A 144,179-nucleotide genomic window follows, 5' to 3' on the forward strand; every position below is an offset into this window, starting at 1 on the left:
TTGACTAGGTGGCGCTCTACAGTTTGTCAGCTCCTCCTCTTACATGCAAATTCTGCTCATCACAATTTAATATTCAGCCTGAATCTCTGAGCTAACAGCAGCCAACACCGAGTCACTCACCCCCAGTCAATAAATATTCTCTCTGCTAAGATTAGAAGATTTTTACATGACCCAGATATTAAATCAAGTTATTGTTCCTGCTCTGACACGCTAAATGTTCCCTGACAGGGAGGAAAGGGAGAAGAGGAGAGGAGGAGAGGAGATAAGGGGAAGGAGAGAGAAAGTAAGGAGAAAAAAAGCGACAAGGAGTAGAGGGAGAAGGGAGGAGGAGAGGAGAGGAGCAAGGAGGAGAGCTGAATAACAGATAGCTTTAGCTCAACACTGACCCCTGCTGGAGAAAACACAGATCAGAGTTCTTCAGGAGGGAAGTCTACCTGAGGGAACATAACAATAAGTTTGTTCAATGTCACCTCCTGCTTTTGATGACACCTTACCTGAGCTCTGCTCCTCTGCTGTCCAGGGTTTTAGGGGGTCAGAGGGTTGAAGGGTTAGAGGATTAGAAGGTTAGAGGGTAGGAGGGTTTGAGGATCAGAGGGACAGCCAGAAAGAGGTACAGAAGGTAAGAGAGTTGGAGGATCAAAGGGTTTGAGGGTCAAAGGGACAGCTGGACAGAGGCACAGATGTTTGGATAGTTGGAGGTTCAGAGGTTCAGAGATTTGGAAGGGTCAGAAGGTCAAAGGGTTGGAGGATTGGAGGGTCAGAGGGACAGCTGGATAGAGGTACAGAACTTCGGAGAGTTGAAGGACCAGAGGGTCAGAGGGTTGGAGGGTCAGAGGGTTGGAGGATTGGAGGGTTAGAGAGACAGCTGGACAGAGGCACAGAAGTTTGGATAGTTGGAGGATCAGAGGGTCAGAGATTTGGAAGGGTCAGAAGGTCAAAGGGTTGGAGGATTGGAGGGTCAGAGGGACAGCTGGATAGAGGTACAGAACTTCGGAGAGTTGGAGGACCAGAGGGTCAGAGGGTTGGACAGTCATGGGGTCAAAGGGTTGAAGGATCAAAGAGTCTGAGGGTTGAAGGGTCAGGGGGTCAGAGGGTTGGGGGGTTAGATGGTTGAAGGTTTGTAAGGTCAAAGGGTCAGAGGGTGGAAGGGATTGAGGGTTGTAAAGTCAGAGGTTTGGAAGGTCAAAGGGCAAGAGAGCTTATAACATTTATTCATGTAATGGCAGAGGGGCTGGCTCTCAAAGTCCACACTGATGCAGCCTTCCCAGAGATGCTAGCTAACTTGTTGCCTCTTACAGCCAGCAGGAATCACTGGAGAAGGTTGAGCAGCCATCTGACCTCAAGGCTAAACCGTCACTTACTCAGAATTCAGCCAGAGGAAGTTTCCATCATCCACCCATCACATCCCCTCGCTGCTAACCACCATCTTCCTCTGAATTGATGTGTCAGAGGAGAATATTCATGAAAGGCAATTAAAATAAGTAAGAGAGCTATCATCTGAAAGCAGCATCACCATCACATTGAATATTCATCAGCAGGAAGAGATCACAGACCTCTATGAGAGTAAAAAACCAACACGTGTCTCTGTGATGAGATGTTGATTCAGACTGACAGCATGAGCTGCAGGGCCAAACGTCTGCAGGCGAGAGGAAGGCTGAAGGGCTGGAGGGGCTTTAACAAACACCTGCAGGCTCAGTATTTTATACTGAGGAATATAGCTTTACACCTGATTAAAGGAGGGGAGGGGGAGACTACAACACAAAAGTTTTAAGGTGACCTCTATGATGCAAAAAGTCTCCAACTGAAACAGAAAATATGAATAGAAAACTACAGAAACTACACAAAATTCAGAAACCACAAAAATAAAATCAAAAATACCAGAAACCTCAAATAAGGACTACATTAAATTAAATAATCCTAAAAAAAATCAGAAACTACAAAAATGAAATAAATAAATAACAGAAACCTCAAAAAAAAACAAAAAAAAAACTGAACAACAAAAAAAAATCCTACAAAAAAATCAGAAACTACAAAAAACGACATAACCAATGCAAACTACAAAAACTACAGAAACTACAAACCAAAAAAACAGAAATTCAAAAATACTTAAACTACAAAACAAAAATCCGAAATTCAAAAAACTGCAGAAAATACACAAAAAACAAACAAAAAAAAAAAACAAACAGAAAATAAAAAAAAAATACAGAAACTACCAAACAAAAACTAGGAAATTAAAAAACTACAGAAACTAAGAAACCAAAAAAACTGAAATTAAAAAAATACAAAACAAAAAAATCAGAAATAAAAAAAACTACATAAACTACAAAACAAAACAATTAGAAATGATAAAACTACAGAAACTACATGGACTACAAAACAAGAGAAAACTAGAAATAACTACAAAAGCTTTAAAAAATACAAAAACTTCAGAAACTACAAAAAAGAAAACAGAAAATCTTAGAAACTTTATTAAAAAAAAAACAAAAAACAAAAAATCAAATACAAAAACAAAAAAAAAACAACAACTAGAAAATACAGAAACAAGGGGGACTATAAAAAGGTCTTTATATTTAAAAGAACAAACATTGAAACTGGTTCTATGTTTAGGAGAAAAATGGAACATCTGACTGTCAGAGAAAATTTACCTGCCCATCAGTCCAGGGCGGTTTGTACCGCTTTGTCTGAAGGGGGGCAATCTCTTGTCTTTTCGGTTGCTCTGCCTGGTTGTGGTTAGAAGCTGTCAGAGGTCAAAGGTCAGCCTGTCTGTGAAACAAACAGATAAACAGAGAGGTGTCAAACTCCCCAAAATCGCTTAGTAGTGTTGTTAAATCTGAGTCTGACCCTGGACAGAGCTTGTTTCAGTTTAGCAGATAATCTGAACGTCACAGAATCTGATGGTTTTATTCCAGGCTGAACTCGGCCATCAGCGTTCAGACAGGATGAGTTATTGCTCCGTCTCTCCGGCCCCATAGAGTGTCAATTGAATTAAAATTCTGCTCAGACAGGAGCACGTAAGTTTCCTGCCGGGGAGAGAGTAGAGGAAACTTTCAGACGTTGGCAGTGGGGATCTGTTCGAGGTAAACAAACCCGACCTCGCAGCAGGTTTGGGATGAGGTCTGCGACACCTTTGGGCGGGAACGGCAACAGCGATAAGGGAAGAGGATTTGAGGTGAAGAGGATTGTGGAGAGTGAAGGGGGTTCATTCGAGGATCTTCATCGCTTCTCTGTCATCGTCTGTCTTTAAACGGTTTCTGACTGAGTGTCTGGGTCTGATCCACTCAGACTGATGTGAGCGAAGTAGTGGTTACCTCCTGTGATCTCCTTCTGCCATGACGCTTAATGTTTACCAACAAGCCACTCAGGAGAGACCACGCCATCCAGGGCCACAGGTGGAGGTGAGGCTCACCATCAAACCATGAGGTTGGCCGAGAAATGAGATGAACAATGAGCTCCTGTCTCCAGGTGTGAAAAGTGAAGTGACTCAGTGGCTCTTTTTATATCCTCTGTGTATTTATACTCAGCTCCAGCCGCAGCCCACAGCTCTGATTGTTCCTCTCCCTGCCTCTGCTCTCGTCTGTCTGCAAAGAGGTAGAGAAACTCCGCCTGCTGATATTGCACACATCGATCCTGTCGAGGATGAAATCTCAAAGTGAAACTCATCTCACAACCTCCACACAGCTCTGCTTGTTCCTAACTTTAGAGTTAAATTATTTTTATGGTTAATTGTTGAGATGTTAGGATCATTAGATGTTTGGATCTTTAGATGTTTGGATGCTTAAATGTTGCTGCTTAAATGTAGCTTGTTGAGTAAACATGATGAATAATTGAACTAGGGTCTGGACAAACAGCTCCTGATTAAAGACTCCAGACTGTGACATATTAAAGACTCTGAAAACATGTTTTGTGTGCTGGTAGAAAACAGAAACAGAAAGGGTCTAAAGACGATGCCCTGAGGGACTCCCGGCACACTTAGACTGGTGTTTAATGAAGAGAAGGATTAGATACTGAGGCTGCTTAAGGAAGGCGTTTGTTTAGAGTCTTTGGGGACTAAATCAGAGCGTCTGCAAGTCTGACTTTCGCAAACCTCTTTAAAAACGCTCTTCAGCCTGTTCCACCTCTCCAACGCTCTCTCTGTTAGGCTTTTGTTTTGAAGTCTTTCTCTTCAACACCTTTCTGTCTCTGTTAGGCTTTTATTTTGAAGTCCTTCTCTTTAAACACATCTCTCTTTAAACTTTAATCTCTCTGTCGTGTCTCCCCTGACTCGCTGTTTTATTGCTGCTCAGACGTGTAGAAGTTGTGTTCTGGGTTTATTTCAGTTCCTTGAGGACAGAATCAGGCTCGCTGATGTTTGTCTGTAAATATTTGATTGAATTTATTCCTTTTGATAAGGATGCGATGAGTTTCTCTGCAGAGCTCTGGGACTGTCAGTGTTTTTAACATCAGAAGCAATGAAAACATTGCAGAGCTCCTTTAGAGGAGTTAAAGATGCTGGTTGATGGCAGAAGCAGCTGATGAGTGAACTGTTCATTATAAAGGAAATGATGAAGGGCTCTGTCCCCGCTTTGAAAGCTCTGCTCACCTCTGCTTCTCTGTCTGTTCTCTTCTCAGCCTCCCTTTCCTCCAGCCCTGAGCCTCTAACAACTGGATAGTCTCTGACTGTTGTCCAAAGAAAAAACCAGGTTTGAGATGATCCAAGCTCCACTTTTTGTCAAAGGTTAAAGGGAGGATTCACTAAATGATCTAGAAAAAGTCAAAAGCAGCTGGTCAATGAGAATATTGTCTAACATTTGACAAGTCTGTGGGGGACTGCTGGTTGGGGACTGCTGGGTTAAAGGCTAAAACATGAGCAAAAAGCTGAAATACGATCAAGGCCAAAACACTAGCTAAGGCTAAAACAAAGGTTAGAGGCTAAAACACTGGTAAAAGGTTAGAACACAGATGAAAGGCTAAAACACTGGTTGAAGGCTAAAACAGGGGTAAAAACCAATACATAAGCTAAAGGCTAAAACATGAGTCAAAGGCCAAAACAGGAGCTAAAGGCAAAATACACAGGTTAAAGGCAAAAACACGGGTCAAGGCCAAAACATGAGCTAAAAGCTACAACACTGGTTGAAGGCTACAACACGGGTTAGTACCGATACATGAGCTAAATGCTAAAACATGAGCTAAAGGCCAAAACAGAAGCTAAAAGCAAAATACACAGGTTAAAGGCTGAAACACTGGTTGAAGGCTAAAACATGAGCTAAAGGCTAAAACATTGGTTCAAAGCTAAAACATGAGCTAAAGGCTAAATGGACGGGTAAAAAGCTAAAACACAGGTTAAAGGCTAAAACACAGGTTAAAGGCTTAAACTCGGGTCAAGGCTAAAACATAAGATAAGGGTAAAACACTGGTTGAAAGCTGAAACACAGGTTAAGACCAGCACATGAACTCCCGTTAAAATATGAGCTAAAGGCTAAAACACGGGTAAAGACCAAAAAACGAGCTAAAGGCATAAACAAGAGCTAAAGGCTAACTACAGGTGTTAAAGGCGAATCCACAGGTTAAAGGCTTAAACATGGGTGTAAGGCTAAAACACTGGCTAAAGGCTCAAACAGGTTAAAGACCAAGTCATGGGTTAAGGGCTAAAACATGGGTTAAAGGTTAAAATATGAGCTGGAGGCTTAAATTTGAGGTGAAGGCTAAAACACAGGTCAAAGGCTAAAACACAAGCTTAGCTGTTTGTGATAATGTTCATTCCAACCCACAGTCAGCAGTTATTCTGCAGTGGTCTGTTCAAACTTGTAAGTCTATCAATAAAATGAAGAGTGAGGTTATGTTAGCTCTGATTGGTAGATGACTGGCAGGACATAGCTAACCAGGATTAACTAAATTTCCTCTTACACATCTCAGAGCACCAGGCTGTGAGTAGTGCTAAATATGGTTGGTTTTCTTGTCACATTTTAAACTACTGCGCTCCATAACTGTTGATTAATACCTCACCTCTTGGCGTTGGATCTGGTCAGAAGTTGTCTTGAACAAAGAAAGGTAGTGATCTGATCTCCATTTATTTCCGACTTGTTAAGAGTCACATCTGCAAGACAGTGTGCACATGACTTGGGGCCAAAAGGTGTCGCTGCAGTCCAATTCAAACACATCCTCCTCACAACCCCTTTAACAGAGCTATCACATCATTACAACAGGAACTGTTCAACAGACACAAGAATCCACTTCTACTACATAAATATCTTTTCAAACAGAGCCTGAGGTTTGTGAATAATTTAAAGTCTATTTCTAACTGAAAACTGAGCAGAGAAACTAAACACAAGTGGGAGGAACTTTGACGCTGTCACACTTGGAGAAAAGAGCTGCTCTGAGTTTGGGTTAATCAGAGGTCAGTTTGTGAAATTCACACGTTTTGATTAAAAAAACTTTACTTAACCTCAAGGTCAGACACCTCAGAGGCAAAATCAAGATTCAAAGTTCTGTAGAAAGTTTTTGACTCTTTAATGTGAAACGACAGAAGACTGATGTGATCTGCTTCATTAGAGCTTTCAGGTTCATTTCTATCTGCTCTTTTCTTCTTTCTTTTTCTGGTGTTTTGCTCTCCAGGCTCATGTCTGTGAGTTCAGTCTGTTTGCAGCCAAACATGATCCACTCATGCAAAAAGCTGCAGTCACAGCAGACTCCGTCGGCAGCCTGAGGAAAGGTTAAACCGGTTGTAACGTTTCTGTCCAAATAAACTCACAGCCAGGACACAAAGCCCTGTCCTCTGCAGGGAGACCGGCTGCTGGTCAGCAGCTCCTCTCAGAGTGTCTGCAGCAGACAGAACAATGTGGGAACAGGGCCATGCATTAAAGATGAGTCATGAAACACAGAGCATGTGAATGAGTCAAAAGAAGAGGAACAACCTGCCCACACGTCCTTCTCTTCAGTGCTCAGACGGCTCCTCAGGATGAAAGAAGAAATCAAAGAAAACATAACAAAACACTTCCTGTCTCCAGCTGCTGTGTGTCCTGGACGGTGAGGTCGAGTGAGAGCCTGATTAAAGACAGGATGAGGGTTTGGATGTAAGACACAACGGGAGGAAAGGTGGGAGCTCAGAGCGGCTTTACCTGAGGTTTAATTTCTCAAGAGAAGGAGATAAAAAGTTCAGGTGAGGTGAAGTGGAGATAAAAACTAAAAGAAAAAGAAATATACCGGCATCAAAGTGAGATCTCTGAGGGTGACAGACACCATGACTGTCAGAGACTCAGTCTGTACCTGTGTGTGACCTGGTGATGAGGATGATGAAGATGATGATAAAGATGGCAGTAATTATAAAGATGATGATGAAATCATAATAGTGATGACAATGAAGATGATGATAATAATGACAACAATGATAAAGATGATCACGAAAGTTGCATTGATCAAGATAATAAAGATGATGATGATAATGAGAATAAATATAATGATAACTGAGGTAATGATGATGATGTTGATGATGACAATGATTATAGAAATGACGAAAGTGATGATGATGATTAAAATGTTGAAGAAGATGATAATGACTATTATGATGCTAACGATGAAGATGAAGAAGATGATGTTGATGATGATGAAAATAATTATGATGATGATCATAATGCTGACTGAGGTGATAAACACTTTGATGATGATTATGATGATGATGATGATGATGATGATGATGATGATATCAACAATAATGAAGATGGCCATGATAGTTGCAATTGTCAAGATAATGATGATGATGATGATGATGATGATGACACCAATAAAGATGATGATTTAGGTGATGTTGATGATGATGATGATGATGATAATTATGATGATGATGATGATGACAAGAAAATGATGATGACCATGAAAATAATGATGATGATGATAATTATGATGATGATAATGACATTGAAAATGATGATGATGATGATGATGATGATGATGAAAATAATGATAATGATGTTGATGAAGATGAAAATGATGATGATGACGATGAAAATAATGATGATGATGATGATGATGAAAATGATGATGAAAATGATGATGATGATGATGACAATGAAAATAATGATGATGATGGTGATGATGGTGATGAAGATGATGATGATGATTATCATTATGATGATGATGATGAAAATGATGTTGATGACAGGTGAAGTGTTTTAGAGTTAGACTTAAGGTGATGATGATGATGACGGTTATGATGATGATGAGGATGATAATCAAAAATGATGATGATGATGATGAAAATGATGATGATAATGATGATGAAAATGACAGGTGAAGTGTTTTAGAGTAAGGATTCATTTAGTGATCACACACACACACACACACACACACACACACACACACACACACACACACACACACACACACACACACACACACACACACACACACACACACACACACACACACACACACTGACAGTTGATTAGTTGCTCTGGTTGTTTTTTTTCTTGATCTGAGTCTGAGCGGCATCGACCAATCAGAAGCCTTGGAGCTTTTGGCTTTTTCCACTTGTTTACGTGTTCACTCCTGATGACCAAGTAAGTCAATGAAACTCAACACACCCTAAAAGAAACAAGCTCACTCAGTCACTCACTCTTTTCACTGTGGTAAGAGTCTGACTCCTGATCACTGACTTAATGAATCAGATTCATCTCTTCATGCTGCTCCCTGGTATCCTCTGCATGTTTCAGACAGGAATCCGCCCTAACACCTGTTCTCTCTGCTCCTTTGATAAACTCCATTCGCTGAGTTTCAATGAGATGATGCAGCAGGTGGGCTGGGCTGAGAACACACACACATTAAAGGAGACACACGGTGATAGGGATCATCTAATGAACGCCAACCACGCCTGTCCTTGGTTGATGTGCTGTTTCCACAGCAACACAGGGTCTCTGTCGTCATCACTCGGGGGGGCTGGGTTAAACCGCGCAGCACTTTCTTTAAATAGACAACGCTCACAGCAACTCACGATGAGGCAAACCTCCACAACCCAGAGACTGCCGGCTGTGTCGTCACGGCACAGGAATACAATCATTTATCCATCTATTTTTATACACACTCACACACACACACACACACACAAGCATGCACACATACAGAGAGATAGGTGAAATGAGTGATGTAGAACATTGGTTAGAAAACAGAAAGATAGATCCAAGAAAACAACGGAGGACACAGAGTCAGACTGACAGAGACACAGAGCGACACAAACTGACAGACACAGACAGAGAGGCACAGACAGATAGGCACAGAAAGACAGATTGCTGGAGAGACTGACAGAGACTAATTGACAAGTACACGGACTGACAAACAGAGAGACTGAGAGACACAGCTGACCGGTGAAGACCAGCAGACACAGACTAACAGACAGACTGCCGGACATAGACTGCCAGACAAACTAACAGACACAGACTGATAGACACAGACTGACAGTCAGAGACTGACAGACAGACAGACAGAGACTGACAGATGAAGAGTGACAGACACAGACTGACAAAAAATAACAGTCTCTTTTTTACCTCAATGAGTGATGGTGCTCATGGGAAATGCAGTCTTTAAAAACAGTTCTGATTCCAGCCATGGGGGTCAGTGGGGTAAACACCAAAGGGAGGGTCTTCACTGAGACTTTGGAGATCTTTAACTCAGAGTGACAGGGGTCATGGATGAATGTCAGGGTTCATTTAAAAGAGGAGTCTAATATTAGTGACACATTCAACATAAAATGAACGTGTTAGACAAAGTGATCGTAGATGACTTTGGCTCTGCACACTGTTCACTCTTGGTGAAGGAGATTTGAGGAGTAGATTTGTTTGAGCCTGTCCTGAAGAAAATTAATTGACAGCTCCATGAATAACTTGTAAACAGGAGCAGAAATGACTAGATTTGAGAAGTGAGTCTGGTGGTTTAATGAGGTTTCTCCGCTCCTGTAGGAAATTGAGGACACACTCCATCACCTTCAGATATTCCTGTTTTACACACTGATCAAATGTTCACAGACTCTCTGTCTCAAACTGAGTCTCTCCTTTCTCAGCTAGGATTTTTTTTTTTTTTAACCTGCTTTGATAACATCTTGTTCATCCACCCCTACATGGTAAAAACATGGTAACAAGTTGAGGTGCTGAAGTCTCTAAGGAGTCCAGTCCTCCTTATTTCAGATCATTATTTCAGGACTACAGGCGCTCAGGTATTGAAGTGTTCAGCTGACTTCAGTTCCATACTGCAGCTGGAGGAGGAGGTGACAGCAGCTCTGAGATATAAACACAGTGATGACGTCAGAGCTCTGTTTAAAGTTCACAGGCTGCAGTACTACAGAGTGATCCCCAGAGGGAGCTCTGAGCGCAGGAGTCAGGGATGAATGTCCTGAATATGTGCAGACACACACACACACACACACACACACACACACACACACACACACACACACACACACACACACACACACACACACACACACACACACATAATTTACCCACCTGTGAACAAGTAAACAATACCTGGTTTGACCAATCAGAGCCTTTCCTGCTCAGGACCAGACGTTTTATCAGAGGTCTTCAGATACAGAGGCTGAAATCCCTAAAACATGGTTAAAAAAAGTTCTCATTATCAAACAGAAACAGACCCCCTGCTGGCTGACACAGGAAATGACATCACGGGAAGTGACTGCGGAGGAAGTGACTTTAGAGGAGAACTTATAAGATCAAATGATGAGTGTAGGTCTGAACCCATGAGACCCTCAGTCTCTAAACCATCTGTTATCAGCTTTACCTGATTGCAACATCACCTAATCAAAGCAGATAAAACATACCTGAACTTACCTGAACACACCTGTGCTCAAACATTTCAGATCTGACTTTAAGAAAGAGTTAAAGCCTTGAGTGGTGATAAGCAGGCCTTCGTCAGTTGGGCTTGTCGCGGCTGCTGCATGTGCAGCGAGATCAGCCTCAGTAAAAGAGACATGTATGTAGCTACAGCAAGCGTACATCCAGCCACTAATGTAACATAATGTTTTTTTCCTGTTTTCTACCAACACTCTGAAGGGGTCACACTACTGGAAACAAAATGCACAAAGGATTCAGGCTGAACTAGAACAGGATTTGCAGGAATTGCATGGAACAAAGAGGAGATGGAGGTATGTTGTTTATTCATATTACTCTTATTTATCCAATCATTAAAATGAATCATTTTTTGCCCTTTTTTATTATTAAGATATCAAATAAAACTTTTTTCACTTTAAAATCAGTGTTACCCTCTGGCCATCACTTCTGTGCACACAAAAATGTTGTAAACAGTGCAAACAATTACTAATGCTCTGGTTTAATACTGTTGCAGATGTGCATTTGTGATACAAGCCTTTGCCTGTTTTCGGGGCTCTGATGAGTGTAACCATGGCAGAGATGGCACTGAGTGACTCTGTCCTGGTTCAGTGATGTCATATAACCACGTGGGACCTGTGGCCCTGAAATGAGCGTGGAGGAATGTTAAGAGGCTGTGAGCACAAAGTTTAATCTCAAATGTCCCAACTGAAGCCTGCAGACTGCTCTCACTGGACCTTTGTTCAGAAAGGAAACGCTTTCTTCAGCTCAGCTCTAGGGCCGATGTTTAACAGGTGGGGTGACCGTTCTTTTGATGTTGCTGCCCCCCAAACATTCACACCACCACTGATCCAGCCTTTTTGAGTCTGTTTCACACCTTCCTTTGTATTTTTATGGTTTGTTTATATTTTTTTGGTACTGCTTGTGTTAATTATGTTATTTCTGACACTGCTGTAAAACACTCTGCATGCCGTTTTATGTAATTATGAAGTGATATAGGAATAAATATTGATTGATAGATTGATTGAGAGGCCGGCTTCAAACTCAGATTAATTCCAAAGTATGGATAGAAAGGAAAAGCTTCAGACCAAAACAGAAAACTTCAGAGGACTCAGACTGTCAGAGGGTCTGAGGCATCTCCCAGTCCAGACTCGTGTCCTGGTGACTCAAAATAAAAATATCATCTTGTTGCTGATCACCTGAAACATCAGGAGCTATTTTTAAACAACCGCATCCGTCAGTACGAGGCTCAGCCCTCAGTTCTATACTCATCGCTCCCTGTTGCCATGGAGTCAGAGTCAGCGCATCGTGCAGCGCTCTGTGCGGCGCCTCGTCCTGTAAGATGAGAGGAAGAGGAGCATCAAAGACCTGAAACAGATGAAGAACCTGAAGGAAGATCTAAATCTGTGACGGTAGAGACTTTAAATAGATAAAACAAAGACCATGCTACGAGCTAATTAGCTTCTACAGGTGTGAATCACTTGATGAACAGGTGAAGAGACGCTGTAAACTGGTTTGTAAATGTTTTATTATCAAAATAAGAGAGATGAGTCTACAAAGGTCCTCGAACAGGTACATGGACAGATGTGGCAGTTTAGATTGATGAACAGATTCAGGAGACCTCTTCGAGGTAAAGACCGGCTGATCTGAAAACCTAGATCAGACTTCTTTAACCATTCAAAGTCCCATGAAAGAAGAACTTCCTGTTCCTTTAACCGTCACTCAAAGATCCGCTGAACCCTCGAGTCTCTCCTTGACAGACGTCCTCTCTGAGTTTCCTCTGCTTAACACCAGAAACTCTGAAAACAGTAAATATACATGAAATGTTTCCCTCAGTTTATGTTTGGATGTTTTTTCTACACTGTTAAGAAACCAGAGCCCCGGATCTTTGAGACGTCTGAGGATTGTCCCGCGTCCTGCAGGCACTCGAAGGTCAGGATCAGGTGGGGGACTTTGGAGGCTACACGTCGCTCACAATGGAGACCCATGTACCCTTCAGACCAGAGGGAAATCTCCTTCCTCCTCCGGCAGCTCAGTGGTGTGCACACAGAAGATCTCAGGGACACGTAACATACGAGAAGAGTTAACCTCTCAGTGATCAGAATAATTCAGCAGGCAACAGAACAAGCATCGGGACTATGACCGTGGTAAAAACGCATGCCAAGGCACAGGTACCAACAGACTGGAACCAGAGCTGGACCTCTTCTCTCCCTTTGTTGTCAGGAAGGAAGAAAAGAAGCTTTTCCCACCAACAGCAGAAAGTTTCCTCTTCCAGAGACGGCGGCAGAACAAATAAAATATCTCTTTAAAAAAATGAAAACCACAGAGAAAGTAAAAGCTGAAAATCTGATCTTTACAATGAAACGGACATTGTACACAAACGGCGTAACGTGGGTCGAATGTTCCAAGACCGAAGAGATAAATAAAGCCGTTAAAAGTGGCGTATAGTACAGAGCTGGTCCTCCAGACTCCTCTAATCTCCACAAAAATCCATGAGGAGGCGTCGCTGCCTGAGGAGGGAAGAGGAGAGGGAAGGAAACATGAAGGAGATGCTTTAAAAAGAGACGTCTCTGGGTCAGCGATCTTGACAGATTTAACTCTGAATCAAGCCTTGTGGTATCAGCTATGAGAAAAAGTTCCTCACCTTAAAAAACTGTTCCTCTTTCCAAAGTTCCTGGTCCTCAGAAGAGCCCGCAGTCTTTCAGGTTGTTCTTGATGATGACGTCGGTCACGGCGTCAAACACAAACTGCACATTCTTGGTGTCTGTGGCGCACGTGAAGTGTGTGTAGATCTCCTTGGTGTCCTTCCTCTTGTTCAGGTCTTCGAACTGACACTGGATGTATGCGGCGGCTTCCTCGTACGTGTTGGAGCCTGGAGGAAGACGAGGAGCAGGACGACAAAGAGGAAGGAGTGGGATTATTTAACCCCCATCCATCTAACCCTGTAGCTTGAAGAAATGGAGCCTACAGTTTATTCTCAAGTATCACTTCCTCTTTTCACCTTACCTCTGAAGCAGCTCTTGAACTCACCTGCTGTCAGCCAGGTGTGGTGGTTAAACATAAAACTGGCGTCTGAATATAAGGAGTGTTTCCTGTCAAAGGTCTTACCGGCGTACTCAGGGTAACAGATGGTCAGAGGACTCTTCTTGATCTTCTCCTCGAACAGATCCTTCTTGTTGAGGAAGAGGATGATGGACGTGTCTGTGAACCACTTGTTGTTGCAGATGCTGTCGAACAGCTTCATGCTCTCGTGCATTCGGTTCTGAAAAACAAAGCACGGTGCACACATTGAATCAGCTCCTGCCTCTTCTTCCTGAAAACAGCTCCTGCAGAGTGCCCTCCGTCACTCACCATCTCCTCGTCCTCAGCCAGCACCAGGTCGTAGTCGCTGAGCGCCACGCAGAAGATGATGGCCGTCACACCCTCGAAGCAATGGATCCACTTCTTCCTCTCAGAGCGCTGACCGCCAACATCAAACATCCTGCAGACAGGAAACAGAGCGGAGGTTAAATCAGACCAAGTGGCGTTGAGCTGTTACCAACCAAAAACTGAACAAGTGGAGGAGTCGCTGCAGGGTTACTGATGACAGGCCAAGAACACAGAAACTTCTGTTTTCATCACTTTATTATTCATTACTTAATCATATGTTACTTATTTATTTTATCTATTTATTATCAGTTTGATTTCATCAGTTTATTTATTACTTAGTGAATTTAATTTACAATTATAATATGTTTCTTTGTTTCCTTATCATAATAATTATTTTTATTATATTTTATTATTATAATAATTTATTAATCATAATAATTATTATTTTATTTCATCTGTTACTATATTGCTTTATTGTCTATTAATTTATTATTTATTTATTTTTAACATCTGTTACTCTATAACTGAATTCATCATCATTTTTTTTAACTTTATTGTTACTTAATTTAATATTTATATGTTTATGTGTTATTTATTATTCATTTATTATTATTATTATTATTATTATTATACAATTATTATTATCTATTACTATTTTCTATCCTTTATTTTATTGTTTTATTATTTATTCATTTTTATTATCTGTTACTTTATCACTTAATTTATTATCAGTTTATTTTTTACTTTTTTGTTCCTTAATTTAATATTTAATTTAACATTTATCTGTGTTACTTTATTATTATAATATATGTATTATTATCTATTCATTATTATTTTTATTAATATTTATTCTTTATTATCAATAATTTTTATTATTATATGTGTTACTTTATTAGTTTATTCATATTTGATTATATTTTCAATAATTTATTGTGGTTTCATTCTGACCGCAGAGGACACAGATCAAAACAAGGCCACAGGTTAGCTTTAGCATTAGCGTTAGCTGCTCAGTCATGTGACAGTAGAGTGAAGCATGTTTCTGCAGTCTCTAATTACATTAATCATAGACCCTGTGATGACAGCAACGTGCCTGCTGAGTCATCTCTGAGTCACCCCTGAAGCTGGTCCTTCACTTCCTGCTCAGAGGAACTTTAACGTGTGAACGAGTCTAAGAAAGAAGCCTCAGACTCTGAGCCTGGCGCTGCTCTCAGGGGATTCTTACTTGAAGTGCAGGTCCTTAAATGTGAAGTGTGTCTCAACAATGCCTGTGGTTTTCACTCTGGTCCTCAGGACATCCTGCTGGGTCGGGATGTAGGTGGACTGGGATATCCTGTCCAAATCATTTAGGTAACTGGGAAGAGAGGAGGAGAGGAGGAGACAGAAAACAGGGAGGTGTTCAGTGAAGGTGTCTTAATGTCACAACAAAGTGTTGATTCATGGATTCCTCTAATGGGGGCAAACTAAACTCCTGGATCCTCAGACACTGAGCTGCAGCTTCTCTCTGTTTGTAATGAGCTCACACCTCAGGCGCGCTGCTGATAAATTACAACCAAGAAAGATTAGTGGCCTCTAGAAGGCAGCAGATAAACACCAGTAATCTCCTCTTCACATCAAAACAAGCCTTCACTTCATCGTCTGAGGTATCAGGAGACTAAACACACGAGGTTCAGCGACGCTGCTTTCTTTTTATGAAAGCTTCCAAACAGACGGATGACAGGATCAGGGGAACACATTAAAAATGTTTTTATCACAGAAATAAAACATCATAAGTGCTGAAACACTATCAGGCAGACTCAGACAGATCCAGGAGTGGCACTGTGTAGATGTTTTTAAGCATCTGGGGTTTGCTCCTGTGCTGAGGTCAAAGGTCAAACAGTGTGAAGCAGGGGGTAAATATTGATGGAGTTAAAGTCTGAACACGTGCGCACTGCTGCAGCTCTCTCCTGTCAGAGTGTTTTAGGGCACTGTCACCCTGTGTGTGTGTGTGTGTGTGTGTGTGACACTCACTATGCTGCAGAGTCGTTGAGCTGATATTCTCGGGAGCGGCTGAAGCAGGCTTGAACGCCTCCGTCCTTCCACAGCCTCTTGATGACGCCGGCGAGCTCTCCTGTCATGAAGCCTTCCTCTGCAGAGCCGGCGAGCACGAACAGCTGCCGAGCATCGTCCTGCAGAGGAAGAGGAGTCTTGAAAGACTCTACAGCAGCGATATAACTAAGACTGTTAACGGGACGGATCCCAGTCACGGAGAGCAAACAGCTGTTTCAGATTCACTAAACCTGGAGTCTGTGTGTGTTTGTCCATTTTACTAAACGTGTAAACAAAGAGGCGGGGCTTAAATCTGTCAGTCATAGCCACATTAGCTTCCAGCTTTACTCACAGCTCTAGCAGCATCCCCGAAGTCGATCTTGAGGCGTCCCATGGCTCTGATGATGGCGATGATGGACTGGATGGTGTTGCTGTAGACCACGGCTTTGTACTGCTTACATTCTTCTTCTGAGTATCCGGCTTCGTGGATAATCCTGCAGGAAACAGGAGACAGAACATAACGTCAGTGGATCCTGATGTTTCTGAATGCTGCCCAGCTGACAGTGAACTCATCTTCTCATCCGTGATCCCCGCTGAGAGATGTTTGTCAGGTGAAAATCAGTTACTCCCCTTCACAGCTCCTCTCCAGCCTCCCTGTCAACCCTAACACTAACTGACCTCACATGAACTGAAACGCTATTCCCGGCCCCTCAGAGGCCCTAATCTACCTCCTCCTCATTTCTGGAAGCTAAATTTAAGGTTATCCAGGGAAAAGTGTCCATGGCTGAAAGGGAGCAGGACACTGAGGATGAGGATATAAAGAGAGGAGGCTCACAGGGGGGTGGGGCTCTGTGGGTGGGGTCTGAGTTAGCTTATCCTGCTACCTGTAAGCTTCTGCTAGACATTAGTTTACTGATGTGAAGAACGCTGAGGTGAACTCACTTCATCTGCTTCACGATCGTACTCTTCCCTGATTCTCCAGCACCTGTGGGACACAAACACAAGTTTGTTACAGAGTGTAATACCCACAATGTTTCCAGTAAAAAGACAAATCACTTAACACTACTGTCAAACAGCTTCAGCCCTTTAACCTTCACGTCCTAAAACTGGATAAAAAGCTGTGAAACAAGATGAAATTAAGGGTTTAAGGTGATGGGGTCAAAGCAAGGGTACAGCTTTTTAAACCCCATGCTGTCTCCATGTTAACAGTTTTATACATGGGTTGTATCGTGTGCAGTCTTTGTCACCTGAGCAGGATTTTGTTCAGCTCCACTGATGGTTTCTTTAATAGTTCCTCTGACCACTCCACTAACTACTCCTCTGACTAGTGTTTTAACCATTTCCTTGATAGTTCCACTGACAGCTCCTCTTACAATTCCTCCTGCTGTTCCTCCGAAAAATCGTTTTTGATGGTTCCTCTGACCACTCTTCTGACTGATCCCTTGACCCTCCCTTTGACCATTCCTCTGACTGTTCCTTTGATAGTTCCACTGACTGATCCCCTAACTGTTCCTCTGAACGTTCCATTGACCATTCTCTTGACTGTTCCTTTGACTATTCCTCTGATAGTTCCTTTGATAGTTCCCCTAACTGATCCCCTTACTTTTCCTCTGACTGTTTCATTGACCATTTCTTGGACCATTTCTTTGACCGTTCCTTTAACAATTCCATTGACCATTCCTTAGACCATTCCCCTGATAATTCCACTGACTGATCCCCCAACTGTTTCTTTGACCATTTCTTTGACTGTTCCTTTGATAGTTCCACTGAATGATTCCCTAACTGTTCCCCTGACCGTTCCATTGACCAATCGTTTGACCAATTCTTTGACTGTTCCTTTATCTAATTTTTTTGACCATTCCCTTGACCATTCCCCTGATAATTCCATTGATAGTTCCCCTAAATTTTCCTTTGACAATTCCTCTGACTGTTCCTTTGATAGTTCTACTAACTGATCCTCTTACTGTTTCCCTGGCTGTTCCACTGACCATTCTTTGGACCATTTCATTGACTGTTACTTTGATCATTCCCTTGACCATTCCTCTTATAGTTCCACTGACTGATCCCTTACCCGTTCCTTTGACCATTCCTCGGACTATTCCTCTGATAGTTCCACTGACTGATCCCCTAACTGTTTCCCTGACCATTCCATTGACCATTCCACTGACCGTTCCATTGACCATTTCTTTGACTATTCCTTTGAAAGTTCCCCTTATTGATCCCTGTACTGTTCCCCTGACGGTTCTATTGACCATTCCTTTGACCGTTTCTTTGACCATTCCTCTGATAGTTCCACTCACTGATCCCCTAACAGTTCCTCTGACTGTTCCATTGACCATTTCTTTTACTATTCCTTTAATAGTTCCCCTTACTGATCCCCTGACTGTTCTATTCACCATTTCTTTGACTGTTCCTTTGATAGTTCCCCTTACTGTTCTATCCACAATTTCTTTGACTGTTTCTTTGATAGTTCCACTGACCATTCCTTTGACCCTTCCTCTGACAGATTCTCTGATGGCTCCTCTGAGCTTTATTTGTGAGTATTCCTTAGATGTTTTTCTTGTCATAAAGCACATCAATCTGCATGTTTTGGTCTTTTATAGATTGCAGTGTGTATCTTCCTGATGGAGGGAACTGGGCGGTTGTTGCTTTCAATGATCTCATCATTCTGAACACTCAACACTTTCATCTTCCACCTGCTCCCCTCAAAGACTGAGGTGATACCAGCTGAGGTTATATGGAGACATTTGGACACTAATCTTAACACATCACATCAAAGTACAGCAGCTAGTCTCTTCTCACAGCGACAGAGATCAGGGTTTTGGTATACAGATGTCCAGCTGATGTTGTCTGCCTCAGGGGAGGACTTTAGACCACCTGAGAGCAGAGATCCCTCAGAGAGTGAACACCTCAGCTCCTCTCAGCAGAAACAGAATGAGGAAGAGGAAACACACTGAAATGAACCCGTCAGCAGAGGCATGATGGGTTACACAATAAATCATCTAATCTAGTTCCACTTTCTCTGCTGCTGCAGAGGCAGAGAAATAAAACAGAGAAGAGTCAGAAATCTATGTGAGCTTTACAGAAACTCTTCAACAGACAGAGCCTTGAATACCTCCACCCTCCCTTTGCCCATGCTCATAGACACCTTCAGGATCATTAGAGAGATTCACCTGGGGATACTTCATTTAACTACGTGTCACCACTCATGGGCCACAGGGACCTGAGGAAGGAGGAGGAGGAGGAGGCCCGGACACTTCAGAGGAGCTCAGACTGACGATGGGAGGAATCCTTCAAAGAGACGTTTTTACCCTCTGTGGTCATGTGACGCCCTTAAATCTCCAGATTACAGCTGTTGAAGTAATCTGTCCTCATGTTACTGATCATCCAGTTGATGCCACTCAACAAAACTTGACATTTAAACAAGTTAGTATCTGTTTATCTATCAATCTATCTATCTTAGGAGCTCTGCAGTCTGATGAAACCTCCTTTGACAGGAGCAGCAAGGCTTTTTATTTAGCCAATAAGAAACGTGTAAAAGCTGTGGCCATCGACAGATCTTCACATTTGAGACGTCTTAGAGTTTCAGACGATCACCCTCAAATCAGCTTCCTCCTGTTTCTCCTGGTCTCAAGCTTCATGCTGATGCAAGAGCTCTGCCGTTTCTACAGTGTGGCATCTTTAGGGAGGAGATCCTGACAGAGCCTCTAGGCCTGAGGATCACACACACACACACACACACACAGTTCTGACCTGTGGCTCTCGTGTTTCACAGCTTCAATACGCCCTCCCTGAAGCAGCCTCAGACCTCAGACCTCTGCAGCAGCTGGTTTCTGTTTCCAGACGTTTGAAACTATTTTAGGACAATCTGAGCTGATCCTGGAAGTTTTTCTTCTTCTTTCTCTTTCTCCCTTCCTGCCCCAAACACAGCTTTAGTTTCTCTTAAACATGGAGTGAGAGCAGGGAAAAGGAGGGAAGGTTTATGATAACAGCAGTAAGGAGACTGAAACATCTTCTGAGCTCTGATTTACAGTTGAGGCTCACGCTTTTAGCGATTACAGACCAAAGTTAGAGGAACAGAGTCCAAACTGAAGGACTGAGGTTCACCAACATGAAAAAGACTTTCCGAGTCTCTAGAGATTTATGGGGTTAGACTTTCATCCAAACAGAGAACAGCTCTGTCTTCATTTCTTTAGGCACAAAAAGCAAAACCACATAAGCAGCATGAGCCCAGATCAACCCCCTCCTCCTCTCCCTCTCTTTCTCTCTCTGACAGGGCGGGGGGTTAGGATGAGTCACTGGTGAAGGATCCAGGAGCTGGAGCAGCAGGGAAATGACCACAGGAATCAATGTGGAACGAGCAGATCGATGTGGTCTCAGCTTGTTTCCCACAGATGGAGATATTCACAGAAACATCTTCCTGCTCTGAAGGAATCTGGACGATCTAACTGGTGTGACCAATCCTCTTTCTTTCTGCCTCCCTCCTCATCCTCAGGATGCTGATCCCCATGCTACGGTTACATAAGTTTAACCACACTGAAGACGTTAAGATGAGAACAATGACAAAAGAAAGACACGAGGCGGGAGTATTATTAAAATGAACCCACAGCGATGGAGTCAGTAATTAGGCTGAGAAGATTGTGATCTATTTTAGCGTGAAGATATGAATAGTAGGGTAATTGAGTCCTGGAGATGATGAAGAAGAGAGAGTGCCAAATAAAGACTAAAAGCTAAAGCAGAAATATGCTCAGCACATTAGCTCTGTCTGCTCAAGACACCTGCCAGCTGGTTGGTAAGAGGACAGACGTGTTAAGATTAAAACGATTTTAACAAACAAACAAACCAGGTTTGCTCTACATCAGAGCCAAAGTTTTACTGCTGCAACCAACAGTGTATAAACTGTGATCAACATTTCATTTACACGACTGAAAAATGAAAGGTCTGCTGCACACACAACAAAAAGATGTAAAATGTTGTTCTCATATCAAAGATTAAAAGAGTTATCAATTTCATTGTAAAGCTGTAGTCTAGTTCTTATTGTAAAGTTGTAAAAGTTATCATTGCCACGCTAACTGATAGAGATGTAAAGCGTATAATTCTCATTATAAAGATATAAAGAGTGATCACTTTCTTAACGTTGTAGGGTGTTACCATTCTCATTGTTCATGTGGAGTAACACCATTCCCTTTAAAAAGTTGTAAATTGTATAGTTGTATAATTTTATAATTCTCATTATGAAGACATAGTACTATCTCATCTCTTTTTAAACTTGTAAAGTGTTATAATTCTCATGCTAATTATGAGGACGTAAAGAGTTATCACTCTCATAACGATGTGGGGTGCTATCATTCTCATTAAAAAGCTGTAAATTGTATAATTCTCATTATTAAGTAGTAGAGTGCTATTCTCATTAGTCGAGCATAAATTGTTATGACCATTTAAGAATTATAACGATGTAAAGTATTATTGTGCTCATTTCAAACTTGTAAAGTGTTATCATTCTCATGCTAATTATGAGGTGAAGAGTCTGTGAAGAGTTATTCTTATGTAAAAGATGTAAAACAATATCAAGATGTTAAGAGTTATCGCTCTTATTATGATGTGGGGTGTCATTCTTATTATGAAGATGTAAATTGTATTATTCTCATTATAAAGATGTAAAGTATTATTGTCATTAGGTTGGTATAAATTGTTATTATCTTTAAAGAATTTTTTAAACAATGGAGAGTATCATCATTCCCATTTTAAACTTGTAAAGTGTTATCATTCTCATTATGAGGATGTATAAGAGTTATTTCAGTGAAAAAAAGATGTAAAACATATAATTCTCATTATGAAAATGTAAGGTGTATAATTCTCAAAATAGAGATGTAAAGTCATCACTCTCATGACGATGCAGGCTGCCATCATTCTCATTTCAAACAGGTAAAGTATTGGCATTCTTATAAATATGAAAAGTGTGAAGTGTTATCATTATCATGATTAAAATGCACAAAGTATCATTCTCATGGTTAAGATGAAAAGTGCTATTCTCATTATGAAGATGTAAACAGTATAATTCCTGTAACTGAGGTGTAAAGTGTTAGTCTCATTATAATGTCAAGTATCATTGTTCTCATTCTAAACATGTAAAGTGCAATGTGTTATCATTCTCATTAAAGACATTTAAATTGTATGATTCTCATTAAGATGTTATATATGTTCTACTCATTTTTTAATTATGAATTGAAAATATTAAAAACATTATAATAATGAGGTAGAGTATTATCATTCTCATTTTAAACTTGTGAAGTGTTATCATTCTCATCATACTAAGTAGAGTGTTGTTCTCATTTTTAAGATGTAAAGTGTTATTCTCATTATTTAGATATGAATTGTTATTGTCATTAAAGTATGCTAAGTTGTATTTCAATTATAAAGATGTAATTGCTTTTTCTCATTGTGAACATGAGAAAGAAAATACTTTTCTTATAATAAAGATGTACATTTGTATTCTTATAAGGAAGATGTGCAGAGTTATTCTTATCTGAAAAATATTAAGTCTTATTCTTATTGTTAAGACGCAAAGTGCTACTCTCATTTTTTTCAGAAGTGAAGAGTTGAAATTCTCATCCTAAAGATGTGGCTTCTCTTGGTCTTGTATATTGTTGTGCTGTATGATAGAGGTTAGGAGTGATTGGATCCAACATGCTTTGGTGTTCTCAGGTGCCCTCAGGTGTTCTCAGCCCCGTCCTACCATCTAACCTGTTTAGTTGATTTATATCTTTGTTGACAGTGAGTGTTTGGGGGAAAGTTTACTCCAGATTTCCTTGCAGACTCTGAAACAGCATCCTTTTAGAGCCTGTTTCCCTCCAAAGTAAACAATTTAAAGTCCTAACTCCTGCCCCCATGCCGCTCTGCAGCTGAGCTTCTTCATTTTTAATGCTGTAGTCGTTCTCATCTTACAGCCTCCCCTTCTCCTTTCTCCTCGCCTGTCTGTGCATCTCCTCGGCAGGTGGTAACCTGAAGACTCCTTCATCACGCTGAATGAACCAAACACAAATGGCAGAAAACTGTGCCAATGCAGCAGCACACACCCTCTCCATGAGCAGGAATCTAAAGCTGCAGCTGAAGTGAGGTTTGTGTCAGAGCCATAACTGACAGAAAACTCCTCTGACACCCTCCAGCAGCATCGCAGAAACTTGACCTAACTTGCTCGCTTTCAATTGGCAAGCCTCATCTGGCCTCCAAGCACCTGAGGAATGTGTTCCACCTTTGGCAGAAAATATGCACATTCCTGTTTGCACAACTCCAACATCCCTCTAAAATCTATGTTTAAACCAGAAAAATACAGAAGCAGTGTTATTATCTGTATTCTCTCATGAACACACAGAGGAATGTGCTGTTCAATTATGCAGAAGGACGTGCAGAAATGTTGTTTATCTCACTCTGGCTCCCAAACGTGTTCACACAAACAGCTCTCACTCTGAGCCTCCGTCAGGTGTTTGCCTTCCTTTGGAATTGGCTCCAGCCTCCGTGTCCTGGTAACCCACATAGCATGTGTGTGTATGTCAACATTTCCCAAAGCTGGGCAGAATGATGGAAAAGTTTTCCACCTACAGTCTGTATTTACAAGGGTAACAGTGCTTCCCCACATGTGAGTAATGCCTTTAATTCACACATGGCTGACCTCTGAACACAAGCACTTGTATATTTGTGCATGAGGGAGGAACAGCAGAGATGTGTAATGACTGCAGGAATTACACTCAGACTGCAGATAGATGAATCAGGATAACAGCCATGGTGTGAGCAGGACCTGAATCCAACTTAGTAAACATAGGTCGGTCATAATTGGTCATAGCTGACAGCGATTAAGAGTCACAAGGTTTCCCACAGCTATCCATGTTAATGAGGCTGCTCGCTCAGTTAGACTTTATTTCTGCTGCTTCATCACTGTAATTTCCTGCATTTGTTGCACAACATGCTGCTCCTTTCTGACATTTTTGTTTGGGTCTCACTCCTGAGGTTGGGTTTAAAACTACAGGTGCCAGAATCTGACAATGACACCGTGGACCTTCATCAAGACCATCTTTAAAATCTATTAGCAATGTCAAGCGTCAAGAAAAAGACCCATGTAAGTTAAGCATTCCCAGCTCTGCTCATAATGTCTGTTTGTTGTTGGAGTCTGGTTCAATATCATCTGTTTGCGACAAGCGGCAACCTCCGGTCAAAGAATATGAGACAATGCAGAAGTGCTAAAATCTCCTGTTTCTCGAGTGTCCACTTGAGGCTGACTCCAGAAGTACCGGAAGTCACATACACACCAAGCCAAAAAAAGCTGTTTTATTTTCAGCCTGGTTCAACAAACGTCTCCTGTCTGAATCGCTAATTTCACTATCGGCACTCACTGAAGACGGGGGGGGATTTTTTTCCAAGAGGATATTGAGATGGCAAGCTCACTCAATCAAAGAGACAGCTCAGGTCAAAACAGATGTACTCGAAACCCCTGCCACTTCCAAAATGGCCGCGGTAGCTGATCTGCTTCAAAAATCTGTTTCAGAAACAGACAGGTGACATCTAGGCGACTGCTTCCATTAATTATACAGTCTATGGTTTTTGACCCGGTTTGATTTATTTTGAAATCATTGGGTGTTTCTAAGTTGTTTCTGTGTACAACTCCTATCCTGCAAATGACTATTTGAATATTCAAAAACAATTGCCCATCCCTTGTTTATAACCTGAACTTGTGAAAGTCTTTCGATGACTGATGAGCCACAGGCCTGTTGTCTCTGAAGCGAGGGGAAATGTGCTGCGTTCAAAGGATTTAGTCGATACAAACAGCTCAGAGAGGAGGGTTAGGGAGCTTTACTTTTGTGTCAGGACAGCAAATTAATCACATAAATAAAATTAACATAAAGTTGTATTATTTTGGATGATTGTGACCTTTTATATTCATCTTTTCTCATTTAGAGCTGACAGTTGGCTGAAAATAGTAAAGAGGGGAGTTTGTTATTGATACAGATTTCTGACTATGTCCACATTTCCTGACCGGCCGACTGGAAACTGACCCTGAACCAAAGACTGAACCAACCAGGGGCGTGTCCAGACCTTCAGAGGGGGTGACCCAGTTTACACACCAACAGATTCAGATATTTACATGAACACATGAGAGAAGATGTCATATTACTTCCCTTTTCTGTCCTCATTCATCAATCATCTTTAATCAATAACAGTTTCCTTTTGAACTATAAACAGTGTCCCACAAACACAACTCTTCTGTTTTTACCTTTAAAAAGTGACACCGCAGAATCAAAACACACTAATATAACACCATCAGATAATAATAGTAACAATAATGTTTTCTATCTATATATATAATCTATATTTAAATCTATAGATTTAATGAAAGGATATTAAAAACTAAGAAAGTTGGCGTGTTAGTCAGGGTGTTTGTCAGCAGCTGAGTGAAGGTGTTGGTTAAATGTTTAGCCCACATTTCACTGCAGAAACCTGCTCAGTCACGTTAAGTGGAAACACTCAGTACATGCATGCAGCAGTCCCACTAAGGTCATAGCTAGATCGTAAAGTCACAGCTGGTAATCTTGTCTGCGTTTACATGCAGGAAAGAGAATCAGACTTTTGGCCGAGAACGTCCACTTTGATAGGTGAGGGTATGTCCTTTTTTTGATAAGTGAAGCTGCGTGGGTATCAAACTGATTGAGTCCGATCACAATCGTATTGTCAAAGTGTGTTAATCCAGCTATGCTTAGTCCATTCTCAGTCTGACTAAGCTGTTTACATGCATCTCAATTGTCTGATCATATATTAGCTATCAGCAACTACTTAATGAGATTCCAGCACATTAACCCCCTTCGTTCTCCCCTACGCCTTAATTATTTCACTAACAATAAGAGGCAAATGTTCGAAAAAAAATCTCCAACAACTGTTTTCAGCATCCCATCACAGTTCAGGGTTTAGTACTTTAGGGGGACCCATCTCTGCCCCTCCTGGACACGCCCCTGAAGCCCCACTAATGAGGTTTTAATGGCAAACTGTCGCCTCCTGAGAGAGCTGTAGGCGAACAGAAAGCGAAGTTCGTCCACAGTCTAACCCAGCGACCCTCCATCCTCTTACCGAGCAGCAGCAGCTTGACCTCCCGGGCCGCCTTCTCTCCGTCGTCCCGCAGGTTCCTGTCGATCATTTTGCTGCGCTCCACCGCCGCCTTGTCCTCTGTGCTCAGCGTGCATCCCATCTTCTCTGTGTCCTTCAGATGGTGACAAAATTTCTAAAACACCGTATGTACCCACATTAAACGGTTCGAGCTGCCCTCACGCCGCACACACGCCCTTTTTTTAAAATGACAGCCAGTCGATCCGTTCGGGGCAGAAAAAGACGCGTTTCTCTCTTATAAAAACCACAGTGGTGTTTCTTTGTATTCGCTGTGTTTTGATCTAAAATCCTCTCCTCAATCCTTGAAAACCTAATTTAACAGAGAGGACATTCCTCAGTGATGTGTCGTCCACTCCAAAGGCTCCATTCGCTGCGGTGCTGACTGCCAGTGTTGAATGAGCTGTGGCGAACGGAGCGGAACGTCAGCGGGCGGCAACAGCTAACACACTTCCGGTACGACTCTTCACAATAAGGTTGATACTTAATATTTTTAAATAATAATAATGATAATATTAGTAATAATAATGTGAGTAAAAGAAGAAAAGAAAACATCTATTATTTTGTTGCTACGCAGGGAAACATTTGGAGTCAGACTTCTGATAAGACATTAATTCAATATCCTGATTTCCTACAGTGAAACACCTTTTTTTCTTTTATTATGTTGAGCTGACTTTGATGAGCATTTAAAGCAGATAAAATTTAATAGGATTTTTAATCGTGCTAAAGTTGTTTTGTTTGAAAGCTAATACATTATTTCCATTGACTAAATGCAGTTTAACAGCAACAGGTGCAGTGCATGATCTTTCTCCACCACACAGAAAATAAAATTAACGTGTATCAAACACACAAACCCACTGACACCTCGCTTTACTTTGGTGTGCAAGAATAAAAATCTCCGATAGATACACGCTTTATTTTGAAAGTCAATACCCAAACCGGAAACAGTGTGACAGAGGCTAACAGTTTTAAACCTGGTCAGTTTAACTAGTTACCAAGACTAGTTACTACTTTAATGACATATTCGAGACCTTTAGTGTTTCTCTTTAAGAAATGGCGGTTACAATTATTCAGTTTGTTGGATAAAATCAACCTCAGGTCGTTTTAGCCACAGTGAACCTAAAGGTGAGCTTTTTGTAGCCGTTAGTTTTAGCTTCAGTCTTAAACTTGTGTCTTTCAGTGGAAGCATATTTCGGTTGGCTTTTTTTTCATTTTGGTCCCGTGTGTTCAGGAGTTTCCCCGTCAAAATGTTGGTTCCTGTTTGTGCAACAGTTTGATGAAGGGCAGCATGAGGAGGCTTCAGCGAGAGGAGACTCCTTCATGTAAGTGTTAATTAAGAGACATAAGACTAAGAGTCATGAATAAAGGAGCATTTTATCAATATATCAGTCGTAAAGCTGATAAAGAAAAAGTCTGCAGTCCACAGAAACTTTTATAACGTGATTTTTAAACTGTTTCCCCAGGTGTGTATGTCTAAACCAGGCAAACTCAGGCTGAGCTGAGTGACTTCAGGCTCTCTGTGCTGGGAATGCTGGTGCTGCCCTCCAGTGGTGATGGTGAGTCACTTGAAAGTGAAGAAATAGAAGTGTGGAGGTCTTGATCAGCATGACATTGAAAAATAATTTAAACTAAAGTATCTCAAATAACAGGAAGTGACCCTGATGATGTCAGAGTGATACAATTTTTTATGTGTTTACTTAGAAGGACTATGGATGTATTAATCCAGGTGCATTATGGGATGTGTAGGATCCGGGTTAATGAGTTTAATTTGTGAGCACTAGACACAGACATGCAGAAATCTGCACAATGAGCAAAACATGTCAGCACTTGATGTAAACTCTAAAAGTTACACGTCAGAGATCAACAGCAGCTTTTGGACACACGTGTTTCAGCCTTCGTCAGCGTTTCACCTGCCCTTGATCCCTGACATTTGATGTTTAACCTTGTCCTTTGGGTCAGCAATGAGATATTCTGGATATTTTGAGCTGAGCGTTTTAAGTGTTTCTTTGCACCAAGAGCTCATCCGTGCCAAGACTTGGGCAGCTGCCATTATGCTAGATGCTAATGTTAAGTGACAGCATCAGAGTCATAGAGTCCGAAACATATCTAATATATTTAGATCTATTAAAACAGATTTACATAAAGCATTTTAAACACCTGGTTTGCTCCTTTAAGAATCAGCTGACATGATACAGAAAGTTTTAGCTTTAGCACCTGTCTGCTAAATGCCGTGAAAATGTTAGCATGTCTGTTTCAAAGGCTTAAAGAAAAGAGATTAGATGCTCCGAGATTCACCTTTTACCTGTTCAGCTGTGACTTTAAGGAAGAGACGGAGCATCCTCATAAATAAACACGTCACCAGGAAAAGCAATTTCACCAACAGCAACAACAAAGTTTTATTATTGTTGATGAAGCTTTGAGAAATCTCTGCTTCACATCAGCAACTTATCTGATCAGGATAACACATCAAGATAAGCTCTGAGATATCTCTTTAAGAGCGATAAAGAGACATTCATCCCGCCTTAAACAACGCATCCTCCAGATAAGCTTCTTTTAACGTGTCTGCAAAACCAGAATACTCTCTATAATTCATACGTCCCCTTCCTCTGTGTCTGCTGAGCCTGCTTCTCTGAGGATCAGGGACTGGAGGAGGAACACTGTCTTCCCACATGAGCTTCAGGGTGTTTGAATCTGCAGGAACCTGATCTGCTGTTTTTGAGTCTTTAGGTAAGCTGGATGAAAAGCAAAAGAGGGTTTAAAGGAACCCAAAAAGTAGATATAAATAAAAAATTAATGAATTAATAAGTAGATAAATTAATAATTAAAACATAAATAAATGATAGATAAATTTAAAAATAAATTAGCTAAATTATATGTCAGTCTAACCCCTTCTCTCACCTTTGTACCTGTCCCGTTGGTGCTGTTATCAACTGTTCAGATAGTGTTTGCTGATAGCTCCTGGTAGATGTCTCTCGCCTGAACCTTAAACTGCTACTCTTTATGTAACTTAGTTTGTAATCTGCCTTGGACACCTCCCAGAAGTCTCTGCACCTTTACCTGGCCTGAGCTACTCTGCCAGCTCCACTATTGGTACAGCTTGCTCTGCTCTGCTCTGCTCGTGCTGCTGCTGCTGCTGAAGCCAGGACACAAACACAGACAGGCTGCACACACTCACTCACACACTCACACACACGCTCAGACAGAAGGAGAACAGGCTGCCTGGCAGATAGAGGGACGCACGGAGGGAAACGCACACTAACCATGAGCTGCTGTAACAGGAGGTGCGGGCTGATAGCCGGAGCGGTGTTTGGGGCGGTGGTTGCCATCCTGGGAGGCATCCTGATCCCCCTGGGGAACATCATCATCACGGGCACAGTTGAGAAGGTAAGGTGCTCAGTTTCAACCCTTTTAGAAAGAGAGCGTGTGACAGAGTGTTTGACTGTGAGTGCGTACGCTGAGATCAAGGTGAATCAGGAGAATTGAGAGGGAAGAGGCGTGCGTTTCAGGAAGCTGGTAAACAAGCTGTGGAGGAAAATATCCAAGTGTGTCTTTTCATCTTGGGAGAAATCATCCTCTTTGATTTCCCATTGGCACTGTGAAAACATATGAACAGTTTTTAGACCTTCCTGATAACCGAGCATCCTCCCTCTTCCTGTATCAGCGGGGCAGCTGGCCTGCTGGCTGTCTTATGAGGAGTGTTAAAAATAGCCTGTCTGTATGTCTGCTGGGTTTAGGAAGCTGTCATTGAGCCTGGAACCACGGCACATGACAACTGGGTGTCCGCAGGGGCAGCAGTGTACAGGCAGTTCTGGTTCTTTGATGTTGGAAACCCGATCGAGGTCTTGGACTACGGAGCAGACCCTGTGGTGGTGGAAAAAGGGCCGTACACGTACAGGTAAGGCTGTCATTCTGGAGGCAGTGAGTTCATCCCTCCTCTGATGACAAGTCTGAATCAGATCTTTCTCCCTTCAGGACTCGATATCTCCCCAAAACGAACATCACGTACAACTCAAACAACACCGCCTCCTTCCTGCTGCCTCTGGGCGCCATCTTTGAACCGTCCATGTCGGTGGGACCAGAGGAGGACAAAGTCACCGCTCTGAACCTGGCTGTGGTGGTGAGTGAGTCTGACCCGCTGCGTCCTGGTTCCTGACGTGACTGGATGTTAATGTGCTGCAGGGTCCAGGCCAAAGTGGGCTGGTGCCAGATCAGGCTGTGTTACTCTGTGGGACTCTGCAGTGATCACCTGTTTTTAAAGGTGGTTTCCAACCTTTCTGCTCTGTGACCCTCTGGGTGTTAAAGCTGCTTCAAACAGAGGATCACTCGGGTATCGTCTGATATATGTGGGCTGTGATTAGGGCTGCAGGTATCGAATATTTTAGTATTCGAGTATTCTACTGGAAATTCCATCGATTAATCGAGTAATTGGAGTTAAAAAGCAGTTATTTTTCAAATGAAAATTTGTTTCAAGCAAGTGTAAAATCAAGTGACTTTTGATGATAAATTCCAAGTTCCGTGCGATCTGATGAGATATGAGATACAAGCAGCTGATGCAGATCAATACATGCTTTCATATCAGTCTCCAAACTCCAGAAAAGAAGCTAGATTTGTTGCTAGTCGCTATTTTGAAAAAGAGGTGGCTTGAGGGGTCTGAAAACTCTCTAAATATGGCGTCAGCTCCATTTGAAATGCCACTTTTTGAGCTTTTTTAAAATTAAACGATTCCTCGAGGCGGAGAAAATTCCTCGATCATTTTTTGTAATCGAGTACCTCGAGGAATCATTTCAGCTCTAGCTGTGATTTTTGTGACCCTTAGAGGGCCATGACCTTCAGGTAGGAAACAGGTGCGGAAGACGGCGTTTTAAAGAAGGATGTGATTGCTACATTGTGTATGTGGTCACACTCAAGCTCAGGAAGAGTTTCAGATGAGCTGGAGCTGCTAAAATGCTCAGTTGTGTCTGTGTTTGTGGGGACAAACTCTCCATCCATTGTGACCCACATTTCAGCTTACATGGGGACAGAGAAGGACTCTTACAGGATCAGATCTTGAGCTTGTAACCAGTCCGAATGAAGAGCTGGAGAGGATTAATATGACTGGTGATATGGAATATTTGGCTTAACTTTCATCACTTTGGGTGAATCACTGCTGGGTTTCATGCCTCATTTGTTTTCTGATTCACAGCCTAACAAACATCATGAGTCATTCAGTAAACACTGGGGTGAGCTGGTGAGGAGAACAACGCTCAGAGTGAGACGTCTTAGCTAACCAAGCACCAGTTAGCAGCTTGTGAGCTGCTTAATCAAACACTGACTCTTTGTAACGGCATCAAACTGGACTTTTTAAAAACACCCATCATTTGTCACTGAAGTGAAGGTGTTGTCCTGTGGATCACTGTGATAAACCTGTTGAGTCCTGTCAGGGTATTAAACTGGCTCTTGGGAGAAGGTGCTGGGAAGTTTTCAGTAGCAGTTGGTCCTGGTTTGGTTGAGATGATTTACACTGCAAAAAACTTAAAATCTTATGAGGTGATTTTGTCCTGTTTTCTTTTTAGACTTAATATGAGCCACATTAACTTGACCAGTCCAGAAAAACGTCTTATTTCAAGTTATTTAAAGAGAAAAATTAGGTCTGAATTGCTTGAAACAAGTAAAAAAAAAAATCTGCCATTGGGACAAGAGAAAACTTACTTGTATCAAGACATAATTCTAGTTTCAAGCAAATTTTCTAGCAAATTTTTCTTGTTCCATTGGCAGATATTTACATCCGCCAAGGAGGTTGTGTTTTAGGAGAGTTTGTCTGTTTGTCTGTGAACAACATAACTCAAAAAGTAACGAACAGATCTGGATGACAGGTTCAGGAAATGTTCAAAATGGGATAAAGAAGAAGTGATTAAATTCTGGAGTTGATCCGGATCACTATCTGGATCCAGGACTTTTCTAAAATATTCTTTATTATTGTGAGTTAGGGCCGTTTTCACCATATGTGTATATAACTCCATGATAAATGGTCGGATTGCTTTGCAAAACAATACAAGACAAGGTCACCATAATTTCTGACAGATGTAAAAGTACGATCCAGATCCTGGCAATATTCTGGATTCTAAGATCTGGAATATGAAACATGTACTGGGTCATCATCATTTTCAACACTGTCAGGAAACAAATTATCGTTCAAACCTGCAACTAACACCAAATTGTAGCAGACAGTCTGCTGAAAGGGAGTATAACATTAAAGTAAGACTTAAGTGTTGGTGACAATCACAGTATGCTTGGTGGAGGTCTGTGCTCTCTGAGGGCTTTTCTAGCTTTTTACTTGTTATGGGAAATTCAGATCTAATTTTTATCCTTAAACAACTTGAAATAAGACATTTTTCTGGACTGATCAGTTGAATGTGGCTCATATCCAGTATAATATGACGATTTTTATGTAAAATAAGACAAAAACACTTGATAAGATTTATTTTTTTTGCAGTGTAGTAGAGTTCCTGGTCTGACTTTAGGTCTTGTGGAGAGTACAGGATTGTGGGACCTCAAAGGGAGTCCTGCACACAGCGATGGGATCATGTTAGCACAAGGCTCAGGTTTTTACTTGAAGGAAAGCAGGGACAGCCACACTGCAAAAAACTGAAATCTTATCATGTGTTTTTGTCTTATTTGAAGAAAAAAATAGTCTTGTAATACTCGATATGAGCAACATTGAACTGGTCACTTCAGGTAAATGTCTTGTTTCAATGATTCACAGATTTATTTACAGAACTTTTCTCTTGCTCCATTGGCAGATTTTTTGTACTTGTTCCAAACAATTCAGACCTCATTTTTGTCTTTAAATGACTTGAAACAAGACATTTTTCCGGACCAGTCAGGTGAATCTGGCTCATATTAAGTCAAAAAAGACATTTTCTACTGAAAATTAGACAAAAACGCTTGATAATATTTCAGCTTTTTTCAGGCTCAGACCTGAGGCTGACAAGACTACTGGCTTCATTACTCTGAACATTTCCACAGGAGTAAACATAAAGCAGTTAAACAAACATCAGGGTCCAAACAGTTTGTGGACAAACCCAGATTTACTCAAGTGTTTGAAATCGTTAACCCTGTCAAAACCAAAGCTAAGCAGAAATTATCAAAGAAAACAGTCTTTAATATCTTTGATTTAATAAACAAAACAGACAGCAGGGTACTATCTTTATTTTGTCTCTTAGTCTTTTACTGGAACATAGTGACTGTAGGCAGCTAGCTTTATTCTCATTTCTGCTTCACTTTGGTTTTGACAGAGTTAAAGATTTCAAACACTTGAGTAAATCTGAGTTTGTCCACAAACTGTTTGGATACTGATGTTTGTTTGACTGCTCCATGTTTTTCCAGAGTCTGTGTTTTTGAAATCTCTGGACTACAGACGAGCTGACAGCTGCAGAGTCAGCGAGAGCCACAGTCACAGATTCACAATGAGACCAGGGACCAGTTTGAAACGTAGCTCCATTCTCTCCAAACACTTGTCTGAACGTGGCGCTAACACCTTCTGAAAACACTTTAATCTATGATTTAATGTCTGGTTCAAAGCACCTACAGCCGGATCCAGAGGAAAAGGGTATCAGCTGGAAGAAAACATGAAAGTTTCACAGAGATATTCACTCATCCTGGTGTCTCTGATGCTAACCAAATAAACGCTTATCTTTGTTATCAGTTGAATGGTACAAAACGACTCAAGTTTGTTTACCTGAGGTTTATATTTTAATTAAATTCTTTATTATGAGCATAAAGCTCCAATTACACAGCGACAGAGAAAGAAACATGGTCATAAATAACTTTTCCTTTGACAATCCTTTCAGAATTCACCTAAATTCAAAAATTATTGTTATTATCTTTTTATCTTTGTCATCTCTGAAGACAGTTAGTAATATCTTTGACCTGTGTCTGACACCGACGTGCTGATGGTCATTAAAAAACAGCTGAGAAATCATAACAGCACAGATCAGGGTTAGGGTTTATGGCTCTCAGACCACGTCTCTGCAGACCTGATAGGGCTCCAAAGATAAGTCTCAGTATGTAGCAATGAAAGGAAACAAATGATATAACAGCCATAAAGAAGCTTATCTCCCAAAGCAACAACAGCACTTATACATGTATACAGTGGGGAAAATAAATATTGAATGCGTCAACTTTTTTCTCATTACATTTATTTCCAAAGCTGCAATTCAAACAAAATGTCTACCAGACATTGGTATTAACTCAAATAATCCACACATGAAAAGAAATTATGATGTTCACGTCCATAGATAATGATAATGTGGAATTAAGTGCGATAACACAGGAAAAAAGTATTGAACACACCATGGAAAGGCTGTATACTTTGGCAAGGAAATGCACCATACCACCTGAAATCTTTCAGTAATTATTACTTGAACTTCCAATTAGTGCAAACCAACATCAGCTGGGCTAGAGCAAATTGATGTTCCCATAAAAAAGGTCGTTTCTTCACCAAGCAGTTTAATACCACACACCTCATGATGGGTAAAGGCAAAGAGCTCTCCGAAGACATTCACAACCTGATTGTTGCTCAGCATCAGAATGGAACTGGTTACAGACTTATATCAAAGCACCTGAATATTCCAGTCAGCACCGTTGGGGCCATTATTCACGAGTGGACGAAGCACCACCTTACCATCAACAGGCCACGCACAGGAGCTCCTTGAAGATTTCTGACCAGGGAGTCAGAAAGATAGTCAGAAGAGTACTCAACGAGCCAAGGACCACCCTGAAAGTGCCCCAGAAAGGCTTGGAGGCAGCAGGTACAATTGTTACAGAGAAAACAGTAAGCAATGCACTCCACCGCCATGGCCTCTATGGATACTCAGTCTGCAAGACTCCGATCCTCAAAAAATGGCATGTTGAAGCTGGTTTAAAGTTTGCTAAACAGGATCTTGACAAGCCTGTAGAATACTGGGAGAATGTTGTCTGGTCAGATGAGACCAAAATTGAACTTTTGGGCTGCCATACTACATACCATGTTTGGAGGAGAATTGGCACTGCACATCAGCCAAAAAACACTAAACCAACAGTGAAGTTTGGAGGTGGAAGCATCATGGCATGGGGCTGTTTCTCATCTCATGGTGTTGGCAAACTTCATTTAACTGACGGAGCAATGAATGGAGCCATGTATGGGGAAATTCTTGATATGAATCTGCTGCCATCCACCAGGATGATGAAGTTGACTCTCAAATGATTTCAAAAAAGAAAATCAATCAGTCAGAATGGCCTAGTCAATCACCTGACTTCAATCCAATTGAACATTTGTGCAAAGAACTAAAGAAAAGGGTTCACCAGAGGGCACCAAAGAATATTCCAGATGTAAAGACAATCTGTGCAGAGGAATGGGCCAAAATCACACCTGAACAGTGTGGGCGATTAGTTAAAACATACAAGAAGCGTCTGGAAGCTGTCATTGCAAACAAAGGCTTCTCCACTAAGTATTAGATGAGTCTCAGTTAGCGTGTTCAATACTTTTTTCCTGTGTTATCGTACTTAATTCCGCATAATCATTATTTATGGACCTGAACGTTGTGATTTCTTTCAGTGCGTGGATTATTTCAGTTAATACCAATGTCTGGTAGAAATTTTCTTTGAATTGCATCTTTGGAAATAAATGTGATGAGAAAAAAGTTGACGTGCTCAATACTTATTTTTCCTCACTGTATGTTAATCATGATGAAGCTGTACTTTATAGCTTTACATATTTTTAGGCTTCATCACATTTTCATGTTTCCTCAGGGAGCTTATGCCATGATCCCCACAGTACTTCATGGACAGGTGGAGAAGCTGATAAAGTCGAGCAACTCGTCGCTGTTCCAGCGCCGCACGGTCAAAGAGCTGCTGTGGGGTTACACAGACCCCATGTTGAAATCGTCGATTGGGCTGTTCGCTCCTGTAAGTACACGCAGATCATCTCACAACATTAACTCTATGCTTAAAGATGACCAAGCAGACATCTGGATTCACACTACATTATTTCCTCAGTACAACGACACTTTCGACGGCTTATACAACGTCTTCACCGGGAAGGACGACATCACCAAAGTGGGAAAAATCGATAGATGGCGCGGAGAGACGTGAGTCGGATCAGAAATGAAACAAAAGAAGAAACTTGTTTATAAACAGATATTAAAGACTGATTATTTCTGTTTGTTCAACAGAAAGTTGAGTTTCTGGGATGACGTGTACTGTAACATGATCAACGGGACAGGTACGTCTTCATCCAGCACAGATCAGTTTCCTACAAAGCTCCATGAGGTCTGAAATCACAGCTGGTCTCTCGTCTTTCTCTCAGATGGTTCATCCTTCGCTCCCTTCGTGGACAAGAACAAGCCCCTCTATTTCTTCTCCTCAGACATCTGCAGGTGACAGTTTTATTTTGAAGATCTCAGACAGGGCATTTAAACAGCTTTTGAACCTTTCTCCAATGACCACTAGAGGTCAGAGCTTTCCAAAGCACACAGAGCAGATGAGGGTCAGGGGAAAGGAGGAGCTGTGAACCAGTCCCTGTGCTCTTTGGCCTCCAGGTCTGTGTCAGCTGGCTTTGAGCAGAGCTTGGATCTGAAGGGGATCGAAGTGTACCGCTTCACCCTGCAGCCCGACACGCTGGCGTCCCCCACGATCAACCCGGACAACCGGTGCTATTGCAGAGACCCCAAAACCACCAGGAACTGCACCATGGCTGGGGTTCTGGACATCAGCTCCTGTCAAGACAGTCAGTTTGGATTTCTTTCTTGAACAATGCAAAGATCTTACAGCAGCCAGCAGCTCAAATCCTCTGTTTTCTGGTGTCCCAAACAGGAAAGCCCATCTTCATCTCCCTGCCTCACTTCCTGCATGGCAGCCCTGAACTGAGGGAGACTGTGCGAGGACTCTATCCTGATGAGGAGCACCACGTCACCTACATGGACGTGGAACCGGTAAGAGACTGTAGACCAGGGGTAGGCAACCTGGGCAAGGGTGCTACAACTGGCACGCGAGGCTATTTATGTTGGCACACAGAGAATAATTACAATGAGGCTGATTGGTATCAATATCGGCCGATATTAACTCATTGGCTGTCAGCCATTTTCAGAGCATCTTGAACGATCTTTCAAGACCCAGATAACATTGTTTTCAATGACTATGTAAACAACAAAACTATGTAAGAAGAGAGGACTCTCTTCTTTTGTGTCTCTCTTCCTGTTTTTGATTCAAAACACATACAAAACATACTTTTTCAGATCACGTTCATCTTGTGCGCTTCATCCTTTGATTCTACCTTTTTCACAGTTTGAGTTAAAGTGGAGAGAGCTTGAGTTTAAAATATGTTATGCTGTTAATAATAATTGCCTGGTTTGTAGGAATACTGGCAAGTTTGATGAGTTAATTTAGTCAGGATATTGTTTTGATTTGTGATCCTTATTTCGATCACATGGGGACCTTATATGTGATCCAAAAGCAACTGTCACCTCCTTATATGGAAGGAAAACAAGTTTGAAAATAAAGGGAGATACTGAACAATTCAATTTGCATGATTTTCAGTATGTTCAAAATTTGAACAACTCAGATTGTTTTTTTTTTTTTACCAATATTTGTATCTGTAAATATCGGCCATAACAGCAATATTAATATCAGATATCGGTATCGGCCAAAATTTTCATACCGGTGCATCCCTAACGAAAACTATTGTATTGTGTTCTATTTACTACTACTAATACACTATAAATAGCGTAAAAATTTAATAAATAATGTTAAATCATACATTTGAATCATGACATTACAAGTAAGCAAATGTGACTTGCAAGTAGGGATGGGTACCTTTCACATTTGAAACGATACAGTACAGATGCCCGGTACCTGGCAATCAGTACCGGTACTCAACGGTACCCGTTTTTGGTCCTTTTTTTGTATTTATGTGGTAAAAATATCAATTTGTTTAACAATAAAATCTATTTTTCTTTTTCGGTTTAACATATTTATTCTTCAATATTAAACCTTGCAATTTTGTTTACATGTCCAGTATGGAAAATCCCCTCCTCTTCAACTCCCTCACAGTCACAAGGATGCATTTGGGTACCTAAACATGGTACCTTTTGATTTTACATGAATCGGTACCCAGTACTTTTGGCAGAATTTGGTCAGTACCTATAAAAGTACCTGATTGGGTACTCATCCCTACTCAACCGTACCAATTTTTGGTCCTTTTATGTGGTAAAAAATAGCAATTTGTTCAATATTTAAGTATGAAAAATTTTCAATTTAACACATTTATTTCTGAATATATAACCTTATAATGCTGTGTTCATGTCCAGCATGGAAAAATCACCTACTCTTTGACTTCCTCACAGTCACAAGGATGCATTTAGGTACCTAAACATGGCACCTTTTGATTTTTTGTGAATCAGTACTCAGTAATTTTGACAGAATTTGGTCGGTACCTATAAAAGTACATAATTTGATACCCATCCCTACCTGTAAGTGTGTCACAGCAACTCTCTTGGGAGTTCAGTCTGTTAGCTATCCCATCCATTTAGTCAATTTATTTATTATAGCAAGCAAACCAAGTTCTTGTTGCTCTTTCCAACATTTGGACAAGGAAGTATGGATTTATTGCCGGAGATGAACTGAGATAGCGATATGCACACTCTGCTGTTAGAGTGTGGTATGTAGGACATCAGATGTGCAGCGTCTTTTTGAGACCGAATACAAAAAAAGCTTCAGAGATGAGCCAGATAAATTGGACTGTTAGCACAATGCTGCTAACAAAGTAAAACATTGAAAACTTTCTGTACTATTACAAACTGGGCAACAGAAAGAAGTTATACTATTTCTCACTGCAAGGAAAACCATTCGCTTGCTGGAGATACAAAAATGAAGACTTTCCTATAAACTGTGGATGATTTTAAGACAGACGGAAGTATTGGCACTTTGAGCATGAGTGTATTTTGAAGTGGCACGAGTCTTGGAAAAGGTTGCCTACTCCTGCTCTAGACCTTAAGGTTTATGGAAGTAGCTTTAGCTCCAATGCTAACTGCTCCTTTTGTTTCAGATGACGGGGTTCACGCTTAGGTTTGCAAAGAGAATTCAAGTGAATATGATGTATGGACCTTCAAAAATCATCACGTGAGTAAAGCTCAAACTTTAAAGAGGCAGGTTTTCAGGATAGTTTGCTTCTTTAATGAGCATCATGTCTTAAAAAGGCTAGCCTAGCTTAGCATTGAGCCCAAACATGGAGCATTTTATGATGATTATTCATTTGGATGTTTGTGTTTTTATGGTAAATAGGTTGTTTGGGATGTTTGTGACAGGGACACCTCCTCACAGGCTCAGATCCGAGGAGACAGTTTTGTGATTTCAGAAGTTGAAATCTGTCTCTCCTAGCTCTTCCATTTCTTTTAAATTTTTGTCTGAACTTAATATTCAGCAGAGCAAAGGACTCTGAAAAATTTCCAAACAGACATCAGGGTGTTAACATGTCTTCTGGCTCTCAGCAGGAAAATAAACCATCACATTTCCCAAAATATCACTCCCTCCCTCCCCGTCTTTTGTGTACATGTCTCTGCTGTCAGTGTCAGACAAAGGGAAACAGCAAGTTAGAGACAGACTCATGCGCTGAATACTGAGTGATAAACTCTTTCCACAGGGTGCTGAAGAAAGTCAAGGATTATACCATATTCCCCGTTGTTTGGATGAACGAGGTAAGAAGAAAAAGTCTGAGCCCTGCAGGCATGAGGTGTTTATCCCGGTGGCTTGGCGTGCATGTTAATCAGACCCGTCTCTGTCTCTGCTCTCTGTACAGACGGCTTCACTTGATGACGAAACAGCTGATATGTTCAAGAAAGAGCTGATCTCACGGATCACTATATTGGAGCTGATACAGAAGGCGTTGTTGGGAGTAGGCCTGAGCATCTTCGTCGCATGTCTCCTCTCTTTCGTCGTCTTAGAAAAATGCAGTCGCCATGGGAAGATAGTGTGAGTGTGTCATGCTGAAGTTTGTGTGTGGGTTGAAGAGCACAGTGCATTTAAGCTGCTACGGGACATCAAACCTTTTGATAGAGACTTGCACTTTTTGTAATTTCAATGTTATTTATAATGTCGAGCCTCCTTCAGCAGGAGGGGGTGGATAACTGTGATTTTTGCAAAGCTCAAGAGCTGAACTGCTTTGCTGAGTATGATTTAAAATGCAAACACTGTAACTTTGACTCAATCAGGGACTTCTGAGGGTAACAGATGGCGACTCCTCTTAAATGTCCGGTTTGAAACCAACACAGAGGAAAAAACTGTTTGACATCCTATGAAAGAAATGTACAACGTAATCTCACGCAAATGTTCCTATACTTTGCCCAACAGGTGTTTTGGAAATGAATAAAAGCTGAAAAGGAGTTTTTGATTTGTCACATTAGATTGTTTCTTAACGTTCCTCCCCTGAGCTGAAACATGGCACAGACTGGATTATTGGGTTTCTTTTTCTCAGTGAGCGGCCCATAAATCAAAGAGAATCAATAAAGCTGCCTGAGGGATGATAACAGTGAGTTTTTATTTATGATTAGAAACAACACCTTTGTCTTCTTCATCTTCTTCTTCTTTGAGGTAGTGAATTTTTCTTCTGATTGCTAAAGTCTACAAAGTCACAGCTGAAGAGTTGATCTTGAAAACCTATTTTTTTCCAGACCACTCTATAAAAAATAGACCCTACTGCCATTAGCCTCTAGCTTACATGAAGTTATCAGGCATCTCGTGGTCTGTGATTCGATATTTAGACAAATTAAACAGATTAAACAGAAAGTTTGCCTTCTGGGGATTTCTCCTAGCTAAGCTAAATGTAGCCCAGTAAAGCTAACACAAGCTAAGCACATGCCAATTCTAGCCTATTTGTAAACCAAAGGTTTTTGGTTTGTTTGGTAAAAATCAGTGTTTTGAAAACCAGGAAGAGACCTAAAGTCAATAAGGTTATAATCATTAGAAAAAGTAAATAATTTTATTATTACTAACGGTTTACATCCTGCTAACAAACAACTAACAAGCCATTTACAAATGGTTAACAAACTGCTAACATCCTGCTAACACATGGGTAACGAACACTTCCAACTTATTAACAACCTCTAACAAACCACTTACAACCTGCTAACAAATGGCTAAAAAAATGCTTTCAACTTGCTAACAACCTTCATACACGTGACTAAAAAACACCTTAGCTTGCTAACTACCTGCTAAGAAATGGCTAACAAACCACTTTCAACCTTCATACAAATGGCTAAAAAAAACACTTGCAACTTGCTAACAACCTGCTAACAAATGGCTAACAAACCACTAACAATGTGCTTACAAATGGCTAAAAAACACATACAACCTGCAAACAAATGGCTAACAAACCACATACAACCTGCTAACAAACTGCTTACAAAACCACATACAACTTGCTAAAAACAAAATAACAAATGGCTAACAAACCACTTACAACTTGCTGACAACCTGCTAACAAATGGCTAACAAACCACTCACAACATGCTAAGAAATGGCTAACCAACATAACTCGCTAACAACCTACAAGGAATGCTTAACAAGCACTTATTACTTGCTTACAACCTGCTAAAAAATGGCTAAAAAACTACTTACAACCTGCTAACAAATGGCTAAAAAAACGCTTTCAACTTGCTAACAAACTGCTAACATATGGCTAACAAACCACATACAACCTGCTAACAAACTGCTTACAAACCAGACTCAACTTTTTAAAAACAAATTAACAAATGGCTATCTAACCACTTACAACTTGCTGACAACCTACTAACAAGTGGCAAACAAACCACTCACAACATGCTAAGAAATGGCTAACAAACACTTATGACTTGCTAAAAACCTGCTAAGAAATGGCTAACAAACTTCTTTCAACTTGATAACAAATCACATACATGACAATAACAAAATGCTATATATTAAATCACTATCAAACCACTAACAAACAACATGCATTAAACTGCTTACAATTTGCCTACAACTTACAACTTCTAAAAACCTACTTACAACCTGCTAACAAACTGCTTAAATCTGCTTAGGAGCTGCTTATTTCCTTTAAAAACCCCTGACAAGCAGCTTACAAGCTAAGAACAAGCTCCTTCCAAACTGCTGTTCTTCTGCTAGCTTCTGACCAGCTGCTAACAAGCTACAAGCTGCAAATGCTAATAGTATCTCCATCCACAGATAAAAAATGGGTCTGATTTTTCTCTCAGCTGTAGTCAGAAAGGAAATTACCATTATTCCTAAAACGTCGCAGTGCCAGATGTTTCTGTTGAGTAAAACACGCCAAGGTCATGAGATTGGCATCGCAGCGTGAGGATGAGTCAGCCAATCACAGACAGAGAGAGAACAATGATCATCAGAAACAACAACCCTGTCGGTTAAAGTGATATTAATCTGAACAGGTTTATTCAGGAAATCGTGACATTAATAAATACACAGATTCACAGGAAGCTGCTGCTCACAGGTTTAAGAAACACAGAGCAGAAACATCGTAAACATCCTCCAAATAAAAATAAAACTGTTAACTCTACGATTTGCAGATTCAGTCACAGACGCTGGAAAAAGCTGAATTTATGTACAGAAGGAAACATTTTCACAAAACTCAAAATACTCTGTACACAAGCAAAGACAGGTCTCTATCTACAGAACGGTTTTCACAAGCATCAGGTGGTTTGGACGTCGGGAATCTTTACTGGAGAAAGTTGAATGACTGAGATCTTTGAGAGGATTTTATCTTTTCAGCACCTTATGAACTTATTTACAGGTTTAACACTGAAGATTAAATGTTCATATCAGCTGGATTAACCCTTCAAAGATAATCCAGGAAAGGAGTTAGAGGCTTTTTATCACAGATGATTTTTTACAAACATGCTTCAGAAAGTAAAGAATTTCCTCAGAATGCACGCCTAAAGAAAGGGAATAAATACAGTTGATATGAAATGTTTTCTACAGTTTTTATTCTTCTGATAATGTGAGCTTTGTTCTTCTAAATTAACATGAGTCTGACCTTTGAACTGACTCATTTTAACTTGTGATAAAACTCTTTTTATGAGTCTGCTGGCCATCTGCGCTTCAGTGAACACTGCTGTTGTGGGCAGCCGGTGCAGCTGTCGGCCTGAGAGGGAAAAACTTTTCTCTTTCTCACATTTTGACCTTTACAACCTTTATTTTCCATTTTCACTGAGCTGAGCTGGTTTTGTTAGTCCAAGCTGACGTAGTAATGCGAGTCGGATCTGGAAAAGAAAAGTTCAAGTGTAATACTTCTAGGGGGCGCTGTTACATACATGCATCTGTCTGCCTTTAGTACCATTTAATCTCAGAGGATGATTTAAGACATCTTCCTCTTTTTAACAGAAGAAGTCTGAAGGTCTGACCACAGTTCATGAGCCGCACTCTGAACGGGGCTTTGTTTAGTTTCTTCAGCAGATGGACGGCCTGTGCATGCAGGTGCACGTGTGTTTGTGCAGGTCACAGCCGTCCGGTCACAGAACCTCATGCAGGAATCCCCACAAACACCTCCTCCTCCTCCTCTGTAAAGTTTTATAGTTTGAGATGAAGGTTGGAAAATGAGGTCTTAAAAAACAGTCCGTTAGTCTGTGTTCACACCTCTGGGAGGTGGTTACGCCGGTTGCGGCTCTTCCTCCGGTCCAGTAGGGGCTTCAGCTTGGCCAGGTCCCCCCTCAGAGGTCCAGGTGGTGCCGGCGGCTGCTGCAGCTGTCTCTGCTGCAGCTTCTGGAGCTCCTTCCTCTCTTTGCAGTACTGCTGCACAGCCAGGCTCTCGGCTGGACTGAAGGCTGCCAAAAGGGCCTTCGGGTGCAGAGAGCTGGCCCAGGCCCACGGAGACCGCTGTTTGTCCGTCAGCACGCTCACCATGGCCTCGCTCAGCACTCGCAGGCGGATCTTGGCGACGGTGCGTTTGAAGCTGTTCTCTGTGGTCAGGCAGTAGTAGAGGCCCTGGTCGGACAGCTGGACGGAGCGGATGAGGAGGCCGTGCTCGGTGGAGAGGACGCGGTCGCTCAGCTTCACCTGAGGGGGAAAAGTGACATAACTTTGTCCTAAAGGTGGACGATTGACATTTTTACAAGAGTTGAGTCTCTGCTCAAACTTTGTCCTTGAATAAAATTTAAGAAGTTCAACGATGGCTCACGTCTCACTGCAAAAAACTGAAATCTTATCAAGTGTTTTTGTCTTTTTTTTAAGTAAAAATTGTCTTATTATACTCATTATGAGCCACTCTCAACTTATCAATCCAGAAAAATGTCTTGTTTCAAGTTATCAGAGTACAAAAATGAGGTTTGAATCGCTTGTAACCAGTAAAAAAATCTGCCAATGGAACAAGAAAAAATTGCTTGAAAATTTCCTTGAGACTAGAATAATGTCTTAATACAAGTAATTTTTCTCTTGTTCCATTGGCAGATTTTTTTTACTGGTTACAAGCAATTCAGACCACATTTTTGTCCTTAAATAACTTTAAACAAGAAATTTTTCTGGATTGGTCATGTAAATTTGGCTCAGATTGAGTCTAAAAAGGAATTTTCTACTTAAAATAAGACAAAAACACTTGATAAGATTTCAGTTTTTGCAGTGCTGAGCTCTGCGTCACCATGATGCTAAAGCTCAAACCAGGTGTGAACAATAGTTATCAGAAGTGTTCAGATATGTTTATCTGCTCTCTGAGTTTATAAAGTTACACTTTTCTTTTCATGTCCTGCAAAATATTAAGCTGTAACGATGAACTTAAGTTCAATAAACCTTTAACTCAAATGGTTTACATCCAACAGCTCACACTGCAAAAAAACTGAAATCTTATCAAGCGTTTTTCTTTTATTTTAAGAAAAAAATTGTCTTGTTATACTGGATATGAGCCACATTCAGTTTATCAGCCCAGAAAATGTCTTGTCTCAAGTTTTTTACAGACAAAAATAAGGTCTGAGTTGCTTGTAATAAGTAAAAAAATCTGCCAATGGAACAAGAAAAAATTGCTAGAAAATTTGCTTGAAACTAGAATAACTTTTCTCTTGTTAAAAGCAATTCAGACCTCATTTTTGTCTTAAAATAACTTGAAATAAGACACTTTAATGTACTGGTCAGGTGAATGTGGCTCATATTAAGTCTAAAAAGACATTTTCTACTGAAAATAAAACAAAATCACTTGCTTAGAGTTATTTTTTGCAGTGCATTTTTATTTTTTAGCCCAACAGTAATTAAAGCCTGAGATTAGACATGCTGTAAACCTCAAATGATTCATTTTTGTCCAACATCTAATCTCCTGAGGATAAAAACAGCCGTTAATCTGCTCCAGAGATAAACGTTTTTCAAAGAAGCGCTTTTGTCCAGTTTTATGTCATTTTTCTCAGGTGGTAAACAGGGAGTCAAACACTGATTGGCATCGTGTTTGCTCTCTATCGTTACATTTATATATTTATGACTCTGCTGGCATTAACAGCTCATTATCTTTCCTCAGTCGTTATCAGACATGTGAGCTGGTTGGACCATGTGACGTGTTTAATGTTTGATGGACTCGAATGCCTGAGCTAATCCTGTGGATCAGAAAATGAACATCTAACTAGATTTATATCTTTAAAGATTTATCTGCATCCTATGAGCCATGTCTCCGTGACCTTTGACCCCTTCATGTGTTGGACTGACCTCCTTCCTCCTGTCGTTGTCTCGCTGAATCAGCCAGCGGATGGACGCCTGTGGAGACTTTGGGATACACTCCAGGAAGGTGGTGTTGTTTTTCACTCCGTACTGTGTCATCTCCACAGCGTTTCTGTAGGCTGACACACACACACACACACACACACACACAGACAGAGTCACTACAGACGTCACATCAGACGTCACTTGCTGACAGACCCAAACCCCACAGATGGACTCAAATCTGTCTGCAGTCCCAGTAGCAAGAGAGAAATGTTGACAGAGCTCAGTCCGGCTCTGGCAGCTGAACCAACCCTCTCCCACACTTCTTCTACTTCCTCACTGAGCAGAAACATCATCCCTCAGTGCAGGCCAGACCCGGCACACTGGCATGACACTCACGGGGCCGTGCCCGCCCACAGAGTCAGCCGTTCCCACCCTGCGACTAAAAGCTGTTCATATTTGGGTTTTGTTTTTAACATTGGAGCAGCCATCGTTTGTTGTTACTACCTCAATTTTTCAATTCTACAATTCAACCAATCAAACCAGCGAATGACGGCAACGTGCTAGCCAATTACAAACAGAGGCGAGCCGTGGGCAGGATACTGAGTCATACCCAGTCATTTCTAGGATAGGGGTTTATTTTTTAAAGTTTGACCACAGCCTATCTGGAATGACTGGGTAGAAAGAGTTTTTGACCTATACCACAGCCAGCCACCAGGGGGAGCAGTTGTTGTGGTAACCTCACCTCACTTAGCAAAATGACTAGCATTTTTTTTAACAATCTATAATAATGGTCTGATCTCCAAACTGGTGTTCAGTCAGGGAAATAAAATGTTCACAGACACATTGCTTAACTTTACATACGGATACGGACCAAACTGAGCAGTACCACTGGAAACCATGGGGGCAGTGTTGCTGTTACTACCCGTAACAAAGCTTTATTGAGACACGAAGAAGAAATAACAATAGCGGAACTTTCGAGATGTATTTAACTTCCTCACTGACCACCACCTCCTCCACAATCGTCATGCTTGTTTTTGAGTTTCGTTGTCATAAACTTTTGACTGGGCTGCCCCCCCTAGTGGATGTATTGGTTCACTGCAACACCAAAATAAAGGACGTATGGAAGTATGTGAGCAGTGGTTACAAGCAATTCAGACCTCATTTTTGTCTATAAATAGGACTTGAAATACGACATTTTTCTGGACTGATCAGGTGGATGCCGCTCATATCAAGTCTAAAAATACTTTTTTTTTACTGAGAATAAGACAAAAACAGTTGATAAGATTTCATTTTTTTTGCAGTGTATTTTGAGAGGAAGAGTAGCTTTTCGTTACCTTTGAGGTTGAATCCTCTGCATTGAGTCAGGGGATTCCCATGCATGATGTCCTGCCTCCTGCTCCTCCTGTAAACGAATACAAACAGCAGAAATAATAAAACTGAGGATAAATATAGAAAAATAAAGATTCATATCAAAAATATTCAAACTTTTAAGGAGCCTTTAACAATCTTTGATAAAACTGGAGGACAAACACTTCAGAGACTTTCTCTGCGGACCACAACACACTTATTGCTGAGCCTTCGTTCAATTCCAGGCCCAGAAATCCAAACTGTAAACCTCTGCGTACCTTTTGCCGGTGGGATAAAAGCGGGAGCAGCTGAGCCCGTCCCAGGCGCAGTATGGGTCTCGGGCGAGGCAGCAATCGGCACATGCTGAGCCGTAGGCGTGACACCGATGCAGAGAGACCTGTGAGACCCCGTACTCCGAGCTGACGTACAGCTGTTGCTGCAAAGCAAACAGTTCAAATGTCAACCGCCCTGTTTGTCTTAATAAGAGGCCGTCTGACAGGAAAATGAGGCAGAGCCCAGAAACAATTATAGCTTATTAAGTGTCGGCCTCTGGGAGGATTATTGTGCACAGGAGAGCCCTGTTTCGTGCTTCACAGACGATGAAAAGCACATTACATCAATAGAAGTGGATTGAAGGTGTGGAGAGGGCTCTTACTTTCTTTGGGGAGATTCTCAGGTTGGTCACAGGAGCTTGGTTCTGTAGGGACAACATGAGGAAACAGATCAGGACTCAGTTCAGTTCTTTCCACAGTAGTTTGAAGAAAAAGATGGGGGCATTTTGTCTCATGTTTGTTTGCTAAGTGTGAAGCTAATGTTGGCTCGTCCTAACACATGCAGAGAACAGCTACCTTAGCTTGGTCTGATCCCAACAAAGGATTCCCCCTAAAAAACTGTTTCGGTTCAACATTGAGAAAACAAAAAAGTAAAACCAGATCCTGAAACTTGAGCACTGGCAGAAAAAAAACAGCTCAGCTATGTTTGGAGGATTGAAGTCCATGATAATATATTATTCTTAGAGATTCTATCGAGCCGTCTTCTAGGTGAAGGGGGGAACCGAAGCGGTCTCACAAACTTCACCCCTGATCACTAACCTTAACCCTAACCCTCTGATCTTTTAACTCTCTAACTCTCTGACCCTCTTACACTTTAACTCTAACCCTAACTCTGTGACCCTCTAACCGTCTGATCGTCTAAACCTAACCCTGATCACTAAACCTAACCCTAACCTTCTGACCCTCTAAGACCCTGTTACCCTCTGACCTGAAACCTGATCACCTAACCCAATGCTAACTTTCTGACCCTCTAACCCTCTAACCCTAGCCTGATCAATAAACCTAGTTCCAACCTTCTTATCCTCTAACCATCTAACCTAACCCTAACCTTCTTCTGACCCTCTATCCTCTGACCCTTTGACCTGAACCCTGATCACCTAACCTAATGCTAACTTTCTGACCCTCTGACCCTCTCACCCTAGCCTGATCAATAAACCTAATTCCAACCTTCTTATCCTCTAGCCATCCAACCCTAACCCGAATCACTTAACCTTACCCTGATCCTCTGAACCTCTAACCCTCTGAACTGAACCCTGATCACTGTACCCTACCCAGCAAAGTTCCCTCAGGAGAAAAAAATGGACATGTGCAGCCTGTTAACCATCTCTCCATCATCCTGATTGTCAGCTGGCCTTCCTCTCCTCCCCCTTCTCTCTATCCTCTCTTCCTCTTCCTCTTTGACTTCAAGGATGAAGGTTGGAATGACAAAATGAAACATGCAGCTGACCTTAAACACTTCCAGCTCCTCCAGGATCAGATCCTCATGCAGGGAATGATTGCCAGGCAGCACGATCACCTTCTGAACCGTTCCTTTGTCTGGAGCAGAAAACACACACACACACACACTCTTTAACCACCTTATAAAACATGTCATCGCATGCTAAATGAAGAACAATAGAAGCGTCTCTTTTCTTTTCTTTGGTGTTTTCTTTTGAGTCACGCCTCAGAGCTGAGCGTTCCTTCACAGCGCTAACTGAGGCAGGAGCAGGAGTGGGAATGGGAGCTCTTCTGTGAAGGAAGACAAGGGTCAGGAGAAGGGCAAACCACAACACTCCCACCCTCAGTACGGCTGTTCAGTCTCTGAGCAGCAGGCAAAGAGATCGAGTTACAGTGAAGAGCTTCTGGAAAAACACAAGATAAGAGCATCTTCCTCATCCTTCAGACCAAAGCTGCATCTCTGGGCTCAGATAGGAACAAACCTGGCTCCTTCTCAAGAATCCCGGCTGTGATAAACAGCAGCAGGTGTGAGAGTGAGTCCCAGAGCAGCTTTCTTCTTGAATGCGAACAGGAGGACAAGCAGCAGAATCACACGTTATCCTGTTTGACCAGCACATTATCAGCTGAGCGTCTGATACAGATTTGTTTTCTATACCGGTAACTCTCACTGGGCCTACAGCTGATTCAATAACCTGAGGTCACGCAGGTCAGAGTCCTCACCTGGAGGAACTCGATGTCCAGTCTCTGACCTGTAATTGATCTGATTTAGCAGCAGTGTCACAGCACGCCATCACCTCTGTTCTCTGCTCATCTGATCAGAAACTCCTCCATCCTTCACTTAGACAGCTCACCAGTGACTCAGATATCAGGAGCTCTGTGTCTTTGTTTCAGTGTTGTGTGAATGTATTCTGGGTTTCCTGTGAACACAGGAAAGCGACTAAACAGCGACATGCTCAGTCCAGCTCGACTGAGGAGTCAGCCAAGTGACTCTGTCGGTGTTTGTCATCATGTGTGGGCTCCGTCACACTTCAGAAGTCTTTCAGTGACGATGAGGAAGCAGGGCATCAGGATCCTTTGGTGACAAGTAAAAAAGAAACATGCTGCTCTGATTGAAGGTTATAAAAACCGCTGCAGACATCAGGAGAAGCTAATCTAAGCTCTCCAGAGAATCTCTATGATCTGTTCACATTCATACCTGTGCCCAGGAACAACACCTGGTAGTTCCCATCAGCAGCCATGACCTGGTCCACCGCCACTGATGTGTATTTATAGTCTGCGTTGGTCCGGACCACCAGAGGCCTCCTTCCTACTGGATAAATGGGGTTGAACATGACGGGATGGTTTCGTACGAAGGTCACCACGTCGTCTGGGAACTCTTTGGTCGTCTGGATGTCCGGTGTGAAGGCTCCACCAGGACACTGGAGGATTATTAAAAACAAAAGGACAAAGTCTCTTTAAAGACATCAGCTCATAACCATCCCCAAACTGAAGCTTAGATGAGTAATAAAGAATAAAGTTATATATAAAGCTATATAAAATAAAAACACATAAATATTTTTAATAAAGTCTGTTGAAATTTTGCTTAAAGCTGTTGTTTGTAGCTTGCTGCAGGATCCTTATCTAACTAAGGTTTGTATAAAACCTCTCCAATGGTGCTTTGCAGCTTTTAATATAAATTTCATCTTTACAACAAAAGTTAATCAAAGCTTTTATCCCCAATTCAACCCAAAAACATCTTTAAAGGTTAAAGTTTTTCTGAATTTTACAGAGTTTGGACACAGGAATGATCGACCATGTTTTTGTTTCCGGCTTCAGATAAAAACAGTTCTTCTGTTATGAGCAGTGGTAATAACATTTGAGGAATGTTGTTATGAGCTGTAATCAATACAGTACAGTAACGTAGAGCAATGGTTATTCATTTTGAGAATGTTTTTATCAGCTTTGGCCATTCAAGTTAAATGATGTTGTTATATGCTAATGTCATTGTTATTACAGTTGAGTAATGTTGTTATGAGGTCATATTATGTTATTACAGTATAGTAATGTAGCTATAAGCTTATGTTATGTTATTACAGTACAGTAATGTGATTATAAGCTAATGTTATGTAAATACAGTACACTAACGTTGGTAGGAGCTATGGTTGTTAATTTTGAGTAATGTTTTTATTAACTTTGGCCATTCAAGTTAAACAGTGTTGTTATCAGCTGTTGTTATGTTATTAGAGTACAGTAATATTGCTATGCGCTAATGTTATGATTTTACAGTACAGTACAGTAATGTTATTATAAGCTAATGTTACGTTATTACAGTACAGTAATGTTAGCTGTTGTTATATTTTTACGGTACAGTAATGTTTTTATGAGGTCATATTATGTTTTAACAGTACAGTAATGTTGCTATGAGCTAATGTTCTGTTATTACAATATATTAATATTGCAATGAGCTAATGTTATGTTATTACAGTACAGTAATGTTAAGCTGTTGTTATGTTATTACAGTACAGTACAGATTTTATGAGCTAATGTTACTTTATTACAATATATTAATATTGCAATAAGCTAATGTTATGTTATTACAGTGCAATAATGTTGTTATGAGCTAATGTTATGTTACTTCAGTGCAGTAATGTTGCTACTAGCTATTGTTATGTTACTGCAGTACAGTAATGTTGCTATGAGCTAATGATATGTTATTACAGTACATTAAGGTTGTGATCAGCTGTTTTAATTGCTATTATAGTATGGTAATGCTTTTTTGTGCTGTGGGTTTGTTTTTCCAGTAAAGCTATTTGATTCAAACTGTTGCAATAACTACTATACAGTAATGTTTCTATTGTTATTACAGTACAGTAATGTTGTTATTAGCTGTTATTATTGGAATTACAGTTTATTAATGTTGTTGTTAGCTGGCATTGTTATTAAAGTACAGTAATCCTGTTAATAACTATGGTTATTATAGTTCATTAATGTTATTAGATATTGTTTTTGTTGTTACAGTGCATTAATGTTATTAGCTGTTGTTGTTATTACTCATAAAGTACAATACAGTACAGTAATGTTGATATGAGCTGTTGTTTTGATTATAACAGTACAGTAATGTTAGGCTTTTGTGATTGTTTTTACAGTACAGTACTGTTGTTATTAGCTGATGCTATTTGCACAGTATAGTAATCTTACCAGTCTTCATTGTTATTACAATACAGTGATGTTTTTTGTTCTGTTGGTATCTTTACTACAGTAAAGCTAGTTGATATTAACTGTTGTTATTACTACATTAGGAGTAATGTTGTTATTGTTAATTCAGTAATGTTGTTATTAGCTTTTGGTATTACAGTACATTAATGTTGTTTAGCTGTTATTGTTATAACAGTACAGTAATGTTGTTATGATCAGTGGTTATTGTAGTGCATTTATGTAGTTATAAGCTGTTGAATTTTTATTACAGTACAGTACAGTAATGTTGTCACGAGCTGTGTGAGCTTCCTTTAAGTTCTGTTGTCAGATTGTTTCAGCTCTGGCTGTTAAATCTTTAATGTCATTCATCCATTTTTCAGAAGGACTCTGTTTTTTTAAGGATCCTTTCCTCCCTGCTCCTTCAGCAGTGAGTCTGGAGGTAATGTTGGTATTCATATTTGATGTGAGACTTAGTTTCAGAATCATTCTCTCAAACAACAATCCAAAGGATGACCCAGAAATGAACTCACAGTCCCGGGCCTCGGGTAGGGGATGCGTCCCTGGAAAGCCACCCACTGAAAGTTTGGCCCCTCCCTGTGCGCGAAGGGCCCGTTGAAGACGGTGAGGATGTCGGCCATGTTGTATACACACACTGCTGAGCCTTTAAACACGGAGCTGAGGAAATGAGATGCATAGTTTCAATGAAAGACAACAGAGAAACGCCCCGGCTGGCTATTCTGCACCTGTTTCTCAGGCTCTCTGAGGAGCAGTCAAAGAAGAGCTCTTTCCTCTCCACAGCAGGGAATCCTCACCTATTTCCCTTCACTGATCTGATGTGGTTGGTTCAGTTATGTAAGAAAACCCACAACACACAGGGCAGCTTTGTTAGGAGGGGGAAAAAGCCAGGGAGAAATAACACAAAGCTGAAGGACCGAGACGACTGCGCTGTTTGTTGAGCTCTGTGAATGATCAAGCACCTCAGCTGCGTCTCTATGATCCTCTACGACATGTGAGTGGACAGCCTGCGTGGGCTGGGGTTAACCACACCCACTCAAAGATCAGAGAGGAGCAATTGAGTGACTGTTTCCATAAACCATATTTTTATTGTTGTTGTAAGTGTAAAAATTCACTTTTTATTCTGTCACATCATAACCGTTATCACTTTGTATTTTCAGACTGGAGATCTGAACGTTACTTCACAGCATGAGAAATATCCCAGCTGTACAAACATCTTAAAACCTGTGGATCACACTAAGTGTTTTCATGTAAAAGGTAAAATGAGGTCTTTGTTCTTTTTGTTTTCAGGACCATGATGTCTGCAGAAACGCTGTAAAAAGTTTGTTTCCAGGTGAGAGTGAGAGCAGACTTTAACACCATAATGGCTCACACATTGGTTTTCTATACCGCTTCATCTGTTCAGGGTCAGGGGTGGCTGGAGCCTTTTCCAGCAGTTTAAGGGCGAAAGGTGGTGTACACCCTGGACTGGTAGCAAGACAACGGCTGTTTTCCAAACCGCCTAATACATACTACATGTGAATGTAGTATGTATAAGGGACTACATACTACCTACTGCTTTTGCTTGAAGTATGTTATATGACTTTTCTGTTGGGTCTGTTTTGTAGTATACTACTCTGGTTTCCAGTCTTGGAAGGTGGAGCTACAGATGATGTTGGGTTTTTAGCCTTTAATAAAATTATACAAAACAAGCTATGGGCAGATCTCTGCATTTAGTTATTTTGTTAATCATATAGTAGAATCATCATTCTTGATTTCTAATCTTACACCAAAAGTTATATCATTGACTGAAAATAATTTTTTTTTTTATTTTCACAGCTGATGAAAAAACTACTTCCATATAATCCATGCATGGTTAAAAAGGGGTAATTAGTCTTTTATATGGGATTTGATGAATTTGTAGACGTAAACACCTCTTTTACAACCACAAGTGACAAGATTTACAGGTGTTTCTTTCTCATCACTTCACTTTTATCTCACAGACTGTCTAACGTTAGTGTTGTTGTATTGTAGTTATAATGCTGACTCATTCCAGTAGATAGTGGAAACCTACCACCTGCATTGACAAACTCCGTCAGTGCTGTGCATTGTGGGAAACAGTTTGTCAGGTATACTGGTCTGTTGCGTACTGAGAAATTTTCCTGGATCAGTAGGACATCTGGGGCATTTAGCATATTGCAGATTTTGCAAGTTTTCACATACCACAGATTACATACTGAATTTCAGCCAAAATTGTCGGCACTGCTAGTGTTGAAGGCGATTTGGAAAACAGCCAATCACAGAGCTAAAACACAGAAACAATCTACCTTTCACGCACATACTCACACCTACAGACAATTTAGAGTGACCAGCTAACCTGATGAGCATGGTTTTACAGAGGCAGCAGCGCTACACTGCAAAAAATTTAACTCTTATCAAGTGTTTCTGTCTTATTTTTAGTAGAAAATGTCTTTTTAGACTTAATATGAGCCACATTTACCTGACTAATTCAGAAAAGTGTCTTATTTCAAGTCATTCAAAGACAAAAATGAGGTGTGAATTGCTTGTACAAAGTTAAAAAAAATTACTTGTATTAAGAAATTATTCTAGCTTCAAGCTATTTTTTAAGCAAGTTTTTCTTGTTCCATTAGAAGATTTCTTTGACCAGTTTTTGCCTTTAAATTACTTAAAACAAGACATTTTTCTGGACTGATCAGTTGAATGTTGCTCATATTGAGTATTACAAGACATTTTTTACTTAAAACAAGACAAAAACACTTGATAACATTCAATTTTTTCGCAGTGTAACTGGTGCGCCACCATGCAGGCCTTTGGCTCAGGTTTCGCCTTTCTGGAAATGCTATTATTGAATCCTTTCTATCCTTTAAGCTCCTGTCTGCTGTGTGTTATTGCCCCTATTCACATCAGTGCATGATAAAAATACATCTAAAGCACTCTGACAGCAGAATAAAAACTGCTGGCTGTGATCAGAGAGACAGAAGTCCAAATGAAGAGCATGTACCTAACAGATCCTGAAGCTGTTCACTGACATAAAACACGACGTCTTCATGTAACCGTCCCTCTGAGGAGCTGATCTCCCCTCACTTAGATAACAGAACCACAGAGACCTGCAGACTTACCTCGTGGATGTGAAGACTCCATACACCAACAGGCCTTTGGGATGGTCGCTTTCCAGCAAAAACATACTTTCTGTAAGAGAAAAGACACGTGCACTCACAGGTAAATACTTCCAGCAGATCCCTGAGAGCCACAGCATCTCATCCTGCAGGAATGTTTCAATAAAACCGATGTAAATCTGCTTATGTTGACGGATGGATTGGTCACATGGAGTCAGGGGGAAGCTGGTGTTTGTAGTTTTAATTTTAAACACATTCCAGGTCAGAAAAATCAGCAGATGTAATAAAAACTGATCAGGGCTGAATGTCTAATCCAGGTCAAACACGGGAGGCTCGTGGGCTTGTATGTGTACGACAAAATTAACAACTCTGGATCCATGTTTCCTGTGATACAGAGTTTGTTTTAAACTGGTTTAATGGATTATTGGAGTAAGCTGGCGCTACACAGAAGGCTCCATGAAAGAAATAACACAGTTTTTACATGATCCGCTGTTTTACTGACCCAGTTCGTCAAAGTGAGTTTCTGTGCCGTCTTCCTCCAAGACCGAACACACCATCCGAGCCTTCAGGAAGGTGGTCCACTTGTTCACCAGACTCCGCTGCCCTCCTATGTCAGTCTACAAGAAAAAGTGCAATTAGAAACTCCAAAACCTCAACATCAGGAGAAGAGCTGACAGCCGATGATGAAACCCACCGGACACACTCTGGCCACCATGGTGTGGATGTTTTTAGTGTTTCCACTGTTGTCTGTTAGCCGCTCACGGAAGAAAAAGTATAGTTTGGCATCGTTTGGGTCTGTTCCATCTGGTATCAGGTGGGCGTCCACGAAGATGGGCTCTGAAGACAAGAATAAAACAATTCAGACTTGAGGGTATATGCTGAAATCCTGAGGTTAATTTCAAACACCTTTTTAAGACAATTTTTAAAAAAATTAAGTTGTTGTCTGCAACCCATCTCTGACAGTTTATTGACATCCCAATTTCCACAACAAGTAACAGCAGTTATTCAAGGCTAATTTGCAGAAAAAAACAAGAACTTATTTCATCATTTTCAAAATTTAGGACATGTGCCTGAGAATGTGTGATTTGCTTTCCATCAGCTTCTCTGTGTCCATCAGCATATCATTGATCACATGAAGCTGAAAATGTAGACATTTTTAAACATAATCTAAAAACTACCTATTCAGCCTTGCTTTTATGTATAATTGTATTATTTTCAATGACTATTTAATTTTTTCTTTTCTTTGTAGCAGTTCTTATTACATTTTTGGTTTAGTATTTTATTGTCTGATACTTTATTCCATTTATTGGAATATTTGCTTTTTTTTATATAGTTCTTATCTTTTTACATATAATTATTTTAGGTTTAATTTTAATCTTTTAACAAATTTTTACTTGCTCTAAATATATCTTGAATGTCTTATCTAGATGTCTCTTAGTTTTATTGCTTTGCTTTTTCTTGTATCTGTTGTTAGGATTTTTTTTTCATTATTAATTGAGCTTCTGTGGTGTTCATTAGTCTCCAAATCCTCTTGACACCCTACCATCCATTCATTACAGTTACAGTGGCATTGTACTTAGAAGTATTATTGTCATCATTTATGTATTTGTGTGCATATATATGCACATCTTTTTAATTTACCTGGCAGAGCAGATGGACTTTCATGGTTCATCGTCTTGAATGAATGAATGAATGAATGAAGGCTTTATTTCAAACATGTGAGAGTAGTGTAAAAAAAACAAAAACAAAAGAACAAATGAAAACATTTAAATCAACTAAAGCAATATTAACTTAACATGTTCGAAAAGGAGTAGGTAGAAGCAGTAGTTTATTCAATCCTACCCCTTCTCCACTTAAAAATTATACAATTTACTTCCTGTGTATCATGTTTCTCTTTCTTTTTCTTTCTTTCATCATCCCTTTTCTTTTCTTTCTTTTTTTAAAAAATCCTGCATGTCCATCTTGCCAAGCTTCAATAACTGACAACTTCACCGGCCGAATGCTCAGCAGCCCAATCAGGGGCCCAGTGATGGTCACGCGCTACTAAATAACCGTTACTCTGATTTGACCACTTTTTCAGTAACGAGTTACCTGACGCATTACTATTTCCAAACAGTAATCAGATTACAGTTACTTACCAAAATCACTTTGCGTTATTTTACTTCTCATTTTTCTTTTAAAAAAATCTTTGTTTTTTTCTTGCGTCTCGGGCAGTGACGGGAGTCACGTGTTCATCACGTTTTTAGCACGAGGAGGACTACTCGTGTAGCTAGCACTCACAGGTAAACAGAGAGGGAGAGGATGATGCGCGTTTTTAGCTGGAAAAACAGTCACTGTTTAAGTTTGTGTCAGCTAAAGATGACACTATCACGGGTCATTGTTCACTCTGTGCTGGCAGTTTGCTTAAGATCTCCGACTGAAACATTTGGGAATCAACCAGCGAGAGATCAACGCACTGCGGACATCAACGCTGAGAAGTTGTTTGACTTTTACCTGGGGAAAGGTGAGTCCTGTCTTTCACTGTAACTCCCTCTATTCCAAGAGCTGAACCCTCTGTTTGGCACGAATCCATCCGTTGAGGAGCAGAGCTACGTACCATAGGCTACAACGAGGCACTCGGTGGCAAGCGGGGGCGTGTCCAGACTTGTTAGACTGGGGTGCCCTGAGCAGGGTGCTGAGGGGCCCACACTCCAGTAACGTATATTTTTGCTTATTGTATTACAAATACAGGATTAACAGGCTACAGCTGTAGCAAAAAAGGAAAAGTATAAAAACCAAACTTGACTTAAACAAAACATTTTAAAAAAAGAAATTTAAATGTAAAATTTAACTGACAGTGTAGTAGTGCACCAAAAATAGTACTGCAATGGCTTTCTTAAGTTGTATTTTGAAATTTAAAATATATAAAATATATATTTTTGTTTTTAATTTTAAAGTTCACATTTTAAAACTACCAAACTCTGCATATTACTTTAAACAAAACATGTGGACTGATAATATTATTCATTTTAATTGCATCACACAATTTTGCCAAATTATGCAGCTGCAGGTGTTGTCGGCAGCTGCTGAAAGCAACTAATGAGGTTACTTGTAATCTAACTCAGTTACTTTTAAAAATCAAGTAGTCAGTAAAGTAACTAAGTTACTTTTCTAAGGAGTAATCAGTAATCACATTAAGTTTTCAAAGTAAACACTGCAGGGGACAAAGGAGGGAGCTCACGACAGCAGGAAGCGACTGAAGATTGAAAAAAAAACGCAGTATGGATTGGTCTGTGATGAGTGTGACGAGCAGAGTGATCGTCCAATCACCAGGTGCGGTTATTTCTAAAAGTCCAGCCCCTGAAAACATTTTCGAATGGCTCATTTGACTATTTCCTTGGCGGATGTATGGAGCCGTCCGTTTGGCATGTCAGGTTAGTTTGTAATAGTCGCGAGGAGGAAATGAAATATTCATGGATACTTTTGGAGTCAAGCTTGAATTCCAATGAAATTTAATACCTCATTAAATTAAAGGATTAAGACTTTTTAATAGTTTTTAAAGGCCTTGATTTTCCCATTTATCAACTTGTAATACTTTTTAAGACCCCACAGACACAGAAACCGTCAGAATCTCATATAAAGGCATTAAACCATCATAAGTAGTGTCTTAGCTAACCACTGAGCCACTTGGAGTTGTGCTGATCTGTGCGCACTGCGTTTCTTCTGGTCAGGCTCCTGAAGATGGCAGCATCTGTCCCCATGAAATCAATGTACATGCCTGAGAACAGCTCCTGGTCTGTAACAAAGAAAAACAGAAAATCAATGAAATGTAAATTTATGAATCCACAGTCTGTGTCCTGCTGATAACAAGAGGCTTTGTGCTCGTCACCATCCACGTCATTCCTCTCCTCTCACTCCACTTCCCTTCACTTCCAGGCCATGTGTTTGGGAGGATTCGGAGTATGTGGCCTGATTCCCAGCTGGCTCCCTAAGCACGGTCACCACAGAGGGTTTAAAACATGATGATGAAGGACACGGGGCGCTGATTTTCATCAAGCCCAGACACTACGTCTCATTGTCCTCCTCGGATCAGAGCGCTGCAGTGAGAGCTGCTTCTGACCCAGACTCTGTTTGGCACAGATCTTTCCTCCCCTCCTCCTTCGTCTCTGATGGCGTTCACTAGCTGGCATCGCTGCTGCTGACACGACCGTGCTCAGGTGTCAGAAATCAGAGCTGAGGGTGCAATGTGTCGCCCTTAGCCATGTCAACAGCAACCTGACCATGCTGGACCAATCAGAGATCAAAGCACAGGGGAAAAGAGGATGTGGAAGGACAACTGTTGGAGGCTTCTGCTCTAAAAATTAAGACTTCAAACTTTTGGCTTTTGTTTTTTAAAGTCTTTCAAGAGTTTTCATGTGGTGGTGATTCTGGAGCCCCCCTCTGGAGACAGTTGGGAATGTTTCTTTGAGATTAAGACAACATAGCTTACAGTAAATGTACATGCTTAAGCTTTCCAAAGGCACAGATAAAGAGTTGGAGGAAACACCTACTGAGCATGACTGACACGGTGTTGACTTGGGGGTTGAAGGAGCAACGTCCTTTCCCAGACTCAGTTTTGGAGTCGATGTGGAAAATTTGTTCCTGTCAGAGAGAAAACAGGAAATTAGAGGATATGGAGCCATGAAACTGCTGTGAAAATGACATCAAATCTGGCCTTGCTCATGTTTCTCTACATTGGACCGGTCTTCCTAAACTGAACAAAGTTGGACACTAAGAGGAATGATCCATCAGGAAGAAGGAAGTATTTCCCTACTTATTTCCTGAATGACCATCTTTCCATCTCAGCTGGGGCCGATGCTAAGTACAAGACTGGAAGCTCTCAGCTCTTAATCGGAGTAACGGACCACTAGGTAGAAACGTGGCTAAAGGTGGATATCTGGATGTCAGAATCCTTTCAGAGTTAATTCTCCTGAACTTTGAGTCTGTTTTCAGAAGTTACTGTTTAAGGAGTTTAACTGTCCCAACAGACTAATAACCTCATTAGCCTCATTAGCCTTGCTAACCTCATTAAGCAGATTAAAGGGATGCAACTAGAATTTTCACCACAGGGGAAGCTCTGCACGTTCTTCTCCTGCTGATTATTTTCAGCTTTAAAATGCTTCAATAACAAACCCTGTCTAATTTTAAACCCATATTTAAATACACTGGTGGCATATTAAGGGTAAAGAGTGTAATTTATGGTTAATGGGTATTTCATGAGGTCATGTTGGCGTTGCGTTGAATGTCAACCACACTAAACTTTCTCTTGAATAAATCAACGGTTCACATACTGACTTCACAAACCATAGTCACTGTAACCCACCTCAGGTCTGCGGCCTCTGTTGATGTAAACACAGACCGGACTGTACGCACCACTGCCGCACATGAACAGATGAGTCCTGTTGTAAGGCTGCACCACTCGGATAAAGTTCCCACAGCCGTGCTGGAAAACAGAGACACACAGAGAGTTTAGAGGGTCAGAAAAAAAACAATGAAAGTGTAAGTCAGAGAAAACCTCATAGGGATATTAAATCTTTGTTAAAATGTTTGATACTTCGGAAAAGTTTTAGCTAATGGGAGCTCACTTTGGACAAATATCAGGAACTGTTTGCACGGCAACAGTTTAAGGATACTATGCTAAAGTATTGTTGCCTTTGGGCCTCTCATCTACACAGAAACAGCATTTTAGCCAACCTAAAACAAAAGCTTTTGAAATAGTGGAAACTATTTTGAAATGCCACTCCCCCCCCTGCCCAGAGAAAACCAAACGGCAACCTCTGGTCTAAGAATATGAGACAACGCTGAAGTGCTAAAATCTTCTGTTTCGTGAGTGTTCGCTTGAGGCTGACTCCAGAAGTAGCAGAAGTCACATAAACACTAAGCCAAAAAATGCTGTTTTCAAAGCAGAAATTAACCTATTTACAGCCTGTTTCAAAACACGTCTCCTGTCTGAGTCGCTAGATTTACTATCAGCACACACTGTACAGGGGGTGAATTTTTTTCTAAAACGGCAGTTCAGAGGATATTAAGATCCTGAGCTCACCCAATCAGAGGCAAAGCTCAGCTCACATGACTGACGGGCATCCTATAGCTGTACTCAAAGGCCATACCTCCAATATGGCAGTGACAGCCGATCTGCTTCAAAAATCTGTTTCTTAAACAGATGAGTGCTATCAAGGAGACTCCGTCTATTAATTATTTAGCTTATGGTGAAAACACTGACATAACGCTCCAATTTACACATTTCTTTAATCGTGGCAACTTTATTTGCAATGCACGAACACGGCAACAATAACAATCGTGAACTATCATGTTGTGCTTATGCTGCTGTATCTGCTGACTGCTTTTCAACAAAATATGCATCTGTTGCAACACTTCTGCAATCAGGGAAAAGGCATTTTATAAACATGTCAGACAATCAGCCCACCTCTACTTCTGTGGAGGGCGACCAAAAAGACTGTACAGTTATATCGCCAACTACAGGCCTGGAATACATACTGCAGCGTTTTCAGCATTACCATGGAAACAGATTTCTTCCATTGCTTTTTTTGCACTTTTGGGGAAAATTTAATCTAAACAGAGCCTAAATGTGTTGCTTGAAATAATATTTTTTCTTACATTATGTAACATACTAATTCATGCTAGCTTAGTTTTGTCAGTATGAGTATGTAAAGTTTTATTATTAACTTATTTATTGTTTTTATTTTTTTATACCTTTAATTTAAGATAGGAGGACAGTAGATTGAGCAGGAAACAGGTCACCCACTTGAGGTCAAACCTCAATTTGGGTGCAACCTAGCCCGCTAGACCATTTGACCATTTGTACACAATCATGTTTTTCTAACTCTGATTTTTGCTCCTGTTTGGTTAAGTTGTCATAATCTTCATGTTTCAGCTTTAGAGACACTCAGCTCTCGTAGCCACAGTTAAACTACTGGTATGTCTTGTCATAACCGTAACTCTGTGTCTGTGTATTTTAACTCCAGCTGGGACACAGGCGGAGGGTACGCTCTGAGTCCTGCTGTCAGGTGAAAAAAACTTGTTTATCTCTTCTTAAGTGTCCGATTCCATATGAAGGAGAAGCTCAGACTTATCACACTTGCTGTGACAGTTATACAATCGCTCGCTGCACAATCAAACGCACAGCACACCGTGGATGGTATTGAGGCCAGTGGAAAAAGAGAGTCAGGATGTACAGTACGCTATGTGTCCAGAACACAGATACTGATCCTCTTGCATGTCTGCTTCCTCAAACAGCAGCAGAAGAGCTTTAGTTTGTGGCTTGTTGAGCTTGAGGTTGCAGGAATCGAGGGAGAAGGGAAGGAAAAAAGAACAGGGAGGAGAGGAAGATGTATCCAGGGAGCTGTCAAGAAACTTGGCCGTGGCTGCAGGAATGTCAGCTGCTGCAGATCACGGTCGGTGCATAGCTCCTCTGAGGGATGTCCACGAAAAAAACAACTGAATCTCTTCCATTACGCCCATTTCTGTAATTTATCCTTCTCCTCTGTCTCTTCTGCCTCTTCCTCACCTTTACCACTAAGTCAACTCGTAACACACGCTGATGCTGGGCCTGCAGACACAAAGTAAACCCTGTCTTTACTCAAGAAGAAGTACAGATACTCGTGCAAGACAAAAACTGATCGGAGATGGAGTCTAAATTGATGACAGCATTTAGAGAAGTTTGAATCAGGCAGTTTGCTCAAACTCGACATGTGCGTCTGCTGTTGGGGGATGGAAGATGGAGGAGAATGTAGGCCAAACAGGAAGTGCTGGTTGTAGCATGATGCTCTGAATATCGGGGTTTGAACCGATGTAAAAGTTTCTTCAGAGATATCTCATTTAAAAAACTTCTCTATCCCTCAGCTCTGCGGCGTCTGCAGCATCTGAGCCTGTGCTTATCCCAGACAACCCAATTAGACGAAAAACAGAGGCAGAGGAGGATTTGGTCCTTTGAGTCCTGCTGTATATCTTCATTAAATCTCCTTCCACCTAACAAGTGCGGCTCTGAATCAGGCCGGCTGGGTTATGAAATCTTAGAGTCAATGAGCTGCGTCCTGCTTGGAAGCTTTGATTCTGGTTTCCTTTTCGCCCTCTTCACTCTGGTCCTGTGTCGATGCCAGGGGGACTCAGGGACAGTGGGTGACCCGGGAGACATCTGTTCCCTGGAGGCAGCACGGAAGCCCCTGTTTCCACCAAGGTGTTCAGTTCAGTTGGTCTCGGTATGGCACGCATTTCATGGCGTTTCTTTAAAACCGACCAGTACCATCCCACTTTTTGGGTTCCGGACATACTGATCTGACCCCAGAGGGTGGAGCGAGAAACACTGCAGTCTGTTGATTGGTCAAAGGGATTGTCACTTCCTGTGCAACAGCGGTAATAAAGAACAACACATAACCCAGCCATGTTTAAAGGTAGAGTCTGCAGGATTTTCCGTAAAATATAAACTGCCCACTTTAACAGGAATAATCCTGCTCATACTTCTCCTATGAGACTCTGTACATGTGTGTCAGTGTCTGTGTCTGCCTGGAACCCTCTCCTCTGCCTGTATGTTGGTGTTTTGGTTGTTTCGGGACGTGTCTCGGGACGTTTCTCGGGACGTTTCTCGGCATAGAATAAGCGTAGTTAGCTCAGCCAAACACAGCAGGCCAATGCACAAGTGACTTTGCATGTTGATGATAGTGAGTGGAAGAAGCTAATTAACCAAAAAGGTGTGAAACTGCTGTTAAAACAAGACTGTGATGCCTTTTTCTTCTTTGTTGGATTTATTAGTGTGGTACACTGTGTTGGGCGTCCATGCCGTCACGCTACTACATAGTTGTAGCTATAGGCATCTGGCTTACACGCGGCCTACCAAGGAGGGCACAGTTGGCTGTGGATACTGTACCAAACTGTAGTGATCCATACCGGACTGCTTGTGAGTCTCACTGTGAACCTGTCTGGAGAGGTGGATCAGGGAACATCTAACACAATTGTGGGTCCAGATCTGGATTTTCTAAAAATCAGTGGGTTAAAGTTCAATGAACTGGGTTTATGCTCAGCCAAAAGACATTTTGGAGGCACTTACTGACACTCAACGTGATGATGATGCAAAAAAAAGCCAATTTTAGATGCCTGAAGTCCGGTGTGACTTGTATATTTTTTCCTCTTCATGACACATTTTTTGGACTAGCAGGACTCATACTCTTGGAGGGACTTATAGTCCATAAAATTTGGTAATATAAGGGTTTTTCACACCTGAAAGTCCGGACCAAGGCCCGTGTTTTTGTTACCATGTATACATTTGGTTTGGTCAGACAATTTTTCAAGATCACACTGCAATTATTTGGAACGGACTAACAGACCGATTGGTAACTTTACCGGTGGGTGGCCAAGTTTCTGTGTCTTCTTTGAGTTGGCCCCCTAACAAATCGCCTGATCAAATATTTATCAGACATTTCATCTCCTCCTCTCCCTGTGTGTTTCCTTGGCTCATTTTGTTTCTTTTCCGGTAGTCATGACATAATTTCTTGTCATCAGTACAGGTCAGAACTTTTCAAAATAATGCTTTCACACTGGGTATGAACCCAGACTGTGGTCCTGTTTGGTCTGAACCAAGGTCAACTCTTTGATCGGACCAATATCCAGCTGTTTGGTCCAGACCAGGGTCCAAGTGAAGTTTCACATCCATCATTTTGGTTTGGACCACATAGGAAAGTCTGAAAGTCTGGACCAGACGGCGTTGGTGTGAAAGCCCCTAAATCTTCACTGTAATGTGGATTACATCAAATAAACAGGATTATGTTGAAGGTCGATGAAGCTCTTCTTTAAAAACACAGAGTACTTACTGTGGGGTCCTTCCCTGCCATTTGGCATTCCTCTATCTTGCTTGTAGACGCCGGCCAAAACACCTGGTAGGGAAAACATTAGGGCGTTTAAATCTGTGGGAAAGGAGCCCAGGAACAGAGACAGATGGAGCGAGACGCAGCATATGCTCATGTTGAGGTTTGATCATATTTAGTTTGACTCAGGCAGAAATCACAGGGAGAGAAAACAACAAAACAAACCAAAGAGTTTCGGTCTGAAGTGTGTAATTAAAGCCGGCTACAGCGAGAGGGAAGCGTGTGCCTTTTCAAACCCCGGAGAGGTGCTTAGAGGTCTTGTTTGATGAATATTTTGAGCCTTTTACTGAGGGTAAATGGATGTGCGCAGCGCTCTCTGGGGAAACCTAAATGCCTCCCCATCTGTTTATGCTCTTCACGCCTGTCCATTACGCTGACGATACCTCCGTCACTGCATGCAGAATCAGTTTTCGGAGAGCTCTACAATAACCCAAAAACGGTGCTGATGGCTGCAGATGTGTGGCGGTTTACATAGCATCACACTAATTAGAATAAATACCTCTCCAGCGTCCTTATGCCTCCTGAAATGCTGTTAGTTTTAGTTTCCATTAGCGTGTTGAAAAGTGGACAGTTTTGCACGGGTTCAGGGTTCAAATAACACACTTTGATGAGTATGTGCAGACCTTAAGCGTGCCATGGGTGATGTTGTTGATGTCCATGGAGAGGACATGGTCTTTGCAGCCCACGTACATACGGTCCTGGTCCTCGTCCATGTGTAGGATCCTGTAGTCCATTGGTTTATCTGATATGCTGTAGTGTTCAAAGGACAGGGACGCCTGGAGGTCTGGGGGACATGGAGAAGAATAAACACAATTAAACACTGATTTTTTTTTTAAGTCATCGTCCAGATGATATTCACAAACCTGTCGTAACTAAGCAGCACCAAGGTGCACAGAGCACAAAAACCTCGAAGGCCTGCGTCCTCAAACAGCTTCTTTATGAGTCGGCAGCTCCGTGACCTCAGAGCTTTCCTCACCAACGACTGTTTCTCATAAAAGTAGAGGCTTGTAAATATGTTTTGATTGCTGCATTTGCTTCTTATCACTGTCATTTCGTGATATTTTACCATGAAAAAGGTAAAAACATTTTTAAGCTTTGTTTGTACGTGATGCATCTGTGAGGTTTATGCTGCTTCGTGCAGCTTTGAGTTTATGAATTATGTCAATTATTTTGGCAGCTTCGCCCCCTCACAAAGTCCTTCTGAAGCGGAAAATTTCAGCATTATTATCAAAAATTTTAAAGATACTATGAGGAAGATCTTTTGTAATTGCACTCCCTCGCCACCTTCTGGCCTGGAGTCTCATGCACACTGTACTTTTAGCGAGGCGTTTGTTTTGGAATTAAATGGAGATTGGATCATATTGAATTTCCTTTGTTCAAGACAACTTTTTTTACTGGCCAATGTAAGGTACGTAGTGCTACAGTTTAAAACATGGCATCAAACTGCTACTATCTGAACACTTAAAATCCTGGCATTTATATCATTAATCACACAGACATCACCGTGATAACCGACAGAGAAGAGGTGTAGTCAACTTCTACTCTAGTTTGCTAATGTTGTAGACATGTGTTTGTGACACACTGACCTCTGCAGTTTTGGAAGAGACACCGCAGGGAGTGTTAAAAAGTATTAAAGGCACACATTGTAACAGTCGAGTCTATGTTGTGTTGCCTGGTGGCAACTTCACCAAGCAGTTCCCACTTCTGTTTAACTTCATGACAGGACACACCATGCTGATCAAAGATACTTTTTGTTTTGTTGTGTTTCTGGAAGATGTGGTAAAGGTTAAAGGTGGCAACTAGAGTGTTGAATAAACAACAGGCAGTTTGTGAAATCCCAATATCCTGTGGACCCGAGTTTCTTCCTCCTGTTTTCCTAGTTTTTTTCCGCTGCTTCAACCAAAACCCCAAAACCATTTGAACGTGCTGATTCCACGGGGCTCATTTCCATTTCCTTCAGAAACTATTTTAACATCAGCAGGAGATGTAGACATTGATGAAGTGTGTGGTTCCTTTTCTTTGCACTTTAAACATTATCCCTGATAAAGATGATACCGGAGGGCCAGCCCCTGATTGACTTGGGTGGTCAGAAAGGGAAAGTGATGAGTATGAGTATTTTATTTTGGTTACATTATCCAGTATAGAATATTTAAATAAATAAAATAAATTAAAATGAAATAAAATAAAATAAATAAATAAAATAAGTAAATAAATAAATAAATGAACAGAATAAAAACACAGATGCAGATTTCACACATTTTTTCCGCCAAAAAAAAATAAAAATAAAAAAATAATAAAAAATAAAAATAATAAGAAATTAAAAAAAAGGACAACATAAAAGAAACCCCATAATTTAACAAGCTCTGTAACCCCCAAAAAAGGAGTAGGTTTGTTTTTGCCTTTCAGGTACAATCTTTAAAATAATCCAAAATATTAGTAATGGAAATAAGGGGAAAAAAACACGACAAGATTTACTCTTAATCATTCTTCTTATTCATTTTACATTTAGTCATTTTCATTGTAACTTTTTATTAACTTTTCAATGGTTTTTTTTTGTTTTTGAAACTCAACAGTGATTTACACAATTTCAAGTCGACGCTAAGTCGAAAAAGATGTGACCTCATGCTGAAAGTGTTTCTCTACTTTGGATGTAGAGCGCTTAAAATGCTGCTGATAAAAAGCCGCTTTCACTGGGCACAAGTCAAAAATGTTTGCAAAAGTTTTGATAATCAAAAAGAACAGTAAGTAAATGGACTACTCTAAACCATCGAGTGCCAAAAAGACGGGGGTGATTGGACATTTTGAGGAGGTGGAGAAGACATGCTAAACAAGGGACAGAAAAACTTAAAAAAACATAAATGATCTGAATAAAATGTAAAAAATTGGCGTCACCATAACCGTTTCACTTAAGATGATCACAGAATGTAATTAATGTTATGTTTCAGTTTTTTAACACACTCTTCATGGGCGAAAGATTGAAGTTCAATCCAGTCGTGACTCCTCATTTTCAGCTCAGAATCAGTTTTTACACAACAGATGAGAAAGTTTCTTCTTCTCCTTCTCATTAAGAGTGAACATTGTTCATACACACCATGTAAACATCCTCAAAGAGTTATTTTCAGCTTGTTTGCTCTAGAGACAGAGAACTCTCCACCATACCATCAAAGGCCTTCACTATTAAAGCCAAACTCATGCATATTTATCACTTTTTCAATCTGTGCTGAGAGCAGGGGGCGTGTGTGTGTGTGTGGGTGAAGTAGATCCACCGCCTCCATTTCCTCCCCCCTGCTGACCCTCTTACAGCTCTCTTTGTGCTCTCTACTCTAATCAACAAACAGGTTGCCAGCGCTTTGCTTCAATGCCTCGGGCTAAAGTCACATTTTCATTATTGTGTGGCGTACGCTTTTGAGTCTGGGGCCTTTTATCTGAGAGGAAAGTTCTTTTTTGTGGCAGCCCTCACTCTGATCACAGGCTGTTCTTTGGCGTGTTCGTCCAAAAAGCTGGAGTGTTTAACTTCAGATAAAGACACGTTAACCACTTCAGTCACAGGAAACTTTCCCACGACTTCTTTCAGTTTCAGCTTGAAATGAAAGCTGGATATTTTTGAACATTTGGAGGTAGGTAAGAGCATCAACCGGCACCCGAAACGACTTTTTCCCCAGACTTCCCAGGGAGAGAATGAAAGGTGAGCGGTACCTGTCAAACAGAGGTGTGTTTAATAAAGAAAAGCCTCTTACATCAGCCTCCTGCTTCAAAGCTGAGGACATGGCAGATAGCATCACAGAACTCAGCAGAGGCGATATTTTCCAACGAGAGGCTTAAGATGTCGAGCTCCTCTCTGCCGGAGCGAGAACCAAGAGGGAGGAAGACTCTGCTCATTAAAGGCACGATCCTAACGCTCCTAAAAGAATTCACACATCTCCTAATGGTAAGTTTGTGAAAGTGACTCAGGAAGACCACAGTACTGTACTTCATTTTTACAGGCCCAGCTGCGTTATACCCACAGCTGTTCAAACAGACAGATTTTAGTTTTACAGGCCCAGACTGAAGTCAGGGCTTCATGCAGATCTAACCCAGCAGCATGATGAGCTGTAGATGTTTGGAGTGAAGCTGTGCAAGATAAAATCACAAGATGACAGAAAAAGTAAGATCAGTCACTTGAAACTGAACCTTTAAAGCTAATATTAGCTAATTTTCTACCAAATGGTCCGATACGGATCAGTACAGTTTGGTACAGATTGGATTGGTAAAGCCTGTTCCTGTTTGCGTTTCCACAGCCAACTGCGCTCTTTCGTCTTGATCAAGCATTCAAAAGCATATTTACAGCCTGGTCCAAAAAAGTTATTTGGATCATTTGATTGTCCAATCGGAAACACAGCTCAGGTCACATGACTTGCGGGCGCCCTGTGGCTGTTAGATAGGAAACTCACAGTCATAGCAAATGTGGCTGTGTCCTCGGATTGGCGTCATAGCAAGGGTCAGGAACAGACGGGTGACGTCCCAGAGGCTACGTCCATGTTTTAAAGAGTCTATGGTCTTGATAGGTGGATGCCAATAGTTGCGTCAGCTATGGTATGGCATGGCGGCATAGCAGCACGGCCAAGGGGAAAGACCTGGTGTAGAAAAATGAAGCGTATGCAGAAGTGATAAAGTTGCTGTTTATCAAAAATCTGTTGGAGGCTGGCTGCAGCAAGACTGGAAACCATGTACACACCAAGACAAAACCTAAAAAAATAAAAATAAATAAAAAACTTCTACAGCGTCAAACTAGAATATTGTGATAGTCATTAACACTTTAGTCCTACTTTAATGTTATACTCCCTTTCAGCAGACTGTCTGCTACAATTTGGTGTTAGTTGCAGGTTTATATGATAATTTGTTTCCTGACAGTGTTGAAAATGATGATGACCCAGTACATATTTCATATTCTGGATCTTAGTATCCAGAATATTGCCAGGATCTGGATCGTACTTTTACATCTGCCGGAAATTATGGTGACCTTGTCTTGTATTGTCTTGCAAAGCAATCCGACCATTTGTGGTGGAGTTATATACACATATGGTGAAAACGGCCCTATCTCACAATGATAAAGAATCCTTTAAAAAAGTCCTACATCTAGACAGTGATACAGATCACCTCCAAAATTTAATCACTTCTTCCTTATCCCATTTTGAACATTTCCTAAAAATTTCATGAAGATCCAAATTGTAACTTTTTGAGTCATGTTGTTCATAGACGAACAAACAGACAAACTCTCCCAAAAACATAACCTCCTTGGTGGGGGTAAAAAAAAAAACTATACTTGCACCCTGGTTAAAAATGGTTTAGGCCTGAAATGCTAACTTTGCTATTGGACACTCTGTACTTTACTCATTGGTTAAGAAGATTTAGGATGAAGAGTTTATTTAACCAGAGACACAGCTCAGCTCATGTGACTGACTGCTGTCCTGTAGCTGTTAAAAAGGAAGCTCAAAGTTCGTGTCATATCTAATATGGCCCCCATCAACAGTTACCTTCATTTCACTGCATCAGTAACAGACGGGTGACATATCAGAGACTACATCCATGTTTTATACAGTCAATGAGCACGACAGTGTACACCGCTGATGATAAATCCAATGAAGAAGGAAAGCATGAGACAGCATTGTTTCATACCACTTTTATACTCGTTTGTGACGCCATTTTTAAAACATTTATTTTTTCAGGGGTCAGATCAGTTTGTCTGGCACCTCAACAGAAGGGCACCAAAAAGTAGGACGGTACGAGTCTGTAATTTAGGGACCTGTCCCGGTTTTAGTCAAAGGAAATTCCTCAGAATGCATGCTTTACCAAGACAAACTGAACTGAATTGCTTGCTTGAAACAGGAATTTAGATGTCGAATCAGGCGCTAAAGCTAACCACAAAGCTAAGCTTACTCTAATGATGGAACTGTCTAAAGATCACGGCCTGTCTGCGAAACTGTTAGCCCCACCAGTGTCAGAGCAGCAACAGCTTGACTGAAGAAGACCTGTTGACTTCCTAGTGTGACACATGGACCATGCTCAGTCCCTGAAGTCAGAATGAAACCCTCTGGAGTCCACATATGGCTGGTTTCCTCTCAGAGATCCACTTTAATCACTACAAATAAATGAGTCACTGCTGCTTCTTCGTGGGCAAACACTAGAAGTTCATGACTGAGCACCTGCTCAGTCAGGCTGAGAGCTGGTTGAGTGATGGAGGAGGATTTTAATAGTCCTTTAATGTGCGCTAAGACAAAGTGTCAACAGTTCCAGTGCCAGCTCATAACTTTCCAACGACTATTTGACGACTATTGTGAAAGTGTTGGGTGCAGATTCATTCCCTTGTCAGGCTTTAGTCACCAGAACCCCACAGCTTAAAGAGACACTCAAAGTTATGTTTGAGAAAAGACAAAAAGAAAACAAAAGCTTCTCCTTTTGTTTGTGTCTTAAGAAGAAATCCTTTAAACCACATGTGGTTTGTTAATATGCATTCCTCTTCGAAGAGATCACGCAACTTCTCGAAGCTTTGTTTGTGGATGACATTACTCAGAGATTGCTTAGCAGTAAATGATTAGAGCAGTGTCATAAACCAGCTGTAGGAAAGGTCAGCAGTGTTAATATTTGTGTGTTAAAGACGTTAAGGTGGGGACCACACACTTCTTGACAGGATGGTTTGATGCTGAGCTAATACAAGTGATGAAATGTGTCTGTGTTGTTGTGTCTTTCTCACTGCTCTCCTGACTGCAGGAGGCAGAGGAAAAGAAAATGAAAAAAGACGGAGAAAACAGATTTCAAGCACTGACAGTTGGTGGGTTTTCTATTATGTATGTGAGCAGGAGGGCCTTACGGCTCCCTGTGGATTTCACAGCGGTCTCCAACGTCCTGCCTTTGACTCAGAGCTTTGACCCTTAGCGCCCTGTTGGCTGCACGGCAGACTGGTGTTGATTCAATTTACCTAGATCTGTGCGGCGGACAGTGGGGTTAGGAGTGACGGAAGAAGCTAAGTGGCGGCTAGAGAGCAGAGACTTTCTTCGTCTTTGATGTGTTTTTTTTTTGTCAGAAGTGGTCGAGCGGATGTGGCACAAAAGCCTTTTGTTGGTCCAGGGGTCATTCAATATTAAAGATCAAGTAGCTCTCTTTGATGCTGGAGAGATGGTGTGAGCCCAAAGCAGGGCTGACCTGGGAACTGAAACCCAATAAAAGATAATCACAGTAGGAATGTACAGGTTCTGTAAACTAAATTAGATGTAACATCCCTAACCAGTTCACAGCTGAGACATTTCATTAATGGAGCTCATATGTTGTATCTGAGCTGTAGTTCAGCTGTAGTTCAGTCTGCCTCCACAATCTGAAGCTGCTGCTCTAAAGCTCTACCACCTGGATGTAAACAGTCACAGATAATATCATCTTGTAGTGTACTGTTGTTTGTCAGTATGTTGATTGATAAATGGATATAAAGTTGAGTGAAACATAACCACTCCACCAGAGACATGAGGAACCAGCTTTAACATGAGATCGCTAACCTGAAAGAAAGAGTGAAGGCTGTTTGAAGGCACTGAGTTCGTTTTTTTTTTAATATGTTTTTTTGGCTCTGTAAAATAAAAAACATTGAAAAAGTGTCACGCAAAGACACCTTGCACACTGAATCTGATATGTTTGTTTTTTCTGTTAATTGCAAAAATACACAGTGTGAGAAAAATAGAATCATCAAGCAAACGATCCTGAGCAGGGTTGACACATTCATATTCTAAACATTGCCCAAATTAAAAGAAAATGTGTTGAAAATTGTGATGTTTCACCGCAAAAATCTAAAATCTTATGAAATGTTTTCTCCTATTTTAAGTAAAAATTGTCTTGTTATACTTTATATGAGCCACATTCACTTTATCAGTCCAGAAAAATGTCTTATTTCAAGTAATTTAAAGACAGAAATGAGGTCTGAATTGCTTGTAACAAGTAAAAAAAAAATCAGCTGATGGAATAAGAAAAAAAAATGCTAAAAAATTTGCTTGGTGCTGGAATGTGTTGATACAAGTAACTTTTCTCTTGTTCATTTGGCAGACTGAAAAATCCCTGACTTAACAGGGGATGGTGTGTCAATTTCAATCAGTGGAAATTATTAAAGATGGACATTTTTTGTAAATAGAAACTGTAAATACTTGGAACTTGAGATAACAGTTGGCTCTGCAGACATAGCATATTTCTATCATTAGTTATCCTGTATGTAGTTTTAGATTCTTCAGATGAACGTAATACTTTTGTTTTAAGACAGTATTTTTCACATCTTGTTTTAGCAGTAGCCTCTTAAAATCTGTCTGGCTCAAAAGAAGAGCAGCTCCTGAGTTGAATGTTGCAAGAAACCGAGCAGCTAGCCTGTCATTAAGCCCTTTTGACTGTCAGTAGTTTGAGTGCAGAGGAGATTTCAGTGCTCACTTTTTTTCTGTTCTGATTAACCAGGAAGAGCCACCACCACAATGAAACCTCAGGTTTTTCTCTCTCTGTGAGGAGCAGAACTGACTGATCAAATAGACAGTTTTACAGCAAAGCTTCCAGCGGTAAACAACGCCCTCATAGTTCGTGTTTGGGATGTCCGTACAAGGAGTGGTTTGTTGTCATGCTGCAGTGTAAAAATTAGAGATGCACAGTGGCTGGAAAGTATGTGGGATCTTTATGAGAGAGGCAACTGTAGTTTTGGACCGCCTGCGACTGAGGTTTGAGGGTTTGAGAGTTTGAGGGTTTGGGGCCAAGTGACGAGTTGGTGTGACTGTTCTTCCTGTTTGTTGGGAGACAGCAGCATTGAGGTTGAAGATGGTTTGTTTAAAATAGAGATGTGATGAAGAAACTATTGTTGAGACTAAAAACAGAACTATGGTGAATGAGACCCCTCTGCCCTCTGTGACTGTAAAGACAACGCTGTCAAAATGAAAAAAGTAGAATGGAGCAACTACATGAGGTTACCTTAACCCTATTCTTTTAGAAAACATCCAAAACTTTGAGGAACAGGTGTGAATGGCTCTAATCTTGTGGAAGTGTGGATTTTAACTTCAGGGGTTGTCAACCTCACTATTCTAGGGAATTAATTAAAGCAATTTCAAATGTCATCGGAAGCTCTGCAGTGGTTTAAACCCTCAGGGGGGAGCAACAATGTGTTTGGGTTAATTGGGTGAAGTCTCTGCTTAATAAAAGTATAGGAGTACCACAAGGATCTGTTCTTGGTCCACTGTTATTTTCACATCACCAAAATGCTGCCCAGGCACTAATTGCCAGATGTATGCTGAAGATACTGTAATTCATGTTTCCGATTAAACAGCTAGCTTAGCAGGTAAGCAGCTAACAGAGACATTACACAATGTTTCCAAATGGCTCAAATTATCGCTTCTTACTATTAATGTTAACCTTTTTTTAATCTTTAACCTATTAGCCACATTTAGAGACACTGCCAACATCATCTTTTGGTGACATCACAACATTACACTAATTTAAATAAAAAAAAACCCCAACGTGTTTAAGTTGAATAACACTAATAACAAACGACTAATAGAGAACTCATAACAAAAACAGCCAAATTTCCTGACCAAGTTCACTTATTATAAATATCAGGTGTTACTTATCCCTAATAGCAAGGAGAAGCTTGGGTCTTAAGAGGTCAAGTAATTTGTTGTTATGTGCTTTTCTATATGAAATAATTCTGTAAATGCAGAGGATGTAGTTAATAAACATAGACTGTATATAGAGTGGACAGTGCAGCTCAACAGAAAGTACTGTGAGGGATTCCTGGTTGACAAAAATAATCTCTTTTTTGTTTTTTGAGAGTCTAATCACTTTTTGACTCTACCTCCCAACATATTTTACAATCCCCGTAAAAAATATACAAGAACATCAGCTGTCAATCATCGTTAATCTTGATGTAAAACCTCATTTTTAACCTCTTATAACTAATGAAAATGAAACTTTTACAAGGCAGCCAAATAATATCTTCAAATCACCACAACAATAAGAGAAGCATTTCTACGAGGTGTTTTAATTTTTTAAAGTTTGACCACAGCCCATCTGGAATGACTGGGGTGATAGATTTATTTGACCTATACTACAGGCAGCCACCAGGGGGGAGCAGTCTTTGTGGCGACCTCACTTTAGCCGAGCCGTGCAAGATGACACCCTTTTTTTACCGTCTCTGGTAGGGAAGTAGTCAAAGAAGTTTTCCTTCAAAGCCTCCTGTGAACAGGTGTTGAAAACTAGCATGATTGCTAAAACACTTAAACAGTGCATCTGGTTTGTTCAGTGTATCTGTAATGTCCATGTCAGATAAAGTCTTGTTATAACAAACCAACCTTGGAGTCTTCCATGTAAATCAGCCTTCATCGATCGCCCTGTACCACAAGGCAAGAAATGAAGTCCATGCTAATTAGGCTTCGAGGACAACCTGCTCCGTGGTTGTCAGGGGCAGCCGGTCGGAGGACCCTGATAAATACTAAAGCAGGGGCTCAAACCGCCTCCTGGCAATTAATCACTTCACGCAAGATGGAGTGGGTTTCATCACGGAGGCTTGACTCCCAACCTGGTGCCAAATACCAGTGGTCTTTGTCCAGACAATGCTCAGAGCTGTTCAGATTCAGGTCTGGATGGTTGCACTTAACCAACACATAAGTGCACTCACACATATTACCCGAGGGAAAGACTTCATCCCAGCAACTCACAGGCCCCTGCAGAGATAAATAATGGCTTTTGGCTGAATGGTACGGCCATCCTCGTTCCTCCAGGGACTGTCCTGATGGTGTACAGTAATGACTCGTGGTGTATACAAATGTCAGAGGGGAAGTTAAGGTGTCGTTCAGTGCATGGAGACCACCCAGGAGGTCTTGCGGCGGCTGACAGAGTCGTCTGATTGTCTGTCCAAGAGACATACCCAGCATTCCCAGGCTGCTCTCAAAGTGCAGACAGCATGCACAGACTTACTGTACTGCAACTACTTGTCATGGAGAGAAGCCAGGGTTGGCTCACAGAGCATGGATTTCATATTGACTGCATCTCATTAATTTTCCAATTGTTGTCTGTCGCTGATCATGGAAATCCAGACATCTGTTATGGGAATCATATGGCTGAGCTGAATTCCAGAGCTCCTATGCATGCCTTCTCTCGCTTGGGCTTCCCAAAGCAGCCGCTGCATCTAAATATGACATGTGAGCGCACAGTGTATTTTCTCCCCCTTGGTGAGGCGTGTGTGCGTGTGTGTTTGAGCAGAGTACTGTTATCCAGCCCCGGTTTCATTGCATGGTTGACCTGTTAAGATGTTGGCTAATATTCCCTGTAGGAGCCGAAACTTGAGATGACAACCTGTCCATCATCTAGCTCAGGCAGCCAGCTAGTTTGCGTTCCCAATGCTCCAATTAGCACTGGCCTCCCCTTTACATGTCACCAGCAGCCGGTCTTTAGCTAAGAGCTGACCCACTGGTCGTCTTAGCTATGACCTCTCACCTGCCAACACCAGGAACCTGTAGTTACAGCTCAACCCGAGAGGACTGTAAATCTCTGGGACTTGACTCTCTGGGAGCAAGGAGACATGGGTCAGTGGACTCTCAGAGTTGAAGTGTTACCTGGTGATGAAGGACTGTCAGAGGACAACTTAAGATCTGACCAGGAGGGACTCGTAACTGACTTCTTCATGGTTCAAACTCAGGCTCAACTTCTCAAATAACATGATGTTAGTGGAGATCAAGAGGTTGTGTCCGTGGTGTTAAGAGACGGTAAAATCATACCGTTCACAGGCACCTGTTGAAACTTTTACCAACTGAAAGCTTTCTTTGATCTTTAGATTTTTGATAATCTATTTTTTTGGTCAGATCATTCAATGTTTTTTTTTTTTTTTGTTTTTTTATGGAAACCTTTCAATGCTTCCGCCAAGGAGGTTGTGTTTTTGGGAGAGTTGTTTGTCTGTTTGTTCGTCTGTGAACAACATAACTCAAAAAGTAACAAACGGACCTTGATGAAATTTTCAGGAAATGTTCAAAATGGGATACAGAAGAAGCGATTAAATTTTGGAGGTGATCTAGATCAATGTCTGGATCCAGGACTTTCTTAAAGGATTCTTTATCATTGTGAGATAGGGCCATTTTCACCATATGTGTATATAACTCCACCATAAATGGTCGGATTGCTTTGCAAAACAATACAAGACAAGGTCACCATAATTTCTGACAGATGTAAAAGTACGATCCAGATCCTGGCAATATTCTGAATACTAAGATCTGGAATATGAAATATGTATTGGGTCATCATGATTTTCAACACTGTCAGGAAACAAATTATCGTACAAATCTGCAACTAACACCATATTGTAGCAGACAGTCTGCTGAAAGGGAGTATAACATTAAAGTAGGACTAAAGCGTTCTGTTCAGCATATCTTTTTTTTTTAAAATATTGAAACCTGTCAAAACTAATATTTTAAAATAATTTATGCTTTTTCCATCTTGGAATAAGTTGGGTCTAACCCTAATGCTAATGCTAACCCCAATCAAAGCTGAGCTGATGTAAAAGCTCTGACATGAAACTCTGAACAAGCCAACCTGCTTTTATAATCAAACCCCGACTTAAAACCGAAGGATTTCCCAGCTGACCCTGCCGCTCAGTCTCTTTCCCTCTCTTATTGATGGTTATTGATCATCTTTCAACATGTTGCACATGGGGAATGCTAAAACATTCATCTGAGCAAAGCAAGGTCAGACACAGGAATGGCTAAACACAGATGGACGGGTGGAGAAAGGCAGACTGACAGAGAGGCTGTCAAACATCCAAGATGCTGTAAGCCCCGAGGCAGAGCAGGCTGGAGCCTGACGGACTCACTGAAACGTTCAGGATCTAGACAATTATACGACAACGAAGGACAGGGGTCCAGAGCAGAAACACACGAAGGACGGTTCTCTGCTAACTATGTACCAGTATTAAAGCTTGAACAGCACACACACACTTTGGTAACCACTTGCTATTTGCAGCATGTCTCTGTGTGTCCTTGTTGACAGTTCTGACAGGCCTGTAAAGAACTCCATAATCATGTAGCATCGCTAATTTCACTTTACATGCCTGATTATGTTTACCAGAGGAAAGTTTAGAGGCTCATGTTCTGGTTTGATTCAAAATAGAGACAGGAGGTCCTTTCTACAGCTCCTGGTGAATACTAAGTGCTGTTTATTGAGTGATGTTGAAGGTCAGACGGTGTTGTTGTCGTTAACTGGTTACTTGCTGACATTTTGACCTCTGGTTGGCCCTAAAGGTGACTCTGTCACTCATCAGGTGAAAGATATTCCTAGAAAATCTTTATAAAAGATTGAACACAGAGCAAAAGAAGTATCAGTATGACTTTCTGTGACTTGGTTCATCTTAGGGTTTAATCTGAGACGTCATAGGAGGTGAGTGATTCCACAATTAGGGGTACAAAATTATGTGCTTTTTTTGATTCATATTCTATTTGATTGCAAATGATACACCCGGAACGTACTTAATTCATTAGTTGGCAAGCTTAAGCCCTGATGAATTCTAATGCATTTAAGTTACAAAATAAATTTAGGAGCATAATTTTGTCAACTGTGTTGTGGCCAAAGTTGTGACTATTTTTTTCCCAACATAAATCCATATTATACTGAATTTAAAGTTATTTAACATTTCTATGTCAGACTACACTCCCTAGAAATGTCCTTCATCATTTATATCACAGTTTAGCCAAAATTTAAAAGAATAATGGCACAAAAATCACATGTAACATGGTCAACATTTTCTCCATTTTTTGGCCCTTGTGCTAACTGCAGACCTTGAGCTTGGCACCACTTGGCATTTTCTTCACAGTTTGGTCTTTTTAACATTTTAAGTAAGAATGCCAGAAAATGTTGATAACACAGTTGATGAACAGTTAATGCGCCCCATGTACAGACAATCATTTTGATGAAATATTGATGAGAAGGAGTTAAAATATGCAACTCTTTCCTCATGGTTCCCACCAAAAAGGATGTGACTTCACTTCAATTGATTTAAGACGTGACTTTGGAGCAAACCATAGCTGATTTATAGTAGAGTTTGAAGCAGATATTTATTTGCAGTCAAAGTGAAAATATTGGCGTAAAACATTTTGAACAATACAAACTCCAACGCTTAACTGCATTCAAATGCCTTCAAGTGAATGTTTATTAAACAGCTCACAAATAGCCAAAGTTTTCTACAGTAAATAAAATTTTCCAAAATTTCTTTGTAATTGCAATAAAACTGGACAGAATTGAGTTTGTGCTGCCTTTTACAGGCATGTAATGCAGTTCAATTAAATTTCTGTTTGGTTTTATATGACTGATTTTAAATGACCATCTAGGGCTTCCATAGTAAAGAAAGGGAGAAATTCTGTGCAGAGAAGCATCAGAGTCAAAACAACATAATTTTGTGGGTTTCAAAATGGGTTTCTTATCGGCTGTCGGATGAAAAAAAAAGGCTGATGCCGATATGCCCCAATTTACCAAATATCGAACCGGATAATCAGTCTATCCCTAGTTTATAGGCCTTTTCTCAATGGGTAGCACAGTTGACGCTGATTTCTGGGACACACAAAAGATCAATGATTTTATCCATATGAATTATTAAAATGGGTTTTAAAACACCTTAGTCATGTTTAATTGATTAGTTTGAACAAATAATACTGAAAATAATATTCACAAACATGTATTGTGTTAATCTTCAGGAGCGAACTTGAGATTTAAGAAATCAGACAGCATAAAAATTGCACATTACAACACATGATTTGCATTTTTTGCTAAATAATTGATGGAACCTGTTAACTTTCTGTATTAAATCAAAGTGACATATCACCCAAATGACCCACTGTAAAATTGGCCATCGCTTGAAATTAATACTTCAGAATCACACAGGTACAGTGCCCAACAGGACGATCCAGGAGGACTTATTCTAAAGGAATCTGGAGCATGTTGGGATTTCTGTAAATCTTGATATAGATCTGGTTTTCTGCTCATCCTGGTCCCTGCTAAGAGCGAGCTTCTCAAATTTATTTCCTTACTCAACAACCACATGGCTTCCCAGCCACATGGTTTTAACAATGAGTCAGCCTGAAGCGTGGCCTCTAAATGGAATCAGGCCCAGGAAGGAATGCACCTCAGGGCTCTTACCATGAACAAACACTCTTTTTGTCTGACGCTGATGTACGTGTTCGTCTGCAAACCCTCACCATCACATAAACACCCTCAACGGACCAACATCTACCTGCTGTCAGAGAAGTGTATCTCTGTTGTATGAATGTTAGGGCAGCGAGGTGTTTGTGACGGAGGAGCATCTGGTGTGAAATCATTCCTGATAGTTTTTTCTGTGTTCAGTTATCCAATCTGTCAGCTTAAAGGAAGATTAAATATTTATTAACAGTGACTTATGTTGTCTGGAAATGTGGCAGACGTCAGAAAAACCTTCTAAAATATTTTCCATGGAAAACATTTTTACCGACTGATGTGACCATTTAAAGAAATACAGAGGAGTTTTTTTTTTCTTTTTTCAAGCAAAGTTCCGATTTGTAAAAGAAGAAATCAGGAAAGAAAATAGAGGTAATGGCTTGTCCACAGGGGGCGCCAAAGTCAAGACAAACACAAATAAGATATACCCAAACAAACCAACGTGTGATCACATGAAATAAGTTAGTTCTGCACAATATGTCATAACTAGCAAAAGAAATTCAAAGTAAAGAATTAAACAACAGTTTTTAAGTTTTGGTTCAAATAGGGACCATGTTTTTAACCAGGTTGCTCCAAAAATGTTAAATGTCTGTCAAAAAATGGGGAATTTTAAAGGAGGACTCTTGATTTTAAAGTTTGCAAAATATATAAAATTAAAACAGTCAACCCTGTTAAAGATTAAATGTAAATACAGACACCAGAAGCTAACTCTGCTAATGCTAACTAAACCAAGAAAAAAGTGATGATTCATCTGTTTTCCGGCCACCTAAGACAAAACTAGGACTGAAATGTGATTGATTTCGGGACATCAAGAAAAATGTTTATTAAAACTTTATCATGTTTTTGAATTATGTTACATTATTCTTATCTTATATAAAGACATAATTTTATTCATCACATTAAACAGATTTAAAGAGTCTAACTGCTCTGGTGAGAAAGATAAAACTTGTTTGTTGGGGCCTTCATTGATAATAAACTAGATTTTTTTCTTTGAAATCTTCACAAAATCTCTGCTGCAAACAGAGATCAGCACATGTAAACCTTTCCAAACTCTCTCTTATATTTTATTTTAAACCATTTAACCCTCATTTTCTGCCACAAAATGCATGATTAAAGAAGCAGACATTTCAAACGTACCGAGGTAATCTTGTGGTATCAAACCAGGAACCTGTGAATAGTTTGTGGTACAGACGGAGTCTGCTCTTAATTAGCCGAGGCACGGAGGAGAAAGGCACCACTTGAAAGTTTATTATTTGGGTTAGCAGCGTTTTCACTGTTTATTATGCGGTTTTAATTGTGGTCTGGCCGTGTTTGCCTGAGGAACTCGAGTAAGCAGAGCGAGGGAGACTGGAATGTCAGAGACAGCAACTTCACGGCGGGACGCGAGGCCGAGCTGAGAGTCCCGTGAACCTGCCGTCCCCCTGGATTAGATTTCAGCAGAGATATGACAGGAAGGGGGTGGGGGAACACTAGAGTCCAGATCTTGATCCACCTCGAGAAGAAAAGTCATTTGTTTATTGTCTTTAGTTATTTTATTCCAGCTTGTGAAGGTTAACAGTTCTTCACATCTGGAGGCAGAGTGAGTCAGACTACAGGACGAACCTTTAGGCCACCCAGCAGGTGCCAAACCACCTGCTCCTTTCCCCCCCTCCAGGACACCACTGGCCCAGTCTTCTCCCATGACTCTTCATTCATCTTTCTTTCTGCTTTGGCTGGAGCCTGAACTCCCTCAATTCCTTACAGTTCCAAGTGCTATGGGAGGAATAAGCCTCAGGGGCCAAATCTGGAAATTTATCCTCCTAATGTTCAGAAGTTTAAAATTCCAGTGCTCAATCAGAACAGAAAAAGTTGATCTAAACCTAACGAATCATAAAGCCTCCAACTGTGACCGTGTCTACGATCGCAGCAGTGGCGCAGACAGCACCTTTCATGGCTCAATTGATGACAAACATGTGCTGAAGTGCCCTCTTGAAAACCAAAACATGCCCTAAAGTGCCCTCTTTGAAGCCAAGAGCCCTCTGCTGAAGTGTCATTTTGGGGTCCAAAATGTGTGCTAAAGTGCCTTCTTTTGGCTAAAACTTGCGCAAAGTGCCCTATTTGGGGCCAAAAGATATGCTAAAGTGCCCTCCTGGGACCTAAAATGTGAGTTACAGTGCCCTCTTTTGAGCCACAATTTGTGCAAAGCGCACTATTTGGAGCCAAAACATGTGCTAAGGTGACTGCTTTGGGCCAGAGGTCTGCTAAAGTGCTCTTTTAGGATTCAAAAAGAACACTGAAGTCCCCCATTTTGGGCCAAAATACACTCTCAGGTGCACTCTTGGAAGCTAAAAAGCAGTGCCCCAAAACGCCCCCTCTGCCCTTCCAATGGCAAGAATACAGTGAGAAACTCACATCACGTATTACCCAGATTCTGGCAGCAGGGGGACAGACGGCCCCTTTGTGGCTCAAATAATGAAAAACCAGGTCTAAAGAGCCCTCTTCAGAGCCAAAATGTGCCCTAAAGTCTTCTATTTTGGTCAAAATTCATGCTAAAGTGGCCTTGTGGGAGACAAAACTTGCACAAAGTGCTCTATTTTGAAGCAAAAATGCACACTAAAGTGCCCTTTATGGTGGCAAAAACAGCGCTAAAGTGCCATATTTTGACCAAAGTGCCCTTTTTTGAGCTAAAACTTGCACATAACACACGTTAAGGTGCCTGCTTTGGGCCAAAAGTGTGCTTAAGTCCCCTTTTAGAAACCAAAACACACTTAAGTGCCCTCTTCAGGCAGAAATGCACGCTAAGGTGCACTCTAGGGAGCCCAGAAACTCACAGAAGTGCCCCGCTTGGAGTCAAACGCCCTCTCTGCCCTTCTAATGACAAAACACACAAAATTGTCCTCTTCGATGAAAAAAAACCTTTTCCTTTTTTTTTATTATTTCTTTTTGCCTTTGTCCTTAAACAGGCTGTGCAGGCCACTGACTCTGACTCATCAGACTGCATGTTATAAAACCAGAGGGACAGGAAAGAGTGATGACGGGACAGGACAGGATATGAAAAGGCCTATAAAGGTGTGTTTTTGTCTTGTATTCATCGTCATCATCAAGGCTGGAAATGCCAAATTCATCTGCTCACACAGAAACACTCTGCAGGTTGGGTTAGTTATGTGAAATGGAAAAACAATCACTGAAACCTGAGAGTGCACCGGGCAAACAGAGACAGAGAAATAAAAGTGAGCATAGAAGGAAAGAATGAGACCAAATTGGGCAAAGACCTGGCACAGGGTGAGGGTGAGTGTTAGTGAGGCGGCTTTAGGGATGGAAAGAGACGTTCACCTGCTTCACTCCCACTCTAAGACTTTATTAACCAGCTGCAGAAACTCTCTGAGAGACAGCCTCAGCTGCTCTGGAAGTGAAAGGTGATCAAACATCTCCCTCAGAGAAAACTATCCAGCCACAGAGCAAACAGTTACTGCACCACTCCTGGACACATGGGGACTCGATCGTCATCCTATCCAACTTGCACGAGCTACACACTCCAAGGCTGGGCACCAAAAATACATCAAATAGTCAGTGTCAAAGAAAATTAAAAGCAGCAAGAGAATCCAAACTGAAGGCAGCCACAATGCCCAGAGGTCTGCAGCATGGCGTGATTAAAGTTTAACCAGGAACAGATTCAGAGGAGCTCTTCCAGGCTGTGCCACCTCCTGCGCAGATCTGACTTTTACTGACAAAACAGGACAACAAATCCACAAGAATCACCCAAAAACTGAGGTGTGTATTTAACCAACTATGAAGAAAAACCTGTAATCATAACCCAACAGTTATTTACAACGCTGCACCCACTCAGCTTGCTTTCATTACCAAGCATTTGTCTGACATCTGCACTGCGTACACGGCATCATTGCAGCCTCATAACAACCCCAGAGAAACACAACATCAGGAAAGGAGCCAAGTCATCGGCAAGCATTCACTTCACAGGGGCGCACGCTTGATCCTGTTTTTCTTACCCTCAAAGGGAAGGAAGACTCTCGGCAGAGGCTGGGGGAGGCTGGAGACGCCGCTGGAGAGAAGACAGAGAGCCAGGAGGGAAAACACCACAGCTGACACCAGAGGTGGCCTGGCTAGCCCCTCCGGCCTGCCCATGACTGCAGGAGTCAGGAGGATAACCAGTGTTCACGACCTGTGGAGGAGATCAGAAACAAAAGTCAACTTTTCCCTCTAATTCTGAAAATTCTGAAAATTAGCCCCCGAAATGAAACAAAAAACGTACACACATCATCGACTAATGTTTAAAAGCATCAAAGGATGTCACATCATGGACAGCATGATATTTGACCCTGTATGTATGTTATCATATTTTAACTATTCAAAAGAGCAGGTTAGTGTGTTTTGTCCCCAAGAGGTCACATAAACAGAGTTTTGGGCCCCAAGAGGGCACTTAATTGACATTATGGCTCCCAAGAGGTCACTATGGCTTGTGTGTTTTAGCTTCCAACGGGACACTTTAGATTGCGTCTTGGCCCCAGAGGGGCATTTCACTGGCATTTGGGCGTCCCAGGAGGACAGTTTAGTGTGCATTTTTGCTCACACCCCTAAAAAGCACTTCAGCGTCTGTTTTGGCCCCCAAGAGGCCATTTTAGCATGCATTCAGGCCCAAAAGAGGACACTTTTAAGTGTGTTTTGGCCCCAAAAGGGTACTTTAGCATACATTTTGGCCCCCAAGATGACACTTAAGTGTGCACTTTGGGCCCAAAGAGGTCCTTTTGAGTATGCCTGACCCCAAAAAGGTCCCTTTATTGGCCTTTTGGTGTCCTAAGAGGTCACAGTAGTGTCTTTTGGCCCCCAAGAGGGCACTGTATTGGAGTTTTGGCCTGCCAGGAGGGCATTTTCGTTTCCGTTTTGGCCCCAAAGAAGTTACGTTAACAGAGTTTTAGCCCCAAAGAAGGCACTTTTGAGTACGCTTTGACTCCAAAGAGGGCTCTTCATTGGTCACTTGGCTTCCCAGGAGAGCACTATAGTGTCCGTTTTGGCCCCCAGGAGGTCATGTTAACAGAGTTTTGGGGCCCAAGAGGGCACTTTATTTGCATTATGGCCCCCAAAAAGGCACTTAAGCGAGCATCATAGCCACAATGAGGGCACTACATTGGTGTTCTGGCCCCCAAGAGGTCAGTTGAACAGTTTTAGCCCCAAAAAGGGCACTTTTGAGTATGTTTTGAGCCCAAAGTGGGCACTTTATTGGCCTTTAGTCTCCCAGGAGGGCACTTTAATGTTTGTTTTGGCCCCCAAGAGGTCATGTTACTATAGCTTTGGGCCCCAAGAGGGCATGTTTAAAAAGTTTTGGGGGCAAGGAGGTCATGTTAAGAAAGTTTTTGGCCCCCAAAAGGGCACTTTATCTACATTTTAGCCCCCAAGAGGGCACTTTAGCATGCATCTCAGCCACAATGAGGGCACTTTATTGGTGTTTTGGCCTCACAGGAGGTCACATAGAGTGCATTTTTGCTCAGGCCCAGAGAGGGTGTAGATTTTGGCCCCCAAGAGGACACTTTGGCATGTTTTTGGTTCAGGCCCCCAAAATGGCACTTTAGCGTGCATTTTGGCCCTTAGTTGGGCACTCAAGCACCACCTCTGGTCACACCACTGTTTATCAGTTTCCAGGATTAAATAGTTGAATAAAACTGAATGCAGACATGTCAGTAAAGTCCTGCAGCTTAGAGAAAGCTTGCTATGTACCTCTCTTAAATATGGATGAGTTAAATCTGCACAAAAGAGCTAGTGGAGAAACTCTCCCTCAGCCTCCTGTTGTTCCTCTTCCATCGGAGGACCAGAGCAGCTACATAATTGATGGCAGCAGGTACTGTACCGCCTGCGGGACGCTTTCTCCTCCCATGCAGAACTCATCTTGTGGAGAAATGCTGTTTAAAGCAGCAACAGTGGCTCTTACACTACAGTCACACAGAAAAAAAAACCCACGAGGTGAAAACAGTGTCCGTGCTACGTGCACAAAGAAAACATCTGAGCGAAGGGTTGAATCTCAGCTCTCATGGCTTATAGATGTGCAATAAAAAATTGATATGTGAGAGACAGCAGAGCTGCGTGATTGCTCTAAAAATTTCAGTCTGGGGTGTAGTGTACAAATAGGTTGAGAAATGGGTGTGTGTGGTGGAGAGAAGTATGTGGCTGGGTGGAATTGGATAGTTCAGGTGCACACGGATAACAGATGGGAAACTGCAGAGGAATGAGCTCTCTCTGGCTGCACTGGAGAGAAATAAAACAGCACGGGGCCCCGGCTGCTACGACGCAGCTCCTTTCCTGCTGCATCACACACACACAAGCACACACAAACACACTCACACACACACTAGAGCTTCAGCTGGGGCGTCTCCAACAACATCACTCTCAAGACAGATGGCTCCTTTGACCTGATCCAGAGGCTAAGACCTGTTCTGGTCTGACCTTACCCAAATCACAAACCCTAACCATTTATAGTTTACAAAAATACTAAAATTTAAAAGTTAATCGATCAGTCAGAGTTCAGCTTGACCAAGTCAGGTCTCAATCCTAAATGTTTTTGCATGTTTCAGATGTTACACCTGCCATATTCAATTCTAAAGTCAAGAAAAAACTTGTTTGTCCCCAAGAGGGCCCTGTTGGATGTGTTTTGTCTCCCTAGAGATAATGATGACAGAGTTTTGGGCCCCAAGTGGACACTTTATTGGCATTATGGCCCCCAAGGGGTCACTTAAGCGTGTGCGTTTTGGCTTCCGAAAGGACACATAAGCATGGGTCTTGGCCCTAAGGAGGGCAATTTATTGGCTTTTGGGCCTCCCAGGGTGCATTTTTGCTAATGCCCCTTGAGGACACTTTAGCGTCCATTTTAGCCCCCAAGGTCACTTGGGGGACACTTTAGCGTGCCTTTTGGCTTCCAAGAGGAAGCTTTAGCATCAGTTTTGGTCCCCAAGAAGTCACTTTATCAATGTTTTGGCTTCCAGTAGGAAGCTTAACTACAGTTTAGGCCCTAAAGAAGTCACTAAGGCGTGCATTTTGGGCTCCAAGAGGAAGCTTTAGCATCAGTTTTGGCCCCCAAAAGGTCACTTCAGTGTGTGTTTTGGCTTCAAAGAGGGATGTTTAGCGCCAGTTTTTGCCCCAGGAAGTCACTTTAGCATGTTTTGGCCCCCAAGAGGTCACTTGGGCGTGTTTTTGCTTCCAAGAGGAAGCTTTGGTATCACTGTTGGCCCCCAAGAGGCCACTTTATCAATGTTTTGGCTTCCAATAGGAAGCTTTACTACACTTTAGGCCCTAAAGAGGCCACTTTAGCGTCTGTTTTGGCTTCCAAAAAGTCACTTTTATGAAGTTTAAAAACTTTTTTATGTGTAAACTTTATGGGAACTTTGGTGAAGGGTGATCTGGAGCTGGCTCTAACATTGGAAGCCAGAAACTTCTCACAGCCTGTTCAAACTGGGCTAAAAATAAGTAAAACAAACGTTAACAACCAGCTTTGAATTTCTATCCAGTTTTAAGTTTATTGTTTAAATTAAAAGCTAAAGTCGGAGCCAGTGCATTCACAGACATTCATCTTTAATGTTTAGCAAAAACGGAGGATATTGAGCTGGAGACTGAGTCAGACTCGAGTATTACAACCCAAACCACATCGTTTCCCTCACTTTAACAAGGTGGTTTTGTTGTCTAAACATAACCTTACACTTTGGTTTTACTGCCATAACAGGCATATTTCCTCAACCTAAACCATACAGTAGACGGGGAAAGACGGGGGCAAAGGAAGCAAAAATGTGAAGTATGTTAAGACTGGTCGTAAAATGTTATTGAATGTCGTTTTGGGTTTTGCAGAATCAATGCTGACATCTTTTCCTGTATTTAAGAGTCAAACATAGGAAGAAATTAATGTTTTGTTGTAATTCTGATGAATTTTAAGAGAATCCTGATCCTCTTAAAGGTCAGGTTAAAACCACCTCATTGGTGCTGGTCTGCAGCCTGTGACAGGAGCGAGGGCGCTATCAGGGGGAACCAGCGTAACGCTCGCCTGGATAAATGGGTCTCACGGTGAAAGGTGTGTCACTGCTTGTTGCCTTGAACAAAAAATAATAAATACTTCAATTAATTTTGTCAAGAGATTCACAGTCCAGGAATTCCAGCGCTGTTTGCCAGGAATCTCCGTGACGGCAATTAAATGTCTCCACAAAAAAGGAGGTCAGCTGCGGAGAGTGGAGTTACTTTTCCAGTGGGATGTAACAGTAATTGTGTTTATTGTGCATTTCTTGGCGGAAAGCCTAATGAATTTTCCATCTCACTGTTGCAGAGGTACAGTTCAGAAACTAAAGTCGATGAAGCTGCAAAACCGAACCAGCAAATCTTTTCTCCGTTCTCCAAAAAGTGCACATTTGGATTCCGTCTGCATCTGGAAATGATTTCACTTAAAGACGACGAAGATGATGTAGAAATCTTTCCATCAGGATCATTTTAAGTAGTTGTTTCACTTCCTTTAAATCAAGATTAGAAAAGTTCCTCGTGTGAGCTGGCTCTGAGGCAACGTGGAGTGTGTTCACACCACACCCTGTCACTCAGTAGCTGTGTTTCCACACACACACGCACACACACACACACACACACCATCCTGGCACTGCTAACAACAACAAACTGATCATTTCAAGTTTTAAAAATCAAAGGTCTGCTGAGTCAGAAAGCTGTTTCATGATGGAAAAATCTGGACAGTTTGACTTTTGACTTGCAGAATATTTTTTTTTCCATAAATAACTTGTTAAAAAAAATAAGTTGGTTAAAAAAAGAAAAAAAAAACCTGAAACTTCTCTTTGCTCAGTAGCTTTAAACAAATAAAGGAACTGTTTCCTCTCTGACTAACTTCAGGTTACACATTCAAAAGACATTTTTTATTTTATTAAATAATCAAAAAATTTCCTGAGCCCAAATTTTGTCCCAGTCCAGACTCTTTGACTCTTTAAATTTTCTTACATTTTTCCCCTAATATTTCCAGTAAATGAAGCAGCAGTCTGATAAAAGCTGACACAAGTGGCAGGTCAGTGAGAAATGGACTGAATTCACGCCTCTCTGTTCCCTGCACCTGTTTGTCTGCTCCCTCTGCCTCCCCTTGGGTGATCCCCTCCACCACAGCGCAGCAAAGCAGGTAAAAACCCTCAGAATCCAGACCCGTCCCTAGTCCTGGACTCACCTTTCAGGAGGAGTCTTCCTCTGCAGGTTCCAGCGAACAAAGCCAGGTGTCTGGATTTGAGATATTCCTCTTCTGGCGTCTAGTTTCCAGTTTCCTCCAGTTACAGTAAATAAGAAAAATGCTGCTATTCCATCTCAGAGCTCAGAGAGCCGTCCTGACTGAGAGAGGAGAGCGAATAGACAGAGAGGGCTGGTGTCCTATTACACACTCTCCACTGAAGTCCTCCTCCTCCTCCTCCTCCTCCTCCTCCTCCTCCTCTTCTTCTCCACCCCCTCCTCTCCATGATATCCCTCCCTCCCTCCCTCTTGTTAACCAGACAGCAGCAAACTTTAAACATGCACGGCTCCAGAGAGGTGAAGCTGGGAAAGGTCAGATGTGTGGAGTGATCTGCAGACAAACAGATCACTGAGTGACAAACAAACATCATCTTTTCTACCGTTACCAACAAGAGAAGAAGTTAAAACTGGAGTGGACTTACAACAAGACTTCAGCATGGTGCACAAGATGATAAATGTCAGGAAATTCATTTTTAAACTGCTCTAGCTGCACTATCTTCATAAATTAACCCCAGCACAGTGCGCAAGTATTCAAGAATAAGCTTATGTGGCTAATTTTAGCATTTAAACATTTAATGTTGTAGTGTTTCCCGGGTAAAATGACCATTTATCAGGGTAAAGAGTAGAGATGGGTACCAAATTAGGTACTTTTATAGGTATCGACCGGGAGGGAGTGAAAGAGTGGGTGGTTTTCCATGCTCCACATGAACACAGCAATACAAGATTATATAATAAAGAATAAAAATGTTAAATTGAAAAACTTTGAGATTTCATTCTGGAAAAAAAGTATATTTTTTACCACATAAACACAAAAAGTATTGAAAGTATCGGTACTGTATCATCTCAAATGTAAAAGGTCATAATCAACACTTTGAAATGAGATTATCAGCACCAATATACGTTGTTCCTAAAAGCTTTTTCTCAGCTTCCAGATTGTGTCAGACAAGAACAGATTGATTTACAGCACAAAGTCTCTACAACAACACCACATCACACACAACACGACGAAGCTTAGCAGTAAGAAGAGAGATCCGTGTTTTTCCAAGCTGATCAATTTTGTAGTGATGTGAACACAAGAGCCTGAAGGCTGTATTATGCTGTCCGCACCAAGGTGACAAGTGGAAATGAAACGCAAGAGATCTCTGCAAAAAGACGTGTGAGGCTTTTATGCTTTTAACACCCCACGTGGCATCATGTTGGTGTCCATTCCCAAACAGCAGGGGGTGGTGCATCACAAACATACCTCTATCAGCGTACTAAACTGAAGTAAAAAAAAAAATTCCGGTTTACAATATGACATATCTGCCCCAGGGATTTTCCAGGTTTTCACGCCATGATTAATTACCACTGGGTTATCATGGTGATCTATTTGTGAAGAGTCATACAGATGCCTTTATTTCTGCACTTCGACCAGTAGGAGATCTCTCTGTTCTTCCGTCATCCTGTCCACGCGTCTGTCCTGCAGGTTAGAAATTTTCACATGTGTGTGACGCAGAAGTTTTCCATGTGAAAAGGACTACGTGAGGGGGCATAGGTGCAAAAACAACTTGGTTCATCCGCAGCTAGATGGACTCTGCAGGTGCATCAAGCACATAGACTGTATAAGACATGGACGCAGTCTCCCCTGACGTCAGCCGTCTGTTCCTAAAACAGAAAATGAAGCACATAGGCTATAACGGCCATATTGGTAGTGGCAAGGGAATTGCGCAAAGCTATAGGGTGCCTGTCGGTCACATGACTCTGAGCTGTGCCTCTGATTGGGCGAGCTTGCGATCTTAATATCCTCTGAACAGCCGAGTTAGAAAAATTCACCCCCGTACGGTGTGCCCAAAAAAAATTAGCGACTCAGACAGGAGACGTTTTTGAACCAGGCTGTAAATAGGTTAACTTCTTCTTTTTTTATGGCTTGGTGTGTTTGTGACTTCCTGTACTTCCGGAGCCAGCCTCAGGCAGATGCTCGAGGAACAGCAGAATTTAGCACTTCCGCATTGTCTTATGTTCTTAGACCGGGAGGTTGCCGCTTGGTCAAGCATAAATCAGCCTTAAGAAGAGCAGAAGAAAGAGCCTGAGCTAAAGGCTAAAAGCTAAAAGGGCTAAACTGTTTGTGCTAATGTTCATTCCAACCCACAGTCAGCAGTTATTCTGCAGTGGTCTGTTCAAACTTGAGAGTCTATCAATAAAATGAAGAGTGAGGTTACGTTAGCTCTGATTGGTAGATGACTGGCAGGACATAGCTAACCAGGATTTACTAACGTTACACATTACAGACATGTCTTAGAGCACCAGGCTATCAGTAGCCGGCTACTAAGCTACTGTATAAACTTCCAAAGTTAGCTTGTTGTCACTTTGCAAACAACAGGAAAACGTTATCACATTGTTTTTGGTAAAAAAGTTGTCTTAAATAAAGAAAAGTAGTGTTAAAAAGGAGATCTGATGTTCATTCATTTCCAAAACAAACACACGCCAAGCTAAGAGTCATGTCTTCACGACAGTGTGTGCACAACTCTGGGCCAAAAAGTGTCACCGCTATCCACATCTAAGGGATAGCCCTCACAGTCCCTTTAAATTCATCCTCTTTGGGCTCATTTGTGACTTCAAGCTAGGCAACATTAACTGCTTCTAACAAAACAAGCCTCAGTCATTAGCTGATGTGTTATTTCTTAAACCAAACATTCTTCTTTAACTAGTTTTACAACAGAAAATATGTGGTTTTAGTAAAATAAAAAGACAGAATGCAAAACAAATGAAGTCCATCTCCTGTGATTAAAGCTTACAGTGAACACACATTTTCTCTGAATGGACTTATCGGGGAAAGCTCCCTCAGCACAGGGAGATAAAAAGCTTCGTACTCTCCAAACCAACCTAAACACAAATAGCTCTTCCAGCACATTTTTGTAGCTTCAACATGAGCCCAAACCAGAGGAGCCAGGAGTCTAGAAAGACTTGGCCGGGTAGATAAACACGACAGCATATTACCACGTGTTAGCCACCAGAAACATCAGTAAATTTAACCATTTCTGTGCTCCAGAGGAGAGGTTGATTTTCATTTTAGATTCACTACTTTTACCCCTGAGATGAGTGGTCGAATGTCACTTCTTGAGGCAGGATGTGGAGGATTTGACACATTAGCTCTTTGACTTTTAAGGGGAAATATAGCTTTGCTAAAATCTCAGGGAGACAAAAACGAAAGGAAATGAAATGAAAGGAAGTGCACGCCAGGTTTCTGATGAAAACGTTCGTCAGGCAGGGAGAGGGAAAGGAGGAGGAAAGCGGGGATAAGCCGATGGCTGAGACAGGAGGAAATAATTAGCCTTCGCGCTGACAATGGAGCCTGATTTATGTCTCACCAGTTAAAGTGTCACGGTGGCACTCCAGAGGGGTGCAGGATTTTTATTGGGCCTGGTTCAAAGAAGAGGAGTAGAAAGAAGTGAGGCGAATCCTTTACTGTCCCCTCGGCTGTAAACTAACGTAATGAATGTGAAGAGGCGGACAGAAGAACAGCACACAGGTGTAGGACACATAGATGTGATTATATGAGGGCTGTTCAAGAGTAAGAGATCACAAGTCAGATGAATCATATAAAGATGCTTGTGTTACTTTCTGAATGATGTCAGGTCACACAACATCCAACCAGCTGCACAATTCACAGGTGGTAAACAATCTGCACTTTGTTAGCACTGCACATGTCACACATTTGTCACGCCAGCGTTAACAGCACAGGCCAAGGTCAGGGTGAGTTCCTTCAAAACTCTGTTTGATGAACGTCATGTATGCACTCGCTAAAGGCAGACACAAAGCACAAAACCTGATAATGTAATAATTAATTCTGGGTGAAAAGCCAGAGGTGGAGCAGTTTTTTTTTTCTTCAAAACTTTCACTTAACCTCAGTTCCAATCAAAACTACCAAATATTAAAGTATCTTTATTGTTTTAACCTCTTAAATGCCCTTTTTACTAAATGATATCCGCACTTTTATTTTGAAAAAATCACATTAAATGAATAATTTTTCATTTAATAAATGTAGAAGGGCTGGGAATTTTTATTTTTATTTTTTAATTTTATATCAGGCTTAAATACACATAACATTTGTTATAAAATTGATTTTAATGCATTTATATTTTAAAATAAATTAATAAACAAACAAACAAACAAATTGATAAATGGATACTTTTTTTGTTGTCAGATTCTGTATTAACTTGCATTTATAGACACTTTCTTTCCCTTTTTCTTTTGCTCAAAACTTTCACTTAACCTCGTTCCCAATCAAAAATACTTTTGATTTTTTAACTTTATCTTTACTTTTATATCAGACCTGAAAAAACAATAGATAAGTCACAAAATTGATTTTAGTGCATTGCTATTTTAAAATAAATAAATAAATAAATGAATACATAAAAATAAATAAATAAATAAATGGATACCTTTTTTATTTTGCTGTCAGATTCTTTGTTAACTAACATTTAATGTTAACCTCAGTCTCAATCAAAAATACCAAATATTCAAATTTATTTATTCTTTTAACCTCTTAAATGCCTTTTTTGTTATATGATGACTACACTTTTTTTTTTTTTTGAAAAAATTGCAATAAAGGAATAAATTTCCAAACAATTAATGTTGAAGGGCTGGGTTTTTTTTTTTTTTAAATTTTATTCAATGTTTTTTTTTTTTTTTTTAGATCAGGCTTAGATATATATAAGATTGGTTATAAAATTGATTTTTAAGGCAGTGCTTTTTTAAAATAGATAAATAAATAAATAAATAGATAAATAAATAAATAAATTAATTAATATCATTTTTCCTTCTTTTTTGCTGTCAGATTCTTAATTAACTAACATTTGAAGACACTAGAGGACAAAACTGTCTCCAAGTCGTGCTCCATCACAGAACAGCTGGGTGGGAAATTTCCCTGCACCTCTTCCTCGCTGTCTGAAGTTGTCAGCTGGAATCCATACATTACAGCAGAGGTGAAGTGTGTTGAAGTGCTGCCATCTGCTCCAACAAGTCTGATGTGAAATGTGAAGTGACGGGGGCTGAAAACTGAGACGAACTTTCTCTGTGAGAGAGACATTTGCATAATGGAAGCACACACGGTGTCTCACTGAAGAGTTTTAAATCTGTACAGAAGTGAACATGTGGGAGAACTCAAACAGCCCCACAACAGAACCAGGCGCTGTGAGGTTTAAATCTAACCCCAGTTCATGTAAATTGAAGCTACTATGTCAGAATTGTTTAATGACCATAAACAGTGACTCAGCATCATAATTTCTTGGAGAGGAGAAAGCACCAACATTTCCAGTAAAGACTTTTGACCTCCCTTGGTCTCAGTCCTGGTTGCTATGAAAAAAACTTCCCTGTTAATCGCACCTGGTTTATGACGTTTACATGGTTTGATTACTTTTGGCAGAAAGGAAAACAAAATTTCTATATTCTGTGACAAATCAAACTCATGGTTTCTAGCTTGTGTCTCTTCCCAACACTGCGCATCATTTCCTGTTCCCTGCACTTCCTGTTAGTGGGTTTGGAGGAAGACATGATAAATCAAATTAAGAGTTCCTTACTCCAGGCGTTCTCTTCCACAGCGGGACTTATGGGAGCTGGCTACGATTTATCCTCACATCCTGTGCTGCTTGTTATACTGAGCTGTGGGATGGGTTACACTTCAAAACCCTGGCTTTTGATAGAGAGTGCCCTGGATAATAAGATAAAAAAGAATGTGCTTTATTCATCCCTGAAGGGAGAGTCTGGAGTCATAGCATCAAACAGTGCAAGGTAGTGAATGTCCATCAGCAGCCAACAGTCAGCGTGGCCATAACTCTCCAGTCAGCCACCACCTCCACAGGGTCCAGGACTGAGCTGGTCTTCTTCAGTTTGTTCTCACTTTCCTTTGAATAAGTCTTAAGGGTGGCGTTTGTGTCCGGTATTATCTCAGTTAGCTATGTCTCTGTGAGTATCATGATGCTACACTGCCTCCTGGTATTCCCACTGGTGCCGGGTGACCACCTCCAGCTCGTCCATCTTATTGGAGATAGGTCTCCATAACAACAAATGTAAGGACAGGTCCATGTCATCTCTCAGCTCACACCACAGTGCCAGCATGTCATCATCACCTCCTTCTCCTCAGCTCATAGGGAACATTGGGCCTAGCACCAGTTAGCATCTACATTCTACAGGCTGCTTACAGCTGATCTGGTGTATAAACAATGCAACCATGGTTACATGTGGGATCTCATGACACACATAGGAACAAAAATAGTAAAAACACGACTGCAAACATCACCAGTTTGGAGTCAATGGCAGACAAATGAGCCTTACAAAGTAATGACAGGCTTTGAATACAAAGGTAACTAAAAAGAAAAGAAAAAAGACGAATGAAGGGAGAGCTGCTACTCAAACTTTATAACTTCATTAGTCCGTCTATTAAACCTTAATGAAGAGCTGCGTGGAACAAACCACTTCTGCAGTAGTTGTGGTTTTCAGGGGCAGCTTTACAAGCCTCACTTTGTGTTTATTTGTTGTTTACAGGTCCCTTAGTGATTTTAAAAGCATCACAGGCTGATTCACTGATACAGCAGTGTTTTCGTTACTTTTTTCTCTTCAGGGATAAGCTATGTCTTATAGAACACACCGTACCTAATGAATTCATTAAAAGGGTTCCCTTTTTGTAGCTTTTGAGTGAGACAAAAAAATTATGTTTCCAAAAATATGACATATTGTTTTCTTCAAAAGTGTACCTTGTCAAAGGTATTTGAAGTCATTAGCTTTATTAAATCAAAGACTTAAGGAAAGCAATAAAATAGAATGTTCTCATTTCATTCCTGAAAAGAAAATCAGATTTATCAGCAATACAAGAAAGTCCATAGTGCAAGAAATTCCTGTAATATATAAAGTTAATAATATGGTAAGTGTCAACTACAAGCAGTACAGTCTGTTCAGTCACACTCTCCGCATCCTGCCCCAATAAGGCATTTGTTTCATGTGTTAGCTCAGTTAGCTGTCTGTGAATATCATGATGCTACTCTGCCCTCTGGTATTCCCTGTGGTGCCGGGTTAGCACTGCTAGCGTGTCCATCTTATTGGAAATTGATATTCTTAGTCGTCTCTTCTTGGCTGACACTGCAGTCCCCACATGTCATCCATGCCCCCTTCTTCTCAGCTCACGGGAAACATTGGGCATAGCACCAGTTAGCATCAACATGCTACGAGCTGCTACCAGCTGATCTTGAGTGTAAAAAATCCAACCATTATACATGATCTCCAGACACACACAGGGACAAAAATAGGGGGAACACCACAGCAACCAGTAAAGAATCAACAGCCATCAAGTGAGCCATACAAAGTAATGACAAGCTCCAAATAGAAAGATAACTAAAAGGAGAAAAAAGAAGAGCAAAAACGAATTAATCAGAAATAGAAAAACTACAATGCAGCTTTCCTTATAACAAAATATACAAAAAGACAGATTCAAATGTCCTGTTTACACTGTACTTAAATTTTAAGCTTTCTGACTCAAATCAGGGACACATTTTTATTGTAAGAGTGATTGATTTCAAAAGAAATACAAGAAGAACAATATTTGTTTAATCAGGTTTTAAAGGCTGAAGAATTTGTAACACTGGGGATTTTCTAAATCGGAGTAACCAAAGCCTTTTGGATGTGCATGTGAATATTTGGCTGTTAATTCTGATAAGGCTGATCACTTTTGGATGAAATATGATGAAACAATTGGCCACAAGAGCTCTGGCTTTGGATCCAGTTTCTGGACTCGGGAGAGGGACAGCTGCTGCTGGGAGGAGAGTCCTGGAACCAGGTCCTGGGATAACGGACTTAATGGAGGGTGTAATGGAGGGGTGTAGGGAATGATACGCTGTGAGAAATGTTGGTCACTGAACTTGACTACACTGCTGGATGCCAAACTGTAAAGCTGAGGTTGGCATAAACGGCCTGTTTGGAAGGAAATCCTTCAGCTGGGTGTGAAAAAAATACTCTGATAGTCTCTGGGAGGTCTGAAGAACAGATGACGGATCAGACAACTATGGAATGACTGTGGTACTTGGACATGCTAGCAAATGAACAGTAGCTCTCTAATTCTCACTTTCAGGAAAATGTAGATGTGTTGCTTGCAGTTTTTTTTAAATGTGTGTAATGTAATTATTCTCAAATCTAAGGAAGCATCTAACATGTCCTTGCACACTCCCTGTGGTGAAAAACTGCTATTCACAGTGCAGACACATCACCACTCAGCAGATGCTATCAGCTAAACAAGTTAATGAAATGAGCATGCCAGAGAGACAATGAAAGACTTGGCAGAATAAAATGGTACAATGAGCCTCACAGAGGACACTTTCACTATCCTGCTCTGTTCTCATTCAGCACAGTTGAGGAGACAAATCCATATTTCTGTCAGTGATGGTCCTTCAGCTCAACATGTCAGTTTCTTCCCTGGTATTGTGGCTTCTGCTCATGTTATTACATTTTATCCCTTATTGCCAGTGTGTCCATCTATATAGTTATCATTAAAATAATCAACAAGTATGATTTCATCAGAAAGACACACATTTTCTCCCCTAGACTTTGACAAACTTCACTTTTTTTTTACTAGTCCAAAAATACCTCTTCATTTTGGGCTACCTTAAACATAAAACCAAAATGTACCTTTTCATTTTGGTTCAATATAATGAAAGTAGCCCAAATATACCTCTTCATTTAGGGTTACCTTCAATAGTAGCACAAATTTACCTCTTGATAATGGAGATACTTTGTCGGGTATCCCAAATCTACCTCTTCAACTATTAAGACAAAGCCTAAAATGAATAGGCAAATTGAGGCTTATTCAAAGGCAGCCCCAAGTGGAGAGGTATTTAGGGTTTTTTTTTTTTTTTTAATGTAGCCTAAAATGAAGAAGTAAATTTGGGCTACTAACAAGGTTGCCCAAAGAGAAGACATAAATTTGCGCCACTTAAAAATGTAGCCTAAAAAAAAAGGAAATTTAGGATACCTTAAAAAGTTGCTCAAAATAAAGGGAAAAGGTTGTGTTGCTGATTTGGACTGAATTCAAACTTTAAGACTCAATCTGTTTGTTTTGGGAGCAAACAACTAAAAGATTAATAAAACGTTTCGACAAAAATAATACTAATGAAAAAAATAGAATAAAATAAACAAAAAAAACCAAGAACAAATAAAACAAAATAGAGAACAAAGAAACGGAAACAAAACAAACAACCCAAAAAAAAAACAAGAAAACAAAGAAACAGAAACAAAAAAAACACAAAACAAACAACAACAACAAAAACAAACAAACAACCAAGCGAAAAAAGAAAAAGTGAGAGGCACCACTCAGGTATAAAAACCCCAGGCCTGTTGCAACAAGCTCTCCACACCATTGAGCCATTTACTCTAATCTCCGAGACTTTGACCAATAGCTCAGGATGGAGACAGAGATAACTGTCTGCTTTAGGGCGGACCGATATCAGCTTTTTAATCTGAATTCCTGTAATTTAACTGTCAGTGTAGATTACTGCTGAGACTCAAGATCTTCATGCAGCTTCACCACAGGAATTTCAATCAGGTGCAGAGAGAATCCACTCAATAGGTCCCGGAGTGTTACAGCAGATGATGTCAAGAACAACAGTCAGTGGATGTTCCTGGTTCTAAGGAGATCACAGCAGGGTCAATCTGGATGGTCATGATTGTCAGATTGAGCCCTCATTCAGGGTCAGGGGTCACCTGTCTGTCAATGTCCTGATGTCAATCAAAAGCTGACCCCTCTGACCGTGGGCAGTAATGAAGGCTGTGCAGATTTTTTGTTGTAGCTGCAACTCTTTGGTCAAGGAGGTTGTGTCAGTCAGTCTATATTAAAGACCTGTTTCCACCAAGTGGTTAAAGGTCCCATATTCTGCTCCTTTTCTGCAGTTTAATATGGATCATTGATGTCTTCATGAAATGGTAGTAACATGTTTTGGTCAAAAAAGCCAATAAATCAAGCACAGCAGCATTGTTTCCAGGCTCTCATAGCCCCTCTGTTCAGAACGCTCTGATTTAGTGGGCGTGACCTTCATATGTAAATGAGCCACCGCTGATACCGCTGCACTTCCACGTCACTGAGAGCGACACCACAAGCTCCAAGAGCACAATGTTTAGAAAACAGTGAAGCTCGTTTACCGTACCATTACAGGCTAAAACAACAGGCTAACCGCAGCTAAAGTTAGCATCCTGAAGCTAACACAGAGACAGGGGGGACACTGAGGAAAAGCTCTTTCATCTGCTCCACAGCACACAGCATTTAAAATACTCACATTTCCAGGGTCCCAGGTTTGTTGGCGGATGATTGGTAATGCGCCTGGATTCAGGACTAGTCTTTTCGCTAGCCCTCTGTTGTACTGTCCAAAGTTGGAAAAGCAGTCGGCCGTGGAGTGACTAGCACACACATGCACAGTTTTACTGAGTGTAGCTGGAACATTTCCTTGATAAATGAACTCTAGACACTTCGTCTTGTCTTCTTCCGAAATGGGAAGCTTGAGCATGTAACTATGTGGCTGTTTACAGCCAAAAACAGAGCAGTGATGGCTCTTCAATATAATATTAATATTTATGTAATTTTAAATATCACATTTTGTGGGCTGGGAGGAAAGCCAAAACCCACAAGTTTCACTAAAAGACTTCATAAAGTGATTTTTGCACAATATGGGACCTTTGACTTTTAACGTCCATGTACAGCTAAATGCAACAATCATAAAATTGTTTGAGGAGCAAAGATGGGCGCATATTTGATGCCTTCATGGGCAAAAAACAAAGAAATAAAGAAACTGTCTGGTGCATTGGAATTTTCTGCTGCATCTACAGACATCTTATCAAGATTGTCTTGGATTTTTCTAAGTTACCTAGCGGGTAAACAGGCTCATTAAGCTAAAAGCTAGCATCTCCTTTGAAGCAGCACATGGCTCCACTACCATCAGTTTATCAGCAGATTGTTCTGACTCTCAGAAGACTCAGCCCCCACATGCTACCTGCATGATGAACAGATGTGCCAGGAGCTAAACCAGTGATCCAGCAGCGCATGACGAATGACTGAATTTCACCAAAGGCCAAGGGTCAAGTCATATCCCTTACCTGACTCTGTTTGAGACACAGATCCATGATGTCAGTTCATGTTGGGACTGCAGAGACTTCCCCACAGAGCAGCCAACACTGCGAGCCGTTCACTATCCAGTCTCAGAGGAGCTGTGCACTTTCTTCCAGTCACCTTCACCAGCTGTTCACCTCTCCCAGCAGGTCCCCATCAAAGTCATTCAGCTGTGGAGGGAGACACATGGCACCAGAAGAGGTTTGAATTAATCCTGATGTCCTGGCCTCGTTACCCCGTCTGCACCAAAGCTCTTTAAAATACTTGTGGAACACTAAACAGGCCCTTCGCTTTCTGAACTCCTTGAAATAAAGCCAACACAGCTGTAACTAAAGCCTTTACAGAAAAACCCACACACTGTCTTCTTCTGTCTTCCAACAACTGATGAATAACTAAAGTGTCTTTTTCCTATCCATTAACTTTAAAAACAAAAGAAGCCAATTCAGTGATTTTAAACATAACATGTCCCTCCATGATGTAAATCCTGTGGGTTAGGCCAGCTGAACCTTAAGTCACGGGCTTGTCATTTAAGCATTCGTTTTTAGCCACATGTATCGACAACTGATCAGGCGTACACCATGATTGGCTCAGGTTTTCATGTTTCATAAATCCCATGTGTCCCAAAACATGACTAAAGACAAGATAAATAGACCTTGGAAACATTTTGTCATCAGCACAATGGAATTTGATCCATCTCTGATTCATTGTGAAGATCTTTAATTAGCTCTGTTGTGACTCATAGTGGTGGATGGCGAGCCTTTGTACTCTCTCATACATACGTCAAACCGAGGTCTGATCTACCAAGATCTCAAATAAAGAGCCCCAGATTGAGTGTGCAAAATAAAAAGTTGCACGTGCTATTGGTGGGCGTGTTGCCAGTGATCCACTAAGATTCTGTGCGCAATTGTTATTTAAATTAAGATTTTACGCGTGGTACCAGCTGTCACCATGGAGGGTTTGGGAGAGCAGAGTGGCTGTAAACAAAAAATTAGGTTTGAAGCCCTCGAGTGGAGTTGGAGAAATCAGACCGATGGGTTTACAGGCGATGGCACAGGAAGTAAAGACAGGGAGCAAAACCTACAAAATGGAACAGGAAACAAGAGGTAAAAACTACAAAAGAAAAGAGGAAACAAGGGGTAATGGTTTGTTCCATTTGTACTTGGAACTGGCAGGTGGGAATGACGTCATTTTGGAGTTAAAGTGTTCCAGTTGCCAAGCCGGAAAATCTTGCCATAACAGCAGTATTTCTGCATGTAAGAAACATTGAATAATACTACAAATACTACTGATTTATTGCGACAAATTCTAGTCAGAAATTCTAAAAAAATAAACAGAATATAACAGGAGCTTAATTACTAAAGTTTATCCCTAAAGTTGGATTTTCCTACTGGGAACTCGGGGTGATGTGAATGCGCCAACTCTCACCTCAGGAGCATTCCAGTTGGGTATTCCCACCTGAAACTGGGAATTCTGACTTTTGAGTACAAATGCAGTGCACCATAGAAACTACAGGATAAAACGAGGCAAGACTTACAAAATAAAACAGGAAACACAGGCTTAAATAACTTCAAAAGAAGAGACGAAATAAAGTAAGAACTACAAAAGAATACAGGAAATACAGGGCTCAAGAACAATAAAAGAGGAAATATAGTAAGAACTACAAAAGAAAACAGGAAGAACAGGGGGCAAGACTTACAAAATAAAAGATAAAACATCGGGGGCAAGAACTACAAAATCAAACAGGAAACACAAGGCGCAAGAACTACAAAAGACAAGAGGAAATAGAATAAGAACTACAAAATAAAGGAGGAAATGATGTAAGATCTACAAATAAAACAGGAAACATGGAAAGCAAGAACAATAAAACAGGAAATACAAGTCACAAGAACTACAAAATAAAAAAAGGAAATTGAGTAAGTACTACAAAATAAAACAGTAAACATGGGAGGCAAGAACTACAAAAGAAAACAGGAAATACAAGTCACAAGAACTACAAAATAAAAAAGGAAATTGAGTAAGTACTACAAAATAAAACAGTAAACATGGGAGGCAAGAACTACAAAAGAAAACAGGAAATACAAGTCACAAGAATTACAAAATAAAAAAAGGACATTGAGTAAGAACTACAAAATAAAACAGGAAATACAGTGAGCAAGAACTACAAAAAAAATAATTAAATAAAAAAATAGGAAACACATGGTGCAAGAACTACAAAAGAAAAGAAAAGAGGAAATGGATTAAGAACTACAAAATAAATTGGGAGGCACAGGGGGCAAGAACTACAAAATAAAACAGGAAACATGGGCGAGAAGAACTTCAAAATAAAATAAGAAACTCAGGGAATTACACCTAACAAGTAAAACGGAAACACAGGGAGCAAGAATTATTAAATGTATCCCACACTACACGACTCTTTAAGACACCATCGACCATCAGTTTCTATGTTAAACATTTACTCCTTGTTGTTGTTTATCCCTGATGAAGTCATGCAGCTGGCTGACATGCTTTATTAGCATGGATAGTCCCCTCCAAAGATTTTCCATTATTCATACCTGCTTGGTTTTCAATCTGAGGCCAAGGCAATCAAACCCTGAGAGATGTGCTGATTAAAGCTCGGGCAGTTTAACGTTTTAACGTCCTAAATTAGCAGCAAGGCAGCGTCACCTGAATAACTGCTGCCTTTATTAAATAAACCGCGTACTGAAAGGAAGACTTGATAATAAATTAAGCCTCCATCAGCTTCTCCACAAGTTCTCCTGAATTCCTCTTAAGTGAATGAGATCTGCAGCATCAACTGTACTTTAAAGGATTCTTTGTTATTGCAGCTGAGATTTCACTTTGTCCTTTACCACAGTTTTTAGGCAGTGCTACAAATCACACACTGCTGAGTGTAACACCATCCAAGCCTGACACTGAAATCTCACAGAGGGTGGATGACATTATAGAAAATATATATTCTACTGGAAGGCTGTGTCCTCATCCAAGGTTAGACTGCTTCTCCATGAGGAATGGGCTCCTCGCAGCAAACCCTCAGGCCACTTCAGGGATTATAAACATACGTCGACAGGCACCAGAAAAATGCTTTTGTTTAAAACTTGGAGGATGATGAAAAACAGGAATAAACAGAGATAACTAAGAGTTCATAAACTGTCAGCATCAGGTTTTTATTTCACTTGTTGGAGACACAGAACAGAAATCGCTCTCCAGTCCTTATTTTGACCTGCTCCTCCTCCAAACTAAATCACTTTCACTTGTTTGTAATTTTGTTAGCCACACAAAAAATCAATCACAGTGAATCTGAAAGCTGCCACTCCTCATTTTCTTGATTACTCCCGCACAGGACGCAAAGTCCTGATCAATAATCAAACCCAGCACACGTCTATGGGCAAAGAGGACCCCATCCCCCACCCTGCCTGTAGCTTTCTCTGAGTTACTTCAACTTTGAGTAAATGAGGAGGAGGGAAGCAGTGAGGGCATCCAGAGCAGAATGCTAAATGAGTTTGACCCTGTGATTGCCATGGGACTCCGAGTATACGAACGATGCTAATTAGCTGAGTGGCCGGTGAGGAACGCTCTCAGGTAATTCCATGAAAGGCTCGGATTGATTTGGTGGAGGATTAACCTGCAGACTGCTCCTCCCGGGGGACTGCTGGGCGGACATCTTTGTCTCAGTTCCAGACGTCCATCTGCCATGAGTTAGTCCATCCCTGGAGCAAGACAAATGGTGACTTTGTTGTTCCTCCATACTCAGAACTCCAGGACTCTGTGACTAATAACTTCTGAATATTAATACCAGATTGATTGGTGCTTGTTTTTGTGAAAGAATAAACCCATATTAACAAGACTTTTTGTAGAATACAATCAACCTTTAAAGAGATTTGGCTTCAGGTTCACCCACAGTTCCTCTTATGTAACTGTCCACAAGTATGTCTGAGGGTAATGAAACTCAAAGCAGCTTCCTAAGTTTGTGACATTTGCCAAACACAAATACCAGAAGAAGGGAGCCAGGACGTGGAGTCACGACATGCAGATTGGTTTCAGGAGTGGGAAGCTTTGACAGCTTACTTTTCATGCCTGAAAGCCTCTCTGTGCATTCATCCCTCGTTATTCTTTTAATCTTTTGGGGAAGTCTTTACTTTAGGGACATGTTTGAGGAAAAGTAACCAAGAAAAGATGTTATATTCCCAGAAGTAAGAGGATAATCGTGGAAACTGTCGTCTTTGAAACACTGGTTGTGTTGATTATTTTTTGACATTTTATAAAGATCAATTCAATTGATTTAAAGATGCTATGAGGAGGATCTGTTTTGATTGCACTCCCTCGCCACCTTGTGGCCTGGAGTCTCCGCACACTGTCGTAAATTACTTTTAGCGCAGTGTGTATTTGTTTTGGAATTAAATGTAGATGGGATTGAAACAAATTTTCTGTTCAGGACAACCTTTTACTGGATACAACGCACTGAGGTAAGGTATTTTTCAGTAGAGTTACCTAGTGCTAAGGTTTGAAACGTGATATCAAGCTAACGTTGTAGCAGCCGGCTATAAGTTAGCCTGGTACTCCGACGTATCTGAGGGCTAACGTGACACCAAGTAAACACTGTCAGTTTGTAAGTAGTTTAGTAGCTGTTTATATTTAGCGCAGCTAGCAGCTCTGTGCTCAAAGACATGTCTGCAATGTTTAACATTAGTAAAGACTCAGTTTCCCATGTGCACTTGGCACACACTGTTGTGAAGACGTGACTCTTACCAAGGTGTGCATTTGTTTTGGAGAGCAGATCTTATTTTTAACACTACTTTTCTTTGTTCAAGACAACTTTTACCGGATAAAACCACAACAAGGTGATGTACTTATTAAAAGTAAGTTAAATCTGTTGTTTGAAATGTGACAACAATCAAACTTTGTAAACTTAGTTTGTTCTGTAGTTTAGTGCCAGGATGTATTTAGTGCTACTCACAGCCCTGTGTTCTGAGATGTGATCCTAATGTTAGTAAATCCTGGTTAGCTATGTCCTGCCAGTCCAATCAGAGCTAACGTAACCTCACTCTTCATTTTATTGATAGACTCTCAAGTTTGAACAGACCACTGCAGAATAACTGCTGACTGTGGGTTGGAATAAACATTAGCAAACACAGCTAAAGCCCGAGCTAAAGGCTAATTAGCCTGCCTGTATCTCTCTCTTGTTTAGCTTTCTTCTGCTCTTCTATCCTTTTTCTGTCTGACAGGTAGACTCAATACTAAACTTGGTCAGCTGGTAAATCGGTCAGGTGCTGGTCGACCCAACCTGGAAGCTAGGAAATAGCAATTTAAAATAATCTGTAACCACCAATATTGGCACTGATAATCTCATTTTAAAGTGTAGATTATGATCAGGCATATATCTAGAAGGGAGACTTTTTCAAGATCACCTTCAAGCTCCTCACAGCCTCTTTAATACCTCTTAAGGTCTGAATCTGAGTCGATCAGGGTCTGTGTCTGTCAGCGCCTGTGGAAACTGAAAGCATGTGCAGAACCACGTTGTGACAAAGTCCACATCTGTTTCATTGAGCTGGACTGTCGTAAAATGCAACAAGGGCCAATGGCTCTTTGTTTTCTTCCTTTTCAATTAATTGTGTCCTCATAAACATGATTACTCTCCGTGGAGGGAAAAAAACAAAGACCTTTGGGGGTCCAAAAGTGAGGATTTGTCCTGACACTGGAAGGTCAGTGTGAGGACAAGTTTATTATCATGTGTAAAAAGTGTTTATGGATGATTTACAGGGAGAGTGTGAGCGGTGTGTGAGGTAATATGATGGTTTACGCCTCCCAGGAGGCCGGCTCACTTCTTCATACTCTGTCTGACTCCAAACACATAAAGGGACAGGCAGGGGGACTGGTGATTTGGGCCAGAGCAGTCCTCTGTCTCACACGTCCACTGAATGTGAACAACGATGGCTGCTGTGAACAAATGCAGCTGAGGCTCCTCAGGATTGATGTTACTCCAAACATGGAAATGTGCCAGTGAGCCAAACCAAGATGCGACGCGTTCATTAACCATCCAGTGTTTGAGTCTCGGCCACCTGCTGCTGCTGTATCAGTTCCCACTTCTCACACAGCTCAATGGAAGAAATGCAGAGCATCAACAAACGTATCTAAAAGGGAAATGAAATGTTCTCAGTGTTTACAAGATAGATTACCACGAGCGCAGTCACTCCTGATTCGATTGATGACTCATCTGCAGTTCAGCCAGGAGCTGGGTCCATGTGATCCTGCCAGGATCTATCTTTGGCTGGCATTGTTTGGGAAACTGTTTATGGTCATTTTTAGGGCTGATTTAGAAAAACATTCTTTCATACCACAACCGTTTGATTGGAGTGCTCTGGAAGTCCGGTCCTAGTTTGGCTTGTCCAAGTATTTTGTGGCATTTCTTTTGACTAAAACCAGGACAAGTCCCCAAATTACCAGCCACAACCGTCCCACTTTTTGGTACCCTTCTGTTGGGGTGCCATACATATGGATCAGACCTCAGAGGCTGGAGCTAGAAACAGTGCAGTCCGTTGATTGGTGAAGAATTTTGTGCATCCTGTCGAGGCATTTCTAGATGTTCCTGTACTCTTGTACTTATTTGTTTTTATGTAAATAGTAATAGTTTTCTACTTTTATGTAGTTTTTCAAGTTTCTAACTTCATATTCTTCTTATTATTATATTTTCTTTTCAATATTGCATTTATTGCACTTTTTCTGTGAGTGGCTGTGGCAAAAAAAAAAAAATAAAAATAAAAATCTCCCATGGGAAATCAAGAAAAGAATATTCTATTCTGTTGTCTTTTATCTGATCTTGTCTTGTTTGTGAGTAAACTGCATTTTCACAGAAACTCACCCAGGTGTTTTTTTTAAAGTCACAAGAAGCTCAGTTTGAATGTTTCTGAGGAAAAATGTAAATGAAAAGAACACACGGTTCATCGCTTCAACTTACACCACCATGTTAGATCAGTTTCAGATTCAGATTTGTGCTTCGTGTTTTCACATTTCACCCAAAAATGCAAAAAATGCCGTAAAAAAATATTTATGTTTACATTGAAACACTGAACCATGGCTGCAGCGTTTCAGAAAAATTTCAGAAAAAACGTGTATAATCAAGGGGCAAAAACCACAAGACTTTTTCTTCTTTCTGCTCCTTTTCATTCATTTTGAGACTTACTTTGTTTTGTATGGTACTTATATTTTTATGGTATCATTAATGAAATAAAGACAAACTAAACTAAACTATATGAGAGGCTGAAACACAACAATACTTTGCATGTTGTCATGTAGACATCTTCTTGGAAACGCCTCGCCTTCCCACTGCTGTTAACTCTTGCCGCGTTTCCACCAAGTAGACCGGCTCAGTTCGTCTTGGTACGGCACACATTTTGAGGCATTTCCACTGACTTATCTCGGGACGGATCCCCAAAAACCGAGACGAGCCGTTCCACTTTTTTGGGACCCTTTCGTATGGGTGCCAGACTGAACCGATCCGCTCTCAGAAGGTGGAACAACAACACTGCAGACCGTTGATTGGTTGAAAGAATCGTCACTTACCCTGTGACACCATTTCTCCTGGCGGCACACAGACTTCTCTGAAACAAAGCTTGATTGCACTTTGTATCAAAGAGCTACATGTCAATCACCTCAGCCAGTCTTCTTTGTTGGATTTATTAGCGGGGTTAACTGTGTCACGCTGCTACGGCGCCATGCTATTGTTTAACAGATGGAGCTTTCGGCATCCGGCTTACACGCCACCTACCACGAGAGGGCACAGTTTGCTGTGGAGACGCAAACAGGATCAGGCTTAACTGTACCAAACTGTGCCAAACTGTTCTAAACCGAACTGGACTGCTTAGTGGAAACGCTGCTTTTGTTATCGTTATACAGTAGCAGTAAACTCAACTTGTTTCAAAATCAGCTGAAACTCCCAACAGGACGTTACACCAGGTCTTTAGTTGCAACATTTGCTTTAAATTTACTCCAGAATGAAAAGCATCTCAGAAAAGTTTGCCAGGCAAGAGTAGAAAAACATTCCCATGAAAGTCCTGCTCCCAGTTACATTTTCAATCAATTTAACTTTATTGGATCGCTGAGGCTCACATTTGGGACGCTCCACCTGCAGCTGCACTCTGCATCAGGCCAAAGCAAACTCAGGACTTCGAGTGTGATAAAAGACAACATATCATCATCACCACCATGAGAATCTAGAAGTAAAAAAGAGCATTGATAGGTATTATAATGACAGGCACAGCTTCTGTTTCTCATTGTCTTATCAAAACTCTGAGAAGCACAACAACTTCACTTGGTGGGAAAGGTTTCCTTTGTGTGTTTGAACAACACGAATAAACAAAGAAATTGGCCAAACGTTGATAAAGTGAGCCGAGCAGGACAAACCCAAACACAGAATCACTTTATCTCATATCCCCTGACGCTCTCCCAGCTGTTGGGATGTTTGTGTGAAATAATGTGTTGATTCCTGGAAACCGGAGCGAGCAGCAGACTGTTCTCGCTGTGTTATCATTTCTCTGACGCACCAAGGTATCAGACTTCATGATGGATCCATCCTTCGACAACACATTGACCCATTTCTTCCTCTGTATTTTCACGCGTGGCATCAGTTGTTTGTAAAATATGAGACTCTGATTTCTGATCCAGAAATACACCCACTCTCGACATTTGCAGAACACAGGCTTACGAGGTTACGCTGATGACATCACTATATTTGCAGCGCCTGCTCTTAAATCAACCACGAACATGCCGTCGTACATCTGGATATTTTGAGTCGCAGCTTTCGTTGTGTTTCTGCTCCTCGTGGAATCACATCAGTTTTGTTTAAAGAAACCTGCAAAACACATTTTCAAAAAGAACACGTTGTCTCTGCAAGGGCGATAATTATTGAAAGGCAGGAATGTTTTCAATGATGTGGCTCAGATTTTGAGTTATCGTCTCAAAATGTTGGATGAGACATTGCCAAGTCACTAAAAATATCAAAGTTGACTGTCAAAGCAACAAAACAATCTCTGGGCACTTATGTTATGAATTAAAAAGGCAGTGAGTTGTTTAATTTAGTGAAGAAAGGCACAAAGTGTACGTATATATGTGACATATTTTGATATCTCGTTGGTTGTTCTTTTGCCAGATGAGACTCAGAGCAGAGAAAATGTGTCTGACAGCTGTGTGGGGAGCATATGCAGCTGATAAGCTTGAGCTGAAACAACCAAACGCTGCTGGAGGAGGTGATCCAAAAATATTCCTACAAAGAGAGACACATTCCAGGTTTGACAAGATTAATGCCTCACACACACACCTGAGAGGAATCACCTATAATAAGAGCTAAAACAAAGAACCATCTGTCTGTCTCTGTTGGTGTGATGGCAGCTGCCCACATGCTTTGGGATGTTATGTCGCATTTATGTCCATTTTAGTCACGTTTTTCCTCAAAATGTTCCCCCTGATCAACAGCAAGTGGTTTGATTGTGAGGAGTAAGTGAGGTCCAACAGGAAATCAAATGTGGTAATGCTGCCACCTAGTGGTCATTGAGCAGATCAGAAAATGAACCAGAAATCATTTTTTTTATCCTTTGGGGAAAATTTAGGCCTTATACTCACAAAGCTGGGTACTTTCAAAAACAAATATCCCCCCTCTTTCATTTTTAAAAGTACTTTCATCCACACGCACCGAGAAAATCTGCCGGTGAGTGCGGTTTAACAACATAACTCAAAAAGTAACAAATGGATCTTGATGAAATTTTCAGGAAATGTTCAAAATGGGATCAGAAAGAAGTTATTAAAATTTGGAGGGGATCCAGATCACCGTCTGGATCCAGGAATTTTTTAACGGATTGTTCATCACTGTGACATAGGGCTATTTTCACCATATGTGTATATAGGGATGGGTACCAAATTAGCTACTTTTATAGGTACCAACCGAAATCTGTCAAATCTTTGTGACTATGAGGGAGTGGAAGAGTTGACGATTTTCTATGCTGGATATGAACACAGCATTATAAGGTTATGTATTAAAGAATAGATATGTTAAATTGAACAACACCAAAAAAATATTATTAAACAAATTTATCCTTTTTTACCAATTAAGCACAAAAAAGTACCGGAAGTTAGTACTGTTGAGTACCCCTACCGGTTGCCAGGTACCGTCATCGGTACCGTATTGTTTCAAATGCGAAAGGTACCCATCCATATGTGTATATAACTCCACGATAAATGGTCAGATTACTTTGCAAAACAATACAAGACAAGGTCACCATAATTTCTGACAGATGTAAAAGAACAATCCAGATCCTGGCAATATTCTGGATACTAAGATCTGGAATATGAAATATGAACTGGGTCATCATAATTTTTAACACTGTCAGGAAACAAATTATCGTACAAACCTGCAATAAACACCAAATTGTAGCAGACAGTCTGCTGAAAGGGAGTATAACATTAAAGTAGGACTGAAGTGTTGGTGACAATCACAATATGCTTGATGGAGGTCTGAGCCCTCTGAGTGCTTTTCTAGTTGTCAGTGTTTTTCATACAAATGAAACCCTGTTATTCAGCTGTGACGTTTGAATTTTCCAAAATCTTCACTTTGGCCGGAGTTTTCAGAAAACATTTTTTCAGTGAAGTAAAACTATGTGCAGTTTCCCAAATACCCGGCTACATGTGGACAGAGTTGACCAGTTGCTCACCACACAATACAGTAGTAGGAAATAAAGATAAAAAAAATAATAATAAAGTAGAACATAATGTGAAATAGAACAAGCAATAAATGAAGAAACAATAACTAGAAACAGTATGTTGTGAATAAACAAAAAGTAAGCAAGCCACAAAATTAGCAATAAGTACCCAAAAAAGTCTATAAATAAGGCAAAGCAATATCTTAATAACGTATGAAAGGTGAGTTAGGATATTACAATTATGAATTATACAAAGCAGATTTAATATGACACTGGAAAAAGACGCACAGCTGAAATAAGACATGTCTCAGTGTCTGTGACTGTGCTTCTTTGTTAAAATGAAAACATATCGTAATGATTTCAGGAGCTCTAACTTCACAGCCTCATCCTACATCCTGAGGTTTTTGTTCACTGTTAGAAAAGTTTCTTCTCAGAACAACAGCTTTAAGTTTTTAAGTTTTCAACAGTTCTTAGAACTAAACCAGTCTGTTTTCTTTTTTCATCCCTTGACATATTTCTACTGCAACTTTGCCTTGATTTAAAGCCCGCTGTTGTTCAACAGTCTTAGTACGGCATCTCAGGTATGTGACCATACGAACAGCCCCTCATCCTGGTTTACCGTCCTTTAGGGCCACTTCCTGATCTCTGCTGCCTTCCTTATCCTACACTGCTGGTTTCTGTTTCTTTCTTGAATCAGACAGATATTTTTGGACAGACAATCAGGAAGCCTTTAAAGTAAATTGTAGCATTTATTTTAACCAGGTTTACGAGCTGGATCCTGAACATCAGCTGGGACCGGCTTTTATTTACAGTTTCATGAAAGATGGATTTCAAAGAGTACGTAAAATTTTATTTTAGAGCACGTTTTCCTGAACACATTTGCTAAATTGAACATTTAGTGGCTAAATCATGTCTTGATGAGGGCTTATCGGAAACCAAATTAGCAAATGCTGCCACCTAGTGGTCGTCCAAAGGTGATACTCGATATAGATTACTAAAAAAATAACAAGTTTAAAAGTATTTTTGGGTCAAAAGCTAATTTTAGATATACAGTTCAGTTTTCAAAAAAAGCGTTATAGTAATAATAAAAAGTTATAGGAGTTGCAATAGAAATGTCTTATTAGAGATTCACTTTTTTTTTCGTTTTAAAGAAAGATTTCTGTTACACCTAACTATAAATGACTGTAAAAGCCAAAAAAAAAAATGGAATTGATAAAATACTTAACAATTATTTTTTTCATCTTAGGTATTCAATGATTGAAGAAAAAAAAAAAAGAAAAAGAAAAAGACATGATGTGGATCAGTTGGCTCTGACTTTCAGAGACTGCAGTTCCCTCTGCCACCACTTGGTGCTGCTCTCCCTACATACCTCACACAGCTGAAGCTCACTCTTGGCACCTTGAGTCCGGATATTACAGATTCACTTTTTATGAAGTGTATTGATGAGTCAATAACTCAGGTAAAAGCTGCTTTTTCACATTAAATCCTCACCACAGTCCCAGAGGAGGAGATGGAGATTAAAGGAAGCAATAAAGCTGGAAAAGGAACTCTCAAACTGCAGGACATTAAATGTTTAGATGGAGCAATAAGAGGCGGATAATTTGTGTTTGAATGGTGTAACAAACCAAAATCAAGTCTTTGATGGATATTGATTTTAAATGTTTGACAACCTGGATGTTTACTATAAGAGAAACTCAGCCTGCAGAGAGGAAGAAGGTAAAACACACCTTAATGAAAGCAAACAGAATGGAAAGTTGCTTACACTGCAAAAACTCGAACCCAAGCAAGTATGTTTATCTTATCTCTGTAACATAATGTCAACAAAACTGATACATAAACAACAGTCCCGCAGACACATGCAGTTTTCTTTTTGCTCAGCTGTCCTAAAGTGAAATATTTCCCTAGATCTGTCAAGTAAATTTTGTTTGTATAATGCATAACAAGGTTTGTTGACAGGATGTTAAAAAAAGTAAAGTTTTGAGGTTGAAATAACTCATACCCACATTTTTTTTAGTGTAGTTTGCTGCTAAACCTACAGGACATGTTGCAGTAAATCTTGTTAAAAAAACTTCAAATATTTTGCAACGCATTCTGCAGGTTTTTTCTTTTTCTTTTTTTGTTTTTTTGTTGGAGACACTTAAAGACTTTTTTTTTGCAGTGTATAAAATTTTCTGACATTATTTTTTGCGCTGCATTTTTTTTTACCATACATTTTTGCAGCACTGTTACTTAAAATTCCTAAAAGTTTTTTGGAGTTAATTTTGCTCCAAAAACTTTATTTATTTATTTTTTTTATTTTTATTTTTTTGCTGTGTATTTTGTTGTATTATTTTTAAAAGATTTAGTTCTTTTTGGCATGTGTTGTTCAAAGACTTTTTTTTTGGAAATTTATTATTTGAGAAGTTTATTTGTTGCCAAAATTCATACACTTTTGTTTTTCCAGTTTTTTCATTTTTTTTTTTCATAAATGTCAATACTTTTTTACAGTTTCATTTTTTTTAACAATCTAATGCTTTTTGCAGTATTTTTGCCCCAAAGACTCAGATACACATTTTGCAGTAGATTCTACAGTGTTTTGCAGTAATTTTAACACATTGTTTTTGCAGTGTATTTTTTATGCGTTAACTTTAAATAGTTGTTATGGTGTTTTTTCCCCAAAAGACTTCTGTACATTTTTATGGAATATCCTGTTGCCACAAATATATTTTATTTGCATTTTTAATTCATTTTTTCCAACAACTCTGAAACATTTTTTACAGTGTAATTTCTTGCAAAACTTTAAAACTTTTTTTTTTTGGTCTCCAAAAGTTCACACTGTACCAAACATGTGATTCACAGTCCAATCAGGGAACTGTCTTTTAAAACACAGAACATGGAGCATGTTGCTGTCAGACTCCATACTGAGGGGAGGAAGCTGGAGCTGCACTGTCCACTTTAATAACCTGGTTTCTCTTCACTCTGCCAATAAGTGACCAGAAACAAGCAGAAAACCCCCTCATCATCATCATCATCCTCATCATCGTTAAAGTGAGCTGAGGGTGATCCTTCTCCTTCCAGCTTGGAGAAAAACTCCCAGCAGTCCTCAGCCCCCCCATCAATCAGTCTCCCTGAGTCAGCAGCCCCCGCTCCAGCTCTGGATGAATGCTGACACGCTGAGAAAAGTCAGAAAACGGTGAAAAAACTCCTGACATCATCATATACAATTTGAGGAATTAAATGCTCGTAGAAAACATCAACTCCGGTGGCAGGAAGCGTTTACAGAGTGACATTTCTGAGGCTGGGTAAACGCTTGAATTGAGGCGAAACACTGGGATGTAAAAGCAATCAGCGAGGAGGGAAAACAGAACGGAGGAGACGTATACTTTCTATCCACTCTGAGATGAGTGAGACGCACATTACAGCAAGTGCTGGTTCTCAGAATAAGAGGGGGAATGTGAGGCTTCAGAAACCATCTGTTCAAATGAGCAATCAGGGGTATTGATGTACACAGAGCCTTTAAGTACGAACCTGAGGTTTAATTTAAAGAGCTTTCAGTGATGCGGTGAATGAGATGAGGAAGAAATCTAAAGGTTTTAAATCAGTTTCCATACATTTTGTTTCAAAGCAGGTCAAAGGTCAGAGTAGTTTTTTGAATTTGCCCTTTTTTCATCCATGTTTGATTCTCAGGGCCCATGGCAGTGCCCACGTGCTGGAGTTAAACCCGTTAACATGTGGAAGCTCACCGGGACCCGCTTGATTAATGAGGCCGCCCTGTGGCTCGCTCAGACACACGCAGCACAGATGCTCGGCTGCTTTTATTGAATTTTCACATAATGAACAAATAAGTAGCTCCCAACATAATGCATTACAGTTACAATCAGCCAGGAGTGGAAAACAACGGCATAAATTAATTGATGAAGTGATTAAAGCAGGGCGTAGAGGTGGCTCCAGTTGGGTGAGTCTGGGGACCTCCTGTGGCAGATTGTAACCCCTCTGTTTCCTGTCTTTAGTGAAAGTGAATAATTAAAGTGGAAAAGCGCTCACATGAAGTCATCCAGGAGGAGATTAGCCTGATGATTTCACTCTGTAAAGGATGCTCTCTTTTTTATTTATTTATTTTTTTAATAGCAAGTCTGTGTGATGAGTTGCTGGTCCACTATGAAACGTTCACATCCATTTTATTTCCTTTTAAAGCAAATAAGACAATCAGATTAAAACTCCACTGACCCAAATGTTGGATGTTTTTTTTTTTTCTTAAAATACACCTGATAAAATTGGACCATCTTCTAACTAGGGTTCGGGCACAACAGAGTTGGACAACGCTCCTGAAAAACAGGATGAGTTAACCTAAGAAGTCTAAGATTTAAGTGTAAATTCCGACTTTGTTCTTTGAATTCTATTTTTTTCTCAAAATTCTGGCTTTTGTGTCCGAATCCGAATTCTGTTGTACTTCACATATTATAGTGAACTTTTAAGAAAAAAGTCGGAATACTGACTTTTCCCTATAACTTCTGAAAGAGTTAAAATTGGGACTTTGGTCTCAAAAATCTGTCTTTTTCTGTCTTTAATTTTTTTTTTGGAAGATCTAAGTCAGCTGCTAAGGAAAAGTAAGAATCCTGGTTATCTTCCCATAATTCTGTTTTTTTTTTTTTTTTTTCAATTTTCAACAATATTATAATATCATAGTATTTATTATATTTCATATGTGTATATATATATATATATATATATATATATATATATATATATATATATATATATACACATATATATACACACTGAAACTTTTAGAATAAAATAAGTTCTCACTTTTACTAAACTTCTGACTCTGATATCTCAGAATTTAAAATTTGAACTTGGATTTCAAAGTTTTTGGAATTCTTCCTCAAATGTTAGAATTTAAGAAACATTTTCAAATTTTGAGAGTATTTTTTTGTTAGAATTTTAAGAAATGTCAGGGAAACAATTTATTTATTTATTTGGGGGGGGGGGGGGGGGGGGGGGCTTTACCCTGTATTTAATCTTATTTTATTTTATTTTATTTTATTTTATTTTATTTTATTTTTTATTTAATTGTATTTCATTGTATTTCATTGTATTTTATTTCATTTTGTTTTATTTTATTTTTTATTTTTTGATCAGTGACCTTTGATCTTCTTCCATAGCAAAAAACTTAAAACAAGTGACTAAAAATCTTAAACTATCAGGAGAGCATAAGCTCATAGGGATCATAAATCAAATTAGGAGTGGAGTCATATTTTTATCTGTTTCCATGCAGCACAACGGCATTCTGCAACTTTTGTTCACTCCCCCTAGTGGCCTTTAGACAGAATGCAGGTTAAAGGAGGTTTTTTTTTTTTTTCTACTTTGATTCAAAATAAACCTAATTGTCTTTATCTTTGACGGCACAGGTTGTAACTTAAGCTATATGTGTTCATTTAGTTTTTGATAAAAAGGAACATTAACCCAACCACTCAGGGGTTTGGTATTTGGAGGAACTTTAACTTGACTGATAGGCTAGTCAAACACTTGCTGCTAAATGCAAAGGAGACATGTATGAAACAACTACAGGCTTCGAACCCTCATGAAAACCTGAGATCTTTCTGAACAGCTTTGAACAGCTCCATCACAGAGTCCGTCCATGCCTCCCTCTGCTGCTGGTCCTCCAGTCGAGCCAGAGTCTGAGCGCTGTACACCAGAGTCAGCACGGTCCTCTCAAAGTCCGTCTGGCTCAGAGGGCGCTGACGCTGGGCGAGCTCCGCTGTCAGCCGACGAATGTCAGAGAGCCTCCTCGGGACGACGTCTTCGCAGATGACCTCCAGCTTCTCCACGCTCCTCAGGGAGGCCAGCTCCTCGTCTGGGATCAGCATGGTGGGGTCTCCATCTTGGATTTGCATTCCAGAGAGAAGAATCTGAGACAAAGCCAGTCAGAGAAATGGTTTTGATTATCTTGCCGCTGGACAAAGTGTTCTTATCTTTTTAATCTGGACATCTCAGCAGAGTAAGGCGCCCAAAACTGTAAAACTTGGATCCTTTTCTGCACATTCCCAGAAAATCTAAACTATTTTATGGTTTTAAAGAAAGGGGCAGTGAAATATTTGGACCCAGAGGATCCCAACTGACCTCAAAGAGCAGGTTGACGTCCTTCATGGATCGCTGGAATGTGGGATTAATCAGCGAATATGTCCCACGCTTTATCCTGAACGCGTTGGGATACAGAGCTACAACACAAGAAGAGGGAACAGAATTAGAGGATCTTCCTTTATTCAGAGAATCCTACAAACCTGTGGGTGGGCCAGAGGTTTCATAAACACAGATACATTACCGCTCAAATATTCAGAGACAGAATCTGGCTCTTCCTTCACTCACACAGGAGTGTCAGCGGCTGCAGAACCCTGAGGTGTGATATCTGTGCTCACAGAGGGTGCTGCTGACCTCATTTGGTCAGGTTTCAAAGTGAGTTCATATGTGAAGCAGATGAGGGACCCCATCATCTGAGCGAGTCCCGATAAAGCTGGAATGAAGCCTCACGCTCTCTGCTCAGGGACACGGCTGCTGGTGCCAAATCTCTGCGATAAAGCTCCATGAAACCCATATTTTACTGGAGGTGATATCCGGAGGCGATTCCAAACGGCTGCACAGCTATACTCCAGGAGTAAAACATTACAATTTTCAGGTGCTGACACTTCATGGGGGTGTTTTATTTAAAACCACTCACTTTTATTTTCTTCTTAACGCTGAGAGAAGAAGCTGCACCTTTCGTGTGCTGCTACCTTTCAAGACAAAAACTAATTAATGGTTTAAACTATGATGCATTAAAAGAATGAAGCTTAAAAGAAGCATAAATGATTGATTTTTACCCTGAGTTGAACAAAACTGCTAACACCATTCTCATGTCTGTCCGTCAAATATTAAACTTGTGCTGGAGGGCTGTTAGCTCAGTATTGAGCCTGAAAACACTTAAACAAATTAAAGCCTGGATCTGCCAGAAGGTTGATAAAACGTGCTTCATAATTAAACTCACTTTGGCCTCAAAATAAAAAAAAAGTTTGATGTTTTCCAGTGGAATTTATGGAAGCCAGTTCCTGCCATCACATGTTGAGATAAATAAAAAAAGAAGGAAATCATGACTAATTCGATTATATCACATTACATCGTATAATGTCAATATTATCATAAAACAATTTGGGCTTTAATCACTTTTGGTCTCATTATTGAACTCATCTTTTCCTCATGATTTTAAGTCCAACTTTCTAAAATATTATTTCATCTAATTTATAACTAGATCGAGCAATCGATCAATCAATTAATCAATCAATCAATGGCAGGTTCCTCTTTTGTATTTTGTTTCTCAACAGGTGGAAACTGGCTTCTATAAGCTTTAAACATCTTTAATGAGCTGAAAACATGCAGCTCAATTAGCTAACAGCTAGCTCTAGCTTCTTTTTGAATCTAGGAAAACACCCTGAAATTTTGACATTATTATACAATTTTTTTAATACCACTCATAAAATTTGAGTTCCATTCTTATTCTTTCTTTTTCTTTTTTTTCTTTTCTTTCTTTTCTTTCTTTTTCTTTTTGAAAGTTTAATATATATATTTTTTTCATTTTTATTTTTAAGGTATCATTGCAATGTAAGTTGTTATGTTTTTAAACTTGTTTTTTTTTTTTTTACTTTTTTTTTTTTTGGGGGAAAATGTTCTGTTCACATTTTTTGCAGTTTTACTTATCTTATTTCTCAGTCTTTAAAAGTTCTTGTTAAAATTTCAGTTGTACGACACAATTCTTGTTCCAAGCTGTAATTGTGTAAACTTCTCTGTTGTGGGATAAATAAAGGATCATCTTATCTTATCTTATCTTATCTTATCTTATCTTATCTTATCTTATCTTAAACACCCAACACCTTTATATGGCTCTTGAGTTGCCTAATGCTTTAGTGAGAAATGCATATAGTGGACACAGGCCCTAACCACTAAAGTTTACAGTTCCTTTCAGCTCTGTGGAGGTTCTGATACAATTTTTTAGAGTAATAAAAGCAGAGCTCATCATAGAAACAAAACCAACCACACCTGTATTTCAAGGGACATAAGTTGCAGATGTAGCTAATGCTAATGCTACTGCACAACTTCTACCAACAGTTTTTGTGTTTTCATTGTAAAATCCCATTGGACAAAAGTGAAAATGAAGAAAAAAGGGAATTTTAAACCAGACTGTATGGTAAATGTATAAGAAAGGAAGCAGAAGTTAAACTTTTATAACCTCACTGTAATCTCACGTTGAAGTCTTGAGAGCAGCTAGAGAAAAGAAAATGCTATCAGTGGACACAGGCCCTAACTGACTATAACGTCTTGCTACACATACAATCCAATAAACAACCTTTTTAACTACAAACAAATATGTCCCCACAAAAAAGTAAAACATTTTTTTATACATATTGATTTAAATTTGAATCTAATAAACCTTTAACTTTTCCTTGATCTCCCTTATTCCTCCAAATCTTATAGCATCATTCTTACAAAATAGTCAAGGAAAGTTCAAGCTTATTTCTCTTACAGAGCCAGTTTTTAGTTCCCTGACTTAAAAATGCAAAAGTCAGATCGGGTTAAATTGTTAATGAAGCCAGAAGAACATGTCTGTGTAACAGGAATCATTTATAAACCAATGTGATCTTACAACAGCAGATTTGCATTCCCCACTTTTGCATAACAGCCTTGAGTGAGTTCAGATATTCCCCCTGGTGATGGAAAGTCTTTGGGAGGTCAAAAAGGAAACAAAGTAGGAATAAAAAGGATGGAAAACAGTAGAGAGGTCAAACCAGGATGAAAAACAGCTCTATGCACATTCCCGTGTCCTCAGTGTTTTTATTTTGTCTACTACCGTACTCTAGACGCTTCAGTGTGAACACAACATGACAACGTCTAATGAGTGAGACTCCAAGACAAATTCAGTGACACAGTTTCAGGAAAATTAAGTCACAAGAGAGAAATTAAAGCTGAAGGGCAGGATGACTAAGCTGAACCATCCTTTGAGCTCCTCCAGATTCCTCCTTCTTTTTCCCTCCATGCCATCCAGAGCCCAGCTCAGCGTGCGAGCCAAACACAGATCACACACACAGATCTCAATGAGGTGTTCAGTATAAACACCGGGCTTCATCTGATTTTCGATCCAATTGTCCTGCAGCCCTACAGCGGCGTCTACGCTGCGCTGACTCGCCAATTCTGCAGTAATGATCAGCTCCAGCTGCCCGCAGCCTCGCCAGCAAGAGACATTCAGCTCCATAGCATCTGTTAGGCCAGCCAAAGCCACACGCACGGCGCGATCTCTCTGTGTACCTGCCTCCTGCTCGGGCGACTGCCAGGCCTGGCTCTGGCTCTGCTCTCACAATGCAGACACCAACAGAATGTAACGATTATCTGAAGCTCTGTGTTAAAACACATAAACACACCGAAATGATCCAGCAAGTTTTCTGGAAGTGGAGAGAAAAAGAGTTGCACTACCACACCAAAGCTTTGGGGGCAGTAATGAGCAGTTTCTCCATAGTTAAACTAGCAAAGAGTGTGCAAATTAATTAGGAACTAAATTTAGGCGGTAGATCAGAGGGGAACTATACAGTGAAGGAGAGGTGATGATGTTTTCATGACTGGTTTGTTCATGCGCCCTCTAGTGGTTGCACTAACAGTCATGGATTTAAGTGTAGCCTGTTGCCCTATTCCATCAAACAGCGCCTCTAAAGATCACTATTTCATTGATTTTGATTTGGTTACATATTGTAAAGGTGGACTTTAAACAATAACCATTCTTCCATGCCTACGAAGTACATGCTAACAGTTTTAAGCTAGGTGCTGCAATCATAAAATCTTGATTTTATATCAGACAAACACCAAACACATAGGATTTGACATATTTGACAAGAGCCCTGTTTCCACCAAGCAGTCTGGTTTGGATCAATGCAGTTTGGTACGAGTCTGATCGGTAAAACCTGATCCTGTTTGAGCTTCTACAGGCAATAGAATAGAATAGAATAGAATAGAAAATACTTTATTTATCCCCGAGGGGAAATTCAGGAGTCACCGCAGCATTTAAGAAAACAAAAGTAAGAAAGAGTATAGAAAGTGCAAAAAGGTCCATAAGAAATTAGATGACGACATCCCGTCCACCACTCGTCCACCACTCTCCAGCCAGTCTCCACCTCCACAGGGTCAAGGACTGAGCCTCCCCAGTAGCCTGTTCAGTCTCTGTCTCCTGGATCCTGTCTGCTCACAGCAGGTGAAGTTCCTCCGATGTGTCGCTGGCGTCCGATGTCAGCTCCGTCAGCCACGTCCGTGAAGAGCACGATGCCGCTGGGTTAGCACGGCTAGCTCGTCCATCCCCCGGAGCGAGATCCCACGTTCCCAACAACGATGGATGGAAGGACAGGTCCACGTTGTCATCTCCCAGCTCACACCCGAGAACCGGCACGTCGTCCTCACCTCCTCCTCCTCAGCTCGAGGGAAATCATCAAGCCCTACACCAGTTAGCATTGGCATGCTACAGGCTGCTAACAGCTGAGTTTGCATGTAAACAATGCAGCCATGGTTACATGTAGGATCTCCAGACAAACACAGGAGAAAAGTAGTCAAAAATATCGCAGAAGCCACAAAAAGTTTGGTGTCCGTGACCGACAATGAACCATACAAAGTGATGATCCACTCCAAATACAAAGATTACGAAAAAGAGACGAAAAAAATGACAAGAAACAGACAAAGAAGAGAGAGCTGCTGCAACAGGCAGCTACTTGGGTAGCGCCTAGCAACGGAAAAAGTGCAATGGTGCCCCCTCTTGGAAGGCGGCGTGTAAGCCAGATGCCCATAGCCATGTCAGTTACTTAAAGTGATACTCTGGGATGGAACAAGTTGGGTCCTATCACAAGGTTTAGGGCAGAAATTACCCCTACAGCAGTGTTTTTGTGCAGCAGAAGCCCAGAGCGCACACACCAAACACCCCCCCCCTGCTCCTCTGCCGGTTTCCTCTGCACTCAGACGGGGCCATATTTTACTTGACCAAAAACACAAATAAACGGACTCCCACCGAAAAAATCTGATATTGGTCTGCATTCACACTTTATTTAGAGAATTTTCAGCGCGTTACTGTCACACAAAAACACCGCTAAATAAGGCTCTAGTTCTCATCGTGTCGTAAAATGGCGCTACCTCCACTGCAGAGCCACAGCTGGCTACGATGCTCTCGCCGCTTAGTGTATCAGTCCGCACGCACGGCGTGCCAGATATAAACAAATGCAGGTAGTCTGCCAGGATGAAGAATTCCAACAAAGAAGAAAAATACGACACAGTAAACAAAGAGCAATGATGGAAGACATCCAGCAATTCGTCTTATTTGTGATTTTCATTTGGCTCTTTGTGACAGAGCACAAACAAGCTTTGTTTCAGGGAAGGCTGTGCATCGCTGGGAGAAATACAGAAACTGCTGTCACAAAGTAAGTGATGATTCTTTGGACCAATCAATGGTCTGCATACATAGACTATAGAAAAAATTGACGTGAGGTCACCACAAAAACTGCTCCCCCTTGTGGCTGGCTGCAGTATAGAAAAAAAAATCCCTCTCCCCAGTCATTCCAGATGGGCTGTGGTCAAACTTTAAAAAATTAATACACCTGGTAGAAATGTTTCTCAAATCCGATTGTTGTGGTGATTTGAAGATATCATTTGGCCGTCTTGTATTCAAGTCCTCTTTTTTCAGAAAAGTTTTAGTTACATTAGTTATGAGTGGTTAAAAATGAGTTTTTTTTCGGGGATTGTAAAACAGTCTTTACTGGCTGCACAACTGCTACCAATGGCGACGCCTGTGACAGGGGTATTTTGGCTTCAAAACTGTACAATGGTTATTGGTACTCAGTTATTTGGGGATCTTTCCCAGGATTCGTCAAACAAAATGTGTGAAAACAGGGCTAAAGTCTCTCTCTTTCCTCTATTCCCAGATTAAGCTAACTCACTGTTAGCTTTAGCCTTATGTATTCTGCAAAGGCAGACATGGTTTAATACATTTTTTGTGAACACAGCAGTCTTATCTTGTTAAACTCTTAAAGGATCAAGAGTTGGCACTAACAACAGCATCATTCCCGATCTGCATGACTTCTAGAGAAAACTGTGATGCAACACTGTTTCCAGAGAAAGCAGCGCCACAGGACTCTTTCCACTAACAATGAACATTGATGGTTTGAGTGCATCACATGCTGGAAAATTTACACTCCTCGTTGAATGAGTGACTCCCAAATGCACAATCAACGGCAGAGGAGGGAAGCGTGTGTGGAGACACTCCAGCTTCAGAGGAGCGATGTCAGAGTAAACAGAACTACACCCAGGGGGGTGGAGGAGTGTGCTCATTAGAACACGGGTTACGTTACTAAAGGATGGAGGAGATGGAGCGAAGAGACAGCTTGGAGACGGAGCGATGCTGATTTACATTTAAAATGAATCATTTGTGATTTGCTGGGAGTATTTCTCCGTCTCTGTCCACCCAAACTCAGCGGATAAGAAAGGTAAGCTTAAATTAAAGTTTACTCCGTCGATAGTGGAAAACAATGTCGACAACAGACAAGAAGCCAGGACAGCAAAGCAGAACAAAAAGGCCAAAGCAGGCCAGCCAGGAGTCCAGAAAGCCGGCAAAGGTTAATAACAAGAAAAGCAGACAGACAGACAGGACAGATAAGGTTGAAACACCAACGCTGGGTAGCACAACAAACAATCAGACAGGGTATGGAGAGAGATACACATATACACAGAGAGGCTGGTTGGAGGCACGGGGATCAGGTGGGTGTGGAGGTCAGGGGAGGATAAAGGAGTGGAGGAAAAGCTGAGGGTCACGGCGGGGCAGGGAGGAAGAGGGCAGAATCAGGGAAGTACACCTGCAGCAGACAGCGAGTAATCCTGAGAAATCTCTGGTAAGATTGGACCATAACTCTTAAATCTTCATCCAAAGTCCCTGCCCTGTATCCCCAATACCCCAGCAAGATCTACCCCTGAACAGCCACAGCCAAAGTGTAATTTAACCCAATATTTCAGGAGAGTAAACTGGATAATCTCTGAGCTTTTTCCTCTGTTGATTCCTTTCTCTTCCTCCAGCGCTCCGAACAATCCGTCTTTGGAAGGGCAGGCTTCTTCCAGTGTCATTATGCTCAGGCAGGGAACGTGTAATCTCCTGCTAGCCGCTCGCAAGGAGACAAGGGAACAACAAAGATCCATTAATTAGCCGGGCTAAATGGTATTCCTGGCTGGAGGGATGTGTTGACGAGGGAAGAAAAGACACAAAAACACAAACGAAATGGACGTCTAAATCCCTCCGGCTTACCGTACAGAAAGGTGAAAAGGACACAGAAGAGTTAGATCTGTACTGAAATGGCTCGTCTTCTACTTAGCGATCTAATTTACATCTAAATAATGTTAGCATCAAAATAAATGACACACTTTGAACGTTGTGTACAGACTTCCTCATCAATCTCCCACTGAGGGAGATATCTATGAGAGCCAAGCGAAAATTAAGGCACTCTGTATCGCCTGGGAGTCGAGATAAGCGTTAGCGCAATGGATGTTAGCTTTATTACTGGTTAATGATTGGAAGAGCTGGGGAATGGTCACATTTGTTAGATTTCTACTTTACTGTAAAGCCTTACCCAAAAATAAAATATACTGAAATAAAATCCTTCTTGTGTTTCCTGTTAAGAAACAGAGTTAAGTTTTAGTCACACCCACCATTTTTTTTCTTCAAATATCATCAACAGCCAAAGGAAGAGCATCATTTTCATTAAACAAGGAAATAAACAAAGTGTATCAAACTGTTTCAAAGGGCTAAAACTTACTGAAAATAAAACTATGAAGCATCTTGGCACCTTATAGTTTGTTGTTTTGGTTTTGCTGCTAGCAACTTTGCACTAGCTAAAAACTTAACTAGCTAAAAACTTAACTAGCTAAAAGACTTGTCTTTAAGTTTCTTCTTATGCTTCTTTTTTGCCTAGCATTTGTTTTCAGTTATCACACTGGTTTTACCTTAGCACAATTTTGCTAGCTCTGCTTTTTCTACTGTTTGGTTGTGGCGCTAGCAAACTATACTGTTTGAGTTAGCATGTTTTAGCTTCCTATTCCTTTGGTTTTTACCACCATGATATAGCTGGTTCCCTTGGTGTCTTTTAGCTAGCTTTTCTGTTTTGACTTGTGGCTTGTTGGTTTGACTTTGCCGCTAGCAACTTTTACTGCTTGAGCAGGTAACTTTAGCTTCTTCTTGTTTTGGTTTTTCTTCCAACAATTTTACTGTTTTTGCTTCTTGTAGTTTGACGTTTCAAGTTGTCTTATGTCAACTGTGTTGCTTTAACACTAGCATCCTTTAGCTTGTTTTAATTTTAACATCTGGTTTTACTTAGCATCTTTGAGCTAGTTAAGCTTCTTCAACCTTACCTATTTTGTTTTTTTTTGTTTGTTTGTTTGCGTTGATTTTTTATACCTTTAGCTACAGTTTTTTTTCTGATGCATCTTTCTGCTTTTTTTTGGTTGTAGCTGAATTTACTTTTCCTGTTTTGATTCTAACATAGTACAGTTTTTTCATATTTTCTGCCATACTTGTAGCATCTTTTAGTTTATTATGCATTTTTTTCTCAGGGATATAATTGACTTGTTTATCAGCTTTCCAGTCAGATATCAGCCCTGAGGAGTTAAAGCATCACGTAGACTTAATAGGTCCTCAGAGCCATCAGGGTAACATGCTAATGCTGCTCCCTCTGTGCACAAATGTGTAATTAGGCAAATGTCTGCTAGCATGTTTGCTGTCTCAGGTGATCAAATGTAGATATTTACACCTAATTCACAGGCTCTAAATGGTCAAAAGAATCGATGAGAACTACTATTAACATAAAAATACATAACTCAACAGCTTCATCAGTGGAACGGACACTAAGAGGAGGAAGCTCTCAGTGACAGGTTTGTAGAAAAACAGGTGATATTTTTATTAAATTAAAGTAAAGAAAGGGAAAAAAATCTGATATTAGTCAGAATGTTTTCCTCTTTTTTATCTGGCTTTGGCATCGTGTGACTCAGTCAAAAATCGTAAGAAATGCGAGTCCTCGGAAAGGAATTTCCTCAGTGAGTGGCTCCAAAAACAACAGAGTGATCGTTTTCCTCAGAAAAACACTCAGCCGATGATGCTGATACTGAGAACTCTAACAGAGACTCTTTCACACATTCATCAGGAAATAACAAGACTCAACCGTAATGCATTTTTCTATCAGTGTGTTTTCTTCAGCTGAGGATGAAAAGTGTAGAAAGTGCTGTGAAAAGACTGGTTTAAATGATGTTTACCACACAGAGAGGAGTATAGAGATATAATATATGCATGAAGGAGTCTGCAGAGTCTCTCCAAGTCCACCTACCTTTTCTTTGGTGCTGAAAGGCTTCCAGGCAGGTAGACAGGTAAACAACAATGAGAGGAGCCCACCACTGCATGCTGATCATCCTCACACACATACGTCCTCACACACACACACACACCCTCGCTCCGTCTCTCTGGGAATCACAGGCATAAATGGACATCAGAACTCCCTCGCTGTCGAATGTGTTTCTGTTTTCTCAAGCAGGTTCATTCCCACTTCTACTGTTTTTATTTTTCTCCTCCCTCAATCCACCCTCCATCTCTCCTTATTTCTGTGTGTGTGTGTTCCCAGCTCAGGCCAGACTGTCTGGGCTCTCATCTGGAAATCATCAGGACTTGGGTAGCGCTTGCTCTCTTGGCTGGACTTCTCTTCACTGGCTGACTGGTTCAGTTAGTGACCGGATAACTGGGTGACTGGATGAGTGGCTGACTGACTCACAAATCGATCGTCTGAGTGTGATGCATCCTTTGAGCTCGAATCAAACCAGAAACAAGAGATGGTTGATCAGACATGAAAGGCTCTTCCAAAACTGGTTCAGAGCTTTATTTCTCTGAACTCTGGTATAATTTTACAGAACAAACAAACTGCTGTGATTTAGAGACATATCAACATTATGGATGTAACATCAAAAATGAAAACAAACATTCATTCAATCAATTTGTTGTTTTCACTGGAAATTCCCAAGAATTACAAGACAGAAATTCCATAGACTGTTGGCCGTTTCTTCCGCCTTAACTTTTAGTTTTTCAGGGAACTGACTCAGAGATTACGGAAGGATCCTCACCCACCATTCTTCTTAAATTTGTTTTCTGATTTTCTCAACTGGGGCTGAGGGCAGGGGTGAATACTAGGGCTTAGGGTTAGGGTTAAGACTGTGGATAAGGCTAGGGTAAGATTTACAATGACAACCCCCGGCTCATCCATAGACATCCATTGAGCTTGCAGGGGCCGGCGCGTGTTGTCTACCCATAGTTCCTTGTCAGTAACCTTTCCCCCCTTTGGTAATAGATAGAATAGGGCTCTAAATAAAAAAAGGTGAATTGGTATCCACGGTTGGCAAGTCTTTTGAATCTTCGACAGGAAAATCTCAGAATGATGAGTGGTGGTGTGAAGTTTTGTTTCTGAGTTGAAATGGAGGTGTGTTAAGTTTAGGAAAAAGTTTTCAGGCGAGGTTTTTAAGGATGAATTTAGGGTTAGGATTGGGTTAGATATGGGGTAGGTAAGAGTGTTTGGGTTTGTTTTTTTAAGGCTAAACTTAGGGTTAGGATTAGGTATGAGGGTAAGTTAGGTTAAGGAAAAAGTGTTTGAGCTAGGTTTTTAAGGCTGAATTTTGGGGTTAGGCTAAAGGTTAGGTATGGGGTTAGTTTAGGTTTAGGAAAAAGTGTTTTGGTCAGGTTTTTTAAGGCTATATCTTTGTTTAGGTTTAGGTTAAGATCTGGGAGTAGGTTAGGTTTAGGTAAGAGTTTTGGTTTTTTTTAAGGCTAAACTTAGGGTTAGGATTAGGTTTGAGGGTATGCTAGGTTAAGGAAAAAGTGTTTGGGCTAGGTTTTTGAGGCTAAATTTAGGGTTAGGATAAGGATCAGGTATGGTGTGGTTAAGGTTTAGGAAAAAGTGTTCAAGCTTTTGGGTTTTTAGGGTTAGGGTTCAGGCTTGGGGGTTAGGTGCATAGACTGTATTTAGAGTGAACAGCGTGGCTCCGCCATTTACCATTGTTCAGTTTTAAAGCCAAAATACCCCCGTCACAGATGCAGCCATTGGCAGCAGTTGTGCAGCCAGAGTCTGCGCAGTAGAGACAGTGAGGGATTCTGGGAGAATCTATGCATAGCTGGGTGACAAAAATAATAATAATTATTTTCCTTTTTGAGAGTCTGATCACTTCTTGACTCTACCTCCAGACATATTTCACAACCCCCAGAAAAAATTACACAAGAACGGCAGCTGTCAATCATCGTTGAGCCAGGTTTTAAAACCTTGTTTTTAACCTCCTATAACTAGTGAAAATGAAACTCTTCAGAAAAAGAAAGTCAGCCAAATAATATCTTCAAATCACTACAACAATTGGCTGTGAGAAACAATTCTACGAGGTGTATTGATTACTTAAAGTTTGATCACAGCCCATCTGGAATGACTGGGGAGGTGGATTTTTTGACCTATACTGCAGCCAGCCACCAGGGGGAGCAGTTTTTGTGGTGACCTCACTTCGAGCTGAGCAAGATGACGTTCATTTTTTTTTTTAACAGTATATGCTAGGTGTTAAGACTAAGGCTAAGGGTTAGGGTTACAATTACATGAATAGTCTGAAAAAGCAGAAAGTTTTGTTTCCATGTGAAACTTTTTGAGCCTTTGAAATAAAGGAATTGAAAGCAGCTAGCTTGGAGGAAAGTGATTGAAGAGGTCAGAATTTATCGTAAATTATAAAAATCTTCGTTTGTGTTGTGATTTAAGCTATTGGGTGGACTGACAAGTTATCGTTGCCTTAATTAGTGACCGGCTTTATCTTGTTATGTAGTGAAACTTAACCCTGTTTGATGTCAATGGACTGGTACACAGCGTTTGAAGGAAACTCCCTTCTCTTAGGTACCTTCCAATGTTGTAAGTCATTGGCTTGAAAAATATGCAGAAATCATGTGAGTAAATGATGTTTTTCATGCCTGGTGTGATTACAGCATTAGGCCATTTCCTTGGTTTGGTTTGGAATTCTTTGCTATGAGGTTTGAGTCACTTTTGTTTTCATTTCTCTTTGTCTAAAGTGTCGATCATCTCTCCTCCAAGAACACAAAGTTCCCCTGGTCTTTGTATCTCAGACTATTTAACTCATATGCAAAGGAACAAAGGCCCGGACTTAAAAAGCCTGTTTGATTGCAGGTACAACACTCAGAAACCAGACGACGCTGAAACCCAGAGCGAGACAAGAGGAGACAAACAGCTTTGTGCCAACAGTCAACATCAACAAGGACGTGAGGGCCACTCAGAGCATCTTGATCCCACGTCTTTGTACTCCCTCTCCTTCAAAGCCTCATCTGCTCTTTGTCGTAAGAAAAACAACACAATGAACACACAGTCCCTGCTGTGCACGGTGCCAAGGTATATAACAGATTATGTAGGTGCTCGGGGTTTCACGTGGTTGGCTTTCTTGGCTCAGCCTCTGAGGCGGCATTGACTGAAATAAAACCGATCATAATCCAGAAATGCTCCTGTGTTCAGGGAGAGAAGCAATCATGCTTTATGAGAAGATTACAGGGCGACAATTAATTATTTAAAAAGAGGAAACTTCACTGTTTACTCCCACAATGTATCGTTGATAACGGTCCACTCCTCCTTATCTGCGCTGTGCTCTTGGAATAACCGATGAAGCCTCGTGAGTCAACGCAGTTATTGTCAGCTCCACTCAATTTTTTCTGCTAAGTGTTCCCTGTTGTTGCTCCCAAAAGGCTGCTATAGTCGCAAAAACGCAATCATGAACATCAGCGCGAGACCGGTGGCTGCTGCCATTTCATTTTGGCGATAAAAATATGGAGTGGACACCGGAGAGTCGTAACTCTTGGTGTGTATCTGGATGCTTTTGGAGCGAGGACCACCGCGAGGAGCTCAATCAGGCTTCTTCATCGAGATTCAGATATGGTTTAATGAATACTCCACAGCGGCCGCATTCCATTTCATATTTTCTCACAGCAGATGGGAAAACAAGGTAGGCGCCCTTCATACTCCCTTCCAAGCCCGTGGAAGGTAATAACACACATTTACATGCTCGGGGAAGCTGGAAAAACGCCTCAGTGGACAAGCTGCAAGTCTTGCCTGCATGTGACTCTCATGACTAACACATAAGGTGAAGGCAGATGGTGCTTTAAAGGGTCGAATCAGAGCCAAACCCAAATCTTCTGCTGCAGCTCACGTCTTCTTTAGCAACACCTGGAGGACGAAGGAAACGGCACTGACCCCTGAGTGTGTGGGGTTAGAAAAACTCACAAGAGCATGCTCTGAACATCTCCCAGCTGTGGCCATAAGGGGGCAGTGTTACAGCACACATCCTGAGTTCCTTAACTCCTCCAACATCCTGCAGTGATGCTGCTGCTCTGTCAACTCTTTCAGTGATGCTGCATGAATCCAGCAATAATTGAAGTCTGTTCAGATAAGGTCTGACAGTGTGATGCAGACACTTATCAGGGATCAAAGGCGACTGGAGGGTTTAACCTGGGTGGGCACCCGGAGACGAACTTTGCCGTAATCACTTCTGGGCTGTAAAACACTTGAACGCCTCAAATATGCAAATCCACACAAGGACACTGTACATTTGAACCGGCTTGATAGTCAAATTGCTTACGCTCAAAAAGTGTGCAGCTGCAGTTTTAGCTTACAAAGCTGTGAGCGGGATAATAGGTAAACACCTGACCTTGATTGTGTGAGAGGAGAAAAAAAGCTGAGGTAGGTAAACGCTGAGGTTTTTGTACGTCTCTTCCAGTCCAGGGATTGTGACTCACAGGGAGCGTTTTGAGTAATATCTCAAAGTTAAACCGTGTTATAATACAGACTGTATTGCTTCTGACAGATTACAGGAAGGAAAGCCTGGAAGCCACAGCAGGAGACGGCATGTTCGGGATGTAAAACACACTCCCTTCCTGGAGGACAGCCTGCAGCTAGGAGCTGAGTGGTGTGTATGGAAAAAAGCTACAATAATGCAGCTGTGCTGGTGTGTTCACCGTCTGTGTACGAGCAAGCCAACGCCTGGGAGAGGATGTAAAGTTATCCATCCTAAACAAAAAGTCTCCTGGAAATAGATTAGGTCACATTTTTGTTGAGTAAAAATATAAAAATGGTCCCTCAGGATTATCTTGGGGAAAGTAAGACGTAAGCTCAGGAAACTTAAAGAGGGGGTGTTATGTTTTTCCATATTTTACACATAAATTTGTAGTAACAATGCTGGGTGTTCAAACTAAATTAGCGCAGATTTTTAAATTTCTACATATTCATATTCTGTAGAAATCCCTGAATCTGTTTGTAAACTGATCGAAACACTACTCTAAAACTAGCACAAGATCTTCACAAGATCTTGACGAGCCTTGCTAAAATAACGAGGTAATCACATCACAGTCTATAATTTGGTTAACGACATGTTGCAGAAAGCGGCTCTTTAACACAAAGTTGTGCTCAAATCTCAACCCCGGGCTGGCCAATCAGAGGGAAGGGGGTTTGTGGAGCAGGGAGCCTTAAAGAGGCAGTAGCAAAAACCAAGTGTTTCAGACCAAGGCTGAAATTGTTTTTTTTTTTTTTTGGCTTTTTTTTTAAACCACAGTGTACGGGAAAATAAGATTTTTTTTCAGCACTGTAATTTACATAAAGAAACTATGAAGGTACCAGATGGACAGTATAAAGCCTGAAAATAAAAGCAAAATACCCCCTCTTTAAGAAAAAAAAAAATTCTAGGAATGGATTTCGATCATAAAGATAATTAGGGCCCTTTTTCATTTCAGTAAAAATAAAAAGACAGAAAAATTTTAAATGCCACTAAGGTCTTGACCCTGTTACTTAAAAAAAATTGCAACATATGGTCGCACGTCTATTTATGTGTTTTTATCATGCAGAAAAGTATGGGACAGTACTTTGCATTCTCAGGACCTCATTATGCTCCCTGTCCCAAACGCTCGGACACAAATTGGGAAAAGGACCATTGAGTAATCTGCACCTTCAAGACTTAAAGCTCAAGGAGCCGATGTCCTTCAATGTTTTTAAATCTAAAATGAAAGACATGGAGGCTGGTTCTATAAAATGCAAATGTTTTAGCTCGGTTGTTTGAACGATTGTTTCCCAGAACATGGTTTTGATCCATTATGTTGTGTTTTGTTGATTGTGCTTTGTCTCTGTTGAGTCCTGTCTGTAACTTTGTGTTTTGGCCAGGTCTCCCTCGAAAAACAGATTTTTAATCCCAATGGAACCCACCTGGTTAAATAAAGGTCAAATAAAATAAAGAAATAGTTTTTGAAAGGCTTATTAAAGGTATAAAGGTATGAAGTTGTGGCCAGCCTTAATTCTGGTTTATACTCCTGCATTGATCACTTGTGCATCCTCCTGCAGTACTCTGCCTGAACACCTGTGGGCACTGTGATTTCTATGCGACTCAAATCACCTGTTTTAGGTTTTGCTGTGTTTTCAGTAAGATGCAGCTTCCCGCCATTAGAAATGAAGCCGATATAGCAGTTTTGATAAATAAAAACTTTTTGTGTTACAGTAAACTGAAATATTTGGGAGCAGTGACATTTAACTCTCTGAGAAGTTTCTGACCACATGACCGACTTCAGCTGGTGGCTGCATGTCAGCCATCACAACAAACCAGAACAGACTCTCACCCGTTCCCCAGAGCTTCACACATCAAAACAACACCACAAAATACTGACCTGATGAGTATTCAACCACAATGCCTCATCATCTAACCTCAAGCCTGACATAACTACCTCTTCTGTCCATCATAGCTCTGCAAACTGTTTCATCAAGATCCGTCTGGACAGAAGTGAAGTTTCAGCTCAGATTAGCACCGAGTCTGGAAGTGGAGCTGGCACATCTCCCACAGCTTGCTTTGACAAGTCCGGTCCTGATGGGTGCTGGGTGTCCTAAAACCAAAACTCTGGCTTCTGATCACTCCGCTCCACAGAGGTGACAGCTACACCAGCTACATGAAGCGTCATTACAGTGATATGTACTTTTTATGACCACAGAATACTGTTAGTCAGCGGAGTGAATTAAGCTTTATAGCTGTCGTGAAATTAATCAAACGTCCTGATAAATTTCCTCCCTCGTTCTCCCGGGTGTACTCTGACCAATTAGTTTGTAATGACTGGATTCAAGGGCCAGATGGCACAACGTGTTAGCGTGCACAGCACAAATAAATAAGTGTTTGAGCAGCATGAAATTATTATCACAGACAACAACAAGAGGTTTGTTACGAGGCATAAAAGAGTCATCAGTTAGAAAATCTACCGTTCAGAGGAAACAAAACTAGAGTAAAAAAAAAAAACAACAACTGGTGTGATTAAAGTGCTAAACCAATGTGATAGAAACAATGAAACAAGTTTGATTAAACAAAATAACCCACAGGAAAGACTACACAACTTCCCAATAAAACTACAAACTAGTGAGATACAAACTAATAAAACAGTGTGATAAGAACTGTAAACTGTAAAAACCAGTAATATAAAACTTCAAAACAAGGGAAATATAATTGCAAAACCAGTGAAAACAAAACACCCCCCCCAAAACAACAACAACAACAACAACAACAACAAAAAACAAACAAAAAAAAAACAAACAAACAAACAATGATCCAAACAAAAACAAACAAAAAACAGTAAGACAAAACTTCAAAACAAGGGAAATATAACTGAAAAACCACTTTAAGGAAAACAAACAACCACAAAAATACCAACAAAACCAAAACAAACAAACAAACAAACAAAGGGTAAACAAAACAAAAACAAACAAAATAAGCAAAAACAGTTAGACAAAACTACAAAACCATTACAAATCAATACAACAGTTAAAAACCAGTAAGAAAAAACTAAAAAAGAAGGGAATTATAAAAGCAAAACCAATGAGAGGAAAACAAACAAACATACATAAAACAAAACAAAAAAATGGGGAGACTAATTTACAAAATCATCACAAATCTACACAAAAGCTGAAGTTAGATAAAACTACAAAACCAGTGTGAAAAAAATAAAAAACAAAACAACAGTGAGATAAAAATTCAGAAACTTGCATCATCAAAACTAAAACCAGAATAATTTAATACAGTTTATAAAGAAATAAAAAAATAAAATTTCTAAATACAATAAAATAAAATAAACAAATAAAATAAAATAAAATAAAAAATAAACAAATAAAAAAAAACCCAGCGTGATATGAACTACAAAACCAGAATCACAAAAACTAAAAACCAGTGTCAATAAAAAAACCCTTCAAAACCAGGACAAACTACAGAACAAGTGAAGTGAAACTACAAAAACGTGAAGAAACCACAATAAAAGTGTCATTAGAGCATAAAACAAGTGAATAAGGACTACAAGACGGGTGTGAATGGACTCAAAACCAGTTTGATCAGACTACAGAACAGTTAGGATAAGATCAGGAAACCAGTTTGATAAAACTACAAAACCAGCTTCATAAAACTTCAAAACCTGTGAAATCTAAGTCAAAAACTACACAACAACCCCTTGATGAAACGTAACCATTGGGAGTCTTGCTCTTCTTTCTGATTTGTTGCTGGAGTCTCAGAAGATAAAACTTTATTCCTGGCTCCTTTGTTGTTGTTGTTTCTCCGAGCAAAGTTCAGGGATTTTAAAGTCTCAATAACTTTGTCAGGAGAGGGTTTAAAGTCTTACTCGTTGGTAATTCCTTCTTGATCTTCATCTGAAGTGAAGCCTCGTCACTTCTTGTGTCACCTTGCTGCTTGTAAATGCTTTTTAATAACCAAGATGATATGTATTCTTAATTTCCTGTCCAATCACTGCCGCTCTCAGTCTGCGGCGTGCGTCAGTGGCCCTCTTCATGCTAATGAAAGGTGCTTATGGAGTCGTGCTGAGAGGCAAAGACTCAGGTTATATCTGTCGACGTGATCCAGGCACGAATCGGACTCACGATGTCCAGCCGCTTTCATCAGCTGCTCATGAGTAATGAGGAGGTGTCGGCTGGGTTTGATCAGCACCTCCACATTAACACACCCCAGAGATGGAGGTGTCATCATGAGAGCTGGAGGCTACTGAGAAAATTAAACCCTGAGATGTTCACAGTCCAACAAGGTAAACTTTCAGTATCTGTCTACTTTAGTTTCCAGAAAAAAGTTTAGCTAAAGAAAATGTGATTAACAGAAGAAGAGGAACAGAAAGTCTTGAACCTACATCACCTGGATCTGGATCCTGGATCAGCAGACAAAAACTTCTCCACACCTGGTTGTCAGAACAAAGCTGCTGGCCTGTGAGGCATCACGGGGGGATAAAAGAAAGATAGAGAGGAGATGACCCCAGCTGAACCCGGCAAATGAGGTCAGCCGCAGGTCTGGCAGGCTCCGACTGAGGTGTGTGTGTTACTAATGCAGAGGTAGACAGGGTTAGGGGTGAGTTTTAGGAGGAGGGTTGAGGTTTTTGCTGTTGGCCCTGAAATGGAGAGCTGTGCAGCACATCAAAGCAGCTGCAGCCTGGAAACCCAGATGGCTAATGGCAGGATCAGACTGTAGCCGTCTGCTGATGGCGCAGCACTTTGGTGGAGACGAGCAGAGAGGCAGCTTCATCCAACTGGTGCTCAAAACACGAAATAGGCTCAACTTAAGGGAGAGAAGGAAGTTGTTCGTCGAAGTGCATCAGAAAGTTACAAATGGCTCATTTACCACTCAACAAAAAAATAATCAGAGGCATGTGCAGGAGACGCTGGAGCAGCTGAGTATTAAGATCAAAACCAGCTATGACAAATGTAGTTTAGATTCAAGGTAGCTTCAAAGCTAACATACCAGTTTTACTGAAGGCTACAGAGGATTGGAAATTGACTCTGAAGTAAATCTCTATTTTGTTTAGACAGGGCATTTTCTGTTTGCCATTGATCAGAAAAAGTGATTTTTGTGCTGTAATATGATATCTAGACTATATTGTAGGCTAATTGAAGTATCACTTAGAGCCTCATCACTTCTCATTGAATCTCGTGTCATTGTTTAGCATCATATTTCATTACACTGTAACTCACAATATCCTATCTTATTGTGTTACATTTAAAGACTGTAAAAAAAAAAAATGGACGTCATCTTGCTCGGCTTGAAGTGAGGTTGCCACAAAAACTGCTCCCCCTGGTGGCTGGCTGCAGTATAGGTAAAAAAAATCCATCTCCCCAGTCATTCCACATGGGCTGTGGTCAAACTTTAAAAAATTAATACACCTCGTAGAAATGTTTCCCACGTCTGATTGTTGTGGTGGTTTGGAGATATCATTTGACTGTCTTGTATTCAAGTCCTCTTTTTTCTGAAAAGTCTCGTTTTTATTAGTTATAAGAGGTGAAAAACAAGGTTTTACGTTATGTTTAACGATGATTGACAGCTGATGTTTTTGTGTATTTTTTGTCGAGGATTGTAAAATATGTCGGGAAGTAGAGTCAAGAAGTGATTAAAACTCTTGAAAGAAAAAAATGTACGTGTATATTTAGTCGTTACAATTGCAATCAGGCACACATTACACTACATACATGGAAATTAATGGAATATTGACTAAGAATAGCCAGGAACATCTGAGTGGTCTAGCCATCATGAGTATCAATCATGAGGTGGGGAAGAAAATATCATATGACATCATTGATGATTTTGCATCAAAAGTGTAGAAAAAGACACTTTTAATGGTGAGTTATTCAAAAAATCTGTTATTTCATAACTAGGTATCAATACACACCATTTTCTATTATGACTGTATATGTGTGTAGACGCTGTTACTTTGTTTAGATTACTCCGGTTGTTTGTTTACACATTAAATTTGATTGGATTTGTTTGAATTTGTTCTGATTTTATTTTTAGCTAGACCAACAGGTGGCGTTGTGGCGACAGTGCAATATGTTTAAAGGGGGGATGAGTGGAAGTACTGCGGTGGCAGGTGCAGCTGTTGAATTCAGTGAGGGGGGCCCCTTTGCAGAATTTTGCCTAGGGCCCCATGGAGGTCTTAACCGGCTCTGCCTCATTTTATTGTTTTTTTTTTGTTGTTGTTTTTTTTCCCCCTTGTCCTGTTCAGCGTCACGACAACAGAGTTATGGTCTGGCTGCCGTATTGTGCAGAACACATTTGCTTTTCCAACGGGAGCCGTTAGTGTATAAGGCTCCTGTTGAGTTTTAAAATTATACTCTTTATTATTGTTTTTGATATATATTATATACATAAATACACATACATATATACATACATATATACATGTAAATATATATACATATGCATACATGTATCCATATAGTTTCCCTCCCGTATGCTGCAAAGTTTGAAGATTACTGCCTAACCAGAACAAGGTGATATCAGGAAAGAAACCGTGACTAGACAGAGGGGGAGAGAGAGACAACAAAACAACAGTAGAGAACAACCAACAATTTTATTGAATATATGGCATTACATTGCATCACACTGCATTTCAAACCATTGTATCCTATTGTTTCTTATTGTACTGTGTCATAGTGTATCCTATCTCATTGTTTTGTTTTTTAGTGTATGCCTACTTATACAACTGTTGCATAAAAACTAAAAACACCAGGAACTGGGATGTACACCTTCAATATCAAAACTATTTACTGATGAATTTGGCAAAAAGACGGAAAGCTCCACCACACATGGAGCTACTTTTGTCCAACGTATTAAAACTCACCCAGAAATTAGTTTAGGGCACTGTTAGCAAGCATCTAGTTACACAGTTGTGTAACAGTCCAAAACGCTGTTGTGTTGTCAGATCTTAACGACTAGTTGTCGCTTTAGTGTGACTAATAAGTGATGTAATGACGTTAATCCTCATTAATCTGAGTAGAACCACACTTACAGGGTGTGAAAGCTTGTTAGAGACTTAGGATAAGAAGAAACTTGAGCTTGAGCTGAGGATTGCTTCAGAAATGATCCAAAAACCCATAAATACTCCTCCATGCAATCATTTGAAACACAGTTTCTATCTGTTACATTGCCAGTTTGAATAAAATGAATATTGGATGAGAAGCATATTAAATGAGGCCGATCGTAGCACAGCATGAATGTACATTTTTGTCATTACTACACAAAAGCCAAGGGGAGGGGGATGTTTGCAGCAGCGAACAGCTGGTAACAGGAAAAGTGTTTCAGACACGTCTCATCTCTCAGCTTGTGACAGGATTTGTGCTCGTCTTTGCAGCGTCTGACAATGTTCAAGCTTTGACTTTGCTGTATCCGATTTCAAAACAACATCTGGAGGGAGGCGAGGGAGGGGGCTCAGCTCGAACCTGCCTTTCTCTTGTCATTGTGCGCATGTCTTTGTCACTGTCAGGCAGTCACAAAGCTTACCAAATCCAAATCTCTCTCCTTGTTAAAATCTCAACACTCCTCTGTCTCCGCAATCCTCTCAGAGCTGTCTGCGGCGGAGCAAAGTGCCTTGTTAGATCAGATGTGTCGCCGGTTTATTCCTGCAATATCCTCCACCCGCTCACAAAGTCTGGATTACGCAATTACACTCTGCGTTTTTGCATTTCAAAGCGAAAGCCCTCATCCGGACGTGAGGCGCTAAAGATTTATGAAAATGAGCCAAAGAAACTTCCACCTACGCAAATCACAGACACATGAGCTATAAATGTCTCACAGTTTTGTGTCCATTAGCTAGGCTGTGTTTACTCTTCTCAGGTGATTCCCTGTGACTTCAATCTTTCGCTCCCGTCTCATTCATTCGTCTCATTAGCTGCTCTCACAGTTTCCCTCCATCAAGGCTTTTCCTCCAGAGCAGACTCGCTCTGGTTCGGCATCCTCAGGACGAGACACTGACAACAAACAGCCCAGGATGTGCCTGCGGCTCTACAGTGAAAAAGTCAATCGCTCGGTTGTTGTGTCCTTAAGTTGAGTCGTGATTTCGAGGCACAGTCGTTGCATTTCTTTTCTCTTGGGGATAACTGCGACCACCCAACTGAACAAGTCTGAATCTTACGGACAAACAGTTTCGCCTTTAATTGTGAGTATTTGGCCGATGAATCATCGCCTCTGGGAGCTTTGAGCAGTCGTGGGTAAAAACACGTCTAGGACATTTCTTTCTTTGAGTTTATGGATAAGATATACCAAACTGACTCCATATAACATCTTTTCAAAACTTTTAAGCTTTCCTTCAACTTTTCAAAACTGACCTCAGACCCCCACAAGCGCAAAAGCAGGACTGCCTTCATGAAGAGTGTGTTCAGGAGCGTTTAGCCGCTCTTTGGCGGTAAGGTTTTGTTGCCCATGAGTCAGATGAAAGCACCTTCTGCCTTCAGCGTGTTTGGACACCACTTCACATGAACTTGGTGTTACTTTGAAGTATATTCCATTTCCACCTTTAATATCAAAGTTTGCTTTGTTGACAGCCAGAGAAATGCTTTGACTCAAAGTTTATTTTGCTAACCCTGAGGGCTTCTGGTAGCTGCTTTTCTGTGGCTAACATTTGGAGTTTCTGGGTCACATTAGAAATGGAGGTCTTTGTGATTCATCCTTATCAACTTTTTGCCAAAAGTACCTCCAGAAAACAGAAATGGACCTTATAGCCTGTCTTTGAAAGTGTAAGGAAACATTGATGGACATTAGCCAAACACTGTTCACAGCAGAATATTAAGTCATTAAAATCCCTCAAGTTAATAATGACTTCTTCTCATTTAATGACAGGTTGGGTGTTGAAGTAGACGCAAATGCAGAAGTGCAAAACTGCAGTTTTGTAAGTGTCCACTAGAGGCAGGCTGCAAAACCAAGGAACCACAGTAGAGGCCATAACCCCCAGTGACACCCCTCTTCCACCAATGCTCATTCAGTGCTAATGTAGCAGAGGATAAAGTGCAAGTTATGAATTTCACCAAAACAGTCATTTCTGGTCATATTTAGGGTTTCAAGCTTACTTTTGGTCGCTCCTGCCTGTAGAGAGCCAGTGTGTGTGAATTTAGTGACGCCTGTCAGAGGGCACGATATATGGGTGTGCCATCGAAGCTATTTCCAGCTTGATCAGAGGTAGGTTTTATTCAGCAATGCTCCGCTGTTAAATGTCTTCAAAAGTTGCTATTTGCACTCCAAATGTTTTACAACTGCTTTTTTAAGTTTTGTAAAATGTTTTGTAGGGGTTAAAGCTAAGTGGGGTGCAGCAGCAACTAGGCTAGGTGGGACACTCCCATTTTAAAGCATGTGTACTGTTTATCATGGAGAGTTGTGCTGCAGAGGGGAACACACTGAGGCTCTGTTTACACGGCAACGTGTCATCTGAAAATGCTAAAGGCAGTGAAAAAAATCTGTGTTTACACGGAAACACTGAGGGACTGAAAACGCTGTAGTAAGCATGCCAGGCCTGTAGGTGGCACTATAACCATCTTGTCCAGAAGCTGCTTTTGGTAGATCTCCACCGAAGTAGAGTTGGGCCGATCATCTGGTGAATTCTAAGAGCAGAAGTGGAGCAACAGATGCACATTTTGTTGAAAAGCAGTCAGCAGATTCAGCAGCACAAGCACAATACGGTAGTCCAAGACGATCGTAACAACAGTACTATTGTCCTGTTGCATGGGCTCGTGCAAAGTGGAGTGTGACGTCAACAGTTCCTCTGAAAATGCCGGCTTACTGTTTACACGGCAACGGTGTGGGCAGCATTTCAGAAAAATCTCACTCTGTAGGCTGTTTTCCAAAGTTTGCATTTTAGGTCAGCTAAATGCTGTTTCGGTGTAAACGCGAGGCTGAAACGTAACAAACCTTTTGCGTTTCAACCTAAAACTGTTGTCGTGTTAACGGCCCCTGAAGCTCATGGATTTATGTTTTTTATCTGTGAATGCAGAACGGCCAAAGTAAACATCCAGAGCCCTCCTTCTGTTTCCTGAGTGGTCTCTACATTAACACTTAGTTGGTCCTTATCATATTCTTTCTAAGGACTAGTTTGGTTTTCCATCAGCAAAGCGCAAAAATGGAATCACGTTATTGCAGCACTGTAAAACAACAGTACATCACTGCATATGTAGCCATTTGCAAAGAGTTGATGCTTGCCAGGCACCAGTTTCGAGCACATGGAACCAAAGCTTTGTCAGTGAAAACACGAAAAACCAGTGCTACCAGGCACTTTTTAATTAAGAAAAAAATAATTTTTAAACTTCTTTATCTTCAAATGTGTTTTCCAAAACTTAAGTTTTAAGTGGCCTTGAATCTTGATTGCGTGGAGGCATAACTCTGAGGTTGTTTCTGTAAATTCCTTCACACGTATTTGGGATCGGGGCTTTAGCCTAAATATCTTTAAAAATGGATGAGAAGTACAAATTAATCCTTGGTACAGTGTAAAAAAAACTTACTCATCTAAACAAAGCATTTTCTTGGAACAGGATGCAAAAAATGATTTATTTTGCTGATAATAAATGCAGGGGTTTTAATGGGGTGTCCTCCAAGTGGACACTTGAGGAACTGCAGCTGTTTTTTTTTCTTTTTACTTTCAGACAGGCTTCTTTCTCAGATCTGGAGGTTGCACCCTGCAGCTCAAATTTTGACCTTTGAACGGATAAAGCTGCTCTTCCTCGCTGTATCTTCATATTTATTGTTTCAGACATCATTTCATTGGAAAGAAGGATCCAGTTCTCCAAATTGTCAAACTTTACTTTGTTCTTGTTGTTTGTCCGCTGGCACAGGAAGTAAATTGACTAGTTTATTCAATACATGCCATGCTGTGTGCCTACAGTTTGTGTTGTTTAGCTGTAACTATAAAGAGCTTTGACGTTTCTGAGTTAATATTTCAGCTTTCTTCAGGGTTCCTCTGCCAGATCAGCACAGCGATAGGAAGGAAGGATAAAATGCTGGAGATCAGGGTGTCCTCATGTGCCTCTTCAAATCCAGTCTGAGAGTCTGCTGCCTCCACATCTTCTCTTCCTATCTCTCCAACACACAGTTTTTTCCCCTCTCTGATGATCCAAATTGATTTTAAGGGCAATTGTGCAGCATAAGCTTCCCTCTGACTTTCCCCCTTGAGCATTTTTGCAGCTCTCCTCGACACAGAGGCTCGGGAAGGACCTGGCAACATAATAAAGGAGGAGACATGTCATGAAAAGAAATGTGAGTTTATTCAATCAGAGTCCTCAAAGTGTTTTTTTCTCCTCAGGATAATCTTGTGGATTCATTTTAATCTTTCTGTGCCCCAACTTCACGTCTTAACCCAAGCTTTGCGAAAAAGCGCTGCCCTAGATGTGTCTCTCCTTCCCAGCAGTCATTTCTGTTATTTATCTCCCTCTTGCTCTCTATCTGTCCATCTTGCCGACTCATAACTTATTCCATTATGTCTCTGTGTTTCTCCTCAGAGGCCCTCCCCTCCGCTGTTTCGCTCCCTTTTTATTTTCTGTCAATTTCCCTCGCTTTAATCCTTCCACTCGGTGTCAGAACGCGAAGCGGCCTCAAGGTCAGTTTTCCACGCGTGATCACAGATGACGCTTCAGTGGCAGTGACCCAGCCTTGAGTAGATCAATGTGGTTACGTGTCGGGTACCATGTGGACGCTCATGCAGGTCAGGGTTGTACCTCTGCCTCTCCATGAGGTCACGTGAGGTCATTTCCCTTTTTTAAGCCATGTTTCATGAGTGAATCTGTCTGTTTGTCTATCATCTCTTGTTCTTGACCGCCTTCACATTTGAGAGTGACCCCGACAACCAGGCACAGCCGCAACTGCTCATCTACGTGTGCGTGTGCTTCGGATTTGCATCCTTGCGTGGATTTCTTCCCTCTTTATGAACGCGGAGAATGAGGCCACCAGGGCGTCGTATAGATTTCCTCTCCCCGTGTTGATACTCCCCAGCGCTCAGAGCGAACACTGACCCTGGCAGTTTGCTGGCAAGCCGGGGCGTCCATTGATCACTCTGCACACAGTAAACAAAGTCCTCCACGCCGGCTCCCCTGCCTCGTTCCCCATCATCCCTCACAGCATCTCCGAGCCAGCGATGGGACTCCAGGGCACGGACGGGCAGCGCTGGGCCTATAATCCTGCATTACCCGGCTGAGGTTTGCTTTTTACTGATAAAACTTTACTGCGATGTATAAAATAAATCGCATAAAGGATATTTATTAAATCCATCATCGGCGCAGAGTATAGCCTCAGAATCCCAATAGATTTCCTGTGCAGCAGATAAGAAAATGTATTAAGTCGGAGATAAAGACGCCTGTTCATTTGAATATTTTATAAAATCTTTTCTGGTCAATAAAGTTGATAATAAAAGGTCTTGTGTTTTAGGTGAAAGGTTCTGTTTACTTTGAATGGGCTGCATTAAATCAGCTTTACAGGAAGTTAGTGAGGTTGAAAGTTGGATTATCTGCTCTCCACTCCCATTTCTTTTACTGTTTTATCTCAGGAGGCTGTGCCAAGCTGTCAAAGTTGGAAGTTCTTCTTCTTTGATTTGATAAATCTCTTTTACAAAAAAGTTAAATCTAAAGCTCTGCTGAGGAGCTCCTGGAATTAAAAACCCTAAGGTGGAAAGAGCTAACCTTCCCTTTCTTTTAGGTGACAACG

The 144,179-nt window shown here is 40.7% G+C and overlaps 4 protein-coding genes across 4 annotated transcripts; 1 reads left to right on the forward strand and 3 right to left on the reverse strand.

Annotated features, from left to right (window-relative positions):
* Positions 1–12,316: 12,316 nt before the first annotated feature.
* Positions 12,317–26,772, reverse strand: gnai1 (guanine nucleotide binding protein (G protein), alpha inhibiting activity polypeptide 1). The gene is made up of 9 exons (XM_074697849.1): positions 26,313–26,772; positions 17,142–17,184; positions 16,552–16,693; positions 16,182–16,339; positions 15,397–15,525; positions 14,157–14,286; positions 13,914–14,067; positions 13,450–13,677; positions 12,317–13,315 (listed from the first exon to the last, which is right to left on the reverse strand). The coding sequence occupies exons 1-8, from the start codon at positions 26,428–26,430 to the stop codon at positions 13,487–13,489; spliced, it is 1,065 nt and encodes a 354-aa protein (XP_074553950.1). The 5' UTR covers positions 26,431–26,772; the 3' UTR covers positions 12,317–13,315; positions 13,450–13,486.
* A 2,690-nt stretch (positions 26,773–29,462) lies between these two features.
* cd36 (CD36 molecule (CD36 blood group)) lies at positions 29,463–40,855 on the forward strand. The gene is made up of 12 exons (XM_074697848.1): positions 29,463–29,729; positions 30,080–30,240; positions 30,318–30,462; positions 36,114–36,269; positions 36,360–36,451; positions 36,536–36,585; positions 36,670–36,739; positions 36,902–37,089; positions 37,176–37,294; positions 39,406–39,479; positions 40,000–40,054; positions 40,156–40,855. The coding sequence occupies exons 1-12, from the start codon at positions 29,607–29,609 to the stop codon at positions 40,330–40,332; spliced, it is 1,410 nt and encodes a 469-aa protein (XP_074553949.1). The 5' UTR covers positions 29,463–29,606; the 3' UTR covers positions 40,333–40,855.
* A 1,904-nt stretch (positions 40,856–42,759) lies between these two features.
* On the reverse strand, positions 42,760–89,917 carry sema3c (sema domain, immunoglobulin domain (Ig), short basic domain, secreted, (semaphorin) 3C). Its single transcript, XM_074698209.1, has 18 exons — positions 89,731–89,917; positions 84,536–84,708; positions 65,963–66,123; positions 65,286–65,348; positions 60,785–60,904; positions 59,973–60,063; positions 59,099–59,218; positions 56,138–56,280; positions 55,946–56,060; positions 55,447–55,516; positions 52,843–52,987; positions 50,334–50,556; positions 49,149–49,237; positions 48,025–48,066; positions 47,648–47,805; positions 47,357–47,424; positions 46,026–46,156; positions 42,760–44,402 (listed from the first exon to the last, which is right to left on the reverse strand). The coding sequence occupies exons 2-18, from the start codon at positions 84,669–84,671 to the stop codon at positions 43,977–43,979; spliced, it is 2,301 nt and encodes a 766-aa protein (XP_074554310.1). The 5' UTR covers positions 84,672–84,708; positions 89,731–89,917; the 3' UTR covers positions 42,760–43,976.
* A 27,150-nt stretch (positions 89,918–117,067) lies between these two features.
* On the reverse strand, positions 117,068–127,064 carry fam180a (family with sequence similarity 180 member A). The gene is made up of 3 exons (XM_074698732.1): positions 126,983–127,064; positions 117,693–117,790; positions 117,068–117,481 (listed from the first exon to the last, which is right to left on the reverse strand). Exons 1-3 carry the CDS (start codon positions 127,062–127,064, stop codon positions 117,152–117,154), a joined length of 510 nt encoding a protein of 169 aa, XP_074554833.1. The 3' UTR covers positions 117,068–117,151.
* Positions 127,065–144,179: the final 17,115 nt, after the last annotated feature.

Source organism: Halichoeres trimaculatus, unplaced genomic scaffold, assembly GCF_033239565.1.
Source record: "Halichoeres trimaculatus isolate MK-OKI-2021-1 unplaced genomic scaffold, fHalTri1.1 fHalTri1_scaffold_21, whole genome shotgun sequence".
NCBI lineage: Eukaryota > Metazoa > Chordata > Actinopteri > Labriformes > Labridae > Halichoeres > Halichoeres trimaculatus.

Excerpts from the sequence above, each read along its gene's own strand:
- sema3c (XM_074698209.1), bottom strand. The coding sequence starts at position 84,671 with ATGGGCAGGCCGGAGGGGCTAGCCAGGCCACCTCTGGTGTCAGCTGTG. Across the intron at positions 48,067-49,148 it reads AGGAGCTGGAAGTGTTTAAG|AACCAAGCTCCTGTGACCAA; the intron begins GTCAGCTGCATG and ends TTGTCCCTACAG. Across the intron at positions 47,425-47,647 it reads TTTTATCCCACCGGCAAAAG|GAGGAGCAGGAGGCAGGACA; the intron begins GTACGCAGAGGT and ends ATTCGTTTACAG.
- gnai1 (XM_074697849.1), bottom strand. The coding sequence starts at position 26,430 with ATGGGATGCACGCTGAGCACAGAGGACAAGGCGGCGGTGGAGCGCAGC. Across the intron at positions 16,694-17,141 it reads ACGATCGTGAAGCAGATGAA|GATTATCCACGAAGCCGGAT; the intron begins GTGAGTTCACCT and ends TGTTTCCTGCAG. Across the intron at positions 13,678-13,913 it reads CTGTTACCCTGAGTACGCCG|GCTCCAACACGTACGAGGAA; the intron begins GTAAGACCTTTG and ends GTCTTCCTCCAG.
- fam180a (XM_074698732.1), bottom strand. The coding sequence starts at position 127,064 with ATGATCAGCATGCAGTGGTGGGCTCCTCTCATTGTTGTTTACCTGTCT. Across the intron at positions 117,791-126,982 it reads CTTTCAGCACCAAAGAAAAG|CTCTGTATCCCAACGCGTTC; the intron begins GTAGGTGGACTT and ends CTTGTGTTGTAG. Across the intron at positions 117,482-117,692 it reads ACGTCAACCTGCTCTTTGAG|ATTCTTCTCTCTGGAATGCA; the intron begins GTCAGTTGGGAT and ends GCTTTGTCTCAG.
- cd36 (XM_074697848.1), top strand. The coding sequence starts at position 29,607 with ATGAGCTGCTGTAACAGGAGGTGCGGGCTGATAGCCGGAGCGGTGTTT. Across the intron at positions 36,740-36,901 it reads TTCTCCTCAGACATCTGCAG|GTCTGTGTCAGCTGGCTTTG; the intron begins GTGACAGTTTTA and ends TTTGGCCTCCAG. Across the intron at positions 37,090-37,175 it reads CATCAGCTCCTGTCAAGACA|GAAAGCCCATCTTCATCTCC; the intron begins GTCAGTTTGGAT and ends TGTCCCAAACAG.